The sequence below is a fragment of the Salvelinus fontinalis genome, chromosome 21 (assembly GCF_029448725.1).
Source record: "Salvelinus fontinalis isolate EN_2023a chromosome 21, ASM2944872v1, whole genome shotgun sequence".
NCBI lineage: Eukaryota > Metazoa > Chordata > Actinopteri > Salmoniformes > Salmonidae > Salvelinus > Salvelinus fontinalis.
Window position 1 is genome coordinate 51,151,595 of NC_074685.1, and position 144,179 is coordinate 51,295,773.

General features: G+C 42.6%; 3 protein-coding genes and 1 long non-coding RNA gene across 4 annotated transcripts; 1 reads left to right on the forward strand and 3 right to left on the reverse strand.

Moving 5' to 3' along the window:
• The first annotated feature begins 19,555 nt into the window (after positions 1 to 19,555).
• LOC129819090 (uncharacterized) lies at positions 19,556 to 28,193 on the forward strand. Its single transcript, XR_008754011.1, has 2 exons — positions 19,556 to 21,132; positions 22,044 to 28,193. It is a non-coding gene; the product is annotated as an uncharacterized LOC129819090 (long non-coding RNA).
• Positions 28,194 to 29,704: 1,511 nt separating this feature from the next.
• Positions 29,705 to 35,558, reverse strand: LOC129819089 (retinal homeobox protein Rx3-like). Its single transcript, XM_055875641.1, has 3 exons — positions 35,087 to 35,558; positions 34,655 to 34,884; positions 29,705 to 32,910 (listed from the first exon to the last, which is right to left on the reverse strand). Exons 1-3 carry the CDS (start codon positions 35,340 to 35,342, stop codon positions 32,443 to 32,445), a joined length of 954 nt encoding a protein of 317 aa, XP_055731616.1. The 5' UTR covers positions 35,343 to 35,558; the 3' UTR covers positions 29,705 to 32,442.
• Positions 35,559 to 47,198: 11,640 nt separating this feature from the next.
• Positions 47,199 to 73,261, reverse strand: LOC129819091 (complexin-4-like). The gene is made up of 3 exons (XM_055875642.1): positions 73,096 to 73,261; positions 63,570 to 63,657; positions 47,199 to 48,292 (listed from the first exon to the last, which is right to left on the reverse strand). The coding sequence occupies exons 1-3, from the start codon at positions 73,254 to 73,256 to the stop codon at positions 48,065 to 48,067; spliced, it is 477 nt and encodes a 158-aa protein (XP_055731617.1). The 5' UTR covers positions 73,257 to 73,261; the 3' UTR covers positions 47,199 to 48,064.
• Positions 73,262 to 82,863: 9,602 nt separating this feature from the next.
• LOC129819092 (protein ERGIC-53-like) lies at positions 82,864 to 114,088 on the reverse strand. The gene is made up of 13 exons (XM_055875643.1): positions 113,847 to 114,088; positions 111,989 to 112,143; positions 110,445 to 110,552; positions 110,094 to 110,155; positions 109,445 to 109,544; positions 109,091 to 109,217; positions 108,448 to 108,506; positions 108,090 to 108,222; positions 105,840 to 106,024; positions 101,475 to 101,545; positions 83,749 to 83,908; positions 83,505 to 83,632; positions 82,864 to 83,385 (listed from the first exon to the last, which is right to left on the reverse strand). Exons 1-13 carry the CDS (start codon positions 114,052 to 114,054, stop codon positions 83,349 to 83,351), a joined length of 1,533 nt encoding a protein of 510 aa, XP_055731618.1. The 5' UTR covers positions 114,055 to 114,088; the 3' UTR covers positions 82,864 to 83,348.
• Positions 114,089 to 144,179: the final 30,091 nt, after the last annotated feature.

Sequence of the window (144,179 nt, forward strand, 5' to 3'; positions counted from 1 at the left end):
GGGCAGGGCTACCGACGTTAAGGCTAATCTGAAGATGGTGCTGGCTAAAACTAAAACTGGCGAGTGTAGAGATATTGTTATCCACGTCGGCACCAACGATGTTAGGATGAAACAGTCAGAGGTCACCAAGCGCAACGTAGCTTCAGCCTGTAAATCAGCTAGAAAGATGTCGGCATCGAGTAAATGTCTCTGGCCCCCTCCCAGTTAGGGGGAGTGATGAGCTCTACAGCAGTCTCACAACTCAATCGCTGGTTGAAAACTGTTTTCTGCCCCTCCCAAAAGATAGAATTTGCAGATAATTGGCCCTCTTTCTGGGACTCACCCACAAACAGGACCAAGCCTGACCTGCTGAGGAGTGACGGACTCCATCCTAGCTGTAGGGGTGTTCTCATCTTATCTACCAACATAGACAGGGATCTAACTCCTCTAGTTCCACAATGAAATAGGGTGCAGGCCAGGCAGCAGGCTGTTAGCCAACCTGCCAGCTTAGTGGAGTCTGCCACTAGCATAGTCAGTGTAGTCAGCTCAGCTATCCCCATTGAGACTGTGTCTGTGCCTCGACCTAGGTTGGGCAAAACTAAACATGGCGGTGTTCGCCTTAGCAATCTCACTAGGATAAAGACCTCCTCCATTCCTGCCATTATTGAAAGAGATCGTGATACCTCACATCTCAACATAGGGCTACTTAATGTTAGATCCCTCACTTCAAAGGCAGTTATAGTCAATGAACTAATCACTGATCATAATCTTGATGTGATTGGCCTGACTGAAACATGGCTTAAGCCTGATGAATTGACTGTGTTAAATGAGGCCTCACCCCCTGGTTACACTAGTGACCATATCCCCCGTGCATCCCGCAAAGGCGGAGGTGTTGCTAACATTTACGATAACAAATTTCAATTTACAAAAAAAAATGACGTTTTCGTCTTTTGAGCTTCTAGTCATGAAATCTATGCAGCCTACTCAATCACTTTTTATAGCTACTGTTTACAGGCCTCCTGGGCCATATACAGCGTTCCTCACTGAGTTCCCTGAATTCCTATCGGACCTTGTAGTCATAGCAGATAATATTCTAATTTTTGGTGATTTTAATATTCATATGGAAAAGTCCACAGACCCACTCCAAAAGGCTTTTGGAGCCATCATCGACTCGGTGGGTTTTGTCCAACATGTCTCTGGACCTACTCACTGCCACAGTCATACTCTGGACCTAGTTTTGTCCCATGGAATAAATGTTGTAGATCTTAATGTTTTTCCTCATAATCCTGGACTATCAGACCACCATTTTATTACGTTTGCAATCGCAACAAATAATCTGCTCAGACCCCAACCAAGGAGCATCAAAAGTCGTGCTATAAATTCTCAGACAACACAAAGATTCCTTGATGCCCTTCCAGACTCCTTCTGCCTACCCAAGGACGTCAGAGGACAAAAATCAGTTAACCACCTAACTGAGGAACTCAATTTAGCCTTGCGCAATACCCTAGATGCAGTTGCACCCCTAAAAACGAAAAACATTTGTCATAAGAAACTAGCTCCCTGGTATACAGAAAATACCTGAGCTCTGAAGCAAGCTTCCAGAAAATTGGAACGGAAATGGCGCCACACCAAACTGGAAGTCTTCCGACTAGCTTGGAAAGACAGTACCGTGCAGTATCGAAGAGCCCTCACTGCTGCTCAATCATCCTATTTTTCCAAATTAATTGAGGAAAATAAGAACAATCCAAAATGTATTTTTGATACTGTTGCAAAGCTAACTAAAAAGCAGCATTCCCCAAGTGAGGATGGCTTTCACTTCAGCGGTAATAAATTCATGAACTTCTTTGAGGAAAAGATCATGATCATTAGAAAGCAAATTACGGACTCCTCTTTAAATCTGCGTATTCCTCCAAAGCTTAGCTGTCCTGAGTCTGCACAACTCTGCCAGGACCTAGGATTAAGAGAGACACTTAAGTGTTTTAGTACTATATCTCTTGACACAATGATGAAAATAATCATGGCCTCTAAACCTTCAAGCTGCATACTGGATCCTATTCCAACTAAACTACTGAAAGAGCTGCTTCATGTGCTTGGCCCTCCTATGTTGAACATAATAAACAGCTCTCTATCCACCGGATGTGTACCAAACTCACTAAAAGTGGCAGTAATAAAGCCTCTCTTGAAAAAGCCAAACCTTGACCCAGAAAATATAAAAAACTATCGGCCTATATCGAATCTTCCATTCCTCTCAAAAAATTTTGAAAAAGCTGTTGCGCAGCAACTCACTGCCTTCCTGAAGACAAACAATGTATACAAAATGCTTCAGTCTGGTTTTAGACCCCATCATAGCACTGAGACTGCACTTGTGAAGGTGGTAAATGACCTTTTAATGCCGTCAGACCGAGGCTCTGCATCTGTCCTCGTGCTACTAGACCTTAGTGCTGCCTTTGATACCATCGATCACCAGATTCTTTTGGAGAGACTGGAAACCCAAATTGGTCTACACGGACAAGTTCTGGCCTGGTTTAGATCTTATCTGTCGGAAAGATATCAGTTTGTCCCTGTGAATGATAACCCACCCTAGTCACTTAAAACCTCTACAGAGTACCTAACCCGGATCCGGGAGCACCCCCCACACCCCCCACACTGATTAGCATCGCTAGCATAGCGTCACAATTAAATAGTAGCATCTAAATATCATTAAATCACAAGTCCAAGACACCCAATGAAAGACACAGATCTTGTGAATAAAACCACCATTTCAGATTTTTTAAATGTTTTACAGGGAAGACACAATATGTAAATCTATTAGCTAAACACGTTAGCAAAAGACACCATTTTCTTACTCCAACAGTTTCTTACTCCATCAGGTGCTGTCACCAATTCGGCTAAACTAAGATATTGATAGCCACTAACCAACAAACAAATTCATAAGATGACAGTCTGATAACATATTTATGGTATAGCATAGTTTTTTTTTTTTAAATGTGCATTTTTCAGGTATAAATCACAGTTCTACATTGCAGCTGCAATCTGATATAGTGCTGATGCAGCTAGAACAATTACAGAGACCAACGTTATATAACTAATTACTTGTCTTAAAACATTTCAGAAAAAATACACAGCGTACAGATATTGAAAGCCCAACATCTGGTGAATCCAAACAATATTTCAGATTTATTAAATGTTTTATAGCGAAAACAAAATGTAGCGCTAAATTAGCATAACCACGCCAGCCAGAACCAACTGGGCGCGCCCGACCAGTTCACATGCACGACAGATATATGAAATAACATCGTAAATTGGGTCTTACTATTGCTGATCTTTCATCAGAATGTTGATCAAGGTGTCCTTAGTCCTGATGAGTCGTTCAATCCATTCACAATGGCAACTTTCCCTCTTCATTTAGCCTGGGTACTGGTCGACTGGCACGGTCCCTGTCCAAAGTTAAAAAACTCACAGAACGGAACACGGCAAAACTCCCGAAAAAATTCAAATAATCTGATTAAACTATATTGAAAAAACATACATTACGATGATATGGTCACATGTATCAAACAAACTTCGAGACGGAGATAGTTTTCATCCGTAACGTCAGCATAACAAAAGACAATTGCACCTCTAAAACGCGCGTTTCAGAAAACCGGAAGTTGTCGGTCACGCTAAAGAAATAGGTCTTATTTCACGTCAGTACAAGATAAACAAAAAATTTCTCCTCTGACGTCTTCCTGACACCCAGAGGAAGACGAATGAAGTGTGTTTCGGGTCATAGGTGGCGTGACCATATATAGGCAGAGCGTTGAAGCGAGCATACACATCTTGCAATCTTCTTCTGGCTCAGGGAAAGTGCTGTCAAATGACCTGTGTTTCACTCAGAGACAAAATTGAAACGGATTTAGAAACCATAGCTTGTTTTCTATCCAATGGTATATGGTTATATGCATATAGTAACAGCAATAATTGAATAAGAGGCAGTTTAATCTGTAGAGGCAATTATGCTAATGCGAAAACAGCACCCCCTGTATTCTCAAGAATACAAGAATAACCGCTAATCCCCACGCAAAGATATCCACACATTATGTGCTTGTAGTGGGGAACACTAAACCTATCGAGTAGAGAGCCCTGCTGAAATAGTGAAGGATTTAAAACAAGTTGCGCAAAATAAATAAATAGCAAAGCGGTGGGTGGCAATGGGTGGCTATTTGAAGAATCTCAAATATATGTTGATTTATTTAACACTTTTTTGGTTACTACATGATTCCATATCTGTTATTTCATCGTTTTGATGTCTTAACTTTTTTTACAATGTAGAAAATAGTAAAAATAAAGAAAAACCCTGCAATGAGTAGGTGTGTCCAAACTTTTGACTGGTACTGCATAACCTTGTAAATGTATGCATTGTCCCTTAAGGCTAGCCACATTTTTTATCTTCTTAACCATGGTTTGAAGCGTAGTCATGTCGTCCGAGCATGTTGACAAGGCTTGTTCCATGTCGGAGATAGTTTTCTGAACTGTATCCAGTTCAGTACGAATCATTGCTGTATGCTTCGCAAGTACATTTTTGACTGCTTGTAACTTCGACTTATTAAAATAAGAAGTCCTCATTGAGCGCCTCCTTGAGTTCCGACTTGAGTATAGATGACATGTCAACTCTGAGGGCATCAAGAATTCCGGCTTTCAAATCCCTTTTTTTTTGCCAAGCCGAGGGGAGGAGCCGCTGCGCTCACTTGTTGAAGAACTCGAGCTCCTCATCTTGGGCCTAGTGTTTTGTCAGTGACTCCGCTGTACTTAATCTTTTGCAGTTTATGCGCCGTTTACGCAGTAAAACAAAAATAATAGTTGAACAAAGTGGCACAGCGGTCTAAGGCACTGCATCTCAGTGCTAGAGGCATCACAACAGACCCTGGTTTGATTCCAGGCTGAATCACAACCGGCCGTGATTGGGAGTCCCATAGGGCGGCGCACAATTGGCCCAGCGTTGGCCGGGGTAGTCCGTCATTGTAAATAAGAATTTGTTCTTACCTGACTTGCCTAGTTAAAAAAAAATCATTAAAAAAAAGTTAAGCACGTCATTCAAAGGCTGTGTTTCCTAGATACTTTTGAGTCAAAGCACAAAGAAACTATTAAATAAATGCAATTTTAGCAGGAGCAATTTCAACGTGACCTACTCCATGGTTTGCTCACTAGCGCCCCCTATGATGAGGTACTCTAACTCAGGCGAGCAAAACCTTGAGACTTCTTTAATATTAGAGATTGCGGCCCAGCTGTTTTTGACAAAAAGACCCACACCACCACCCCTGATCTTACCGGAGGATGCTGTTCAGTCTTGCCAATGCACAAAAAAACACAGCTAACTGTATATTATCCATATCCTTGTTCAGCCACGACTCTATGAAACATAGGATATTACAGTTTTTAATGTCCCGGTGATTGGATAGTCTCGAAAGGAGTTCATCCAGTTTATTCTCCAGTGATTGCATGTTCGCCCGTAGAATGGAGGGTAATGGAAGGCACATTATCCACTCGCCAATGCAGTCTCGCCAGGCATCTGGCTCTTCGATGTCTGTAACAGCGTCTCATCTTCATACGAATGACGGGGATTTGGGTCTGGTCCGGGAGAGCAGTATATCCCTCGCGCCCGACTCATGAAGAAAACCTCGTCCAGTTACAGGTGAGTAATCACTGTTCTGATGTCCAGGAGCTCTGTTCGGTCATAAGAACGATGGCGGAAACATTATGTACAACGAAAAGATAAAAACAGTGCAAAAAAACACACAAAACAGCCCAATTGGTTCTACGTCTTGTCGAGGTTGATCTGATGGTGGTGGGCCGACATCCAAGCTGAGGTATTTGCCAGGCACGCAGAGATGAGTGTCCCGCCATCTGGGTGTCGCTCTGACTGTCCTTAAGTTCTCCCCTCTCTCCCTCCTACCTCCCTGTGGATCAGTACTCTCTGCACTATCCTCCCAGACATGATGATGAGGGTGATGAGCAAAGAGAGAGGAGGGAGGAGCAATGGGTTGTGGGTGAGAGGGCACAGTTGTCCAACAATGCCAATTATGAGACAGAGATGGGGAGTGCAGTCTGCAGGACAGGGCAGAGGGCAGGCAGTCACAGTAAGACAAGGCAGTCAAAGGGAGGCTGCGCTATACAGTAGCATTCAGCACCAACCTCTGGTAGAATCTGGCAATAAGACAGGCGTGGTAAGGCATAGCATGTAAGACGTCCCCCCACGTCATGGAGAGAACAGAGAAAAAACAGAACAGAGAGGTTACAAAAACACCACTAGCGCCAGCAATCCTCCTTTCATTTAGAAGAATACAGGGTGTAGCTACTTGTAGCTAAGTGTGTGCATCCTCCTCGAAGTGTGAGTTTGTCAAATTGTGACAATTTCTTACACCTATCCAATCCTTTCAGCTCTAAAGGAGTGCCCGGGGGCTAGGGTTCTATTTAGAATTCAATAATGCTGTACTCTCATCTCGCACTGTACCCGGGCCGGGTTGCTTCATCCCCACACTCCAAATCAAACGGTAAAAAGCTTTCCCAGGCCATGACTCAAGCAGTTATACTATAACAACCCAGGTAATATATCAGCATGTATTAATCTCAAATATAAAATATATTTTGATTTGTTTAACACTTTTTGGTTACTCCATGATTCCATATGTGTTATTTCATTGTTTTGATGTCTTCACTATTATTCTACAATGTAGAAAACAGTCAAAATGAAGAAAAACCCTTGAATGAGCAGGTGTTCTAAAACATTTAACCGGTAGTGTATATATATATACTCAAACCCCTGAGTCAATACATGTTAGAATCACATTTGGCAGTTATTACAGCTGTGAGACTTTCTGTGTAAGTCTTAAGTTATTGTCCTACTGAAAGGTAAATTCGTCTCCCAGTGTCTGTTGGAAAGCAGACTGAACCATGTTTTCCAATTTGGATTTTGCCTGTGCTTAGGTCTGTCTCATTGCCCTTTATCTTAATTTAAGGATCGGACCCTTTTTTCCCCAATTTCACCTAAAATGACATACCCAAATCTAACTGCCTGTAGCTCAGGACCTGAAGCAAGGATATGCATATTCTTGATACCATTTCAAAGAAACACTTTGAAGTTTGTGGAAAAGTGAAATTGATGTAGGATAACAACACATTTGATCTGGTAAAAGATAATCCAAAGAAAAAAACTTGCGTTTGAAATGCAAGAGAAAGGGCATAATGTATTATCCCAGCCCAGGCGCAATTTAGATGTTGGCCACTAGATGGCAACAGTGTATTTGCGAAGTTTAGACTGATTCAATTAACCATTGCATAGCTGTTCAAAATGTTGTATCAAGACTGCCCAAATGTGCCTAATTGGTTTATTAATACATTTAAGTTCATAACTGTGCACTCTCCTCAAACAATAGCATGGCATTCTTTCACTGTAATATCTACTGTAAATTGGACAATGCAGTTAGATAAAAAATTATTTAAGCTGTCTGCCCATGTAAGACACGTCTATGTCCCGGAAGTTGGTAGTTGTTTACAATGTCATTCTAGTTAAATTATCGCATATTGAGAAACAACTGTCCAGCTTTAGGGACACCAGTCCCGTAGAGGTTTTAATCCCATTGAGAACTTGTGGTCAATCCTCAAGAGGCGGGTGGACAACCAAAAACCCACAAATTCGGACAAACTCCAAGCATTGATTATGCAAGAATGGGCTGCCATCAGTCAGGATGTGGCCAAGACGTTAATTGACAGCATGCCAGTGCGGCTTGCAGAGGTCTTGAAAAAGAAGGGTCAACACTGCAAATATTGACTCTTTTCATCAACTTCATGTAATTGTGAATAAAAGGCTTTGACACTTATGAAATGCTTGTAATTATACTTCAGTATTCAATACTAACATCTGACAAAAACATCTAAAGACACTGAAGCAGCAAACTTTGTGGAAATTAATATTTGTGTCATTCTCAAAACTTTTGGCCACGACTGTATACGTTTCAATGGAAGAACATGGGCTCTCAAAAAAATTAACTTTGGTTCTCTTTGGATTTTCTCCTAACATATCTATTGTGTTATAGTCTCCTACATTATTTTAACATTTCTACAAACTTCAGAGTGTTTTCTTTCCAGTGATACCAATTATATGCATATCCTGGCTTCAGGGCCTGAGCAACAGGCAGTTTACTTTGGGCATGTTAGTCAGGCAGAAATGGAGAAAAATAGACCCTATCCTGAGGAAGTAAGGTCTGGGCAGTTTCCTGGCCTTGGACCCAAAATATCAATGTTTTGTTCCCCGAGCCACTTAGTTATCACTTTTGCCTTATGGCAAGGTGCTCCATCATGCTAGGAAAAGCATTGTTCGTCACCAAACTGTTCCTGGATGGTTAGGAGAAGTTGCTATCGGAGGATGTGTTGGTACCATTCTTTATCCATAGCTGTGTTCTTAGGCAAAATTGTGAGTGAGCCGACTCCCTTGGCTGAGAAGCAACCCCACACATGAATGGTCTCAGGATGCTTTACTGTTGGCATGACACAGGACTGATGGTAGCGCTCACCTTGTCTTCTCCGGACAAGCTTTTTTCCGGATGCCCCAAACAATCAGAAAGGGGATAGATCAGAGAAAATGACTTTACCCCAGTCCCCAGCAGTCCAATCCCTGTACCTTTTGCAGAATATCAGTCTGTCACTGATGTTTTTCCTGGAGAGAAGTGGCTTTTTTGCTGCCCTTCTTGACACCAGGCCATCCTCCAAAGTCTTCACCTCACTGTGCGTGCAGATGCACTCACACCTGCCTGCTGCCATTCCTGAGCAAGCTCTGTACTGGTGGTGCCCCGATCCCACAGCTGAATCAACTTTAGGAGACGGTCCTGGCACTTGCTGGACTTTCTTGGGCGCCCTGAAGCCTTCTTCACAACAATTGAACCGCTCTCCTTGAAGTTCTTGATGATCTGATAAATGGTTGATTTAGGTGCAATCTTACTGCAGCAGTATTAAATGTGACGCCTTATAATTTAGTTACATCCCTTGGGGTATTGTAATAATCTGGTTCAAAACTCAATATTCTAGTGTATTTGTAGTTTGTTGGTATTAAAAATACATGCTTTGGAATTCTTTGTAGTTAATGGCTATGTTATGATATGATAATACTTAATTGGTACAGTATGTCAACTATTATATAGGTTTGCACTAATTATATGTTCTGCCTCCTAACAGCCTTGTCATCCAATGGCGGTTTGTGAACCGGGTTCAGAAACAGTTGAATGCCTTCTTGGAGGTGATTGTGTAGTACCATAGAGATTGGCTCCCTAGTGACATCGCAGTGCTAGAGGCGTCACTACAGACCCTGGTTCCCGGGTTGTATCACAACCGGCCGTGATCGGAAGTCCCATAGGGCGGCACACAATTGGCCCAGCGTCGTCTGGGTTAGGAGAGGGTTTGGCCGGGGTAGGCTGTAAATGTAAATAATAATTTGATCTTAACTGACTTGCCTAGTTAAATAAAGGTTAAAAAAATTAAATAAAAAAGATATGTCGTATTTGTTTATTATTTTATGGCAGTAACAATCATGGCCACCTGGGGGCAGTAAAGCACAAGTGTTCAGCCCATCTTAGAAAGACTTTCATTTGTTTTGGGGATTTATATACCCATCTTACTGTAGATAACTTCTAGACACCCATTTTTTTGTTCAACAGAAATTTAGCAGCTGAAAAGTTTGAGAAAATCTTGCCTATAATGACTCCAATAGCTGATCAACAGTGGGTAGTATCTTTCGGATGGGACGTTAAACGGGTGTCCTGACTCTCTGAGGTCATTAAAGATCCCATGGCACTTATCGTAAGAGTAGGGGTGTTAACCCCGGTGTCCTGGCTAAATTCCCAATCTGGCCCTCAAACCATCATGGTCACCTAATAATCCCCAGTTTACAATTGGCTCATTCATCCCCCTCCTCTCCCCTGTAACTATTCCCCAGGTCGTTGCTGCAAATGAGAACGTGTTCTCAGTCAACTTACCTGGTAAAATAACGGTAAAAAAAAGAAGAAAAAAAAGAAAAAAAAAGTAGTACAGGTAACTGCCAAATAATAGAAAACTTGAGTAAATGAGGGCTACAACATATATTGAAAGCAGGTGATTTCATACAGGTGTGGTTCCTGAGATAATTAAGCAATTAACATCCCGTCATGCTTAGGGTCATGCATAAAAATGATGGCAGGCCATTATTTTGGACATTCTTTTGTCTACCATAGCTATGCCTCTATAGAATGACAATGACCCCATCCACAGGGCATGAGTGGTCACTGAATGGTTGCGCATGAAAACGATATAAACCATATGCCATGGCCAGCTCAGTCACAGGATCTCAACCCCAATTGAACGCTTATGGGAGATTCTGGAGTGATGCCTGAGACAGCTTTTTCCACCACCATTTCTTGTAGAGTTCCAGACACTTGTAGAAACAATGCCAAGGTGCATTCAAGCTGTTCTGGCTCATGGTGTTGCCCAACACCCTAGACACTTCATGTTAGTGTTTTCCTTTATTTTGGCAGTTCCCTGTATGTGATTACTGGTTTTATTTCCGCCTCTTTTGTACAACAGGGATTCACTGAACTCATTCTTATCAACCTCATCAAGATTTTGAATGAAAACAAGCTAGAGGTACAATATTGTTCCTAAAAATGTTCACTGTTAACTGGTAGATCTGAAAACACACGTTCTAATATTTTCACACCAATAAATAGATTGGGAGTGACTGTAGGAAATATAATATTACTGTAACAAAAACAAAATGTGGAATTAATGACGGTGGCAATATTACATGGTTGAGTTTAACCCACACATTGCTGCTCTAATCTGTGTCTATGGCAGATAAAGCACACACTTGTTTCAGTGTGTCTGTAGGCAAAGTTTCTGTCTGTCTGTGTCTGTAGGCTAAGGGAGCCATGGGTTTCGTTTTCTCTGTCTGTTGTCTAAGGGCATTGTTTTTGGATGATAAGGATGTTGATTATTAATACGTAACCTACACTACCGGTCAAAAGTTTTACAATACCTACTCATTCCAGGATTTTTCTTTATTTTGACTATTTTCTATATTGTGAATAAAAGTGAAGACATCAAAACTATGAAATAACACATGGAAGTAACCAAAAAATGTGTTAAACAAATCAAAATATGTTTTTTATTCGAGATTCTTCAGCCAACACTCTTTGCATTCTCTCAACCAGCTTCACCTGGAATGATTTTCCAACAGTCTTGAAGGAGTTCCAACATATGCTAAGCACTTTTTTGGCTGCTTTTCCTTCACTCTGCGGTCCAACTCATCCCAAACCACCTCAATTTGGTTGAGGTTGGGGGATTGTGGAGACCAGGTCATCTGATGCAGCACTCAATCACTATCCTTCTTAATAAAATAGCCCTTACACAGCCTGGAGGTGTGTTGGGTCATTGATCTGTTTAAAAACAAATGATAGTCCCACTAAGCCCAAACCTGATCGGTTGGCTTATTGCTGCAGAATGGTGTGGTAGCCATGCTGGTGTCAGGGCTCTCGTCGTAATGAGGATCGGACCAAAGCGCAGCGTGGTAAGTGTTCATGATCTTTTATTAACCAAAACACTTGAACAAAATAACAACGTGAAGGAACCGAAACAGTTCTGTAAGGTGCATAAACTATACAGAAAACAACTACCCACATCTAAGGTGGCAAAACAGGCTGCCTAAGTATGATTCCCAATCAGAGACAACAATCGACAGCTGCCTCTGGTTGGGAACCACACACGGCCAAACACAAAGAAATACAACACATAGAATGCCCACCCCACATCACACCCTGACCTAACCAAATAGAGAAATAAAACGTCTCTCTAAGGTCAGGGCGTGACAGTACCCCCCCACCCCCCCCACCCCTCCAAAGGTGCGGACTCCCGGCCGTAAACCTGAACCTATAGGGGAGGGTCCGGGTGGGCATCTACTTCGGCGGCGGCTCCGGTGCGGGATGCAGACCCCGCTCCACCTCTGGCTCATCCCACTTTGGTGGTGCCTCTGGTGCGGGGACCTTCGTCGCCGACCCCGGACTGGGGACCTTCTTTGCAGGCCCCGGACTAGGGACCCTCGCCGTGGGCCCCGAACTGGGGACCCTCGCTGCAGGCCCTGGACTGGGGACCCTTGTTGAAGGCCCCGGACTGGGGACCCTCGTTGTAGGCCCCGGACTGGGGAACCTCGTTGCAGGCCCCGGACGGGGGACCCTCTCTGCAGGCCCCGGATGGAGGACCCTCGCTGCAGGCCCCGGACTGGGGACCCTCGTCGCTGGAGGCTCCGAACTAAGGATCATCGCTGGAGGCTCCGGACTGGGGACCCTCGCTGCAGGCCCCGGACTGGGGACCCTCGCTGCAGGCCCTGGACTGGGAACCCTCGCTGCAGGTCCCGGACTGGGAACCCTCGCTGCAGGCCCCACACTGGGGACCCTCTCTGCAAGCCCCGGACTGGGGACCGTCGCTGGAGGTTCCGGACTGTGGCCCGGCGTTGGAGGTTCCGGACTGTGAAACGTCGCTGGAAGCTCTGGACTGGGAACTGTCGCCAGAAGCTCTGGACTGGGAATTGTCACCGGAAGCTCTGGGCTGGGAACTGTCGCCGGAAGCTCTGGAATGGGAACTGTCGCCGGAAGCTCTGGAATGGGAACTGTCGCCGGAAGCTCTGAACTGAGGAGACGCACTGGAGGCTTGATGCGTGGGACCGGTACCGGTGGCACCGGGCTGATGACACGCACCTCAGGGCGAGTGCGGAGAGGAGGCACAGGACGTACTGGACTCTGGAGGTGTACTGGAAGCCTGGTGCGATGAGCTGCCACAGGGCTCACGAGGCTGGGGAGACCTACTGGAGGCCTGGTACGTGGAATCGGAACAGGTCTCACTGGACTGGGGAGATGCACTGGAAGCCTGGTGCGTGGAGCAGGAACCAGATACAATGGGCCGTGGAGGCGCACTGGAGGTCTCAAGCGTAGAGCTGGCACAACCCGTCCTGGCTGGATGGTTACTTTCGCCCGGCAAATGCGGGGTGCTAGCACAGGATGCACTGGGCTGTGCAGGCGCACCGGAGACACAGTGCGCAGAGCCGGCGCAGGATATCCTGGGCTGTAGAGACGTCCTGGAGGTCTGGAGAGCAGGGCTGGCACACTCCGTCCTGGCTCGATGCCCACTCTAGCCCGGCCGATGCGAGGAGCTGGGATATAGGGGGCTAAGAACACGTACTGGAGACACCATGCGCTCCACCGCATAACACGGTGCCTGACCAGTACGACGCCCACCACGGTAAGCATGGGGAGTTGGCTCAGGTCTCCAACCTGGCTCAGCCAATCTCCCCGTATGCCCCCCCCCCAAAAAATTGGGGAGTGGCCTCCCGGTCTTTAGTGCTAGTCTTGTTCCCGTGTAATCCCTGGTCCTTTTCCTAGCTGCCTCCGCCTTCCTTTCTGCTTCGACCTGCTCCCATGGCAGGCAATCTTTTCCAGTCAGGATCTCCTCCCACGTGTAGGATCCTTTGCCGTCCAGGATGTCCTCCCATGTCCAGTCCTCCTTACCCCGCTGCTTGGTCCTTTGGTGGTGGGTAGTTCTGTAATGGCTGTTTGAAGAAGAGGACCAAGGTGCAGCGTGCATGTAGTTCCACATCGTTTAATGAAGTGAAACCGAAACAATCAAAAAACAAACAGGTAAACAGCAAAGAACGTGACGCAACCGAGGTGCACACAAACACACACGGAAAATAACTACCCACAAAACCCATGTGGGCAAGAGCTACCTAAGTATGGTTCTCAATCAGAGACAACGATAGACAGCTGCCTCTGATTGAGAACCACACGGCCAAACAACAAAGAAATACAAAACATAGAACACCAAACATAGAATGCCCACCCCAACTCACGCCCTGACCAAACCAAAATAGAGACATAAAAAGGATCTCTAAGGTCAGGGCGTGACATTGCGATAATGGTGCTTTCCCACTAATGGAACATTTGCGCTTATAGCCTAATGCCATGTGCACATTGCTGTGCTTATAATGTGAAGAAATAGCCTAATAGTTTATCAACATTTTAAGCTGAACGTTCTGATCTGTTCTGTCAGCCACATTCCGTCCGCCACATTTTTTTGATGCTAGTGGTTGTAATAATTTGGGATCTATTGCACCCCACAGCTGTCCCAGACAATGATTAGAATATTTATTTCTCGCTTAGAATAGAATAGAATAGGTCGGCTTTTGTACTATGGGGGATAGTAGATTGACATAAGCTAGTGCTTTTGCTGTTCTTTAGTTCTACTCATCTTGTTGGCTGACGAAAACTAAATGTGGACAGTTCTTCCAATATCTTCAATATGCACCTCGGAATTGGATGACGCGCTATCAAGTTTCAGGTTAGACCCAGATGCAGACAACGTCAAAGTAGCAATAGTTTATTAATCAAACAGGGGCAGGCAAAAAGCAGGTCAAGGGCAGGCCGAGATCGGTAATCCAGATAGGTGGGGCAAAGGTACAGGACGGCAGGCAGGCTCAGGGTCAGGGCAGGCAGAATGGTCAACACCGGGAAAACTAGGAAACAGGAACAACCAAGAGACAGGAGCAGAGGGGAAAACGCTGGTAGGCTTGACGAAACAAAACAAACTGGCAGCAGACAAACACAGAACACAAGGTTAAATACACAGGGGATAATGGGGAAAATGGGCGACAACTGGAGGGGGGTGGAGACCATCACAAAGACAGATGAAACAGATCAGGGAGTGACACACGCACTGTTGCATCTCCGGTGTGTTTGTCTTCACTTGTAGCCTGTGATGGAGAGCCATGTGAGTGAGAGGAGCTTCGGATTGAGAAGCACTCAGCGAGAAGTGCACAAGCCAGCACCCTGGGCCTCAAAATGCATCGATTTCTTTAGTGTGCATTACGGCCACAAAGGGGATGCCGCCGTTAAATTCAAGGCATTATCAACTGCTTGTCAAATTGTGAATGAGAAACTATTGGAGTGTGTACAGCCTGCGCAAAAAACTAAGCAGTGCTCATGGCTTTCAAATGCATTTTTTCAAATCATTTTTAGAGTCTCATCATGCAGCCTTACACGGAACCCAAACCGGCCGCGCGCCATCGTGCATACATTTATTTTGTCCCTCCACACCAAACGCGATCACGACACACAGGTTAAAATATCAAAACAAACTCTGAACCAATTACATAGACAATCACCGGCTGCTGAAATTTCGTGACCGCCACAACCCTAATTATACCACCCATAAAATCATTCAAAGCTGCACTGTCTGTTGTGGATCATCATTCTCCCAAGTCGGCCTATAATAACGTGGCCAAATATGCTCCCAGCAGGCCAAATCATTCAAGCCTTAGCACACAAGTGGCTCAGGTAGTGCAGTTCATCCAGGATGCGGTCCTGCTGCTGGGTTGTTGCCCTCCTACGGCCTCCTCCACGTCTCCTGATGTACTGGCCTGTCTCCTGGTAGCGCCTCCATGCTCTGGACACTACGCTGACAGACACAGCAAACCTTCTTGCCACAGCTCGCATTGATGTGCCATCCTGGATGAGCTGCACTACCTGAGCCACTTGTGTGGGTTGTAGACTCCGTCTCATGCTACCACTAGAGCGAAAGCACCGCCAGCATTCAAAAGTGACCAAAACATCAGCCAGGAAGCATAGGAACTGAGAAGTGGTCTGTGGTCACCAACTGCAGACCACTCCTTTATTGGGGGTGTCTTGCTAATTGCCTATAATTTCCACCTTTTGTCTATTCCATTTGCACAACAGCATGTGAAATTTATTGTCATCAGTGTTGCTTCCTAAGTGGACAGTTTGATTTCACAGAAGTGTGATTGACTTGGAGTTACATTGTGTTGTTTAAGTGTTCCCTTTATTTTTTTGAGCAGTGTATATAGACTGCCACCCCTTGTCTTACCAGAGGCTGCTGTTCTATCTTGCCGATACAGTGTAAAACCCTCCAGCTGTATGTTGTTTATGTCGTCGTTCAGCCACGACTCGGTGAAACATAAGAGTTTAATCTTGCTCGTAGGTCATCGATTTTGTTTCCCAATGGTTGCATGTTTGCCAGTAGAACGGATGGCCGCGGTCGTTTACTCGCTCACCTTCGAATTCTCAGGAGGCAGCCCGACCTCCGACCCCCTTTTTCTCCATCTTCTCTTCACACAAACGACGGGGATTTGAGCCCGTTCCCGGGAACGCAGTATATCCTTCACGTCGGTCTCTTTGGACTTGTTAAAGGAAAAAACTTCTACCTGTTCGTGGTGAGTAATCGCTGTTCTGATGGCCAGAAGTTATTTTCGGTCATAAAAGATGGTAGCAGCAACATTATGATCAAAATAAGTAAAAAAAATATGTCACAAACAATGCAAAAAAAATTACTAAATAACACAGTTGGTTAAGGCGCACGTAAAACTTCAGCCATCCTCCCTGGCACCATTCCACATAGGGAATAGGGTGCCAATTGGGATGCATCCTTGTTTTGTTGTAGTTTATTCATTGTTTGTTTTCTGCTCTTTCTTCTAATGCCACTGAACCAAAAGGGCGCTATATCCATCACACTAAGGCAGGATTTCTTAAACGCAGGCCTCTGGACCGCAAGGGGTGCACATTTTCTTTTGTCCCCTAGCACTACACAGCTGATTCAAATAATTAACCAATCATCAAGATTGATCATTTGAATCAGCTGTGTAGTGTTAGGGGAAAAAACAAAATGAGGATTGAGTTTGGGAAACGCTGCACTAAGGTCATGGCGCCAACCTGCCTGTCGAATGTCTTTTATCATTAACTTAAATGTGACGTATTTTTAATTGCGAATAGCACTTGTTTACCCTGTGCAATATCTAGCCTATAGGCCTTGGTCGAAATGTGTGCACCATATTCCCGATATTCCAGACCTATAGTCTGTAAATCTGCCTGCTGCTAATGTATAAAGTGACAGTTGTGAAGAGTGGATCTTCACACTCATCCTCCTCACTCTCTCGCCTCTCCTCCTTTATCTGTTCATTTCTCTATCACTCTATTCCTGCTCCACCGACCGTGGTTCAATAGATTCCTCCCTCTCTCCTTGCAGTATGCTTTTTTTTAAATAAAATGTCATTTTTGCTCAATTCCACAACTCCACAACAAGAGGTTCAGATAACTTGGGTCAAATTAAAACTGAAACATGGAAACTCATTGGACTTTGTGTCTTGTGTCGTTGTGTGAAATGGTCGAAAGTTGTGGGCTGAATAGGCAATATGGTGGCATTTGTGATGAGCTGTAGACTAAATCTGCCTGCATCTAATGTAAAAGTGACAGTCGTCAAGGATAAATCTTCACACTCCTCCTCACTCTTTCTTCTCCTTTATCTGTTCATCCCTCTATCCCTCTTTTCCTGCTCCACCAACTGTGGTTCAATAGATTCCTCCCTCTCTCCTTATATACTTGTTTTTTAGGGGGTGTTATTTTTTAAATGGGGAAAACACAATTTCACTTTTGTTAAATTCCACAACGAAATGAACTTTTAGGATATCGCCTATTTTGACTTTGCAGCTGGCCCATCTAGCGAAAATCGCTCAGTTGTACGTCCAGGGCAAAATTTATGATCATAAACTTCAACTTGCCTTCTGGTCTACTAGTTCTACCATAACTAGGGGAACTCAGGCAAGTACTCTACCAGACCTTTAGACCGTATGGCTTGTCAATAGTCAGAAATAAAGTGGCTACACACCTTTACTCACCATAGTATGCTTATATTGTTTAATAGAGAGGGGAAACAACTTATGAAACTTTACAGGAAGACCATTGAGTGAGCTGGATCTAGTAAATGAAGGGGTATTCAAATGTAGACTTTTCTATATTGCCATTTCTTTGAATATATCCATTATAATGAGCCTGATAAATGAACTTGCCTGGCTCAGAGAAGCTGTCAGTTCATCACGTTCATATGCATGGGCACAGTGGAGATTGCAAAACAGTAAGCACACAGATAGGCAGACGGCAAGTCTTATATTAACCCCGGCTGTACAAAAGCCAATGCTAGGCCAGTAGCATGGGGAAATATTGTCTTGACACTTTTCCCGAGGGCGATTAAGTTTATAAATTGACTGGGCTGTCGGACAGTGGATCCACATTGATAAATGAACAATGAAAGAGTTAACAGGCATTACATGTGGAATGCGGGGATTTAGGGTGCTATAACTCCCTGCTATCAACCAATCAGCATCCAGGATCCAAACACCCCATTTTATAATAGATTTCTATAGATGAAATGTATACGATTCTATTACTATACAATGAGGTCTGTGCTAATAGTGTTAGTGTTGCCAAACTCATTCATAGCTATATGAATATACACTGAGTGTACTAAACATTAGGAACAGTTTCCTAATATTGAGTTGCACCCCCTTTTGCCCTCAGAACATCCTCCATTAGTCGGGGCATGGACTCTACAAGGTGTCGAAAGCATTCCACCACTTTTGTTGACTCCAAAGCTTCCCACAGTTGTGTCAAGTTGGCTGGGTGTCCTTTGGGTTGGTGGACCATTCTTGATACACACAGGAAACTGTTTCAGTGTGAAAAACCCAGCAGCATTGCAGTTCTTGACACATTCAAATTGGTGCGCCTGGCACCTACTACCATACCTTATTCAAAGGCACTTCAATCTTTTGTCTTTCCCATTCACCCTCTGAATGGCACATATACACAATCCTTGTCTCAATTGTCTCAAGGCTTAAAAATCCTTATTTAACCTGTCACCTCCCCTTCCTATACACTGACTGAAGTGGATTTAACAAGTGACATCAATAAGGGATCATAGCTTTCACCTGGATTCTGTCTCATTGAAAGAGTGTTCATATTGGACACTCATATACTCAACCATGTTGTCAACCATGTTGTTTTTCTGTTCAATTAATTTAGGCAATAGTAAAGTTTCCACAACTTTCCACTGTGTAAGCAAGCAGGTTTTACATTCAACCAAACTTGCCTCGACCATAACGAAGTGGAAAGTTGTCCCGAATGACTTTTCTAAGAAGAGAGCAGCTATTGTGACATTTCTTTGAGTACTGGGTAGAAGTCTAGCTATACTGACATTTCGTTGAGTACTGGGTAGAAGTCTAGCTATACTGACATTTCGTTGAGTACTGGGTAGAAGTCTAGCTATACTGACATTTCATTGAGTCTATCGTTCTATCGTTCAGTAAAGAGGAATAAGGCCTACTTTACACAAAGCTTGTGGTGATGGTACGAGGGAGGCTCTTTGTGTGTGTGCATGTGTTTGTTCGGTGAAGGGAACCCAGTTCATTCACACAGGCAATCTAGGACTTATCTGCTCCAAGGGCGAGCAAATAAAAGCGGCCTGCTTGTCCTGGTACATTTTATCAAGCCCCCCCTCTCTCTTGCTCGCTCTCCCTCTGCTCTTGTTCTGCTCTTTCTCTCTCTGTTTCTCGCAAACAAACCAGGAGCCAAATCCTTCCTCTGGCTCCCTCAGGATCTGGGCTGTCTAATAAAACGTTACTGAGGTCATCTGGATGGTGTTCAGTATCAAGAAAACATTTTGAAACATAGAGGGACAACCTGAACACAACCCTGCTAGGAAAGGATCTAATCTGATAGGCCTACTACTTTAGTTTTCCACAAAAGACGGGTTTAGTGAAGAGAAATATATCCAAGGTGCTGTGTGTCATTTCAATCAGTGACCTGTCAATGACCGACAGAGCTCTGGATTTTCCTGGATTTCCTTGACATCAGTTGACCTCCGTTGGGACTTGACACTGTAATTCAGAGTAACAATTACATTTTGTCATATCATGTACACCAGGACGAATTTTCGATACTCCCTGACTGTCTAGCTTTAATTTAGGTGATTATTGGCAAGCTGGACACAGTCAAAAAAACACTATAAATGTAGGTCCACACAGTTTCTATTTGGTTTTAGTCATTTTGAAGTATATTGATTTTTTTTTACTCAAACCATCCGTGGGCTGGATTGGACTACCCCTGATGTACTCGATGTAGAACATCAAATGCATATCTGAATCTATCTAACCAAGAACATTTGCATTTTTTCCAAATTCCAGACTTTTCTTTGGCGGCAAGCTTGTTATTGGAGATGAGAGATTTTAAATAGTATTCTTATTGTTCATAGTAATAGTAACCACATACTGTATGTCCAGACATTTTTCTGGGAATGTGAATATTGATTATTGACAGATCTTTTATGACAGTTCGTAAACACCAGCTCAAGGTAAGCTTTAGACATTCTTATCTCATCCAGCCCCTGTCCAACTCTTCGAAGTCAAACAGTTGACAATGATGATGACAGGCAAGGGGACTTTTTGAAGACTTTAACGTGCACTCTATGACTAAGTATGTGCCCGTCTACTCCGTTACACAGAGGACATCTGTCATTTAATTTTGGGTGTCATGCTGTTGGCACGAGGAACAAGGTAGCACTTCAGGACCCCGTCACGGTCTTATTAGACCCTGGGGAAAAAAACAAAAGATGGTGGGCATAACATGCAATGAAGGGGAAGTAAAGTTGCTATCTTACTGTTCTATCTTCATGAACAACTATAGCTACTGTACGTTACGGTAGCAAACAAAGAGATTGTGTGTGTACGGCACAGCAAAGACTGAATAATAGCTGAAGAAACAAAGGTGGATGCATGCCTGTTTGCCATACCAAGGTAGTACGTTAGTGCCCCCTCCTCCTCTAAGTCAGGGTCAATCGATACTACCCTGCAGCTTATCACTGCGGGGAATTGACTGTTTGTCCAAACAACCCTCCTCTGGCTACATAAAGGGAGGGAAAGGGACAGCACCATTCCCGAAGGCTGACTGTCTCTCTGTCCACGCACCTGCGTCCCTCCACATACCCCAGACCTGCGTCAACACACCGTGGACTGCTGCAAACAGGACTGTAGGGCTACCTGGTCTTTACTGAAGAGCGTGGAGCTGTGACACGGGACAGCGGAGAAGGAGTCAGAGGATGTGTCTGAAATGGTACCCTATGTGCATGTAAGGAATGGGGTGCCAATTTGGACACAGAGAGAGAGAGAGAGAGAGAGAGAGAGAGCAGCCCGGTCCTGGGGCCTACATAGTGGGAGTAGAATGGGGAGAGAGATGCCAAGGCGGTCGACCGACCAGTAGTCTCATGGTGAGTTACAGTAGGATCTAAATGAGCACATGTAATTTAATGGTAGTAAGAAAGTCTACATAATCATAATCAAGGAGAGGGAATAGGTGTTCCCTCTCCAGAAGAAGCATAGTGAATGGACTGGTCAGAAATTTACCCATGTCCATTGTGATCAGTGTGTCTGTCTGCTCCATCTGGTTAGCAGCAGGCAGGTTTATTAATATAGCTGACGTGAGCCTTAGTGCAGTACGGTGAGTGGTCATAGCAGCTCAGTGTGAGTTGAAATAGGCCTTTATACAGCAGACCTGTAAATCCTAGGATACGTGTATTTATTACATTTGTACATATGCTCTTATCCAGAGCGACTTACAGAAGCGATTAGGGTTAAGTGCCTTGCTCAAGGTCACATCAACAGATTTATCACTTAGACGGCTCTGGGATTCAAACCAGCAACCAGCCCAATGCTCTTAACCGCTAGGCTACCTGCCGCCATACTACAGTATAAAGCAAGGGTCATACTATATCCATGTCTGGTAGCATGCTTGTATTTATTGTGTTGTTCAGATTTTCATTTGAGTCATTTTAGCAGATACTCTTATCCAGAGTGGTTTAAGAACTTAATTAGGTGTGAAAATATCACAATCATTGTAAGCAAAAGGTGTTTGTTTACATGCGGAATTATTATTGGGCCAACATTGAGACAGATCTACCAAAAGACCAAACTGCATGTTGTGTGAAATGTTATGTGGCGGTCTCATTAGTCGTCAGTCTAAGTTTTCGTAGGTGGTAATTTCTACATTGAAACTCAGCCAACGGGCTATGAAATGCACCAGGGACAAATCTATAATAGATTACTAATTATAGATTACTCTCTCTCTCTCTCTTTCTCTCTACAACTTTCTATCTGACTTCACCCTCGCTCTCTACCCCAGGTATCCTCCCACCCCCCTCTCTCTCCACATCGCAGATGTTCCCTCCCTCCCTCCATCCTTATCCTCTGAAGCTGTGGAGTGTGACAATGGTGTTTGTGTCCTCTGCAATCGAACGCCATTATCACACTAAATAGCTACGGTTAGAAGAGAACAGCGTCACCGTGACCCCATGCTCTGTGGTCACTCAAACAGAGATACGGACGGTGAAGTTCCGGCCATGGTTTTGCCTTATTCTCTCTTCACAGGCCTCACATGTTGTTATAGCTGGTTTGGACTCTACTTTGATCACATGCTGACTGAAAGGTAAGTCATTCAAATAGAAGTGTGATACCTTGACAAACCATGAAGCTTCAGATGATTGCTGACCCATTTCCCTCTCTGCCTACATGTGAGGTGATAATGTGTTACGAAGGTAAAGACGTGATCTTTTAGAAACCGAAATACATGTGAGGCTATAGTGTAAATATGGCCAATCAGAAGAGGGGAGAATAAAAGCCACAAGTTGCAGCTCACTAATTTTGTGGAAAGCTCCAGCCAGTGCATGTGCGTGCGCACGCACACACACACACACACACACACACACACACACACACACACACACACACACACACACACACACACACACACACACACACACACACACACACACACACACACACACACACACACACACACACACACACACACACACACACAGTATTTATATTTACTCCCTCTCTGCCACTTGAGCCAGGGTACACACACTCTCACCTTAGACTAGCAGGTTTATAACATAAAGGTCAATAATAGGGCCTGTATTCATTACAGAACTCACATTCACTTGAAAGAGCCGTGCCCCCAAAAATCACAAGATAATATCTATGTAATCTCAAACATCAACCACGGCTCCAAAGAAGTATTACTCTCTATTAGGAATAGGCAGTATCCGATTACATATAACCGATATCCCAAAGGTGATTTAAATAATTTTTTTGAAATTGTGTGAATGAATACCTCAGAGAGGATAACTCACACATTTTATTTGTATTTATTATGGATCCCCATTAACTGCTGCCAAGCAAAATTAAGGCAGTTTATACAATTTAAAAAACATTACAATACATTCACAGACGACTGTGTGCCCTCAGGCCCCTCCTCCACCACTACCACATATCTACTGTACAAGATCCATGTGTACGTGTGTGGATAATGCGTATATTATCGTGTGTGTGTATGCATGTGTCTGTGCCTATGTTTGTGTTCCATAAAAATTCCTTTGTCCCCGCTGTTCCATAAAATGTGTTTTTTTATATGTTTTTTGAAATCAAATTTTACTGCTTGCATGAGTTACTTGATGTGGAATAGAGTTCCATGTAGTCATGGCTCTATGTAGTACTGTACGCCTTCCATAGTATGTTCTGGACTTGGGGACTGTGAAGAGACCTGTTGTTGTGGCATGTCTTGTGGGCTATGCATGGGTGTCCGAGCTGTGCGCCAATAGTTCAAACAGACAGCTCGGTGCATTCAACATGTCAATACCTCTCATAAATATAAGCAGTGATAAAGTCAATCTCTCCTCCATTTTGAGCAGGGAGAGATGGACATGCATACTATTAATATTAGCTCTCTGTGTACATCCAAGGGCCAGCCGTACTGCCCTTGGATGTACACAGAGAACCAACTGCAATTTTCCTAAGTCCTTTTTCAAGAAGGCAGAGCAGCACCTTATAATGGACAGACTTCTCCCCATCTTAGCTACTGTTGTATCAATATGTTTTGACCTTGACAGTTTACAATCCAGGGTAACTCCAAGCAGTTTGGTCACCTCAGCTTGCTCAATTTCCACATTATGTAGTTGAGGTTCAGGGAATGATTTGTTCCAAATAAAATGCTTTTAGTTCTAGAAATATTTAGGACTAACTTATTCCTTGCCACCCACTCTGAAACTAGCGGAAACTCTTTGTTAAGTGTTGCAGTCATTTCAGTCACTGACATGTATAGTGTTGAGTCATCCATATACATAGATTTATTTTTTATTTTTTATTTAACTAGGCAAGTCAGTTAAGAACACATTCTTATTTACAATGACAGCCAAGGAACAGTGGGTTAACTGCCTTGTTCAGGGGCAGGACAACAGATGTTTACCTTGTCAGCTCAGGGACTCGATCTGGCAACCTTTCGGTTATTGGCCCAACGCTCTAACCACTAGGCTACCTGCCGCCCCAGGTAGATACTCTGGCTTTCCTCTTAGTAAAGATTGAAAAACGTAATGGGTCTAGACAGCTGCCTTGGGGAATTCCTGATTATATCTGGATTATGTTGGAGAGGCTTCCCTTAACACCCTCTGTGTTCTGTTAGACATGTAACTCTTTATCCACAATTTAGCAGGGGGTGTAAAGCCATAACACATACGTTTTCCAGCAGTAGACTATGATTGATAATGTCAACATCCGTACTGAAGTATAACAAAACAACCCCCACAATCTTTTTATTATCAATTTCTCTCAGCCAATCATCAGTCATTTGTGTAAGTGCAGTGCTTGTTGAATGTCCGTCTTTATAAGCGTTGTCCTTCTTTGTTGTCAATTTGGTTACTGTAAAATAGTATTGTATCTGGTCAAACAATTTTTTTCATAAAGTTTACTAAGGGTTGGTAACAGGCTGATTGGTCGGCTATTTGAGCCAGTAAAGGGGGCTTTACTATTCTTAGGTAGCGGGATGACTTTTGCATCCCTCCAGGCCTGGGGGCACACATATTCTAGTAGGCTTTAATTGAAAATGTGGCAATATTGTCTGCTATTTATCCTCAGTAATTTTCCATCCAAGTTGTCAGACCCCGGTGGCTTGTCATTGTTGATAGACAGCATTTTAAAAGGCATGTACAGCTCAGAGAGAGACGATTGTATGGCATGTATACTGTAGCCTAGCTCTGAGGCAGAGAACAGTGTTACCATAGCAGACATTCTGGCCAGGCCAAACTGGCAGCTGGCTTGGGACGTCAAGAGGAGGAGCTCTCAGGGGGCACAGTGGTATACTCTCACTGGTATACTCTCACTGACTGGTCTTCTGGTACTGCACTAAAAACGTGTCGTTTTTTAGAAGAAAGTAAACTAGTACCATCAAGTAACACAGCAGGTTTCAAATGGTCTCATCATCGAGCCTTGCTGAACCTCAGCAATGTTGGGAGGAGCTACAGTTGAAGATGGATGTTTACATACACTTAGGTTGGAGTCATTAAAACTCATTTTTCAAACACTCCACAAATTTCTTGTTAACATACTATAGTTTTGGCAAGTCGGTTAGGACATCTACTTTGTGCATGACATAAGTCATTTTTCCAACAATTGTTTACAGACAGATTATTTCACTTATAATTCACTGTATCACAATTCCAGTGGGTCAGAAGTTTACATACACTAAGTTGACTGTGCCTTTAAACAGCTTGGAAAATTCCAGAAAATGATGTCATGGCTTTAGAAGCTTCTGGTAGACTAATTGACATAATTTGAGTCAATTGGAGGTGTACCTGTGGATGTATTTCAAGGCCTACCTTCAAAGTCAGTGCCTCTGCTTGACATCATGGGAAAATCAAAAGAAATCAGTCAAGGCCTCAGAAAAAAATTTGCACTCCACAAGTCTGGTTCATCCTTGGGAGCAATTTCCAAACGCCTGAAGGTACCACGTTAATCTGTACAAACAATAGTACGCAAGTATAAACACAATGGGATCACGCAGCCGTTATACTGCTCAGGAAGGAGACGCGTTCTGTCTCCTAGAGATGAACGTACTTGGTGCGAAAAGTGCAAATCAATACCAGAACAACAGCAAAGGACCCTGTGAAGATGCTGGAGGAAAGAGGTACAAAGGTATCTATATCCATAGTAAAATGAGTCCTATATCGCCATAACCTGAAAGGCCGCTCAGAGAGGAAGAAGCCACTGCTCCAAAACCGCCATAAAAAAGCCAGACTACGGTTTGCAACTGCACATGGGGACAAAGATCGTACTTTTTGGAGAAATGTCCTCTGGTCTGATGAAACGGAAATAGAACTGTTTGGCCATAATGACCATTGTTATGTTTGGAGGAAAAAGGGGGATGCTTGCAAGCCGAAGAACACCATCCCAACCGTGAAGCACGGGGGTTGCAGCATCATGTTGTGGGGGTGCTTTGCTGCAGGAGGAACTGGTGCACTTCCCAAAATAGATGGTATCTTGAGGAAGGAAAATTATGTGGATATATTGAAGCAACATCTCAAGACATCAGTCAGGAAGTTAAAGCTTGGTTGCAAATGGGTCTGCCAAATGGACAATGACCCCAAGCATAATTCCAAAGTTGTGGCAAAATAGCTTAAGGACAACAAATTCAAGCTATTGGAGTGGCCATCACAAAGCCTTGACCTCACATCTCTAGAAAACTTGTGTGCTGAAAAAGTGTGTGCGAGCCAGGAGACCTACAACCCTGACCCAGCTACACCAGCTCTGTCAGGAGGAATGTGCCAAAATTCACCCAACTTATTGTGGGAAGCTTGTGGAAGGCTACCCGAAACGTTTGACCCAAGTCAAACAATTTAAAGGCAATGCTACCAAATACTAATTGAGTGTATGTAAACTTCTGACCCACTGGGAATGTGATGAAAGAAATGAAAGCTGAAATAAATCATTCTCTCTACTATTATTCTGACATTTCACATTCTTAAAACAAAGTGGTGATCCTAACTGACCTAAGACAGGGAATTTTTACTCGGATTAAATGTCAGGAATTGTGAAAAACTGAGTTTGAATGTATTTGGCTAAGATGTATGTAAACTTCCGAATTCAACCGTATTCTCCGTGTTAGAATGTATTTATTTTATGCACCAGACATGGAAAAAAAGGTAGGGTAAAAAATGCCAGTTGAGCAGAAATCAGTTGCTTTACTACAGTAGGTAAAAACATATGGTAGGTAACCGACAAACATACATCTTACTGTAAATACATTCACTTCAAAGACATCTAATGGCACCACACAAAAAAACATTAACACAAATACATATATTTATATTTTCACTAATCAGGTACAGACAACAAACATATAGTTGTAGTCCTATGACGTATATTTCATATTTTTTTGTCATCTCTATATTCTTATATTACACAATATTTCATTACTACAATTATGTTTAACACATATATTGAATCAAATGTGTCATGAAAAGTAAAAAGAACATAAAAAAGAAATATACAAAACATTTATTTTTAAAAGAAACAACGTACCCTAAAGCTATGCTACCTCATAAAGTAAGACATTACAAACTGTTACAGAGGGACTACAGTATACTACCCATTGTTAATAACCATTACAGGCTCTCGAGTGGTGCAGCGGTCTAAAGCACTGCTTCTCAGTGCTAGACACATCACTACAGACCCTGGTTCGATCCTGAATTTGTTCTTAACTGGCTTGCCTAGATAAATAAAGGTTAAATAAATAAAAACCGCTTTACTTTACCATGACCTGCTGAAACATACTTCTTGTCACCGAGATGGGAAACCTACTCAACTGAATTAGACAAGCCCTTTGACACAGCAGCAGCTCTCTAGTAAGATACAATCCGGACATCCTCTCTCCATCCATCCATCTATCCAGCCATCCATCCATCCATACTTCCATTGGCCCAACAGTGTCTGTATACACTCCTGAGAGACAACCACATATCCAGGTAGCATCTTTGTGTCTTGTATGTCAGATTTATTCTTGGGACCATCTTCCCATTATCAAACCTATTAGCTCTATTTTCAGGTGTCTCTTGCAAAACCTATTTCATATCTCAATGAGGAAACCTGTTACCAAATGTTAAATAAAAATCCATAATGCCCATAATTTAAAGGCCCCCCTAATATCAGGATTTGCTCTCCAGGATGGTTCCCGAAAGCCTTTTTCTTTGGGGCAGGTTGGGTTGGCTTGGGTTTGGGGGCGGTTTTAAAGACTTGAGTCCAAGGATCTCACAGTATTTGTTGCACAGATGCGACACTTTGAACTGACTGATGAAAGACGTGGAACAGTTCCCATTGAATCCCGTGTATCTAGAAAGACAGCGAGGTTGCATATATACGTTAGTGAGTAATATTGTACTGTGTACACTAGATAATATATTGTTTTTGTGATTTGATATGATTAAAATCATCAAATATTGTATTTTCGTTTCCCATACTCATCCTTTCTTACAGGCAGCTATTCCGACATCTGTTAACCTCATGCCAGCCCATAGAATGAAATGAGAGAAATTAGATAGCACTTTTTAGTTGCGACAAAGTTTGTGTACAGTTTGATACTATTTCTATTTCCATCTACCACATTCATTACACTGCTGTAAGTACAGTAGCTAGGCTGAACCTTGTCTATGCAGCACTACTGTACCTACCTTGCATGTCAGTGATGAGTAGGTGGCCCTCAGTCTCGTGGTAGACACAGTGCTGGAAGGCACAACACTTCTGTCCTGCCTCAGAGTCTCTCAACTTCAAGTTGAGCTCCTTCCCATCCCGGACAGAGTACTTCACAAACTCCCTCATCAGCTCCTCCTCTAGGGTGGCTTACGGGATGTTGTTAGACAGACGGTGGACCAGGTATTTGGGAATCATCCTAGAGATAAGAAGAAGAAGATTACTATACTGTATATTTCAAAAGGATTTCATTTTTTTTTTGTTTTTACATGGAGGTTGAAGCACAGGGAGAGCAGAAGTGTTGAAGTGCAGTTTAGGGGTTAGGTGGGACACAAGGACACAACAGCAAGAGATGACATCTAGGATTATAGTTCTTCTGAACCAGCTCCTCGTTGTTCTTGGTCCAGTAGCTGATAGCGTTGTGTGCCTTCAGAACGCAGGATTGGCCCTGGGTGAACATAATAGGAAAAGTGAATGGGAAAAGAAGTTAGAAGTTTCTTCGCCCGTCTGTGTCTTATTTTTTATTTTTTTACTCCAAAACTTGAAAGCTCTGTTTGTTAAGGTCATTTTACGATGTCAGGCCTGAAAATATGTTCAGCCATTTTGTCACAGTGGCTCACTACCCAAACCAGACGCAATTGGTTTCAAGTGGCCAAGAGACATCGTGATCTCCTACTACTATCTAGTGGACGAACTTGGAATCAGACAGAGGATATATGTACATCAGTGGATAGATAGCAACTTCAGCTTTCTTCTTCTCATAGTTATATCATTCCTGTAAGACAGAAAATAAAGATATGGCACGTTGCATAAGCCCTGTACTTTTAAAATGGCTGTTTCCAATGGGAATAAACACATGTTTAGAGTAAAAGATCCAAGATTTTTTTCATTATTATTACTATTATTCCTTTGAAACAGTAATTGATGACATATTTGATCTGAAACCTAGACTTTCAAATCTCTTATTCCCAATTAAATTGGGGGACCCCCCCCCCCCCCCCAAAACCACCCAGTTTTGAAAGTAGACTAAATAATACATTGATTAATAGGAAGAAAGGTGAAGTAGACAGCTTTCTTAACAAAATAAAGCTGGGACTCAAAAGGTTGATTGATACGTTTCTCCTTCTTCATAACACTAATGTCCACTAGAGGGAACCGGACACCATGTTCACTTGTTCCCCTCTGCTCTGTGACTTGAGATTTAAATTAGCAATAAGCGTGAACATAAAACCACTTGTTTTCTAAAATGTTGAAAGCATTCTGCAAAAGCAATCCTCTTCAAAAAAAATAATAGGGTTCTATTGTAAAAAAAAATATATGTCTCTCTTTTTCTCTCCAAACCAAATGTTGACTGAGTCTTCCAAATGAATAAGAAGTGCCCATTGTGCATGGTGAAGCTATGACACATGTCGTGTAAACAACAACACAATGCATGTGTATATCATAGGACGTATGACAATTAATGAAATAAGGGATAAGTGTGCAAATAAGGGATACGTGTTGATGTAACTATGCAGTTTTATTTCCATAAAATCATTCACGTATGGAGATATACAGCACCTGGACAATTGGTCATGAACATTTGTAAAGTCAGCTGCACAAACTGGAAGAACACCGAAAGAAAGTTATCTAGACAAGGGCTTGGAAACAATAATAAATACATTGATTAATCCTGGGATGTGATTGTCTTAGCAGAAGTACATATACATAACAGAAGATAATTGTTCAAATAGGGATGCAAAATGTTAACATAGAAACCAGGTCGCAGGCAATTTTACATTTGAACATTTCCACTTTCTCTTCAATGTCATCCTTCATTCAGTAAGGGGGGGGGGGGAATTCATACCCGAATCCCCCTTTTTATACACTTTTCTTTTTAAGCGTATTCTGACCTTGACCTTGCGGATGAGAATATCATGCTATTCACAACCTATTCAATGCTATTCACAGAAGTGGAGGCGAGGCAGAGGTGTGTCTGCAGATATTCAGACCTTGACTTAATTCCCTCATAATTCCACCACTTTTAAAAAAAGACGAATAAGGTCGAGCAACCTGTCAGTTCCAAGTAGAACAGGATCTACATAATTATATTCCAATAGAAGTAACACAATCTCCATGCACTGTAATTTATAAATTGATAAGAGCTATTAATAAGACCTAGGTAAATTAGTAAATAGTTAGGACAAGGGGATTGTAAATATAAATGACAGTTGTTTTAGATCTATTTTATTTTATGATCGTTGGAGACAAATGTGAAACCAGTCATATTTCAGCAAACTGAAAAGCATGTCAACATGACAGGTGTTTCGGCCTCTTTTCCACAGTGAAGTATAAATAGCTGTGTCATTATTCAGAATTGTAGGCCTATGGCTTCATCATTTGCAGGAGTGAAATTTGGAGATCCAAGCTGAGGCTGTAGCCTATGGAAACCTGTGTGCACTGATCAAGTAGAGCAGAACCTACCTAGTTGATTGGTTAAAAAAAACAGTAAAAAAAAAATATATAATTACTTTCCTAACCCTAAATAATATACAAGATCAGAGTATTTTTTTTATCTACCAATTGGTGCTGAAAAGGAAAGAAAAATGCATGTATTTACAAGGCTTTCTTTCATTGGTCCCTAAACATTCTGAAACATTCCCTCCATAGACGGGTTAGCTGAGAACTTCCCGAAAACCATGTGTTGTTATGAGGTGTTTTGACTGTCACGTCTATGCTATGCTATGCTAACATGTCAAAAAATTAATTGTGCAACTTTATTCATGTTTTCAATAAACATTGGAGACTAATATAGTTAACATGTTGTCAACAATCTAAGCCAACCCCGTTTGTTTTGCCCCATAGTTGCGCATGGGTCGGTTTTGTTGCTAAACAACCAACCCATCTATATGTTCTAGTGAGTCTGTTGAGAAAATTCGAATTAAAGGTACACCAAATTTAAAGGGATGGCTATTGAATAAACATTTCACGAGAAAATCTGTTGGCCAGCAAGTGGGAGGGTTTTCAGCGGTTGAATTACATTTATTTAACGCACGCAAGGTAACCACATCTGCAAAGCCTGTTAAGATTATTTTATGCTAACCGGTCTAAACAGTTACTGCATATATTATGACAACATTTTGTGAGGTTTTTGTTTGTTTTGGTGTTTGGCAGTGTTCGTCAGTTTTTTTCCTAGCCTGTTCGAGCACACTTTTAATTGAGGCAAGCCGAAGTATGTCTTTCGGTGGTGATTGGTCAACATTAGGGATTCTTCAATTAAGTGTTTGTTGGCATTCAACAACAGACGACTAGTCTTCATGCAAAGTTTTTCACTTGAGAAATACTGCACCAAAATCTTAGATGTAAAATTTTGCGACTAAAACCTCCTTGGCAAAAACGTCAAAACTAATTACAGATTTCTTGAGTTATCATAATCTTAATTTGGACTATTTTGAGGAAGTGTACTGGATATGGCGTTTCAAGAGGAACAAACAGTAATATTGCTAGCATGCTAGTAGATACCATAGACTACCTCTAACTTCCTTCAAACAGGGTGCAGAGACATAAAACTGGTATCCATGAGTTCATCTGATTCTGGGGAAGTAGATAAAAGGCTTCATTGCCAAAATCCCAAAGTATCCCTTTAAGGGAGTATGCAAGCACAGATGTTCACTTCACCTAGCCAACCGGACCTACGCAGCTTATTTGGATACCTTTACACACCTGCACAAGGTAAGTAGGAAAAGCGTACATTTCCTAAATCAGAACCTAAAAGTAGACCAGAGTAAACCAGATGTATCTTGGTGAATGCAAGCATTACATTGATGAGGAAAGTACATTATATAATTTGAATATACTGAAAATGCACAAAAAAACACTGACTGGGATGATAATCTAAACCACTGAAGAAAACAAAAAAACTTTGTTCATTATCTTGTGGAGAAGAGTCCTCTAGCACATTGGACTTTAATGTCTATAACGCAGCAACAGTACATTCAGTAGAAGTCTTTAGTCTTTGCATTGCCTCAGAGGGATGCAAGCCAGCATCCATCCTCACCATGTTTTCCAATAGACTGAATATGCTCCTTAGCCTTCATCCTCAGAGACACAATACTAGAATTACGAGGATCCAACTCCTCCATAGTTAACTTGTCCACGTACCCAGACGCTGAGCACTGGTACGGGGGCGGCGGAGGAGGACACAGAGAACCAATATGCCCGAAACTGGGGGAGTTGAGAAAGGGTGGAGGAGTGTAGCTGGATGTTCTTTGGAGGCCCTGCGATGGGCTGGTGATGAACCCGGAAAGGGACTGCAGGGGGGTGGCAGTGGTGGTGGGAGTGCTGAGCCATGGCTCCACCTGTAGCCCGGAGCCCAGAGACTGGGAGGAGGAGCGGCTGAAGGACAGGAAGGAGGAAGTGTCCTGGAGCTTGATGGAGCTCACCTCCAGCTTCTCCTGGCGACGCCACTTGGCCCGACGGTTCTGGAACCACACCTGGGATGGAATCATCACATTATTTTAATACATTCTGGAATTCAACATTATGACAACTGGGGCGATTATACACAGAAACGAGATTCAGGGGCACTTTGACCATATCAGTAAAATATTGAAATACCATACAGATGTAGGACCTTAATTTGAGCCAGTTTGCTACAGCAGGAAATGTATCCTGTAGCAACAGGAAGAATGAATTATTATATGGATTAGAATTAACTGTCATTTATGTAGGGTTGATACAATTTTCTTAGGGGAAAATCAAGTCTGAAATTTCAAAGTGGAAATTACAAACTTCAGAAGGCTTTTTAAACTTCAAATATACATTACAAGTTTTACATTTCCTGCAGTGCAGGAACATTCTCCTGCAACATGGTGATGAAATGAAGATCCTACATCTGCACATGATTTAACCCTAACAATGATAACACTGCTGAAAGGCAGATGACAGAAAGCTTAATCAGAAAACATCTCTACTTAGTTCGACCTCTTTGCCAAAATGTATGTCAACTTAATAAAACATTTCTGTGTCAACGAAACTCAATCTATCTCTCCAAATATTAGCACAACAACAGTCTATTGTAAAACTTTGCTTCGGTAGGCTATTTGAAAATATGTCATATCTTTAATGGGAAGATATCTACTATTTGAATATATGAATGATAACTGTCAACCTTTGTGTAATACATGATGCACTGTGATACTGTTACAAATGAAATGTCTTAAACATAATGATACATCATTGGAATAACTTTAGTTATCTAAATAATATCTATATAATGTAAGTATACAGAACAGGTCTTGAACTCAATGAGATCTTGCAGATAAAATATCATGATTATTTACTTAACATCATGAATGGCTTAGTAGACTCAATGTATAGTTTGAGTATAGAGTCTTATTGATGATCATTTCAAAGACTTGAAACGGTTTAAACGTATAGACAACAATTATTATATAAAGCCCTGCTCCACAAACTCTCGACTTAACTAACATCACTGTTAAGATTTAAAATGCCAAGTTATCAAACCCATTTACATGGTTGGTTAACTCTGTAAACTCATTCGGAGTCTAGAGAGTTAGGATAATCAGAATTCATTTTCTTGCATCTTGTGTGTGGAATGATAGACAGTACACTTCAAAATTGGAGGAATTGGTGTCTAGAGCATTTCAAAAGATTGTTAATAAGGGACCTTTTTACTGAAGAATGTATCTGTTTTACTATGATTGTGTTTTGCTTTTGGTGTATTGTTGTGTATAATACCGTGTATTTGATTGTGTGTATTGTATTTTGGCGTGTAGTGCTATACATGGCTCATCTAGAAAAGAGACTTGGTCTCAGCATTGACTTAGTGTCAACATTAATGTGAAAAAAAGGGCTATTATCATCAAATACCGTATGTGACAATTTACTTAATAGTGAAGAAGTTAGGCCTAATATACATTGCAATAACATATTTTAGTAGTCCTGACATTAGCCTAAGGTTGTAAATTAAAAAGATTAATATTCAACTAAAGAGGATGATTATTTCACGAACCACATTGTATTTCAACTTTATTGATAAGACTCAGACACACAACTTTTGTTAAATGTGTCACAAATAGGATAAGACAAGAACTTATGTTGAGCCCATGCAAGAAACATTAATCGATAGACCTCGATTTTTTTTACGTATTTTACACAGAGTCGAACTTCATACACATTTTCAACAACGGACTCAGTTGCTTGCTCATAATGTACCTGTACTCGGACCTCGGGAAGATGAACTTTCAGCGCGATCTCCTCTCTGCTGTAGACGTCAGGATAGTGCGACTTTTCGAACGCTCTCTCCAGCTCGTGCAGCTGAAAGGTGGTGAACGTGGTCCTATTGCGCCGGTGTTTCGTCTTTGGATTCTCATCAACATACAATTTATCCTCCCCTTCAGGTAAGTCAGGACTGACAGAGGCCCCCGAACTGCTGCAGCAGACACCTGAAAAATACATTATAGGCTGGATCAATTTATGAACTTCTGAGCTATATTTTCCAACCTTTTACTCTGATTCAAATGGCTACTGGCACACATATGTAGGCCTAAACATGGAATAAATAACAATAAATAGCCTACTGGTATGAAAGACAACATTTTGAATCAATTTTAAATCAATTAAAAAAATATTTTCACTGTCACTTACTGTCAAAACTTTTTGGGTTGAGTTCTTTCTTCGGGGATGACATAATTCCGTTTCCTCTCGGCTCAGCGGGTTTTCCTGATCCATTGTAGGACACAGATTGATGAAACATATTTTCGTCTTTAAATCCCAATATTGCTTCAATACTGTAAACCCTCGTTGCGGCTTGATTATGGTTATTCCAGGGGCTTCGGACAAAACGTGAAGAAGGCGACAGGCACTCTTCAATGACTTCGGGAGCTGAACCAAGAAGCCACATTTGATGTATAAAATGTTCTCAAACTAAATTGAAATGACACTGAAAAATACATGTAAACTCTCGAGAAAGTTATATTTAAGTCTTCAGAATGCATAACAAAATGTTGAAATAGAATGAAACACAGACTGTTGACGAACAAATCTGTGTAAGGCATGCATCGCAACTGAGTATAGAGGCCACCTAGCTGACACTCTACTAGAGGTCTTGTCATATAGAGGACGCTGTATCTTCTGGGGTTTATAAAGTAGTCCCCTCGGTAAGACCCCCGTGTCCCTCAGTCCATGTGACAGCTCCCACCTCTCCACTAGACACGTCAAAAGAAGAACGTCACGTTCGATTTGACCCAGCCCTGCGGTTTAGGGGTAACTACATTGTCCTCATTGAACCAATGCACCAATGCAGAGCTAGGCTACACTAACTCCTCCCCACGACAAGTCTTCTGCTGTGCTTGTCAGTCAGTCAGTGTTGTTTTATAAACCGCCTTACATAAATCTTAAATCCATCTTTCCCTCCATCTCCAGATGTCATGTGCTGCATCCCAAATGGCATACTATTCCCTATTCCCTATACAGTGCAGTACTTTTGACCATGGGGCCATAGCATTCTGGTCAAAAGTAGTGCTCCATGTTGGGGATAGGGTGTCATTTGGGATGCAAGATGCTTATGGTGGCCTGTAAAATTAGCTGGTGGGGAAGGAGAGTATGGTTTAAGGTGTCAGAACAAAATCATAATTACAAGATGTTCAGCCAGGACACAGATTGCAAGATGTCAGATTAATGTTTGACTAGTGTCTTAATCAAACGGTGAATACAGTACTTTCAAAAAGAGGTCGACCGATTATGATTTTTCACCGCCGATACCCATAACGATTATTGGAGGGCCAAAAAAAGCCGATACCGATTAACCGGCCGATTTTTACATATATATATCTGTAATAATGACAATTACAACAATACTGAATAAACACTTATTTTAACTTAATATAATACATCAATAAAATCAAGGTAGTCTCAAATAAATAATGAAACATGTTCAATTTGGTTTAAATAATGCAAAAACAAAGTGTTGGAGAAGAAAGTAAAAGTGCAATATGTGCCATGTAAAAAAAGATTAACCTTTAAGTTCCTTGCTCAGAACATGAGAACATATGAAAGCTGGTGGTTCCTTTTAACATGTGTCTTCAATATTCCCAGGTAAGAAGTTTTCGGTTGTAGTTATTATAGGATTATTTATCTCTATACCATTTGTATTTCATATACCTTTGACTATTGGATGTTCTAGGTACTTTAACTTCTTGAGAATACAGGGGGTGCTGTTTTCGCATTAGCATAATTTCCTCTACAGATTAAACTGCCTCTTATTCAATTATTGCTCTTACTATATGCATATAATTAATACCATTGGATAGAAAACAATCTATAGTTTCTAAAACCGTTTCAATTTTGTCTCTGAGTGAAACAGAAGTCATTTGACAGCACTTTCCCTGACCAAGAAGAAGAATGCAAGATGTGTATGCTCGCTTCAACGCTCTGCCTATATATGGTCACGCCACCTATGACCCGAAACACACTTCATTCGTCTTCCTCTGGGTGTCAAGAGGACATCAGAGGAGAAATTTTTTGTTTATCTTGTACTGACGTGAAATAAGACCTATTTCTTTGGCGTGACCGACAACTTCCGGTTCTCTGAATCGCGCGATTTGGAGGTGCGATTGTCTACTGTTTTGCTGCCGTTACGGATGAAAACTATCTCCGTCTCGAAGTTTGTTTGATACATGTGACCATATCATCTTAATGTATGTTTTTTCAATATAGTTTAATCAGATTATTTGAATTTTTTCGGGAGTTTTGCCGTGTTCCATTCTGTGACTTTTTTTACTTTGGCCAGTCGACCAGTACATATGCTAAATGAAGAGGGAAAGTTGCCATTATAAATGGATTGAACGACTCATCAGGACTAAGGACACCTTGATCAACATTCTGATGAAAGATCAGCAATAGTAAGACCCAATTTACGATGTTATTTCATATATCTGTCGTGCATGTGAACTGGTCGTGGGCGCCCAGCTGGTTCTGGCTGGCGTGGCTATGCTAATTTAGCGCTACATTTTGTTTTCGCTATAAAACATTTAATAAATCAGAAATATTGTTTGGATTCACCAGATGTTGGGCTTTCAATATCTGTACGCTGTGTATTTTTTCTGAAATGTTTTAAGATAAGTAATTAGTTATATGACGTTGGTCTCTGTAATTGTTCTGGCTGCGTCGGCACTATTTCAGATTGCAGCTGCAATGTAGAACTGTGATTTATACCTGAAAAATGCACATTTTTCAAAAAAAAACTATCCTATACCATAAATATGTTATCAGACTGTCATCTGATTAGGTTTTTTCTTGGTTAGTGGCTATCAATATCTTAGTTTAGCCGAATTGGTGATAGCACCTGATGGAGTAAGAAACTGATGGAGTTAGAAAAGTGATGTCTTTTGCTAACGTGGTTAGCTAATAGATTTACATATTTTGTCTTCCCTGTAAAACATTTTAAAAATCTGAAATGGTGGCTTTATTCACAGGATCTGTATCTTTCATTAGGTGTCTTGGACTTGTTATTTAATGATATTTAGATGCTACTATTTAATTGTGACACTATGCTAGCGATGCTAATCAGTGTGGGGGGGGGGGGGGGGGGGGGGGGTGCTCCCGGACCCGGGGTAGGTGCTCGTTAGAGGTTAACTAACTAGGAAGTCGGTGCACCACGGGAAAATGTTTATAGAAAGAAAGAAATGTTCCTGTCTTATCGAATACAGTCTTCTATGAATGAATTATTACCTCATCAGTTCTCATTCTAAACGTCGTAAAATTCTTGGCTATCTGCACGAACCTAGCCTTCACTATGAATCATCCATACACCAATTGCTCAATTATTTATTTGCTAACTAATTAAACAATTACAGAATATACAATATATAATAATATTATACAGTAAATACCGTCCCTAGTGGACTAAACAAAAACAGTTTGGTTTTAACACGATAGACTCAGAGAGAAGAGAAAGGGGTTTTGGAAGGAAGACTAAGGGACATGGCTTTATCGGACCTGGGAAGCTATTCTCACATAAATACATATGCCACTAACGATCGCTCATTTGGAAAAGTAATGGATTGTATTGACGTGAAGCTGGCTTCAATAGTTGAGCTGGTGATGTGAGGCTCTGGTTTGCCCAGTCGATGTCGCCCTCGTCCTTTGTGGAATCTTCCGGGTTGTCATGTGAGAGGTTCACGTGGTCTGAAAGGTTCATCTCACTCTGGAGATTCGTCCACGTCAGTCAGTGTTCTCGTACTAGATCTGCGCATTTGTTCAGCTGCAGTTTGACATATGCTCTTATAGTATGCACTTCTTCTTTAGGTGATCAATAGTTCAGAGTTAATATCATTTCACGTGTGGAGCAAGCTCTCTCATTTCCTGGCCTAAAGCCCTTTTCAACGTGGAGGACCATTCGACCCCTTTATTTGGAACTGAGGTAAATTTTCGTCATGGTGGCTTTCATAGAAATTTAGAAAAGGGTTTGGTTCATCATTTCCAACCAATGTCTATTCACTTGGGCGTGGCCGCATCAGTTTACTTATGAAAACAATTCTCTCATTTAGAAGACTAAATATCACATTACATCATTTCGCATGTAGTTTCATCTTTACTCATTCATTTTCTACAAGAATTAGATGCAAGCCTCATAACTGAGGAACCTGTATAAACAGAGAGGGTCATGTGGCTGTACTGTCTTTCATGAGGTCTGTGGTGGTTTATTTCTTATTATCAAATTAGGAGAGATAAACTTATCACACAAGTCAGAGTTATACTTAAACTACATCTTTAACTATTGTGTGTGTGTTCTACTGAGGATGGGCCTCAGATTTACGATGTCTTTGGGTGATAAACATGTCAAACGTTTTTTATAATCAATCCTCAGGTTGTTTTTAACATACATAATCGATCATATTTCAAACGGACGGAAAACTATACTACAGAGAAAGAAAATGTCGAGCTACAACTCTCCCGTGCATGAACTAATCAAAGGACACCTGATGCGTTTTGATAAATCTCGCTCATTTTTCAAAATAAAAGCCTGAAACTATGTCTAAAGCCTGGTCACAGCCTGAGGAAGTCATTGGAAAATGAATCTGGTTGATACCCCTTTAAATGGAGGAGGGGCAGGCAATGAAACAGGGATTTTTCCAAATAAAAGGCACTTCCGGGTTGGATTTCCTCAGGTTTTCGCCTGCAAAATCAGTTCTGTTATACTCACAGACAATATTTTGACAGTTTTGGAAACGTTGGAGTGTTTTCTATCATAATCTGTAAATTATATGCATATTCTACGATCTGGGCCTGAGAAATAGTCTGTTTACCTTGGGAACGTTATTTTTCCAAACATAAAAATTCTGCCCCCTAGCTGACAGAAGTTAACAGAATACTCTATTTTGTCGAATAAAACAACCATTATAATGCAATACAAGCATTATAACATAATCTTGCAATTTCCCTGTCAGGTCACAAACATGAAACAAAACGGACCGGGTCGTAGCTGTAACGGCTGATTTCCTCCTCTTCGTCTGAAGAGGAGGTGCAGGGATTGGACCAAAACGCAGCGAGGTATGAAGACATGAATGATTTATTAACCTGTTGAGGATGGGGGCGCTGTTGTGACTATTTATGCTAATCGTGTAATTTTTGAAACGGCTTCCCACAAAATCCTTGATCGTACAATATGCATATTATTATTATTATTGGATAGAAAACAGTCTATAGTTTCTATAGGAGTTGAAATTTTGTCTCTAAGTGGAACAGAGCCCATTCTACAGCAATTTCCCTGACATGGAGTCAGATTTCAGAAATTTTGGCCCCTGATCTCAAGTCAGTTAAAAGGTCACAGTTATTGCTATGAGTATACGGACACTGCTTACGTCTTCCCCTGGATGCCTTTACGTGATGACGATTTGAATGGGGTTGATTGCGCGTTCACAGGCACTACAAATTAAAAAACCCTGTAGGTAGGAGCTCCTTTGCAGCTGCGTAATGCGCGTGGAGGACATCGACCTGCTATTTTTCCAAGCGTTAGTTTAGCCTGTTATATTTCTCCGGTCATGTTTTTACTCGTTATAGGAGTTAAAAACATCATAAGGTAGTTAATTTAAAGCGTTTTATAGCAATTTATATCCGTTTAGTGCGATTTTGGGACATTTATTTCTGAAACGCTGTGAATAGCTGGGCACGCTTCCAGTTCATCCCGAACGCAGTTGGCATTTCCACATGGCAAGAGGACAGCTTTCCACCAAAAGACGATTACTCCCAAGAAAGGATCCTTTGCCCAAGATACTGATGGAAGAACAGCTCAAAGTAGGACATTTTTATTATGATAAATCGTGTTTCTGTCGAAAAATGTTAGTGGCTTAGGACGCCATGTTTTTTGACGTAGCTTCGCTTGGCGCAAACTGTATTGAAAAGTAAGGATAATTTAAAAAATGTAATTCCGCGATTGTATTAAGAATTAAATTGTCTATCAATCCCTGTCCACCCTATATTTTTTAGTCACGTTTATGAGTATTTATGTATAAGAGTAGATCACTGTCTAAGTGGCGCAAGGACATTTTCTGACCAGCTGAGCTACATTTCACATTGTCTAACCATGATTTTGGTGGCTAAATATAAACATTTTCGATCAAACTCTATATGGATTGTGTAATATGATGTTACAGGAGTGTCATCTGAAGAATTCTGAGAAGGTTAGTGAAAAAATTAATATCTTTTGGCGATGTTGACTTTTATCGCTCACTTTGGCTAGAATCAATGCTGGGCTGCTATGTGCTATGTGCTATGCTAATATAACGATTTATTGTGTTTTCGCTGTAAGACACTTAGAAAATCTGAAATATTGTCTGTATTCACAGGATCTGTGTCTTTCGATTCGTGTATGCTGTGTATTTTTACGAAATGTTTGATGATTAGTAAGTAGGTAAACACGTTGCTCTAAGTAGTTTTTCTATTCCATTTGTGACGGTGGGTGCAATTGTAACCTATGCCATCTACCTGAAATATGCACTTTTTTCTAACAAAACCTATCCCATACCATAAATATGTTATCAGACTGTCATCTGATGAGTTTTTTTCTTGGTTAGGGGCTATAAATATCTTAGTTTAGCCGAATTGGTGATAGCTACTGGTGTTGGTGGACAAATAAAAGATGGTGGATTATGCTAATGTGTTTTTAGGTAATAGATGTACATCTTTACATATTGTGTCTTCCCTGTAAAACATTTAAAAAATCGGACATGTTGGCTGGATTCACAAGATCTGTGTCTTTCATTAGCTGTATAGGACTTTAATGTGTGAAAGTTAAATATTTAAAAAAAATATTTTTTTTGAATTTCGCGGCACTGGTTTTTCAGTGGGGGTGGGGGGGGAGTGCCGCTAGCGGCACTCTCATCCTAGACAGGTTAAAGCAAGACGAATACGTAACACACTTGAGAAATTACAAAACAAAAAACGACGTAGACCGACCTGAACATAAGAACTTACATAAACACGAAGAATGCACGAACAGGTACAGACTAGAACAAACGAAACAGTCCCGTGTGGTACATACACAAACACGGAAGACAATCACCCACAAACAAACAGTGTGAACAGCCTACCTTAATTTGGTTCTCAATCAGAGGAAACGTCAAACACCTGTCCCTGATTGAGAACCATATAAGGCTAAATGAGAAGAACCCAACATAGAAACACATAACATAGAATGCCCACCCCAACTCACGCCCTGACCAAACTAAACAAAGACAAAAATAAAGGAAATAAGGTCAGGAACGTGACAGTAGCTGGCTTCTCCACCGACCGTTTCCACATTCTCCAGAATAGGAATATTGTTCAATTCTCAAATTCTGGGATGTAGTAGAATTTGACAGAATAGTTCCTTTGTTCTACTGTGACCCTCTCTCTCCCATACTGCATAGTCAGGGAGACAAGAGTCTCCGCAAGGAATTTACGACGTGGTTGTAAAGTTGTAAAACTGCCCCCCCCTAGAAGAGTTGTTCACGTCTCTTCTAGCCAATTCACTGAAAGGGCTAGCGCCATGACACCTGTGTAGACTTGCATCTTCCAAGCGTAGCTGGATTGTGCATCACAGGCCACCCATATCTTGATGCCATCCTTTGCTGGCTTGCTGGGCATATACTGCCACAAAGGACAGCAACCTTTTGACAAAAGAGATTACTATCAGTAATTGGCATTAGTGTCCCAGTAAGCTATCACATATATCAACGATATTACAGCAATACATAATAAAATGACCAGTGAAAATCACTTACATTACACATATGAAAATAAAAATGTACCTCGAATACAACCAGCTGCTCATCCACTGTTACTTAATCCACTGTTAGTTATTGATATTTTGTGCTGCCATCCTGCCCTGGTTGTCATTTGGTGACAAGGACCGTGTTATTTTGCTGTTCTTTGACAAAAATGTCTCCATTTCAGCTTGGGTGATTTCTTCTTCATCTGAAGATGATGCATCGCTCTCTGGGTTGTATTCTTCCCCATCTTCTTCTTCAGATACCTCCTCCTCCTTCTCTTGTTCTCTTGTTCCTACTGGACATTTGAAAAAAAATCAGATCTACGACCTGTTGGGCACTGAAACGTGCACTCATGGCTTCAGCAAAGAGAGAACCTGGGGGACTGTCATCTGCAGCACCTTTATAGCCTCTGACTGCATTCCACATTAGTATACAATGCTTTCAAGAAATGTTTATTTTGTCTGAAATGTTGTTTATTTTGTCTGTGAACTTGAGTCATGTGTGGGGTCGTGGAGGGGTCATATAAAACTATGATTTATACCTCAAATATGCACATTTTCGAACAAAACATACATTTATTGTATAACATGTTATAAGACTGTTATCTGATGAAGTTGTTTCTTGGTTAGTGACTAATTATATCTCTATTTGGTCGGTTTTGTGATAGCTACCTATGCGGTAGAAACATGGTGAAAATATGCGGTTGAGTCTTTGGCTATTGTGATTAGCTAATAGAAATACATATTGTATTTTCCCTGTAAAACATTTTAAAAATCGGAAATGATGGCTGGATTCACAAGATGTTTATCTCTCATTTGCTGTATTGGACTTGTGATTCCATGATATTTATATGCTATTATTTACTTGTGGCGCTATGCTAGGCTATGCTAGTCAGCTTTTACTGATGAGGATGCTCCCGGATCCGGGATGGGTGTTAAGTAAATGTTAAAAATGACCCTAAAACAATCTTTGTACCCTGCTGATGTACAGTTTTCATGGAAATATGAACAAAGGCGATGTTTCACTTTTTCTAATGTTGCGGGTCACTCTAGGAAAAATAGTATTTAGGGGGTTTTCTCTGCTGTTGTAAAGGCAGTCATTGTTGTTCTCCCCCTTAGACGAGAAGGAGCATGGATAGGACCAAGATGCGGATTGAGGGAAATAAGCCATCTTTTAATGAAAAAACAGCAAACAAGACACTACAAACTACAAAACAACAAACGTGACTAACCTTCAACTGTCCTGTGAGGACACAGGAACAAACACCCACAAAACACCAGTGAAACCCTGGCTGCCTTTGTATGACTCTCAATTAGAGACAAACAATACACACCTGTCTCTAATTGAGAATCATACCAGGCCGAACACAAAACCCCACATAGAAATACAAACATAGACAAACCCACCCAACTCACGCCCTGACCAACTAAAATGAATACAAAACAAAGGAAAACAGGTCAGGAACGTGACAGAACCCCCCCCTTAAGGTGCGAACTCCGGGCGCACCAGCACAAAGTCTAGGGGAGGGTCTGGGTGGGCGTCTGTCCACGGTGGCGGCTCTGGCGGTGGACGAGGTCCCCACCCCACCATAATCAATCCCCGCTTCTTTATCCCCCTCCCAATGACCACCCTCCCACTAACCCCACCTAAATGAAGGGGCAGCACCGGGATAAGGGGCAGCACCGGGATAAGGGGCAGCACCGGGACAAGGGGCAGCACCGGGACAAGGGGCAGCACCGGGACAAGGGGCAGCACCGGGACAAGGGGCAGCACCGGGACAAGGGGCAGCACCGGGACAAGGGGCAGCACCGGGACAAGGGGCAGCACCGGGACAAGGGGCAGCACCGGGACAAGGGGCAGCACCGGGACAAGGGGCAGCACCGGGACAAGGGGCAGCACCGGGACAAGGGGCAACACCGGGATAAGGGGCAGCACCGGGACAAGGGGCGGCAGGTCCAGGCTGAGGGACTCCGGCAGGTCCTGGCTGAGGGACTCCGGCAGGTCCGGGCTGAGTGGCAGCTCCGGACTGTAGGGCAGCTCCGGACTGTAGGGCAGCTCCGGACTGTAGGGCAGCTCCGGACTGTACGGCAGCTCCGGACTGTACGGCAGCTCCGGACTGTAGGGCAGCTCCGGACTGTCGGACGTCTCTGGCAGCTCCTGACTGGCGGGCGTCTCTGGCAGCTCCTGACTGGCGGGCGTCTCTGGCAGCTCCTGACTGGCGGGCGTCTCTGGCAGCTCCTGACTGGCGGGCGTCTCTGGCAGATCCTGACTGGCGGGCGTCTCTGGCAGATCCTGACTGGCGGGCGTCTCTGGCAGCTCCTGACTGGCGGGCGTCTCTGGCGGCTCCTGACTGACGGACGGCTCTGGCGGCTCCTGACTGACGGACGGCTCTACTGGCTCGGGACAGACGGGCGGCTCTAATGGCTCGTGGCAGACGGATGACTCAGACGGCGCTGGGCAGACGGATGGCTCAGACGGCGCTGGGCAGACAGATGGCTCAGACGGCGCTGGGCAGACAGATGGCTCAGACGGCGCTGGGCAGACAGATGGCTCAGACGGCGCTGGGCAGACAGATGGCTCAGACGGCGCTGGGCAGACAGATGGCTCAGACGGCGCTGGGCAGACAGATGGCTCAGACGGCGCTGGGCAGACAGATGGCTCAGACGGCGCTGGGCAGACAGATGGCTCAGACGGCGCTGGGCAGACAGATGGCTCTGGCCGGCTGAGACGCACTATAGGCCTGGTGCGTGGTACCGGAACTGGAGGTACCGGGCTGAGGGCACGCACCTCAGGGCGAGTGCGGGGAACAGGAACAGGGCACACTGGACTCTCGTGGCGCACTCTAGGCCTGGTGCGTGGTACCGGAACTGGAGGTACCGGGCTGAGGGCACGCACCTCAGGGCGAGTGCGGGGAGAAGGAACAGTGCGTCCAGGGCTCTGGAGACGCACAGGAGGCTTGGTGCGTGGTGCCGGAACTGGAGGCACCGGGCTGGAGACACGCACCATAGGGAGAGTACGTGGAAGAGGAACAGGGCTCTGGAGATGCACTGGAAGCCTGGTGCGTGGTGTAGGCACAGGTGGTACTGAGCTGGGGTGGGAAGGTGGCGCCGGATATACCGGACCGTGAAGGAGGACACGTGCTCTTGAGCACCGAGCCTCCCCAACCCTACCAGGTTGAATGGTCCCCGTAGCCCTGCCAGTGCGGCGAGGTGGAATAGCCCGCACTGGCCTATGCAGGCGAACCGGGGACACCACCTGTAAGGCTGGTGCCATGTACGCCGGCCCGAGGAGACGTACTGGAGACCAGATACGTTGGGCCGGCTTCATGGCACTCGGCTCGATGCCCAACCTAGCCCTCCCAGTGCGGCAAGGTGGAATAGCCCGCACTGGGCTAAGCACGCGTACTGGGGACACCGTGCGCTTTACCGCATAACACGGTGTCTGACCAGTACGACGCCCTCTTACTCCACGGCAAGCCCGGGGAGTTGGCTCAGGTATCCAACCCGGCTTCGCCACACTCCCCTTTAGCCCCCCCCCAAGAAATTTTTGGGTGAGCCTCTCGGGCTTCCGTGCTAGCCGCGTACCCTCATACCTGCGCTCCTGGGCTGTGGCTGCCTTCTTCTCCTCCCGAGAGCGGCGATTCTCTCCCACCTTAGCCCAGGGTCCTTCTCCATTGAAAATTTGCTCCCAACTCCATTCCTCTTCTCTCCATTGCTTTAGTTCTTGTTCTCTCTCCTCAATCCGCTTGGTCCTGTTGTGGTGGGTGTTTCTGTAAAGGCAGTCATTGTTGTTCTCCCCCTTAGACGAGAAGGAGCATGGATAGGACCAAGATGCGGATTGAGGGAAATAAGCCATCTTTTAATGAAAAAACAGCAAACAAGACACTACAAACTACAAAACAACAAACGTGACTAACCTTCAACTGTCCTGTGAGGACACAGGAACAAACACCCACAAAACACCAGTGAAACCCTGGCTGCCTTTGTATGACTCTCAATTAGAGACAAACAATACACACCTGTCTCTAATTGAGAATCATACCAGGCCGAACACAAAACCCCACATAGAAATACAAACATAGACAAACCCACCCAACTCACGCCCTGACCAACTAAAATGAATACAAAACAAAGGAAAACAGGTCAGGAACGTGACAGCTGTTAAACATAGTGGCGGGTCATTTTTTGACCATTAAAACAACACAAGGGTTACCATTAAAACAACACACCTAATCTGAGTTCCATAATCTGTGTGCTTGATTGACTGTGTTCCAGAAGGAGTTTTCATCCAACTGTGTCTATTATATCACGCATTTAGGAATACAATTATTTGTCGAAGGCTTTGGATCTGTAAACAAATATAAACGTTGAGCAATAATGGTAAATAGTCAGTTGGTTGTTTTTTTTACAAGTCAGTCGTTTTATTAGTCAATGGCTTCCACATGAACACGTGTAATTCTAACTGTACAACATTTAATATACTTTATATATGCTATAATAATCCAGAATTCTCAACATTAGTACTTCAGTGTTAGTGTCAGGCAAAGTTAATGTTTGAGTATGGAATGAAGACTACATATTTTATTCAACTGAGGATTTGTGCAAAACTGCAAATATGTGTCTCTTTCAGGCTTGGTTTATGCTTGTTGTTTCTGATGAACATTGATGGAGGGGATTTTGAAAGTTGCACAATCGTCTGTGTGGATGAGGATTTCCAACAGAATGCATATTGTCAGTCGCATTTGGTCTGCATAGAGTGTAAGAAAAGTGGCCAACTTCACTGTTATTTCTCCATTAATTCATGAGAAAATGTATTAGTTAATTAAGTAATTATCCCAGATTAAATAAAAAGAATAACACGAGAAGGACAGAGGGGGAGCAACAATCTAAAACAATTTATTCATACAACAAATGACCTATCCGGCAAATTAAGGGAACACATCAAAACAGACCATTCACACGAGGTTGTTCGGAAGTGAGTTTCCAACAAGACCCTCTGCCATTGGACATACATCTCCAGGGAGCTTTCACAGCTTGGGGGGTGCCGAGAATGAGAGAAGGACCTGGGACCTTCAAATTGTATTTGTTTTCTTTTAGCTGTGCTTGATTGCACAATAGTCCCAAACCAACCCGGGCCATCCATCTGGCAATCCCCAGACAGGCTCAATCAAAACACTCAAAGGAGACTTTGAAAGATCTCAGATACTAATTTGAAACCCAGGTCTGCGGCATGGTGACGACTAGAAACTCTTGGACTGTTAGGAGCGAATCCTAACTTCCACATAAGCCGAGTCTAAATGACATTTTTTTTTTACTGAAGTGGAAGTTAAGTTTCACCCCTGATCAGTGAACTGAAATATGGCATTTTATTTCATTTACATGACAGAGCATTTCTCCTCTGCCTTGGCTTTCATCTCCGTCACGGTGGCCGAGGCCTTCTCCTTGAGCTGGTCCATGTCCATGTTCTGGAGGTTCTGAATGCCACCCAAGATGGAGTCTTTGTCTTCTTCCTCCGTGGCATCCTCGTCCACCATCTTGAGCAGCTCCTCGGGTACGTCCACATCGTCTCCGGCCATTGCGAGCATGTTATCGTCCTGCTCGCTCTAGAAAGAGTACAGACCAATTCATATAGTACATTATTTTCTAACTTATAATATTATTATGAGTCAGGACATTAGCAAGTAAGACACAGAGATCATGTTCTCGTCCTGCTTGTGTAACGGACGTCACGATGCTTGCTTAGAAAGTACCACTTTCTCCTTATTTGGGTCTCACCGAGGCTTGAACCCAGGACCTCTGCCTTATTAGTCCCAAAGTGACTCGCTTGACACAAAAAGCTAGCTATTCAGTGGCACAAGTGGGGACAATTCAGGCTGAGAAGTAAGATCACAGATCCCCATGTGCTACACTCGCTCTGTAGAGGAAGAGACCAATATAAAGATTAAAATAGATGCTTGCTAAATGTTAGATTAGCTAGTGAGACATCCTACTAGCTACATTCCTCTGTATAGGTTTACCAAAAGCATCTTAAGGCTAATTTCATTGTTATAACCTTCAGAGCATCGTTACATCTCTGAGCTGTTTCCCAAAACCATCGTTATTAACGTTGCACCTGAAAATGCTCGTAATCTAACTCCTGCCTCAGATCACTCGTAGAACAGCTAAGTGCATCGTTAGATGCTTTTTTGCCCTCCCAACATCACTTTACACGCAGAAGATCTCCCCTAAGGGGCCTCCCGGGTGGCGCAGTGGTCTAGGGCACTGCATCGCAGACCAGGAGGTCCGTGGGGCAGCGCACAATTGGCCTAGCGTCGTCCGGCTTAGGGAGGGTTTGGCCGGTAGGGATATCTTTGTCTCATCGCACACCAGCGACTCCTGTGGCGGGCCGGGCACAGTGCGCGCTAACCAAGGGAGCCAGGTGCATGGTGTTTCCTCCGACACATTGGTGCGGCTGGCTTCCGGGTTGGAGGCGCGCTGTGTTAAGAAGCAGTGCGGCTTGGTTGGGTTGGGTTGTGTTTCGGAGGACGCATGGCTTTCGACCTTCGTCTCTCCCGAGCCCATACGGGAGTTGTAGCGATGAGACAAGATAGTAATTACTAGCAATTGGATACCACGAAAATTGGGGAGAAAAGGGGGTTAAAAATATTTTTTTTTAAAAGAAGATCTCCACTGAACATTAAATCATTATTTACCTGTCTCTACATGACCACCGATAACTTCACAACGAAGTTGACTATAAATACGAAGTTGCCAATGTATTTTTCTTATTTTTTTATTGAATGTTTAAAACATACAATATACTTGCAGTGAAGCCGCTAAACAACTACATCACATTAGTCATCTAACAGACTCCCATCCAGAGCGACACACAGAAGCAACCAGGGTCAATGCCCTGCTCAAGGGCACTTCGACAGATTGCCCACAAGGTCAAAAACAGGGACCCGAACCGGCGATCCATCAGCCATCGGCCCAAGCTCCCAACCGACAAGCCTCCAAGATCACCCCCACAGTTCCCCAAGAGCTGCCCCTCAACCATCCGAGACCGCCCCACAGTCATCCCCCCCCCGAGAAAACATATTTCATTCCGTCCCCCCCAACACACCAACAAACAACAAAATGAACAAAAGACAAAAAGAGAAAGACAAAAAGGAAAACAGTAAACAACAATGCAGAAAACAAACAAAGACATCAAGGACAACAAAAATCATAACAGCAAGGCCAACTGAATACGTTTGAGTGCATCTATGGCACTATTTACCTGTGTGTGTCCATGTATGTGCACATTTGTGCATTTGAATGAGAGTGTGTGTATATGCATGTGTACAAACACCTGCACGGCATCAGCCTCAGGCAAACCAGCATTAGCTGTCACTGCAAACAAACGTTTTCTGTAGCTCTCAATGAGGCTTCTGCACCTGTTAGCAGGTAGTTTGGCCCACTCTTCCTGAGCTAACTGCTTCAGCTGTCTCAGGTTTGACCTCCCGCGCTCTCAAACAGAGAATTAGTGAACATCAAAGTTCAATCAGGAGAAACGACAGGGATTATCCAGTGGCAGTACATTTCGATGACCTGAAGCATGACATTTATACCTTTAGATTTTGTGGCATAGAGAAAGTTAAGATATCAAACAGGGGAGGTGATATTAATAACACTCTGAGGAAAAGATAATCTTTTTGGATATTCACCCTCCATACATTATTTCCTAAAGGACTTAATGATGAAATGCCTATGTATGTTATGTTGTAAATTTGAACATGAATTATATGCCTATTTAAGATTAATCTGATGTTTTTTGTACGATGTACCCAATGACTAATGAAAACTTGCTATGTCCTCATTGTGGTTTTACAGACGTGTTTAATACATCTTATTTATTCAATATTTATGAAATGCATATTGCTATATTTGGTAGCACTTATTTGTTTGTCCTTTGCCTCCAACCCCCTTCGATGTGTGGAACGGATGTGGGTGGGGCGAGGTCTACATAAGGGTGCAATTTTTAAAAAATTCACAAAAGCTCTGACGATGGCCGTGAGGCCGATACGTAAGCTTATTAAATATCAGTGATACTATCAAGAGCAGTGTGCGGTTTTCTTTTTCCTTCATCTTGTTCAATTGTTGCCATGCACCTGCAAATAAGATTGCTCAGATGTGTGAGTGCCTTTTGAATTCAGGTTTGATGGGTGCCTTCTCCAGACTGCAAGTTTCCTCTCTTTCCATAGATGTTCGATAGGATTCAGTTCAGGACTCATAGAAGGCCACTTCATAATCGTCCAATGTTTTGTTCTTATCCATTCTTGGGTGCTTTTAGCTGTGTGCTTTGGGTCATTATCCTGTTATGAGGACCCATGACCTGCGACTGAGACAGTGCTTTCTGACACTGGGCAGTACGTTTCACTCCAGAACGCCTTTGTAGTCTTGGGATTTCATTGTGCCCTGCACAGATTCAAGGCACCCTGTGACAGGCGTAGAAAAGCAGCCCCAAAACATAACCCAGCCTCCTCCATGTTTCACTGTAGGTATGGTGTTCTTTTCTTTGAAGGCTTCATTTTTTCATCTGTGAACGTAGAGCTGATGTGACTTGCCCAAAAGCTCCAGTTTTGATTAATCTGTCCAAAGCGCATTCTCCCGGAAGGATTGTGGATTGTCAATATGCATTGTATAAAATTCAAAGTCTGGAGATTTTATGTTTTTCTTTCAAAAGTGGAGCCCTCCTGGGTCTTCTTCCATGGAGCCCACTTTCGCTCAAAAAGCGACGGATGGTGCGATCAGAAACTGACGTACCTTCACCTTGGACTTCAGCTTGTATCTCTTTGGCAGTTATCCCTGGTTCTTTTTCTACCATTCGCACTATCCTTCTGTTCATTCTGGGGTCGATTTTCCTCTTGAGGCCGCGCCTAGGGAGGTTGGCTACAGTTCCATGGACCTTAAACTTCTTAATAATATGTGCAACTGTTGTCACAGGAACATCAAGCTGCTTGGAGATGGTCTTGTAGCCTTTACCTTTACCATGCTTGTCTATTATTTTCTTTCTGATCTCCTCAGACAAATATCTCCTTTGCTTTCTCTGGTCCGTGTTCAGCGTAGTGCACACAATGATACCAAACAGCACAGTGACTACTTTTCTCCATTTAAATAGACTGACTGACTAGTTACAAGATTGGAGGCATGTGTGATACTAATTAAAGAAACTAAATAGTTTGATATATCACTATAATCCAATTATTTATTATATTTTCTAAGGGGTACCAACAAATGTGTCCAGGACATTTTAGAATATCTTCGTAGAATAAACAATAATTAATCTCTTTTCACAGCTTCTTTGCTTTATTCCATGACATACCAATGGCATGCAAGTATACATGATAAGATAGCTTTTAATTTCATCACTTTTCAGGAGGAATTAAGCATTATTTCATTGAGCTGTAATGGTACCAACAAATTTGAGCACGTCTGTATATCTTTCATCTATGCTGTGTTTAACATACAATTTCAATCTATCTAATCGAATAGAATTGACAGATTGTGAGTTGAAGATAAATACTTCCAAATACTACCAAGATCTCCCAACAGTACTATTTCTAGGGTCAATTTTAGATCAATGTTAAGTTGCCAATGTCTTTGCAATTATTACAAACAAGCGAAAGATAAAATGAAAACAGAGATGACTGCATTAAAAGATACAAAGCCTACCAACAGTAAAAACTATTGGCCTACAGTGCATTTGGAAAGTATTCAGACCCCTTAACTGTGTTCAGACTCTTTACTCAGTACTTTGTTGAAGAACCCTTGGCAGCAATTACAGCCTTGAGTCTTCTTTGGTATGAGGCTATAAGCTAAGCACACCTACATTTGGGGAGTTTCTCCCATCCTTCTCTGCAGATCCTCTCAAGCTCTGCCAGGTTGGATGGGGAGCTTTGCTGCACAGCTATTTTCAGACATTCAGAGATGTTCAATCGGGTTCAAGTCCGGGTTCTTGCTTGGCCACTGAAGGACATTCAGAGACTTGTCACGAAGCCACTCCTGCGTTGTCTTGGCTCTGTGCTTAGGGTCATTGTCCTGTTGGAAGGTGAACCTTAGCCCCAGTCTGTGGTCCTGAGAACTCTGGAGCAGATTTCATCAAGGATCTCTCTGTACATTGTCCGTTCATCTATTTCTCGATCCTGACTAATCTCCCAGTACCTGCCACTGAGAAACATCTCCAAAGCAAGATGCTGCCACCACCATGTTTCACCTTAGGGATCGTGCCAGGTTTCCTCCAGATGTGAAGCTTCGCATTCAGGCCAAAGAGTTCAACTTTTTTTTTATTTTTTTTATTTCACCTTTATTTAACCAGGTAGGCTAGTTGAGAACAAGTTCTCATTTGCAACTGCGACCTGGCCAAGATAAAGCATAGCAGTGTGAACAGACAACAACACAGAGTTACACATGGAGTAAACAATAAACAAGTCAATAACATGGTAGAAAAAAAGAGAATCTATATACAATGTGTGCAAAAGGCATGAGGTAGGCAATAAATCGAATAATTACAATTTAGCAGATTAACACTGGAGTGATAAATCATCAGATGATCATGTGCAAGAAGAGATACTGGTGTGCAAAAGAGCAGAAAAGTAAATAAATAAAAGCAGTATGGGGGGTGAGGTAGGTAAATTGGGTGGGTAGTTTACAGATGGACTATGTACAGCTGCAGCGATCGGTTAGCTGCTCGGATAGCAGATTTTTAAAGTTGTTGAGGGAGATAAAAGTCTCCAACTTCAGAGATTTTTGCAATTCGTTCCAGTCGCAGGCAGCAGAGAACTGGAAGGAAAGGCGTCCAAATGAGGTTTTGGCTTTAGGGATGATCAGTGAGATACACCTGCTGGAGCGCGTGCTACGGGTGGGTGTAGCCATCGTGACCAGTGAACTGAGATAAGGCGGCACTTTACCTAGCATAGCCTTGTAGATGACCTGGAGCCAGTGGGTCTGACGACGAACATGTAGCGAGGGCCAGCCGACTAGGGCATACAGGTCGCAGTGGTGGGTCGTATAAGGTGCTTTAGTAACAAAACGGATGGCACTGTGATAAACTGCATCCAGTTTGCTGAGTAGAGTATTGGAAGCTGTTTTGTAGATGACATCGCCGAAGTCGAGGATCGGTAGGATAGTCAGTTTTACTAAGGTAAGTTTGGCGGCGTGAGTGAAGGAGGCTTTGTTGCGGAATAGAAAGCCGACTCTAGATTTGATTTTGGATTGGAGATGTTTGATATGAGTCTGGAAGGAGAGTTTGCAGTCTAGCCAGACACCTAGGTACTTATAGATGTCCACATATTCTAGGTCGGAACCGTCCAGGGTGGTGATGCTAGTCGGGCGTGCGGGTGTAGGCAGCGAACGGTTGAAAAGCATCCATTTGGTTTTACTAGCGTTTAAGAGCAGTTGGAGGCCACGGAAGGAGTGTTGTATGGCATTGAAGCTCGTTTGGAGGTTAGATAGCACAGTGTCCAAGGAAGGGCCGGAAGTATACAGAATGGTGTCGTCTGCGTAGAGGTGGATCAGGGAATCGCCCGCAGCAAGAGCAACATCATTAATGTATACAGAGACAAGAGTCGGCCCGAGAATTGAACCCTGTGGTACCCCCATAGAGACTGCCAGAGGACCGGACAACATGCCCTCCGATTTGACACACTGAACTCTGTCTGCAAAGTAGTTGGTGAACAAGGTAAGGCAGTCATTAGAAAAACCGAGGCTATTGAGTCTGCCGATAAGAATATGGTGATTGACAGAGTCGAAAGCCTTGGCCAGGTCGATGAAGACGGCTGCACAGTAATGTCTTTTATCGATGGCGGTTATGATATCATTTAGTACCTTGAGCGTGGCTGAGGTGCACCCGTGACTGGCTCGGAAACCGGATTGCACAGCGGAGAAGGTACGGTGGGATTCGAGATGGTCAGTGATCTGTTTGTTGACTTGGCTTTCGAAGACCTTAGATAGGCAGGGCAGGATGGATATAGGTCTGTAACAGTTTGGGTCCAGGGTGTCTCCCCCTTTGAAGAGGGGGATGACCGCGGCAGCTTTCCAATCCTTGGGGATCTCAGATGATACGAAGGAGAGGTTGAACAGGCTGGTAATAGGGGGTGCGACAATGGCGGCGGACAGTTTCAGAAATAGGGGGTCCAGATTGTCAAGCCCAGCTGATTTGTATGGGTCCAGGTTTTCCAGCTCTTTCAGAACATCTGCTATCTGGATATGGGTAAAGGAGAAGCTGGGGAGGCTTGGGCGAGTAGCAGCGGGGGGGCGGGGCTGTTGGCCAAGGTTGGAGTCGCCAGGAGGAAGGCATGGCCAGCCAATGAGAAATGTTTGTTGAAGTTTTCGATTATCACGGACTTATCAGTGGTGACCGTGTTACCTAGCCTCAGTGCAGTGGGCAGCTGGGAGGAGGTGCTCTTGTTTTCCATGGACTTTACAGTATCCCAGAACGTTTTGGAGTTAGAGCTACAGGATGCAAATTTCTGCTTGAAAAAGCTGGCCTTTGCTTTCCTGACTGACTGCGTGTATTGGTTCCTGACTTCCCTGAACATTTGCATATCGCGGGGGCTCTTAGATGCTATTGCAGTTCGCCACAGGATGATTTTGTGCTGGTTGAGGACAGTCAGGTCTGGAGTGAACCAAGGGCTATATCTGTTCTTGGTTATGCATTTTTTGAACGGAGCATGCTTGTCTAATATGGTGAGGAAGTAACTTTTAAAGAATGACCAGGCATCCTCAACTGACGGGATGAGGTCAATATCCTTCCAGGGTACCCGGGCCAGGTCGATTAGAAAGGCCTGCTCGCAGAAGTGTTTTAGGGAGCGTTTGACAGTGATGAGGGGTGGTCGTTTGAACGCAGACCCGTGGCGGATACAGGCAATGAGGCAGTGATCGCTGAGATCTTGATTGAAGACAGCAGAGGTGTATTTGGAGGGCAAGTTGGTCAGGATAATGTCTATTAGGGTGCCCATGTTTACGGATTTAGGGTTGTACCTGGTGGGTTCCTTGATGATTTGTATGAGATTGAGGGCATCAAGCTTAGATTGTAGGACTGCCGGGGTGTTAAGCATATCCCAGTTTAGGTCACCTAACAGAACAAACTCTGAAGCTAGATGGGGAGCGATCAATTCACAGATGGTGTCCAGGGCACAGCTGGGAGCTGAGGGGGGTCGGTAGCAGGTGGCAACAGTGAGAGACTTATTTCTGGAGAGATTAATTTTTAAAATTAGAAGTTCGAACTGTTTGGGCATAGACCTGGAAAGTATGACAGAACTTTGCAGGCTATCTCTGCAGTAGATTGCAACTCCTCCCCCTTTGGCAGTTCTATCTTGACGGAAAGTGTTATAGTTGGGTATGGAAATCTCAGAATTTTTGGTGGCCTTCCTTAGCCAGGATTCGGACACGGCAAGGACATCAGGGTTGGCAGAGTGTGCTAAAGCGGTGAGAAAGGCAAACTTAGGGTGGAGGCTTCTGATGTTGACATGCATGAGGCCAAGGCTTTTTCGATCACAGAAGTCAACAAATGAGGGTGACTGGGGACATGCAGGGCCTGGGTTTACCTCCACATCACCCGAGGAACAGAGGAGTAGTAGGATGAGGGTGCGGCTAAAGGCTATCAAAACTGATCGCCTAGAGTGTTGGGGACAAGGAATAAAAGGAGCAGATTTATAGGCGTGGTAGAATAAATTCTGGGCATAATGTGCAGACCGGGGTATGGTGGGGCACGGGTACAGCGGAGGCAAGCCCAGGCACTGGGTGATGATAAGAGAGGTTGTATCTCTGGACATGCTGGTCTCAATGGGTGAGGTCACCGCATGTGTGGGGGGTGGGACAAAGGAGGTATCAGAGGTACGGAGAGTGGAACTACGGGGTCCATTGCAAACCAAAACAATGATAACTAGCCTGAACAACAGTATGCAAGGCATATTGATATTTGAGAGAGACATACAATAAGGCATAAAGTGATTGCAGGTCTTGATTGGGAGAGCTAGCTAAAACAACAGGTGAGATAACAGCAGCTAGTCAGCTAACACAGCAACAGCAGGTAAAAATGGCGACGACTAGGCAGAGTGGGTCGGATTAACTACACACAGATCCTGAGTTAAAGCACAGAGCCAACAGATAAAACACAAATAAACAGAATGGAGTACCGTGCATTAATGGACAGTCAAGCAGGCATCAGCTATGTAGCCAAGTGATCATAGTGTCCAGGGGGCAGCCGTAGATGGAGCAGGGAGGCCTCCACTAAGCTAGCATGCGGCGTTTAAAGTTAGTAGCCCGGGGGGTGGTCTGCTCAGACGGAGGGGGTCTGCTCAGACGGAGGCCGGTTGAGGGCACAGCGGATGGGGTATTCGTCTGCAGACCAGACGTGGTCGTGTCGACAGAGAATCCAAGCCGGATGGCGATGGCGAAAGAGAGGTTGTGAATTGTAGAATTGTGTTTGCTAACTGGTGCTAGCTTCGTGGCAGTGGCGCTAGCTGCGCTAGCTGCAAGCTAGCTGTGAGGATCAGAAGTAGTGGCTCAGGGATTACGGCAGGAATCCGGCGTTGTTGTCGAGAGACAGTCCGATGCTGGTAAATTGGTAAGTAATATCCAGGCTAATAACAGGGCTGGTGTCTGTGCAGAAGGTAAAAGCTGCTAGCAGCGGCAAAAAATGGCTAAATTAGCTTGTAGCTGATTAGCTGGTTAGCTACTGGGGGTTCTTGAAAATGTTCCAAAGTTAAAAAATAATAGCGATTCCGTATCACATTGGGTGAGGTAGGTTACCGGAAGGTATAATCGAATTAAGAATCGAAAAGAGATAGAAAAAAAAATGTTAAAATATATACAAGAAATACGAAAAAATACAAACGTACACGAGAGGACTAAAGAAACACGTCTACACTGCTACGCCATCTTGTATTCAACCTTGGTTTGATCAGTGCAACTCAATATGAGGAATATCTTCCTAATGTTTGGAAAATCCCAAAGTGAAACTATGAGATCAGGTTTGATATTAAAATGATATTGAAATCAATTTAATGTTCAATCAAGTGAGTTTCATGTATTTAGATATTTGGCTACTGTCAAATGTTTTTCCTCAATATATTTCATGATGTGTAGCCTAACATGTACAAATCTTGATTCAATCTTGATTATTATAGGGTAAGTATTAGAACAAGCCGCCTCAATATTTACAGCCATAGGTGATCATATCTCTCTAGCTGCTGATCCGTCATCAGTATTGTGGAATATTTATAACGATAAGGTAAGATTTGAATAGAGAAAGCTGACCCGAGAGCAGTGGTGCCTTTCTTTTGATCCTATCATTATTGACACATGCCTCAAGGACGCACTTAGGAAATGTTCTCTATGCGTGGTGTTTTAGGAAACGCATGTTACATCTTCGGCCGGTGTAGATAAGATATAGTGTTAAAACACTCATCAGCCCTAGTTCCATCGTTATCGGGAAACCGGACCCAAGGCTCTCTAAAACTGCTCCTTGAGAGTGTTGTGACGTGACTATCATTAAGGTGATGATGGTTATTTTATCAAATCAATTAACTATGTTTAATTATTACGTGATTCAATTAATCATGTAACAATTAACTCATTAGCAATCTTGGGGCACCACGGAAAAAGTTTATTTAATGAGTTACCATTTCCCTAATTAACTCTAGAATATATCGTTATCATACCAGTCATCCATTAATTATTATTAATACCTCATATCAGTCTCATTCTGAACATCGTTGACTTCAGATCTGCGCAAACCCTAGTCTCAATGATGATTCAACTATACACAAATTGGCTTAATTATTTATTTACTAACTAACTAAATAATCACACATAATTACATAAACACACACACAGGATAGATTCTCTGTTGTAACACTCAGACATTCCAGTCTCAATATTGCAAATGCAAGAGAGAGAAAGTTTACGATTGTTCGTTAAAGTCCTAGAACCGGCTCCACTGCCCCTCTTCCTCTCTGGTGGGAGAGAGGGGGGGCTCTCTTTGATCCTCACCCAGGAAGGAAAGTCATGACAAGAGCTACCCACCTTTAGGTTTTTGCTCCAATCCCATTTGTATCTAACCTGATTAATCTTATGAACCAGATAGTTATTAGAGTCATGTGAGCTAGATTAGGGTTGGAGTGAAAACATACCGGATGGTAGCTCTCCAGGAACAGGGTTGGAGAGCCCTGGTATAGACCAAATACAGATATTAAAATCATGTTCTTGTCCGACTCGCTCTGTTGGAGAAACAATAGACATGTTACATTAGCGAGTCAGACATCGTTATCTAGTGAGACTCCTGCTCCCACTAAAAGACCAATGCAGACATTAGATAAGCAAGTGAGACAGACAGACAGACATACAGACAGTCTGAACCTACTACTTTCCTGTTGGCTCTGTAAAGAGCGAGACAGAGACCAAAACATTTGTAAACTTCCAAGTACATTCCTGTCTATTTAGAGGCCAACGCAGGCATCAGATTAGCTAGTGAGTAACAGGCATCTTACTACAACTCCTGTATCAGTGCATTCAGAAAGTATTTACACCCCTTGACTTTTTCCAAATGTTGTTGCGTTACAGCCTGAATTTAAAATGAATTCAATTGAGATGTTTGTCACTGGATTACACACAATACCCCATATTGCCAAAGTTTTAAAAATTTAGAATTTTTTGTTGTGTATTAATTAAAAATGAAAAGCTGAAAAGTATTCAACCCATTTGTTATTGCAAGCCTAATTAGTTCAGGAGTAAAAATCTGCTTAACAAGTCACATAATAAGTTACATGGAATCACTTTGTGTGCAATAATAATGTTTAACATAATTTTTTTTTAGGACTACCTAATCTCTGTACCCAACACATACAAATATCTGTAAGGTACCTCAGTCGAGCAGTGACTTTTAAACACAGATTCAACCACAAAGACCAGGGAGGTTTTCCAATACCTCACAAAGAAGGGAACCTATTGGTAGAAAAAAAAGGGAAAAAAAGAAGCAGACATTGCATATCCATTTGACCATGGTGTTATTAATTACACTTTGGATGGTGTATCAATGAACAGCATTCTCACATAGGTGTTCCTATTGTCCAGGTGGGAAAGGGCAGTGTTGGGGCGGTATGCAAATTGGAGTTGGTCTAGGGTATCAGAGAGGATGCTGTTTATGAGAGCCATGACCAGCCTTTCAAAGCAATTCATGGCTATCGACGTGAGACTACCTTCACTTCCTTGGGCACAGGGACTATGGTGGTCTGCTTGAAACGTGTAGGTATTACAGACAGTCAGGGAGAGGTTGAAAATGGCAGTGAAGACACTTGCCAGTTGGTCTGCGCATGCTTTGCGTACACGTCCTGGTAATTCATCTGACCCCGCAGCTTTGTGAATGTTGACCTGTTTTAAGGTCTTGCTCACATCGGCTACTGAGAACGTGATCACACAGTCATCCAGAACAGCTGGTGCTCTCGTGCATGCTCCAATATTGCTTGCCTCGAAGCGAGCATAAAAGGCATTTAGCTCGTCTGGTAGGCTCACGTCACTGGGCAGCTCGCGTCTGGGTTTCCCTTTGTAGTACCTAATAGTTTTCAAGCCCTGCCACATCCAACGAGCATCAGAGCCGGTGTAGTAGGATTCAATCTTAATCCTGTATTGACACTTTGCTTGTTTGATGGTTCGTCTGAGGGCATAGCAGGTTTTCTTATAGGCGTCCTGATTAGTGTCCTGGTCCTTGAAAGTGGCAGCTCTACCCTTTAGCTCAGTGCGGATGTTGCCTGTAATCCATTGCTTCTGGTTGGGGTATGTACGTACAGTCACTGTGGGGACGACGTCATTGATGCACTTATTGATGAAGCCAGTGACTGATGTGGTGTTCTCCTCAATGCCATCTGAAGAATCCCGGAAAATATTCCAGTCTGTGCTAGCATAATCGTTCTGTAGCTTAGCATCTGCTTCATCTGACCACTTGTTTATTGACCGCTTTAATTTTCGCTTGTAAGCCGAAATCAGGAGGATAGAATTATGGTCAGATTTGCCAAATGGAGGGCGCTCTGGTTGCACATTTAAAAACAGATTTAAATTTCCCTGCATTAAAGTCCCCGGCCACTTGGAGCGCCACCTCTGGATGAGCGTTTTCCTATTTGCTTATGGCGGTATACAGCTCATTGAGTGCCGTCTTAGTGCCAGCATCTGTCTGTGGTGGTGTGTAGACAGCTATGAAAAATACAGATGAAAACTCTCTAGTTGGATAGTGTGGTCTACAGCTTATCTTGAGATACTCTACCTCAGGCGAGTAAAACCTTGAGACTTCCTTAGATATTGTGCACCAGCTGTTGTTTGCAAATATACATAGACCCCCACCCCTTATCTTACCAGAGGCTGCTGTTCTATCCTGCTGATACAGTGTATAACCCGCCAGCTGTATGTTATTGATGTCGTTGTTCATCCATGACTCGGGTGGAAACATAAGATTTTTTAATGTCCCATTGGGAAGATATACGTGCTTTTAGTTCGTCCAATTTATTAGCTAGCGATTGTACATTGGCCAATAGTATGGATGGCAAAGGCAGATTGGCCACTCGTTGGCGGATCCTCACAAGGCACCCCAATCTCTTTCCACGATACCTCTTCCGTCTTTTTCTTTTGCGAATGACGGGGATAAGGGCCTGTTCGGGTGTCTGGAGTAAATCCCTCTCGTCCGACTCATTAAAGAGAAATTCTTCATCCAGTTCAAGGTGAGTAATCGCTAGTCTGATTTCCAGAAACTCTTTTCGTCATAAGAGACAGCAACAGCAACATTATGTACAAAATAATGCGAGGCAAACAAAGAGCATGGTTGGTTAAGAGCCTATGAAATGGCAGCCATCCCGTCCGGTGGCATTTTATATCCAAATCAAATAGAAGAAGAAGAGATGATTTATCTTTGGAGAGTGAAACTCCGGTAACATGAAACCTTCATTCTAGAACCGATAGGAACCTACATTCTAGACTCCAGGAAGGATTATCTGAAACCTGCGATAGCCTTCCCATTGGAAACCATGATGCCTGCATGGTGTGACGATTCTAAAGATATCCGCCACAGTCTTACACAACAGACTAATTCCAATAGTTTGGCATGCCAGATTCTTATAGTCATTTGCATGTCATTAAATATACTTTTTCTCTCAAGAAAGGAAATGTACAATCACATAATTTCACCATTCATTGTGTTCATCAGATGGGCTGATTGTCTTGTACAATACCTTTAATAGAATTTAATAGGACCTTTATGTTGGGTTGTCATGGTGAAACTATACATGCTGGACCTATTCTATAGGTCATATAGCCTTTGTCATAAACATGTACTTTTACTGACATGCAAAGACAACAACTGAACCTAACCTTATTAATGATATACGTATTCATATGTTGTTTATTGTTTTGAAGTGTCGTTGCACATATAGCATTAACATAATTAACAGGAAGATTGAATGCTGCAAGCAGCAAACACAAGTCATTATATGTTTGCCTCAATCAGGATGAATGCAATTTTATACTTTAATAATGTCAATGTATTCTGCTCTTTGCTTCTGTAAGCACAACAAATGGTAGTGATAATATAGCTACCAAATCAAAATCATTATAACATAAGACAATCACCTTTTCTTTCAGTAATGACATATATAAAATCAGGAATCCAACTGTACCTTATTTCCACTCACCATAACGCCTGATTTAAAAATCACTTCCTTATCATGCAGCTTTCAATAGATCCCAATAGATCCAAACAGATCCAATAGATTCTTCTTCAGTATCTATGTGGTACAATATGGGGCACTGTGTGAAGTCTCCTGGTCATTTATGGAACATCTTGCCTACACCCTAATCTGCTGGCAGATCACCTCCTGCTGCATGGCCTAAAAAAACGGCAAGTACTAGGCCAGAGGATTAAAACAGCCTCTAGCATCAACAGCTACTGCAGGTCACGTTTAACCATTGAGGTGTTCACCATGGAATAGGGTTGGTGTCAATTCCATTTAAATTCAGTCAAAATTTCAATTTACATACAATTTAAGACAACATAATCTCAATCCCAAGATCTCTGCACCTGAGCATTTAACTGTCACTTGTTTGCTTTTTGACTTATTTCCTTATGTAAACACATAAAACAATGCGGAATTCGGGTTTACTTCCAGAACTGAATGGAAATGGAATTGACCCAAACTAATTCTGTTTAGACAGATAAATTGCCTCCCTCAATGTTCCTATGGTCTTACATGTCTGTAGAGGTTCTGGCGTCAGTTGGGACAGAGTGGACGAGTTGGAAATCGGATGTGCGTCACACATCCAACTTGTCTGTCTGAAGAGAACCCTCCCTGGATTTTTTGTTGTTGTTGTTACTTTTAATGGTGCACTGTGCAGAAATCGCTCCGCCATTTCCTGTTTACTAAAATTTGAATACTTTGGTTAATTTCAGTTTATGTGACAAAACAAGCAAGTATAGTGAGGAGAATCATTGCACCATCCAACCCCCTGTGAAATATATGACCTATAAACAAAAATATAGCATTTTCATTTGAAATTGATGTACTTCACCAAATCAAAAGTAAAAGATAAAAAAACTACACTTAAGAACGGGAAGCATAGAAATAACACACAGAGAACAGTTTTACAGCTTTCTAGACTTGTTTTCAATGAGAATGACAGATCTATAACTCCCATTTTTTTGTGAATTTGGTCAGGTTGCCCCAAAAATTACATATTGCAGCTTTATGTCCAAGAGAATCCAACATCCTCCCCAGACCTTGCCATTGCCTAGCTTACGTTGCTCCAAGGCCTTGAGACTCTACAGAGTGACCAAGGATGTAACTACATAAGGTTGTATGAAGGCCGGGAATAGGTTCTCACCTTTGGGAGCCTGTACTTGTCTCTTAGGCACACCCTCAGAGTTGCCCGCTCGGCCTTCTTGTGTAAGAAGTCTGCGTCTCTCTCCATCCTGAAAAACAGAGAAAATGAATGAATGACTGATTGATTGTTTAATTAATTGATATCTAGCATGATCAGGTCATGGATAACTGTATGTATGTACAGTATGCATGTATATACTACAGTTGTATATACTACGGTTGGACGCATTAAAACTAGTTTTTCAACAACTCCACAAAAAAGTTGTTAACAAACTATAGTTTTGGCAAGTCGGTTAGGAAAAATACTTTGCGCATGACACAAGTAATTTTTCCAACAATTGTTTACAGACTAATTACTTCACTTATAATTCACTGTATCACAATTCCAGTGGGGTCAGAAGTTTACGTTCACTAAGTTGACTGTGCCTTTAAAGAGTTTGGAAAATTCCAGAAAATTATGTCATAGCCTTAGAAGCTTCTGATAGGCTAATTGACATCGTTTGAGTCAATTGGAGGTGTACTAGTGGATGTATTTCAAGGCCTACCTTCAAACTCAGTGCCTCTTTGCTTGACATCATGGGAAAATCAAAAGAAATCAGCCAAGACTGGTTCATTCTTGGGAGCAATTTCCAAACACCTGAAGGTACCACGTTCATCTGTACAAACAATAGTACACAAGTATAAACACCATGGGACCACGCAGCAGTCATACAGCTCAGGAAGGAGACGCGTTCTGTCTCCTAAAGATGAACTTACTTCGGTGCGAAAAGTGCAAATCAATCCCAGAACAACAGCAAAGGACCTTGTGAAGACGCTGGAGGAAACGGGTACAAAAGTATATATCCACAGTAAAATGAGTCATATATCAACAACCTGAAAGGCCGCTCAGCAAGGAAGAAGCCACTGCTCCAAAACCGCCATAAAAAAGCCCGACTACGGTTTGCAACTTATGGAGAAATGTCCTCTGGCCTGATGAAACAAAAATAGAACTGTTTGGCCATAATAACCATCGTTATGTTTGGAGGAAAAAGGGGGAGGAGTGCAAGCCGAAGAATACCATCCCAACTGTGAAGCGTGGGGGTGGCAGCATCATGTTATGGGGGGCTTTGCTGCAGGAGGAACTGGTTGAAGCAACATCTCAAAACATCAGTCAGGAAGTTAAAGCTTGGTCACAAATGGGTTTTCCAAATGGACAATGACCGCAAGCATACTTCCAAAGTTGTGTAAAATGGCTTAAGGACAACAAAGTCAAGGTATTGGAGTGGCCATCACAAAGCCCTGACCTCATCCTATAGAAAATGTGTGTGCAGAACTAAAAAAGCGTTTGCGAGCAAGGAGGCCTACCAACCTAACTCAGTTACACCAGCTCTGTCAGGAGAAATGGGCCAAAATTCACCCAACTTATTGTGGGAAGCTTGTGGAAGGCTACCCAAAATGTTTGACCCAAGTTAAACAATTTAAAGGCAATGCTACCAAATACTAATTGAGTGTATGTAAACTTCTGACCCACTGGGAATGTGATGAAATAAATAAAAACTGAAATAAATCATTCTCTCTACTATTATTCTGACATTTCACATTCTTAAATGAAGTGGTGATCCTAACTGACCTGAGACATATCTATTGTAGGGTATGTAAACATATAAAAGTGGCATTGTTTAACATCTCTGGGATATGTGGGACGCTAACGTCCCACTTGGCCAAAAGCCAGTAAAAATGCAGAGCGCCAAATTAAAATAAATTACTATAAAAATCTAACTTTCATGAAATCACACATGAAAGATACCAAATTAAAGCTACACTTGTTGTGAATCCAGCCAACATGTCAGAATTCAAATCGGCTTCATGACGAAAGCACACCAAACTATTATGTTAGTTCAGAGCTAAGTCACAGAAAAACACAGCCATTTTTCCAGCCAAAGAGAGGAGTAACAAAAAGCAGAAATAGAGATAACATTAATCACTAACCTTTGTTGATCTTCATCAGATGACACTCATAGGACTTCATGTTACACATTACATGTATGTTTTGTTCGGTAAAGTTCATATTTATATCCAAAAATCTGAGTTTACATTGGCGCGTTATGTTCAGTAGTTCCAAAACATCCGGTGATCTTGCAGAGAGCCACATCAATTTACAGATATACTCATAATAAACATTGCTAAAAGATACAACTGTTATGCATGGAATTTTAGATCCACTTCTCCTTAATGCAACCGCTGTGTCAGATTTCAAAAAAACTTTACGGAAAAAGCAAACCATGCAATAATCTGAGTACGGCTTTCAGACGACAAATCAACCCAAAGAGATATCCGCCATGTTGTGCAGTTAACAGAAGTCAGAAATAACATTATAAACATTCACTTACCTTTGATGATCTTCATCAGAATGCACTCCCAGGAATCCCAGTTCCACAATAAATGTTTGTTTTGTTCGATAATGTCCATCATTTATGTCCAAATTCCTCCTTTTTGTTCGTGCCATCAGTACACAATCTAAACTCACGACGAGCATACAAGTCCAGCGGAAAGTACGGACGAAAAGTCCAAAAAGTTCCGTTACAGTCCGTAGTAACATGTCAAACGATGTATAGAATCAATCTTTAGGATGTTTTTAACCTTTTATGGCTGCAGTCCCGTTAACGGAATAGATATGACAACAGACTCAACCTCATATTTTCACCATGTTTCTACCGCATAGGTAGCTATCACAAAACCGACCAAATAGAGATATAATTAGTCACTAACCAAGAAACAACTTCATCAGATGACAGTCTTATAACATGTTATACAATACATTTATGTTTTGTTCGAAAAATGTGCATATTTGAGGTATAAATCATAGTTTTACATTGCAGCTACCATCACAAATAGCACCGAAGCAGCCAGAATAATTACAGAGAGCAACGTGAAATAGATAAATACTCATCATAAAACATTTATGAAAAATACATGGTGTACAGCAAATGAAAGATAAACATCTTGTGAATCCAGCCAATATTTCCGATTTTTTAAGTGTTTTACAGCGAAAACACAATATAGAATTTTATTAGCTTACCACAATAGCCAAACACACAAATGCATTTATTCACCGCAAAAGGTAGCTATCGCAAAAACCAGCAAAAGATATAAAATTAATCATTAACCTTGAACAACTTCATCAGATGACAGTCTTATAACATCAGGTTATACAATACACTTATGTTTTGTTCGAAAATGTGCATATTTAGAGCTGCAAACCGTGGTTATACATTGTGAATATGTAGCAACATTTCCCGAGAATGTACGGAGCTATTTTGGACACTCACCTAATCTGACCAAAGAACTCATCATAAACTTTACATAAAAATACTTGTTGTATGTGTAACGTCCTGACCCGAGTTCTTATGTGTTGTGCTTGTTTTAGTGTTGGTCAGGACGTGAGCTGGGTGGGCATTCTATGTTGTGTGCCTAGTATGTCTGTTTCTGTGTTCCGCCTAATATGGTTCTCAATCAGAGGCAGCTGTCAATCGTTGTCCCTGATTGAGAATCATATATAGGTGGCTTGTTTTGTGTTGGGATTTTGTGGGTGGTTGTCTCCTGTGTCAGTGTTTGTGCCACACGGGACTGTGACGTTTAGTACGTTTGTTGTTTTGTATTCTTGTCTAGTTTTCATGTCATTATATTATGGAAACTTACCACGCTGTACATTGGTCCTCCGATCCTTCTCGCCTCTCCTCGTCTGAGGAGGAGGAAGAGCTAGACTGCCGTTACAGAAACACCCACCACCAAAGGACCAAGCGGAGTGGAAAAGTGCAGCGACAGCAGCAGCAGAAACAGACACAGGACTCCTGGACTTGGGAGGAGATCCTGGACGGCAAGGGACCCTGGGCTCAGCCAGAGGAATATCGCCGTCCCAAAGCGGAGTTGGAGGCAGCGAAGGCAAAGAGGCGCTGGTATGAGGAGGCAGCGCGGTTGGGAGCCCGAGAGTCAGACCCAAAAATTTCTTGGGGGGGGCACACGCGGAGTGTGGCAAAGCCGGGTAGGAGACCTGAGCCAACTCCCCGTGCTTATCGTGGAGTGAGAGGACGTCGTACTGGTCAGACACCGTGTTATGCAGTGGAGCGCACGGTGTCCCCAGTACGCGTGCTTAGCCCAGTGCGGGCTATTCCACCTCGCCGCACTGGTAGGGCTAGGTTGGGCATCGAGCCAGGTGTCATGAAGCCGGCCCAACGCATCTGGTCTCCAGTGCGTCTCCTCGGGCCGGCGTACATGGCACCAGCCTTACGTAGGGTGTCCCCGGTTCGCCAGCATAGCCCACCTCGCCGCACTGGCAGAGCTACGGGGAACACTCAACCTGGTAAGGTTGGGCAGGCTCGGTGTTCACGAGCTCGTGTACTCCTTCACGGTCCGGTATATCCGGCGCCACCTTCCCGCCCCAGCCCAGTACCATCAGTGCCCACACCACGCACCAGGCTTCCAGTGCGTCTCCAGAGCCCTGTTCCTCCTCCACGCACTCTCCCTGTGGTGCGTGTCTCCAGCCCAGTACCTCCAGTTCCGGCACCACGCACTAAGCCTCCTGTGCGTCTCCAGAGCCCTGTACGCACTGTTCCTGCTCCCTGCACTAGCCTTGAGAAGCGTGTCTCCAGTCCGGTACCACCTGTTCCGGCACCACGCACCAGGCCTACTGTGTGCCTCAGCAGGTCAGAGTCGGTCGTCTGCCCAGTGCAGTCTGAGCTGCTTGCCTGCCCAGCGCCGTCTGAGCCATCCGTCTGCCCAGCGCCGTCTGAGCCATCCGTCTGCCCAGCGCCATCTGAGCCATCCGTCTGCCCAGCGCCATCTGAGCCATCCGTCTGCCCAGCGCCATCTTAGCCATCCGTCTGCCCAGCGCCATCTGAGCCGCCCGTCTGTCCCGAGCCGTCAGAGCCGCCCGTCTGTCCCGAGCCATTAGAGCCGTCCGTCAGTCAGGAGCCGCTAGAGCCGTCAGTCAGTCAGGAGCTGCCAGAGCCGCCAGCCAGTCAGGAGCTGCCAGAGCCGCCAGCCAGTCAGGAGCTGCCAGAGCCGCCAGCCAGTCAGGAGCTGCCAGAGCCGCCAGCCAGTCAGGAGCTGCCAGAGCCGCCAGCCAGTCAGGAGCTGCCAGAGCCGCCAGCCAGTCAGGAGGTGCCAGAACTGTCTTCCAGTCATGAGCTGCCTTCCAGTCATGAGCTGCCCGCCAGTCATGAGCTGCCCGCCAGTCATGAGCTGCCCGCCAGTCATGAGCTGCCCTCCAGTCATGAGCTGCCTTCCAGTCATGAGCTGCCTTCCAGTCATGAGCTGGCTTCCAGTCATGAGCTGCCCTTCAATCATGAGCTGCCATTCAGTCATGAGCTGCCCTCCAGTCATGAGCTGCCCTCCAGTCATGAGCTGCCCTCCAGTCATGAGCTGCCACTCAGTCCGGAGCTGCCACTCAGTCCGGAGCTGCCATTCAGTCCGGAGCTGCCATTAGTCCGGAGCGACCATTCAGTCCAGAGCTGCCTCTCTGTCCTGAGCTACCTCTCTGTCTTGAGCTACCTCTCTGTCTTGAGCTACCTCTCTGTCTTGAGCTAACTCTCTGTCTTGAGCTTCCTCTCTGTCCTGAGCTACCTCTCTGTCCTGAGCTATCTCCTCTATCTAGGGGGGACCTTTGTGAAGGTTCCTAGACCAGGGTCGGGGGCGAGGGTCGCCACTCAAAGGACGCTAAGGAGGGGGACAAAGACAATGGTGTCCTCGTCCTGCGCCGGAGCCGCCACCGTGGACAGATGGCCACCCAGACCCTCCTCTTGAGTTTTAGGGTGCGTTTAGAGTCCGCACCTCAGGAGGGGGGTACTGTAACGTCCTGACCAGAGTTCTTATGTGTTGTGCTTGTTTTAGTGTTGGTCAGGACGTGAGCTGGGTGGGCATTCTATGTTGTGTGTCTAATATGGTTCTCAATCAGAGGCAGCTGTCAATCATTGTCCCTGATTGAGAATCATATATAGGTGGCTTGTTTTGTGTGTGGTTGTCTCCTGTGTCAGTGTTTGTGCCACACGGGACTGTGACAGTTAGTACGTTTGTTGTTTTGTATTCTTGTCTAGTTTTCATGTCATTAAATTATGGAAACTTACCACGCTGTACATTGGTCCTCCGATACTTCTCGCCTCTCCTCGTCTGAGGATGAGGAAGAGCTAGACTGCCGTTACAGTATGGCAAATGAAAGATACACTGGTTCCTAATGCAACCGCCGTGTTAGATTTAAAAAAATAACTTTACCATAACAAACAGCTTGCGTTATTGCGAGACAGCGCTCGCCAAAACGGCGGAGAATAGGAATCAACATTTTCCACAGAAATACGAAATAACATCATAAATTGTTCTTACTTTTGCTGACCTTCCATCAGAATGTTGTACAAGGAGTCCTTGGTTCAGAATAAATTGTTGTTTGGTTTTAGAATGTCCATTTCTTCTGTCGAATTCGCACCACAATGCTAGCCAATGTTGATAACGTTCCCATCTTCTCTCGACGCAAAGAATGGAAAACTCTAAAAGTCCCAATAAACGTTGAATAATCTGATAAAACTCGGTTGAAAAAACCTACTTTACGATGTTATTATCACATGTATCAAATAAAATCAGAGCCGGAGATATTCACCATGTAAACCGAACGCTTATCAGAAGACAATATCGAGGTACTTCGTGCGCCTTGGTAGACAAAGGAAATTCTTGACCTGCCACTCCAAAAGCTCTTGTTCGACCTCAGATCAAGCTAGACATCCCATTCCACCTTCCACTGCCTGTTGACATCTAGTGGAAGGTGTATGAAGTGCATGCATATCGATAAATATAAGGCAATTGAATAGGCAGGCCCTGAAACAGAGCCACGTTTTCAGATTTTTCACTTCCTGTATGGAAGTTTGCTCCAAATGAGTTCTGTTTTACTCACAGACATAATTCAAACAGTTTTAGAAACTTCTGAGTGTTTTCTATCCAATAGTAATAATAATATGCATATTGTATGATCTAGAAAAGAGTACGAGGCCGTTTCATTTGGGCACAATTTTTTCCAAAGTGAAAACAGCGCCCCCCCCTATTGACAAGAAGTTTAACATACATCTTGAATAACGTTCCAACCGGAGAATTACATCAACTTCAATTGAGAGATGGAACGGAGCTCACTCTCACATGAACGCGCCAGTTCAATGCGTGGGCACCTCATGGCAGTGATTACTAATTTCTGTCTCCTTCGACCCCCCTTCACATTAGAGTCATCAGACTTAGTTCTGTTGACTGTTGACATCTAGTGGAAGCCGTAGGAAGTGAAAACCCATCCATATCTCTCTGTATTTTCAATGAGAGCTTGGTTGAAAATATGGCACACCCAGAAAAAATCCAAACAGGAAGTGGAACTTCTCAGGTTTTGCCTGCCATATGAGTTCTGTTAATCTCACAGACATAATTCAATCAGTTTTAGAAACTTTAGAGTGTTTTCCATCCAATACTAATAATAATATGCATATATTAGCAACTATGACATAGGAGCAGGCCGTTTACTCTGGGCACCTCTGTGCACCTTTCATCCAAGCTACTCAATACTGCCCTTTCAGCCATAAGAAGTTAACATAAATCATCAATAATGTTCCAACTGGAGAAGTCCTTTGTCTTCAGAAAAGCAAATGGAACAGAGTTCGCTCTCACGTGAACGAGCGTCACGAGCTCAAAGCATTCTGCCAGACCTCTGATTCATTCCCCTCTCATTCGGCCCCACCTCACAGTAGAAGAATCAAACATGGTTCTATAGACTGTTGACATCTAGTGGAAGCCTTAGGAAGTGCAACATGACTCCATTTCCACTGTATCTTGGATAAACAAAGAGTTGAAAACCTACAAACCTCAGATTTCCCACTTCCTGGTTGGATTTTTTCTCAGGTTTTTGCCTGCCATATGAGTTCTGTTATACTCACAGACATCATTCAAACAGTTTTAGAAACTTCATAGTGTTTTCTATCCAAATCCACTAATAATATGCATATCCTAGGATCTGTGCCTGAGTAGCAGGCAGTTTACTCTGGACACGCTTTTCTTCCGGACATGAAAATACTGACCCCTACCCCAAAGAAGTTAACTTCTCTAGGGTAGGGGGCAGCATTCGGAATTTTGGATGAAAAGCATGCCCAAATTAAACTGCCTGCTTCTCGGGCCCAGAATATATGATATGCATATAACTGGTAGATTTGGATAGAAAATACTCTACCGTTTCCAAAACTGTTAAAACAGTGTCTGTGAGTATAACAGAACTGATTTGGCAGGCAAAAACCTGAGAAAAATCCATTCGGGAAGTAGTTTTTTTTGTTGGTTTTGTAGTTTTCTATTCAATGCCATTACAGTATCCATTGACTTAGGACTCAAAAAGGACTCAAGTCACCATGCCTTCCACAAGATGTCAACAGTCTTTAGAAATTGTTTCAGGCTTGTATTCTGAAAAATGAGGAAGTAAGAGCAGTCTGAATGAGTGGACCCTAAAGTGTCACAGAGCTTTTTCATGCCCACAACTGAGAGAGTTCCTTTCTTGTTTACCTTTTATATTGACAACGTTATTGTCCTGTTGAAATATTATCGATTATTTAGGCTAAAAACAACCTGAGGTTTGAATGTAAACATCGTTTGACATGTTTCTATGAACTTTCCGGATACAAGTTACATTTTTTGTGTGCCTGTTTTGACTGCGTTTAAGGCGGAGTGGATTACTGAAGAAAACGCGTGAACAAAATGGAGGTTTTTGGATATAAAGAGACTTTATCGAACAAAAAGAACATTTATTGAGTAAATTAATGTCTGCTGAGTGCAACCATATGAAGATCATCAAAGGTAAGGGATTCATTTTATCTCTATTTCTGACTTGTGTAACTCTTCTACTTGGCTGGTTACTGTTTGCAATGATTTGTCTGCTGGGCTATGTTCTCAAATAATCATAAGGTATGCTTTCGCCGTAAAGAATTTTTAAAATCTGACACCGTGGTTGGATTCACAAGAAGTTCATCTTTAAACCTATGTAAAATATGTTTTGTTTTCTGAATTTTTATAATGAGAATTTCTGTATTTGTTTTTGGTGCCCAGCAGTTTCACTGGCTGTTGAAGAGGTGGGACGCTAACATCTCACGTACCCAAGAGAGGTTAAGCAAAGCTGTTATCAAGGCAAAGAGTGGCTACATTGAAGAATTCCAAATATATTTTGGTTTGTCACTTTGTTGGTTACTACATGATTCCATATGTGTTATTTCACAGTTTTGATGTCTTCACTATTATTCTACAATGTCTGAATCTTTTTTTTAAATAAAGTAAAAAACATGGAATGAGTAGGTGTGTCCAAACTTTTGACTGGAATGTAAAAAAATAGGAAGGTGCAGAATTCCTTCATGGTGCTAGTCAAGGTCAGATGGAATAGTGGTGGTGATGGTGTCATTATGTAGGATTAGCCAGCCATGTTCTCTGCTTTCCATGATCCAACAACAACAGCAAAACAAAATGGAGTTTCAGCGACAGGGCAGTTTACTTACTTCTCCTCTACCAACTGTTTTTGGTACTCCTCATACTCCTCGCGTGTCATCCCTGCTGCTTTGGCTGGGTCGGCAGGTGCCGACTCCACTTCCTCCTCCCCTCCACCCATAGGATTCAAACCAGCCAGTGGGTTGGGCATCATTGCCTTGATTAGGAACATCTTGCTGCCCTAGACTTGGAGATATAGATACTATATTATTGTAAATAAGACTAGTTCTTCCCTATGGTCACTACTGATGGGTTGGGATTCTTAGCGGTTGGTTAATTCCAATAGGATCCTGTATGTCTAGCTAACCTGTCCTGCTGCTTGGATTTGTAGTGAAGGACGCAATGACGGCTTGGAAACAGACACCAACATTTATTTTTTTTACGCCCGGCCGTAATCTGGATTAAACCTCACTACAGCCCCACCATACTAAGAGGCAGATGGCCTGGTTGCCCGCATTCTATTTTTATAACACACAACTTTGTGGATTCATATTGATTATGAGACATGTTCAATCAATGGCAGTATTGGTGTACAGCACCATGCAGAGGTCACGGTAACATTTCGGGATTTCAAGATCCCAAAACATTCTTGTTCTTCTGTCTGGTTGGTGCAGACGTCACATACTATGTGTTGCTTCCACCCGCCCATTGCTAGTAATCCCATTACTTAAAAAGGTTGGCCCCTCCCATGTGGCATATCTACCAGAGAGTTACATTTATACCCTGCCTGAGCTGAGGGCTGATGGCTGGAGGAGGAAGAGGAGACAGATGATCAGGTTGTTTATCTAGCAGACCTGGGACTCAAGTAGTATTTAAACAAAATGTAATACTCAGCTGTGCTTGATTGAGAAAGCCTGGCACGATGGAACCCAATTGAATAGTCCCAAAAGTGCAAACCCCGCTCATCTAGCACTACCCTCATGCTCATTCAAACACTCAAAGTATTTGAAAGGCCGATTTGAAAGGCACCCCATTCCTCAAGTCTTCTGCCCTAAGTGTGCACTTGTATACTTCCCATTCCTCAACCCTTCTGCCTTAAGTGTGCACTTGTTCACTTCCCTTTATCTATTTAAAGGAAGTGAACTGATGTCAAAACCAATGCTGGAGACTAATGCTTACACCAATCCAAGAGACACCAATCCCCCCTGCACGTTATGACTATGCAATCACCGATGACCTTTGATAGATTCAGATTAACCCCATGCTTCTTCGATTGCCATTGGAGTGGCTGGAAAGAGATGATATGCAAACAGAAAAGAAAACATCCTTTATATGCAAACATGAATACAAATTTGAATACATGAATACATGAATACAATGAATACAAAACAGAAAATACATAACTGCATACAGATCATACACATAACTGTGCACAGAACAGAACAGTGTACCAAATATACTGAAAGCGGGGCTGTATATGGTCATATTCTCATTATCAAATTATGATATTTACAATTGGTAGGTAATTATATAGGGATAAAGATAATTGTATAACATTTGCCTTTTTCTATAGCTCCGCTGTTGTGTTGGCCGTTGATTGTGCTGTGGCAGGGGAGCCAGGGGAGGCAGCTAACTTAGCTTTCCTGGGTGTGAAAGAAATTGAATTGTCTTTTTTATGACGTGACAATATGGTCTGATGAGAGATCATTAGCTGTCCCAAATGGCAGTGCACTATACATGGAATAGGGTGCCATTTGAGACACAATGGAATTCATTGTGCTTTTCACATTCCAATTCTTCTGCCATTATTGTGGGTACGCAGAGGTGGCATTAAGAACTAAAGAATGGACATGAACAAGAGTGGAAGGCCATAGCGCAGTACATTCTGTTAACAAGCGTCATGCTATTTCTTGTGTCCTCAACGGCATCCCAAATAAAACTAGTATTCAGTCGTTCATAATTAAGTTGCCTAGGAGGTTGCATGTTACAAAATTATATAGGCTCCAATATGGTCAAAATGTTCTTCTGGAAAGAAGTGATTGTATAACACAACCCTAGAGTAAAATGAATTAGATATCCTTACTGCTGTACTAAACTGACTTCTGGACTGTTTGTTTGGTTAACCTTTTTTTAAATGAAATTAAACAATGTACTTGAGTCTTTTTCAAATCAAATCAAATCAAATTGTTCACATACAGTCATGGCCAAAAGTTTTGAGAATGACACAAATATTAATTTCCACAAAGTTTGCTGCTTCAGTGTCTTTAGATATTTTTGTCAGATGTTACTATGGAATACTGAAGTATAATTACAAGTAATTCATAAGTGTGAAAGGCTTTTATTGACAATTACATGAAGTTGATGCAAAGAGTCAATATTTGCAGTGTTGACCCTTCTTTTTCAAGACCTCTGCAATCCGCCCTGGCATGCTGTCAATTAACTTCTGGGCCACTTCCTAATTGATGGCAGGCCATTCTTGCATAATCAATGCTTGGAGTTTGTCAGAATTTGTGGGGTTTTGTTTGTCCACCGCCTCTTGAGGACTGACCACAAGTTCTCAATGAGATTTAGGTCTGGGGAGTTTCCTGGACATGGACCAAAAATATTGATGTTTTGTTCCCTGAGCCACTTAGTTATCACCTTTGCCTTATGGCAAGGTGCTCCATCATGCTGGAAAAGGCATTGTTCGTCACCAAACTGTTCCTGGATGGTTGGGAGAAGTTGCTCTCAGAGGATGTGTTGGTACTATTCTTTATTCATGGCTGTGTTCTTAGGCAAAATTGTGAGTGAGCCCACTCCCTTGGCTGAGAAGCAACCCCACACATGACTGGTCTTAGGCTGTTTGACTGTTGGCATGACACAGGACTGGTGGTAGCGCTCACCTTGTCTTCTCCGGACAAGCTTTTTTCCGGATGCCCCAAACAATTGTAAAGGGGATTCATCAGAGAAAGTGACTTTACCCCAGTCCTCAGCAGTCAAATCCCTGTACCTTTTGTAGAATATCAGTCTGTCCCTGATGTTTTTCCTGGAGAGAAGTGGCTTCTTTGCTGCCCTTCTTGACACCAGACCATCCTCCAAAATTCTTCGCCTCACTGTGCGTGCAGTTGCACTCACACCTGCCTGCTGCCATTCCTGAGCAAGCTCTGTAATGGTGGTGCCCCAATCCCGCAGCTGAATCAACTTTAGGAGACGGTCCTGGCGCTTACTGGACTTTCTTGGGCGCCCTGAAGCCTTCTTCACAACAATTGAACCGCTCTCCTTGAAGTTCTTGATGATCCGATAAATGGTTGATTTAGGTGCAATCTTACTGGCAGCAATATCCTTGCCTGTGAAGCCCTTTTAGTGCAAAGCAATGATAATGGCACGTGTTTCCTTGCAGGTAACCATGGTTGACAGAGGAAGAACAATGATTCTAAGCACCACCCTCCTTTTGAAGCTTCCAGTCGATTATTCGAACTCAATTAGCATGACAGAGTGATCTCCAGCCTTGTCCTCGTCAACACTCACACCTGTGTTAATGAAAGAATCACTGACATGATGTCAGCTTGTCCTTTTGTGACAGGGCTGAAATGCAGTGGCATTTTTGGGGGGGGATTCAGTTAATTTACATGGCAAAGAGGGACTTTGCAATTAATTGCAATTCATCTGATCACTCTTCATAACATTCTGGAGTATAGGCAAATTGCCATCATACAAACTGAGGCAGCAGATTTTGAAAATTAATATTTGTGTCATTCTCACAACTTTTGGCCACGACTGTACACTTGGTTAGCAGATGTTAATGCGAGTGTAGCTAAATGCTTGTGCTTCTAGTTCCAACAGTGCAGTAATATCTAACAAGTAATCTAACAATTCCCAACAACTACCTAATACATGAATGAGAATATCTACATATAAGTATATGGATGAGCGATGGCCGAGCGGCATAGGCGAGTTGCAGTAGATGGTATAAAATACAGTATATACATGTGATATGAGTAATATGTAGACATTTTTAAAGTGGCGTTATTTAAAGTGGAATTGTTTAAAGTGATGCAGTCATGCATTTATTAAAGTGTCCAGTGATCTCAATGCAGGTAGCAGCCACTCTGAACTAGCTATTTAGTAGTCTGATTGATGGCCTTGAGATAGAAGCTGTTTCTCAATCTCTCGGTCCCAGTTTTGATGCACATGTACTGACATCGCCTTCTGGATGATAGTGGTGTGAACAGGCAGTGGCTCGGGGGGCTGTTGTCATTGATGATCTTTTTGGCCTTCCTGTGATATCGGGTGCTGTAGGTGTCATGGAGGGCAGGTAGTTTGCCCCCGGGGATGCGTTGTGCAGACCACACCACCCTCTGGAGAGCCTTGCGGTTGAGGGCGGTGCAGTTGCCGTACCAGGCAGTGATACAGCCCGACAGGATGCTCTTGTTTGTGCATCTGTAAAAGTTTATCAGGGTTTTGGGAGACAAGCCAAATTTCTTCAGCCTCCTGAGGTTGAAGAGGCGCTGTTGCGCGTTCTTCACCACACTGTCTGTGTGGGTGGACCATTTCAGTTTGTCTGTGATGTGTACACCCAGGAACTTAAAACTTTCCACCTTCTCCACTGCTGTCCCTTCAATGTGGATAGGGGGGTGCTCCCTCTGCTGTTTCCTGAAGTCCACAATCATCTCCTTTGTTATGTTGACGTTGAGTGAGAGGTTGTTTTCCTGGCACCACACTCCGAGTACCCTCACCTCCTCCCTATAGGCTGTCTTGTCGTTGTTGGTGATCAAGCCCACTACTGTTGTGTCGTCTGCAAACTTGATAATTGAGTTGGAGGCGTGCATGGCCACGCAGTCGTTGGTGAACAGGGAGTACAGGAGAGGGCTAAGCACACACCCTTGTGGGGCACCAATGTTGAGTCAATGAAGTGGAGATGGGGGCGGCCCAACAAAGTCCAGGACCCAGCTGCACAGGGAGGGGCTGAGACCCAGGGCCTCCAGCTCGATGATGAGCTTGGAGGGTACTATGGTGTTGAATGAACAGCATTCTTACATAGGTATTCCTTTTGTCCAGATGGGATAGGGCAGTGTGCACTGCGATGGCGATTGCGTCATCTGTGGACCTGTTGGGGCGGTATGCAAACTGAAGTGGGTCAAGGTGGCCGATAAGGTGGTGGTGATATGATCCTTGACTATACTCTCAAAGCGCTTCATGATAACAGAAGTGAGTGCCTCGGGGTGGTAGTCATTTAGTTCAGTTATCTTTGCCTTCTTGGGTACAGGAACAATGGTAGCCATCTTGAAGCATATGGGGACAACAGACTGGGATAGGGAGCGATTAAATATGTCTGTAAACACACCAGCCAGCTGGTCTGCGCATGCTCTGAGGATGCGGCTTGGGATGCCGTCTGGGCCAGCAGCCTTGCGAGGGTTAACATGTTTAAATGTTTTACTCACTTCAGCCACTGAGGAGAGGGGGCGCGGTCATTGTTAGCGAGCCGCGACGGTGGCACTGTATTATCCTCAAAGCGGGCAAAGAAGGTGTTTAATTTGTCTAAAAGCGTGACGTCGGTATCCATGACGTGACTGTTTTTGTTTTTGTAGTCCATGATTTCCTGTCGACCCTGCCACATACACTACCGTTCAAAAGTTTTGGGTCACTTAGAAATGTCCTCAACTGGCAGCTTCATTAAATAGTACCCGCAAAACACCAATCTCAGCATCAACAGTGAAGAGGTAACTCCGGGATGCTGGCCTTCTAGTCAGAATTGCTAAGAAAAATCTATATCTCAGACTGGTCAATAAAAAGAAAAGATTAAGATGGGCAAAAGAACACAACAATGGGCATAGGAACTCTGTCTAGAAGGCCAGCATACCTTAGTTGCCTCTTCACTGTTGACGTTGAGACTGGTGTTATGCGGGTACTATTTAATGTAGCTGCCAGTTGAGGACTTGTGAGGCATTTGCTTTTCTTTCAGAAACAAGGACATTTCTAAGTGACCCCAAACTTTTTAATGGTAGTGTATGTCTCGTGTCTGAGCCGTTGAATTGCTACTCCACCTTGTCTCTGTACCGGCATTTCACTTGTTTGATTGCCTTGCGGAGAGAATAACTACATTGTTTATATTCAGCCATATTACCAGACTTCTTTCCATGGTTAAATGAGGTGGATCGCGCTTTCAGTTTTTCGCGAACGCCGCCGTCCCTCCACGGTTTCTGGTTAGGGTAGGTTTTAATAGTCACAGTGGGTACGACATCTCCAATGCACTTATTTTTAAACACACTCACCAAGTCAGCATATAAATCAATGTCGTTCTCAGAGGCTGACCGGAACATATTCCAGTCCGCGTGATCAAAACAATCCTGGAGCGTGGCTTCTGATTGGTCAGACCAGCCTTGAATGGTTCTCGTCACTGGTACATCCTGTTTGAGTTCTGCCTATAGGCCAGGACGAGCAAGATGGCGTTGTGGTCGGATTTGCCGAAGGGAGGGAAGGGGAGGGCTTTGTATGCATTGCGGAAGTTAGAGTAGCAGTGGTCGAGAGTATTAGCCCTACGTGTCGTGCAATCAATATGCTGCAACAATTTTGGTGACATTGTTCTAAAATTTGCTTTGTTAAAATCCCGAGCTGCAATAAATGCAGCCTCCGGGTATATGGTTTCCAGTTTACATAGATTCCAGTGAAGTTTCTTGAGGGCCATCTTGGTGTTCGTTTGAGGGGGGGCGTACACAGCTGTGACTATAACTGACGAGAATTCTCTTGGTAGGAGGAATGGCCTTTATTTGACTGTAAATAATTCTAGGTCGGGTGAGCAGAAGGACTTCAGTTCCTGTGTGTTGTTATGATCCCACCATGAGTTGTTAATCATAAAGCACACACGCCCGCCCTTCCTCTTCCCAGAGAGGTGTTTATCTCTGTCGGCGTGATGCATGGAGAAGCCCGATGGCTGGACCGATTCCAACAACATATCCCGAGAGAGCCATGTTTCCGTGAAACAGAGAACGTTACAATCTCTAATGTCTCTCTGGAAGGCAAACCTTGCTCGAATTTCGTCTACCTTTCGTCTACCATTCGCGAGTAGTATACTCGGGAGCAGTAAGTGATGTGTGCCTGTTTACGAAGCCTGACCAGAAGACCGCTCCATCTGCTCCTTCTGCGTCGCCGTTGTTTTCGGTCAGCTGCTGGGATTAGATCCATTGTCCTGGGTGGTGGTCAGAAGAGAGCATCTGCTTCGGGAAAGTCATATTCCTGGTCGTAATGTTGGTAAGTTGACGTTGCTCTTACATCCAATAGTTCTTCCCGGCTGTATGTAATAAGACTTAAGATTTCCTGGGGATAACAATGTAAGAAATAATACATAAACAAAACAAAAATACGAAATAGTTTCCTAAGAACGCGAAGCGAGGCGACCATCTGTCGTCACCATCTCTTTAAACCTTTAAACTTTTGAATTTGCACCCTGTGACCTTCACATTTACTAGGTCATAATTTCCTTCTTGTTGACAACACCCTTATAAGCATAATGTTTTACACTATGTTTTATTTTAATGTAATATATACAGTGAAACAGGCACGCAGTATATGATAAATTGATCTCCTGTGTATTGTGTGATGCGTTAAAACTACATGGCAATGATGACATGATGACAATGATGACATTGTCAGAGGAATCAGGATGGCACGACAGATGTGCTGCTGGAGTGTCACAGGCATCGCTCTAATCCCCTCGTTAGAATAGAATACGGGTGATGGTATTGGCACAGAATGATAGAGGGAGAGACACAGAGAGAGCGAAAGAGAGGGGGAAAGGAGAGAGCCGGGGGGGCTCATAGAGAGAGGAAAAGAGAGAGTGAGGAGAGGGTGAGTGAGAGAGAGATGGAAGAAAAGAGGGGATGAGTGAGGAAAAGAGGGTGAGCGAGAGAGAGAGAGAGAGAGAAAGAGAGACAGGGGGTGAGGAGGGAGAGAGATGACGGAGGCTCAATGAGGTAGAGAAAGAGAAAGAGGAAAAGAGAGAGAGGGTGAGCAAGAGACAGAAGGTGAGAGAGTGAGGGTGAGCGTGAGAGAGGAAGTGGATTAATAGTTCAAAAACACAGCACGAAGTCAACCTGCCGAAATGACTACAGACCCGTAGCACACAAGTTTGTAGCCATGAAGTGCTTTGAAAGGTTGGTAATGGCTCACATCAACACCATTATCCCATTATCCCAGAAACCCTAGACCCACTCCAATTTGCATACCGCCCAAACAGATCCACAGATGATGCAATCTGTATTGTACTCCACACGGCCCTTTCCCACCTGGACAAACGAAACACCTACATGAGAATGCTATTCATTGACTACAGCTCAGCGTTCAACACCATAGTACCCTCAAAGCTCATCACTAAGCTAAGGATCCTGGGACTAATCACCTCCCTCTGCAACTGGTTCCTGGACTTCCTGACGGGCCGCCCCTAGGTGGTGATGGTAGGTAGCAACACGTCTGCCACACTGATCCTCAACACTGTTCTATCTTGCCGGTGCAGCATATATCCCACTAGCTGAATATCCATGTCGTAATTCAGCCACAATTCCGTGAAACATAGGATATTCGTTTTTGATGTCCCATTGGTAGGATATTCGTGATCATACCTCGTCCAATGATTGCGCGTTGGCGATTAGTATTGACGGTAACGGCAGCTTTCCCAGTTGCCTTCGCTGAGTCCTGACCAGGCATCCGGCTCTTTGTCCTCTGTACTTGCATCGCTTCCTCTTGCAAATAACGGAGATGTCGGTCCTGTGGGGTGTTTGGAGAATGTCTTGTGCGTCGTCTTTGTTGTAGATAAAATCTTTGTCTAATCCGAGGTGAGTGATCGCTGTCCTGATATCCAGAAGCTCTTTTTTGCCGTAAGATATGGTTGCAGAAACATTATGTACAAAATAAGTTACAAATAATGCGGAACAAATAGCACAATTGGTTGGGCGCCCTAAAACTGCTGCCATTTCTTCCGGCGTCATTTTAACCGGTAGGGTTAGGGGGTTAGTGAAGGCAGGTAATTTTTTACCCTTAGAACAAGGGGAGTATACAGAATGTTAAGACTACACAAGGGTGAATTTGTATGACTGATATGCAATAATCTGTATGCCTACCGATCAGTGTTGACTCAAATACAATTTTGGCAATTATTTACATAAAGGGACATCACTATCCAATCTATGTTGATACATTGCCAAGTGGTATCGTTACAGCTGAAGAACAACATTTGCTTTCAGGAGTGCATTACAACAGTAATTAGAGATATTGGTCGTAGAGTCAATTACACCATGTAAATTTAAAGTCAATTTTTTTTTGAATAAGTTAGCGAGTGGAATCATTGACCCTGCTTCGTGACAAACCCCTGGTCTCAGATCCAAGCGAAAATCAATGACATTTCCAAGTCTCCCTTGTATTCTGACATCAATTGGACTTCCTGGATAAATAATATGGGCCCCAATATCCAATACCTAGACGACATACAAGTGTTGTTCTCTTATAACCAAGGTCGAGCATGTGTCCAGCATGTTCTCTGTCCTGTCAGAGTATTATAGCTGGACACCAGCCTACCGTGCCTCACACTGTAGTCCCTTTCTCAGACCAATCCTTGACCAGACTAAGCACTAAGTCAAGCATTTAGCTAATGTCTGAGATCCTGATCAAAAGAGCCAGGATGATAACCTGGTCCCAGATGTGTTTGTGTTATCTTGCACCTTGTAAATGTCACATTTCACGAGTGATAAGACAGCCAAAACAGATCTCTGACCATGCTACCAAGACTAAACTTTCAGGTAAAAATGGTACTAGTCGGCTACTTTTTAATAGATGAGCACCAATATGTAAACAGGACGACAAGAAAGAGAAAAGCTGCAAAATGTCAGTTTATTTTTTGTTTATGTAAATTGCTCGAGAAGAAAGGCAAAGTCAGACTTTTGGCATGTTACAACCACTCAAGAAAACAACCACTGGGTTTAATTCAACATAGTTCAGCATTAATACAAAATTGCGCATTTATTAAATTCACAGTTTTCCAAACTATGTGAATTGGCAGATAGTGGTTTGTTTGTCTTCTGGGGGTGGGCACTTGTCAAAAAAACCTTTGAAAGATCAAATATCATCCAATGACTTGGCAAAATACTGTATAGAACATATTACATATTTGGAATCTTAACATTTCCCACACGCGCATTCATTCACATACCATGTTAAAAATATCAGATCAAATTCAAACTAAGACATTTAAAAAAAGAAACTTCTCAAACAAAATCTCATAAGTACAATAATTTACAACTTCAAAAACAGCTAAATGAACAGTCCCTCATATCATGATATCGATGATAATGTTTCCTCAAAAGAATTTCTTTGCTGCTGCTTCTTGTTGACTTCTGTAGGGGGAGAAGAAACAAGAAAATAAATTGAGGAGAGTGAATTGTGAGAAACAAAAATTCAACTACACTTTTGAATTATCAAAGCTAATAAAGTGAAAACAAGATCTCATTCTTACTTGTACATGATGTAGCTGAAGAACAGGACTGATTGGATGACCACAAAGACCAAGAAGTGAGTAGTACCCAGACAGGAAGGCATTTTAGGAGGGTCAGGGCATTTCTCGCCCTGATTTTCACTGGGGCTCTACATGCATTACAAAACAAAGAGTAAAAACACAAATCCAAAGATCTTTCGAAATTCATTTGTTGAGACTGTTGATGTGGTTTTTACAGTGGTTTACTGTAAGTTATTAAACAGACCCCATTGCGTGTGATAAGGTGTTCGATGTTCCTCTTGACCACGTGTAGATGTTCCTGGATTTCGCTGAAGTGTTGCACCGTCTCATATGTCCCCATGCTCACTGGGTTGGCTTGGTGCTGAGTGGCGCCGATCTGCTTCAGAGACTCATGGAAAGAGTTTCTGAGGAGAAAAAAAAACAGTCAGTCAGGTATATCTGTTGAACACAGCTGATGCTGCAGTAGAAGATTGCATAGAATAAAAAAAATAAAAAGATTTAGCCATTTTCTACATCTCATCTCACATCAGCACACCAGAAAGGGAAGCGAAGAAAACCATTGCCCAGGGTAAAATAACATCTGAAGTATGTGACAACATTAAACCAGAAATGGAATCGATAGAATTCCAGTTTGATACAGAATGAAGATAATTGAATATTTTTATATCTTTGTATACGTATATTATCCCAAATGAAGTATGTGTACAGTAAAAAAACAAAACAATTCTGCCATGATTAAATGAAAGCTTGGAAATGATTCAATCTTTCCTATAAGGTAAGAAATGTTTGTCTTTTCCCTAAATTATGATAGTGTGTGAAGACGTGAATGTGTGACCCAGACAGACAGACAGGTTTATCCATGATGACATGACAAAGATATTGGACCGTTGTCCGGGAACAATGCCCAGACCACTTACCCGGGTTAAAAATAGGAAGATGAGGCAGAGACGCTGGGCCAGCAGGTGACAACACACATTCCCGATTAGTGTACAGCACACACAGACCTATTTCATACATCCTTGCTCACTCACAAATGAGACATCTGTACAGATTTAACAAACTATTTTAGACAGCGAGAGGTTGACAGGAAAGTTGGTAGGAGAGATAGAAGGGCAAGAGGTCGGGATTCTAACCATCGCCAATACCGGCATATGAGCTCTGAAGGCAGTATCACACTAGGCAACCCGGAAATTATTTTAAATGATAGTGTGGGCTTCCTGCAGTTTGTTTTATTAAGACCAGCCAAAAGTCCCCTCCAGAGCTAAGAAATGACTGCAAATGTACTGTAATGAACAATTTATAATCTTAATATTACAGGGAATTGTCCAAATTCATCTTTCAGATCTTCTATTTAGCTAACAAAGGGCAATTTTATCCTTAAAGTTTTGATACAAAATCTACCATCCAATAAAAAAAGGGCATGATTGCTAAATTAATCCCATGGAGTGATTCCATACAAAACCAGGTCAAAAAAGACCGATTTAGGAGATTTTCACAAAATTGAAAGCACCAAGGTGGCTTAGCAGTTCAGACGTATTTTTCCGTGTTGTCGTGTCGTGTCCTGTATATATATATATTTACACCTTTTCTTCACATATCTTTTATTTATTTTATTATCCAAGAACTCAACTACAAAAGCTTTCCTGCAAAAGCTTTCCTGCAACCCGCTTCACCAATTACAATAAGTACTATTTACCTCAATCTGAAAATCCATCGTGGAAGATAGCCAGGGGCTAATTCAGAAGCTAGCCTGAAAGCTAATCCAGAAGCTACTCCGATAGCTAGCCAGAAGCTAATCTGTAGCTGCCCCGAAATTAGCCGGTTTGCTGGCTAGCGTTGGTGTTTCAGCTGCCCACGTTTTTGCGGTCATCAGCTATTCCTCTAGCTCGATAATCTACCGGCACTTTTGTGCAACGCGACTCGGACCGGAGCATTCCGGGACTTTTTTTCTCTCAGTTTCCCCGGATTCCAACCGCAGCCTCTGGACACGTGCACCTTGATTTCGCAGCTAGCTAGCTGCATACCGTGTGACTATTGGCTTACGTCGACCCCGGAGCTAACTCAAATCATGCTGGAGCTAGCCAGCTGAGGAGTTCCATCACCATCCGGACCCGCTTCTTTGTTGCTGCTGCAGATACGGAACCCCACCGGGCCTTCACGACTGACTGCCGACGTTATCTGCCCGAGGGATTTATCCAACCGGCACCTCCGTCCCGGCGTTACCTGAACGCTCATCTGAGGCCCGCTAATCGTTAGCTGTCTTATCGGCTGCTATCTGAACAAAACCCCACTACACGGAACCTACCGACGGAAACGCACGAGGTATCTACAAACAGACCTCCATCCTATGCTGCTACCGATAGCCATATACCCGGCCAGCTGTCTGGATCGCCACGACCCCAACCAACCTCTACTCACTGGACCCTTATTTATCACTTGATTAAGCTTGCCTCTCCTTAATGTAAATATGCATTGTCCATTGCTGTTCTGGTTAGTGTTTATTGGCTTATTTCACTGTAGAGATTCTAGCCCTGCTCTCTATACCATATCCAACCCTGCAGTTCCACCACCCACATATGCGATGACATCACCTGGTTTCAATGATGTTTCTAGAGACAAGATCTCTCTCATCATCACTCAATACCTAGGTTTACCTCCACTGTATTCACATCCTACCATACCTTTGTCTGTACATTATTCCTTTAAACTATTTTATCGCCCCCAGAAACTTCCTTTTACTCTCTGCTCTGGTAGCTCTAGGCGACCAATTCTCATAGCTTTTAGCCGTACCATTATCCTACTTCTCCTCTGTTCCTCTGGTGATGTAGAGGTGAATCCAGGCCCTGCAGTACCTGGCTCCACTCCTATTCCCCAGGCGCTCTCTTTTGATGACTTCTGTAACCGTAATAGCCTTGGCTTCATGCATGTTAACATTAGGAGCCTCCTCCCTAAGTTTGTTCTGTTCACTGCTTTAGCACACTCTACCAACCCGGATGTTTTAGCCGTGTCTGAATCCTGGCTTAGAAAGACCACCAAAAATTCAGACATTTTTATCCCCAATTACAATATTTTCAGACAAGATAGAACGGCCAAAGGGGGCGGTGTTGCAATCTACTGCAAAGACTGCCTGCAGAGTTCTGTTATACTATCCAGGTCTGTTCCCAAACAATTTGAACTTCTACTTTTAAAAATCCACCTCTCTAAAAACAAGTCTCTCACCGTTGCCGCCTGCTATAGACCACCCTCTGCCCCCAGCTGTGCTCTGGACACTATATGTGAACTGATTGCCCCCCATCTATCTTCAGAGCTCGTGCTGCTAGGTGACCTAAATTTGAACATGCTCAACACCCCAGCCACCCTACAATCTAAGCTTGATGCCCTCAATCTCACACAAATTATTAATGAACCTACCAGGTACCACCCTAATTCCGTAAACACGGGTACCCTCATAGATATCATCCTAACAAACTTGCCCTCCAAATACACCTCTGCTGTTTTTAACCAAGATCTCAGCGATCACTGCCTCATTGCCTGCATCCGTAATGGGTCAGCGGTCAAACGACCTCCACTCATCACTGTCAAACGCTCCCTGAAACACTTCAGCGAGCAGGCCTTCCTAATTGACCTGGCCGGGGTATCCTGGAAGGATATTGATCTCATCCCGTCAGTAGAGGATGCCTGGTCATTTTTTTAAAATGCCTTCCTCACCATCTTGAATAAGCATGCCCCATTCAAGAAATTTAGAACCAGGAACAGATATAGCCCTTGGTTCTCTCCTGACCTGACTGCCCTTAACCAACAGAAAAACATCCTATGGCGTTCTGCATTAGCATCGAACAGCCCCCGTGATATGCAACTTTTCAGGGAAGCCAGAAACCAATATACACAGGCAGTTAGAACAGCCAAGGCTAGCTTTTTCAAGCAGAAATTTGCTTCCTGCAACACAAATTCAAAAAAGTTCTGGGACACCGTAAAGTCCATGGAGAATAAGAACACCTCCTCCCAGCTTCCAACCGCCCTGAAGATAGGAAACACTGTCACCACCGACAAATCCACTATAATTGAGAATTTCAATAAGCATTTTTCTACGGCTGGCCATGCTTTCCACCTGGCTACCCCTACCCGGGACAACAGCACTGCCCTCCCCTCTGCTACTCGCCCAAGCCTTCCCCATTTCTCTTTCTCCCAAATACAGTCAGCTGATGTTCTTAATGAGCTGCAAAATCTGGACCCTTACAAATCAGCCGGGCTAGATAATCTGGACCCTTTCTTTCTAAAACTATCTGCTGAAATTGTTGCCACCCCTATTACTAGCCTCTTCAACCTCTCTTTCGTGTCGTCTGAGATACCCAAAGATTGGAAAGCAGCTGCGGTTATCCCCCTCTTCAAAGGGGGGGACACCCTTGACCCTAACTGCTACAGACCTATATCTATCCTACCCTGCCTTTCTAAGGTCTTCGAAAGCCAAGTCAACAAACAGATTACCGACCATTTCGAATCACACCACACCTTCTCCGCTATGCAATCTGGTTTCAGAGCTGGTCATGGGTGCACCTCAGCCACGCTCAAGGTCATAAACGATATCGTAACCGCCATCGATAGGAAACAATACTGTGCAGCCGTATTCATTGACCTGGCCAAGGCTTTTGACTCTGTCAATCACCACATCCTCATTGGCAGACTCGACAGCCTTGGTTTCTCTAATGATTGCCTCGCCTGGTTCACCAACTACTTCTCTGATAGAGTTCAGTGTGTCAAATCGGAGGGTCTGTTGTCCGGGCCTCTGGCAGTCTCTATGGGGGTGCCACAGGGTTCAATTCTTGGACCGACTCTCTTCTCTGTTTACATCAATGATGTCGCTCTTGCTGCTGGTGATTCTCTGATCCACCTCTACGCAGACGACACTATTCTGTATACTTCTGGCCCTTCTTTTGACACTGTGTTAACAACCCTCCAGGCGAGCTTCAATGCCATACAACTCTCCTTCCGTGGCCTCCAACTGCTCTTAAATACAAGTAAAACCAAATGCATGCTCTTCAACCGATCGCTGCCTGCTCCGGCCCGCCTGTCCAACATCACTACTTTGGACGGCTCTGACTTAGAATATGTGGACAACTACAAATACCTAGGTGTCTGGTTAGACTGTAAACTCTCCTTCCAGACCCACATCAAACATCTCCAATCCAAAGTCAAATCTAGAATTGGCTTCCTATTCCGCAACAAAGCATCCTTTACTCATGCTGCCAAACATACCCTTGTAAAACTGACCATCCTACCAATCCTCGACTTCGGTGATGTCATTTACAAAATAGCCTCCAAAACCCTACTCAATAAATTGGATGCAGTCTATCACAGTGCCATCCGTTTTGTCACCAAAGCCCCATATACTACCCACCACTGCGACCTGTACACTCTCGTTGGCTGGCCCTCGCTTCATACTCGTCGCCAAACCCATTGGTTCCAGGTCATCTACAAGACCCTGCTAGGTAAAGTCCCCCCTTATCTCAGCTCGCTGGTCACCATAGCAGCACCTACCCGTAGCACGCGCTCCAGCAGGTATATCTCTCTAGTCACCCCCAAAACCAATTCTTCCTTTGGACGCCTCTCCTTCCAGTTCTCTGCTGCCAATGACTGGAACGAACTACAAAAATCTCTGAAACTGGAAACACCTATCTCCCTCACTAGCTTTAAGCACCAGCTGTCAGAGCAGCTCATAGATTACTGCACCTGTACATAACCCATCTACAATTTAGCCCAAACAACTACCTCTTTACCTACTGTATTTATTTATTAATTTATTTTGCTCCTTTGCACCCCATTATTTCTGTCTCTACTTTGCACTTTCTTCCAATGCAAACCAACCATTCCAGTGTTTTTTTTAGTTTTTATTTTACTTGCTGTGTTGTACTCACTTCGCCTCCATGGCCTTTTTATATTTTTATTTATTTATACATATATCTGTTTGCCTTCACCCCCCTTATCTCACCTCACTTGCTCACATTGTATATACTGTAGACTTATTTTTTTCACTGTATTATTGACTATATGTTTGTTTTTACTCCATGTGTAACTATGTGTTGTTGTATGTGTCGAACTGCTTTGCTTTATCTTGGCCAGGTCGCAATTGTAAATGAGAACGTGTTCTCAATTTGCCTACCTGGTTAAATAAAGGTTAAATAAAAAAAATAAAAAATTTTTTTTTGAAGAATTGTAACATCTGCCAAAAAATATCTAAAGACACTGAAGCAGCAAACTGTGAAAATGAATGTGTGTCATTCAAAACTTTTGGCCACGACTGTATAAAAAAATAAAATAATTGTCAAATGTTTCCATATATTGTTGAACATAATATATTCTATGGGCACGTCACAGTTCGAGAGTGGGATATCTGCTAGTTTAAAGTTAAGGACCATTTTATACAGAGAAATTGGCATAGAAGGCAAATGTAACAAACTACAGCCCTCACTTTACTTGTATCATTGCACATCCTGCAAATCACCAGCAGATATGATCCAATTTGGATTCAAAATGGCCGATAACTCTTAAATTAACAGAGATTCCACTCAGGAACTTTTATATGCTTGTACAGTATAGTATGTTCAACAATATACAGTCGTGGCCAAAAGTTGAGAATGACACAAATATTAATTTTCAAAGTCTACTGCCACAGTGTCTTTAGATATTTGTCAGATGTAATTATACTTCAGTATTCCATCGTAGCAAGTATTTCATTGACAATTACATGAAGTTGATGCAAAGACTCAATATTTGCAGTCTTGACCATTTTTCAAGACCACTGCAATCTGCCCTGGCATGCTGTCAATTAACTTCTGGGCCACATCCTGACTGATGGCAGCCCATTTTTGCATAATCAATGCTTGGAATTTGTCAGAATTTGTGGGTTTTGTCCACCCGCCTCTTGAGGACTGACCACAAGTTCTCAATGAGATTTAGGCCTGGGGAGTTTCTTGGCCATGAACCTAAAATGTTCATGTTTTGTTCCCCGAGCCACTTAGTCACTTTTGCCTTATGGTAAGGTGCTCCATCATGCTGGAAAATACATTGTTCGTCACCAAACTGTTCCTGGATGGTTGGGAGAAGTTGCTCTCAGAGGATGTGTTGGTTCCATTCTTTATTCATGGCTGTGTTCTTAGGCAAAATTGTGAGTGAGCCCACTCCCTTGGCTGAGAAGGAACCCCACACATGAATGGTCTTATGCTGTTTGACTGTTGGCATGACACAGGACTGATGGTAGCGCTCACCTTGTCTTCTCCGGACAAGCTTTTTTCCAGATGCCCCAATCAATTGTAAAGGGGATTCACCAGAGAAAGTGACTTTACCCCAGTCCTCAGCAGTCCAATCCCTGTACCTTTTGCAGAATATCAGTCTGTCCCTGATGTTTTTCCTGGAGATAAGTGGCTTCTTTGCTTCCCTTCTTGACACCAGACCATCCTCCAAAAGTCTTCGCCTCACTGTGCGTGCATATGCACTCATACCTGCCTGCTGCCATTCCTGAACAAGCTCTGTACTGGTGGTGCCCCGATCCCGCAGCTGAATCAACTTTAGGAGACGGTCCTGGAGCTTGCTGGACTTTCTTGGGCGCCCGAAGCCTTCTTCACAACAATTGAGCCGCTCTCCTTGAAGTTCTTGATGATCCGATAAATGGTTGATTTAGGTGCAATCTTACTGGCAGCAATATCCTTGCCTGTGAAGCCCTTTTTGTGCAAAGCAATGATAATGGCATGTGTTTCCTTGCAGGTAACCATGGTTGACAGAGGAAGAACAATGATTCTAAGCACCACCCTCCTTTTGAAGCTTCCAATCTTATTTGAACTCAATCAGCATGACAGCGCGATCTCCAGCCTTGTCCTCGTCAACACTCACACCTGTGTTAACGAGAGAATCACTGACATGTCGGCTGGTCCTTTTGTGGCAGGGCTGAAATGCAGTGGAAATGTTTTTGGGGGATTCAGTTAATTTGCATGGCAAAGAGGAACTTTAGGATTAATCGCAATTCATTTGACCAATCTTCATAACATTCTGGATTATATGCAAATTGCCATCATGAGGCAGACTTTGGAAATTAATATTTGTCATTCTCAAAACTTTTGCCCACGACTGTACCGATTTTTTTTTACCAAATCCAAAATGGTGTTTTTTTAATATTCTTGTTGATTTGTCAGTATTCAAAAGTAAAAGTTTCTCTTGAAATCAAAATACTCATTTTACAGTACAAGCGGTAAAGCGTCATGACAATAATTGCTGCTTTGTAGCACCTACAGATTAAACATTATGGATTCTAAAAATTAGGCCTGAGTAAGACAAAAATGTCAAATATGCCAACTTAAAAAAACAATTCTCAATTCTGCTTTTAGATACAACTGCCAAACACACAAAAGTATGGGGACACCCCTTCAAATTAGTGGATTCGGCTATTTCAGTCACACCTGTTTCTGACAGGTGTATAAAACCGAGCACACAGCCATGCAATCTCTATGGAAAAACATTGGCAGTGTCTGACCTCACTAATGCTTGCGGCTGAATGGAAGCAAGACCCAACAGCAGTGTTCCAACATGTATTGGAAAACCTTCCCAGAAGAGTGGAGGCTGTTATAGCAGAAATAGGGGACCAACTACATATTAATGCCCATTTGGTCATGTAGTGTGTGCATGTACACAACCGGCTCAAAAGTTTGGGGTCACTTAGAAACTGTTCTGGTTTTTGAAAGAAAAGCAATTCTTTGGTCCATTTAAAATAACATCAAATTTATAAGAAATACAGCTAGAATAGTAATTTACAACATTAATGTCTACACTGTATTTCCAATCAATTTGTTATTTCAAAATGGACAGTGTCAAAAACAAGGACCACCATTTTTAACAGTAGTGTATGATGTACAGTTGAAGTCAGAAGTTAACATACACCTTAGCCAAATACATTTAAACTCAGTTTCACAATTACTGACATTTAATCCCAGTAAAAATTCCCTGTTTTAGGTCAGTTAGGATCACCACTTTATTTTAAGAATGTGAATCGTCAGAATAATAGTACAGAGAATGATATATTTCCGCTTTCATTTCTTTCATCACATTCCCAGTGGGTCAGAAGTTTACATACACTCAATTAGTATTTGGTAGCATTGCCTTTAAATTGTTTAACTTGGGTCAAACGTTTCAGGTAGCCTTCCACAAGCTTCACACAATAAGTTGAGTGAATTTTGGCCCATTCCTCCTTAGAGCTGGTGTAACTGAGTCAGGTTTGTAGGCCTCCTTGCTCGCACACGCTTTTTCAGTTCTGCCCACACATTCTATTGCATTGAGGTCAGGGCTTTGTGATGGCCACTCCAATACCTTGACTTTGTTGTCCTTAAGCCATTTTGCCACAACTTTGGAAGTATGCTTGGGGTCATTGTCCATTTGGAAGACCCATTTGCGACCAAGCTTTAACTTCCTGACTGATGTCTTGAGATGTTGCTTCAATATATCCACATCATTTTCCATCTATTTTGTGAAGTGCACCAGTCCCTCCTGCAGCAAAGTACCCCACAAAATGATGCTGCCACCCCCATGCTTCACGGTTGGGATGGTGTTCTTCGGCTTGCACTCCTCCCCCCTTTTCCTCCTAACATTATGTCATTATGGCCAAACAGTTCTATTTTTGTTTCATCAGACCAGAATGCATTTCTCCAAAAAGTACGATCTTTGTCCCCATGTGCAGTTGCAAACTGTAGTCTGGCTTTTTTTAATGGTGGTTTTAGAGCAGTGGATTCTTCCTTGCTGAGCGGCTTTTCAGGTTATGTCGATATAGGACTTGTTTTACTATGGATATAGATACTTTTGTACCCGTTTCCTCCAGAATCTTCACAAGGTCCTTTGCTGTTCTGGGATTGATTTGCACTTTTCGCACCAAAGTAGGTTCATCTCTAGGAGACAGAACACGTCTCCTTCCTGAGCGGTATGACGGCTGCGTGGTCCCATGGTGTTTGTACAGATGAACGTGGTACCTTCAGGCGTTTGGAAATTGCTCCCAAGGCTGAACCAGACTTGTGGAGGTCTACAATTTATTTTCTGAGGTCTTGGCTGATTTCCCCATGATGTCAAGCAAAGAGGCACTGGGTTTGAAGGTAGGCCTTGAAATACATCCACAGGTACACCTCCAATTGACTCAAATGATGTCAATTAGCCTATCAGAAGCTTCTAAAACCATGACATAATTAGATGGAATTTTCCAAGCTTAGTGTATGTAAACTTCTGACCCACTGGAATTGTGATACAGTGATTTACAAGTGAAATAATCTGGAAAAAATTGTTGGAAAAATTACTTGTGTCATGCACAAAGTAGATGTCCTAACTGACTTGCAAAAATTATAGTTTGTTAACAAGAAATTTGTGGAGTGGTTGAAACACTCAAGTTAGTCATTAAAACTAGTTAATGTAAACTTCCAACTTCAAATGCATGCATGGATGTATATCCTCCAAATGACAAATGGTTTAAATTTTATGGTTTAAATTGTGAAAAACCCTCCAAATCATAGTATTTATTTGTCCTGGTTTCATATGGAATCATTCCATATTTTTAACCCAGACATACAGTATCGTAATCAGAAATACTTAAGTATCCATCACATGCAACCTAGAAAGGTTAAAAACAGAAACTATTTATAAATAATACAACTATACATTTTTGCCCAGGGCAAGTTTGACTTGGAATATCTCAAGTGGGATTTGTCAGTTTGCTGGTTAGGAGTTAAGCTTGTTAAAGGTTAACACATAATTTGGCATTGTCTATTGAAACAATAATAGTTGTAATTAGTCTGTGGCATCTGTAAATGTGCAATCAAAATTTTCCATACTGAGAAAAACGATTGTTGTTACACCCTACACGCTTCAGAACTCTGCGGTCCTGTTTTATGAGCTTGTATGGCCTACCACTTTGTGGCTGAGCCGTTGTGGCTCCTAGACAGTACCACTTCACAATAATAGCCCTTAGTTGACCGGGGCAGGCCTAGCAGGGCAGAAATAGCCAAATCCACTCATTTTTAAAGGGGTGTCCAGACAGTTTTGTCTAAAATAAATATCTGATTTATAAACTATAATGCAGTAATCCATAAACGTGACAATAATTGCTTGATTGAAATCAGGGGATATAGGATTATTACTGATCAATGTATGGGCTCATCGTGATAGTCTCTGTAGCATAATTTCATTGACATAAATGTTACCAAATACAGTATAGATGCACATCTGGCCTATAACCTCTTATGTATCCTTATGTAAGCGCGAGTCCTGCTCGAATCCCGTTAACGGGATTGATTTGACAACATCCAGTGAAATTGTAGCGCGCAAAATTCAAACTACAGAAATATCAATATCCAACCTTCAAAAATATAAGTGTAATACATCAAAATAAAGCTTAACTTCTTGTTAATCCAGACGCTGTGTCAGATTTCAAAAAGGCTTTACGGCGAAAGCAAACCATGCAATTATCTGAGGACAGCGCCCCGCATACAAACACATGAAAAACATATTTCAAGCAGGCAGGTGCGACACAAAAGTAAGAAATAGCCATATAATAAATGCCTTACCTTTGAAGATCTTCTTTTTGCAATCTTAAATGTCTCAGCGACACAATGAATGGTTGTTTTGTTTGATAAATTCCTTCTTTATATCCCCAAAATGTCCATTTATTTGGCACGTTTGATTCAAAAAATACACCTATTCCAACATGACTACAAAGTATCTAATAAGTTACCTGTGAACTTGGTCCAAACATTTCAAACAATGTTCCTAATCCAACCTCAGGTATCCTAAAATGTAAATAAACAATACAATTTAAGACGGAATAAACTGTTTCTAATACCAGATAAAAACATGAAGCGCGCTCCAGTTCACACGCAACTAAAGCACTTCAGCGTGACACCTACAAAGAACAGCCCTATTTCTTAATTTCTCAAAAGAAAAACAAACAATTTCTGAAGACTTGATATCTAGTGGAAGCCATAGGAACTGCAATCTGGGCCCTAATAAAATCAGGACTCCCATAGAAAACCATTGAAAAACTGCCTGCCAAATCAGTTCTGTTATACTCACAGACATTATTCTAACAGTTTTAGAAACTTCAGAGTGTTTTCTATCCAAATCTACTATTTATATGCATATCCTAGCTTCTGGGCCTGAGTAGCAGGCATTTTACTTTGGGCACGCTTTTCATCCGGACGTGAAAATACTTGTAAGGGCTCATCGTGATAAATTATGCTACAGAAATTGATTGACATAAATGTTTACAAATTTAGTATAGATGCACATCTGGCCTATAATCTATAATGCAGTAACAGGTGATTGAGCTGTTTTAGATCATAATCTACCTGAATATAACCTCTTTAAATTTGTGACCCCTTTCTATAGACAATAATTATGATTATATGACTGTCTTACTGTAGTCTCTTAAATTATGTTCTCTGATCTGAGAAGGGCTTTTTCATAAATGGGTCACTTGGATGAGATAAAGATTACATGCATGGTTTAATAAATGTTCACTTACTTTCAAGGGAGATTTTCTTGCTTTGTAATTTTGAGAAACAAATTAGATTTTGTTTATACAAACGTCTTATACTGTATGACTGTCCCTCAGCTCTGTGCCATGTGGCCCTGGGATGGCTGCAAGAAAAGGCCACATCTTAGCACCATTTGTCCTCAGAGTATTAGACATCAGTCTTTTAAATACATCCTTCATACACAGATATAAAACACAGGCTCCTTCTGATTGCTTTTTTGATGTTGCAGTTCCCTCGAGAGCTTGATACTTATAGCCTTCCAATTGCTTTCATTTGTCAGTCTTTTTTGGCTTTATAATCATCTTAAATTGCGTAAAAAGGACGTACCCCTCCAAATAACAGAGGTAGCTAAAGAATAGGGACAGTTTCAAGTAAGCAGTAACACTCACAAATGTAGAGTATGGAGCTAAGATTACACTGATCTACAGTGAACACTTGGGGGGGGGGGGGGGGGTAATTCATTAAAAATGAAAAAATGAAATATATTGAGTCAATACAAATTCAAACGCTTTTATGGCAAGCCTAAATAAGTTCAGGAGTAGAAATTTGCTTAGCAGATCACATAAGTTGTATGGACTCAGTGTGTGCAATATTAGTGGTTAACATGATTTTTGAATGACTGCTGTATGATTGTACCAAACACATTTAGATAATTGTAAGGTCCCTCAGTCAAGTAGTGAATATCAAGCACAGATTCACCATCATTTTTTTTTTACCGTTATTTTACCAGGTAAGTTGACTGAGAACACGTTCTCATTTGCAGCAACGACCTGGGGAATAGTTACAGGGGAGAGGAGGGGGATGAATGAGCCAATTGTAAACTGGGGATTATTAGGTGACCATGATGGTTTGGGTATGCTCGTCATCAGCAAGGACTGGATAGAGTTTATTCAGGGTAAAAAAATAACAGAATGGAGCTAAGCACAGGCAAAATCCTAGAAGGAAACCTGATCGTCTGCTTTTCAACAGACAGTGGGAGATGAATTCCCACGGGGGACCAGTACAAAAAAGTATGAATGTATGTACTTGTAAGTCGCTCTGGATAAGAGCGTCTGCTAAATGACTTAAATGTAAATGTAATGTAAATGAATTCACTTTTCGGCAGGACAATAACCTAAAACACAAGTCCAAATCTACACTGGAGTTGCTTATCAAGACGACATTTAATGTTCCTAAATGGTCTAGATATAGTTAATTCAGACTTAAATCTGCTTGACAATCTATGGCAAGACTTGAAAATGGCTGTCTAGCAATGATCAACAACCAACTTGATACAGCTTGATAACATTTTTTAAAGAATAATAGGCAAATATTGCACAATCCAGGTGTTCAAAGCTCTTAGAGACTTACCCCAAAAAACTCAGATGTAAATGCTGCCAAAGGTGTTAACATGCATTTACTCAGGGGGGGTGAATAATAGGGTTAAGTGGGAACCTGATTACTGAGATTTAGAGATTGTCTGGCCAAACCAACTCCGGTTTCTCGGGATAAATAACTGAGAAACCTGTAAATTTATTTATATAAACCACATGACATGAAATGGTATTTCATTTATATGCAATGTCTAAATCTGCTTTCTCATGGCCTTCTCTACTCTACTACCTGCATGATCAATGATCCAACGCTCAGTGGGGCTGCGTGTGCGCACTGTTGTGAGAGCCCATCGTATTTACTATATTGTTTGTGCTGCAACTGTACACATGACCTTGAAATGCAATTAGTAGGTCTATGGTAATAAAATTGGCTCCAGCTTTTGAGCTACAGGTTAAGTAGGCCAACCTACTTTTATTAATTAACAAAAATGTTGACTGTGTAGTAGAGCTTCACTAAAAGTAATGCCACAAGGCAGAATGCTAAATCTGCAAGCGTAAAATAAAATTTAGCTTACAGGCAGTTTGACAAGGTGATTGATCCAACATGCAGGCTGGCCTACACTCCAAACATTTGTGAGGTAAGTACAGAGAAGGGGCTTCAACAAGAGCACGGGGGCTTTAGTAGAAAAACGTCTTAGAACTATGCAGTCTTACCTGAAGCTGACAAGAAATTCAAGTAGAAATGGCTGCAAGTGACGGATTCTCCTGCCATGCCAATGCAAACAGCATTGTGCTACACACAACATCTACCATATATGCCAGACATTCCAGTGTACTGCAGTCCAATTTCATCTGGAGTTATTTACCAAACTCTTCCTTTACGTAGCCTACCCCTGTAGCTTATCATCACGGACCCCTAACTTGCGAAAGTGACTCGCAATCTTTCTCCACTGTGCTTCGCAGCTCCCCTCAACGACTACTGGTTGTCTGTTTCTTCGCACTCCCCATCAACACCACGTTTGTGTAGCCAGATGGCTCACTTTTCATTTATTTTATGCGGTGGCTATATTTGGATACGATGTAGGCTAGCCTATGATTTTACCAACATCTTATTTTGTGAAAATACTATTTGTGACCGACCAGCTCGATTCAATTTGAAATTGTGTACTCAAAGCTAGAAAATGGTATATCATATACTATAGTTGAGGAACAACGGGAAAGTAATTTTGCTTTGAAAGTTAATAACCTTGTAACCTCACTTTTGAGAAAATGGCTCTTGAATGTTTTGGTACACCTATGGGAGATATCTTCTTTGTCAGCACCCATTCAGCATTGTTCACACCCTCCTAAGCTTTAGCCCCACCCATCTCTTTAAGGATTCACATTTGAGCCCATGTACTAAACAACCAAAGATCAAGACTAAAGGCTGGTTTATACTACGGGTGTGCTCGTAAATTAAAATGTGTGCTCTGGGCATTCGTAAACTCAGAACCTTGTCAGATTGTCCATTCGTAAATGCAGGGAGTTCAGAGCGCACACTGGACGCTCTGGCCTAGGAGTAGGGTTGATTTTTGAGTGTTCTGACCGCACAACAGCAGTCAAGCACCCAAGCTAAGGTTGACTAGCTTGCCAGCTACTTCAGACAAAAATTTGAGAAAAGCTCACTGACCATTTCACTTGGCCTAGCAGAGCTGGTTAGGCTGTTACGTAATCCTCTGAAATCAGAGTAGATAGCCAGAGGGAATTTAGCAGATACGTCTAGACAGTTGTCGCAGTGACATCATTAACATTCTATTGAAATGGTTACTTGCAAAGTGGATTATTTTGTTTAGACATGTAGATAGCTAAACAATGAGCCATAATCCCAACTCATAATGTTACTACCCTGCATGAATCTGCAGGTAGCGAACCAACCAGGTTTAATGTTAGCTAGCTAACATTAGGCTATAACTAGCAATGCAAGTGGCTGAGATTCAAATAATATTACCACACAGATCATACACGTAACGTTAACTAGCCATCCAGCTAACGTTAGGTATCTAGCTAACAGTACACTTTAACCTGAAATGAAAACGTCTGACATAATTAGAAATATGTATCTCGCTAGAATATCTTAACCGTATATATGGATGGACACTTCTCCCTCTCTGCCATGGTTGGTTTCCTTCAACACCGTAACGGTTTAGCGCAAATAGATTTTGTCCCAACACCAAGCGCGATCCCGACACGCAGGTTAAAATACCAAAACAGACTTAACTAATTGTATTAGGGACTGGTCGAAAAGCCTTAAACATTCATGGTAATTTAGCTAGCTAGCTTGCAGTTGCTAGCTAATTTGTCCTATTTAGCTAGCTTGCTGTTGCTCGCTAATTTGTCTGGGATATAAACGTTGAGTTGTTATTTTACCTGAAATGCACAAGGTCCTCTACTCCGACAATTAATCCACACATAAAACGGTCAAACGAATCGTTTCTAGTCATCTCTCCTTCCAGGCTTTTTCTTCTTTGGACTTTATATGGCGATTGGCATCTCAGTTACCACAGCGAACGACCGAACTCAGTTCATCTTTCAACCACCCACGTGGGTATAACCAATGAGGAGATGGCACTTGGGTATCTGCTTCTATAAACCAATGAGGAGATGGGAGAGGCAGGACTTGCACCGCGATCAGCGTCACAAATAGAACCGACTTCAATTTTAGTCCCTGGCAACGCAGACGCTCGCGAGCAGTGTAATAATTGAATAACATGTATGTTTACTTTTTTTTTTTTTTGCAAAGCACGCGACAGGCGGTCTGGTCAGCATGTTAGTTCGAAGATGTAATTCGGAGACAGGTGTTTTATACATCTCCCTCTGCATATTTGCAATCAACACGCCAGCATTTTCTCCATCTCCTTAGCTATCATACTCTAATTCCACTGATTTCAAAACTCGGTCCTCCAGAAAGTGGAGAGCAACACTTATGCAGTTCTACTACGTGATATCTTTAAAAAAAGCTGTGTTAGGTAATCCTTTCTACACATACTGACCAGCTCATGTTATAGACAGAAGCAGCTACTTGGCAGACCAATCCAAACTCATCTCGGCATGTCCAGCCCACTCATTATCTTAGCCAATCATGGCTAGTGGGAAGGTTGCTGACTTTTTTCGTGGCTAAACCGACTAGGCTCGAAATTTAACAATTATTTAGAATTACAGGTGACATACGACTTTGTTATTAATTGCTTTAGAATTACTATACATTTGGAGAATAATGAACAACATTTAAATTTAATGTATAATTCACCTTAGAATAGCACATGCTTCTGTCCGGTGATTTTATATGCTTCAGAACGCATTTCACGTTTTTTGGGGGCGAGAAATACCCGGTAGAAAATAGATTGTTCTTGGGATGGAGAATTTGTAAAATACCAGGGAAATATTAAACCGTAGTGAATACTTATCTAATTAAGATATATTAGTGTCTTATGTTTCATTAACACCCCCCCCCCAAAAAAAATGCTCTTCCACAGTATGTTGTGTAGATTACAATTAAATCCATTTTAAATTACACCTTTTACACAACAAAATGTGGAAAAAGTCCAGGGGTGCATTCCGAAAGTATTCAGATCCCTTGACTTTTTCCACAATTTGTTACGTTACAGCCTTACTCTAAAATGGATTACATCATTTCCCCCCCCTCAATCTACACACAATGCCCGATAATGTGAAAACAATGAAAACAGGTTCGTAGAAAATTGCTAATTTATTACAAATAAAAAAATAGAAATACCTTATTTACATAAGTATTCAGACCCATTGTTATGAGACTCGAAATCGAGCTCAGACGCATCCTGTTTCCATTGATGATCCTTGATGTTTATACAACTTGATTGGAGTCTGTGGTAAATTCACACACCAGTCTATATAAGGTCCCACATTTGACAGTGCACTACAGAGCAAAAACCAAGCAACGAGGTCAAAGGAACTGTCCTAGAGTTCCGAGACAGGATTGTGTCGAGGCACAGATCTGGGGAAAGGTACCAAAACATTTCTGCCACATTGAAGGTGATAAACAAATACAGAGAAAGAAAACAAACAATGGTTATTGCTACTGCACTTACTTCAACTCGTTCAGGTTTCTCAGTATCTCCTGTTGTGTTGCGACCACTGCACCCATTTCTTGACTAGGAGCCTAAAGATTAATTAAATTAATTAATGTTTTATACCTAAGGATAAATTACTGAAAGATGTTTGAGTAAAGGCATCTTTACTTTTTAGTAATAAAACTGGCATACATACAGTGCATTCAGAAAGTATTCATACCCCTTGACTTTTCACATTTTGTTTTAAAATGTATCAATTAATTAAATTGAGGTGTGTAAGCCAGTGACCAAACATACCCACCACCCCATGTCAAAGTAGAATTATGTTTTTACAAATGAATAAAAAAGGAAATGCTAAAATGTGGAAGCAGCATATGATTGAAAGTGAGATTATGTAGTCTGAAGCTCGTTAGCTTCTTACCTAAACTCATGGCACAAAAGGTCAGGAAACATTTTATTTTACCAGGTAGGCCAGCTAAGAACAAGTTCTCATTTACAACTGCGACCTATACAGTGTGTGCAAATGTAAGATTAGGGAGGTAAGGCAATAAATCTGCTATAGTGGCGAAATAATTACAATTTAGGAACTAAACACTGGAGTGATAGATGTGCAGAAGATGAACGTGCAAGTAGAGATACCGGGGTGCAAGGGAGCAAAAAAATAAATAACAATATGGGGATGAGGTAGTTGGATGGGCTATTTACAGATGGGTTATGTACAGGTGCAATGATCGGTAAGCTGCTCTGACAGCTGATGCTTAAATTTAGTAAGGGAGATATGAGTCTCCAGCTTCAGTGATTTTTGCAATTCGTTCTAGTCATTGGCAGCAGAGAACTGGAAGGCAGCTAAAAAGGGGTGTTGACTTTGGGGATGACAAGGGAAATATACCTGCTGGAGAGCGTTCTACGGGTGGGTGCTGCTATGGTGACCAGTGAGCTGAGATAAGGCGGGGCTTAAACCTAGCAGAGACTTATAGATGACCTGGAGTGAATTCTGGGCTGGGACCGACAGGTAAACAAAATGAGGTACCGTGTTATTGAAACAGTCCAGGGGGCATCAGCTGTGTAGCCGAGTGCACATAGGGTCAAAAGAGCAGCAATAGGCGAGTCAGGGTGCTGTTCGGTAGTCACTACTACGCTAGTTGAGCAGGGGACACAGCGTTCAGAAAAGCTAGCGGGCCAGGGCTAGTAAAAGGGTCTTCGGCAACATCGTAACAGAATAGCCGGTTGAGACCACATCGGGCGATCACGTCGGCAGTCCATTCATGATGGATCGGCGGGGCTCTGTGTCGACAATAAAGGGTCCAGGCCATTTGGCAAAGAAGGTATAGTAGCCCTAGAATTAGCTGGTATATGGGCCTAGCTCGAGGCTAGCTCAAGACCAGCTGGTGCATGCTTTGGGACAGAGGTGTTAGCTAACAGTAGCCACTCGTTTGCAGCTAGCTAACTGCGATGATCCGGAGTAATGATCCAGAGCGGCAGGAATCCGGTGATGTGGTAGAGAGAAGCAGTCCAATATGCTCTGGGTTGATACCGCGCTGTGCAGATTGGCAGCTGTTGTCCGAGCTAAGGCTAGCTGATGACGGGGAAAAAAGGCGAGGACCGCTAGCCGTAGCTAACAAAGACTAGTAGCTAGTTAGCTGGCTAGCTCCTGATGGAAGTTCCATTTATAAGCAAGAAAAATCCAAAATCCGTACCACATTGGGTGAGGCGGGTTGCAGGAAAGTATATTTAGTTTGTAGATAGAAAGTGAGATTAAGATGTGTACGAAAAAGACTGGCTATTTACACAGGAAAAGACCAAAGACAAAGACCGATACACACGTTCTACTGCAGCGCCATCTTGGAAAACAACCAATGTGCTTAACCTCTTGGGTAGGGGGCAGTATTTTCACGTCCGGATGAAAAGCGTGCCCAAAGTAAACTGCCTGTTACTCAGGCCCAGAAGCTAGGATATGCATATAATTGGTAGATTTGGATAGAAAACACTAAAGTTTCTAAAACTGTTAAAAGTATGTCTGTGAGTATAACAGAACTGATATGGCAGGCAAAACCCAGAGGACAAACCATACAGCGGTTTAACTGGACAGGTTCCACTCAGAACAGGCCTCGCCATGGTCGACCAAAGAAGTTGAGTGCACGTGCTCAGCGTCATATCCAGAGGTTGGCTTTGGGAAATAGACGTATGAGTGCTGCCAGCAGTGCTGCAGAGGTTGAAGGGGTGGGGGGAGGGGGTGGGGGGGGGTCAGCCTGTCAGTGCTCAGACCATACGCCGTACACTGCATCAAATTGGTCTGCATGTCTGTCATCCCAGGAGGAAGCCTCTTCTAAAGATGATGCACAAGAAAGCCCGCAAACAGTTTGCTGAAGACAAGCAGACTAAGGACATGGAACCATGTCCTGTGGTCTGATGAGACCAAGATAAAGTTATTTGGTTCAGATGGTGTCAAGCGTGTGTGGCGGCAACCAGGTGAGGAGTACAAAGACAAGTGTGTCTTGCCTACAGTCAGGTGGTGGGAGTGTCATGGTCTGGGGCTGCATGAGTGCTGCCGGCACTGGAGAGCTACAGTTCATTGAGGGAACCATGAATGCCAACATGTACTGTGACATACTGAAGCAGAGCATGATCCCCTTCCTTCGGAGACTGGGCCGCAGGGTAGTATTCCAACATGATAACGACCCCAAACACACCTCCAAGACGACCACTGCCTTGCTAAAGAAGCGGAGGGTAAAGGTGATGGACTGGCCAAGCATGTCTCCAGACCTAAACCCTATTGAGCATCTGTGGGGCATCCTCAAACGGAAGGTGGAGGAGTGCAAGGTCTCTAACATCCACCAACTCCGTGATGTCATCATGGAGGAGTGGAAGAGGACTCCAGTGGCAACCTGTGAAGCTCTGGTGAACTCCATGCCCAAGAGGGTTAAGGCAGTGCTGGAAAATGATGGTGGCCACACAAAATATTGACACACTGGTCCCAATTTGGACATTTTCACTTAGGGGTGTACTCACTTTTGTTGCCAGCGGTTTAGACATTAATGGCTGTGTGTTGAGTTATTTTGAGGGCACAGCAAATTTACACTATTATACAAGCTGTACACTCACTACTTTACATTGTAGCAAAGTGTCATTTTTTCAGTGTTGTCACATGAAAAGATATACTCAAATAATTACAAAAATGTGAGGGGTGTACTCACTTTTGTGATATACTGTGTGGATATATATATATATATATATATATATATATATATATATATATATATATATATTTCCCTTTGGGCATGGTGAAGAAGTTAATTACACTTTGGATGGCGTATCAATACACCAAGTCACTACAAAGTCTAGGTCCAAGAGGCTTCTAAACAGCTTCTACCCCCAAGCCATAAGACACCTCTTCAACTGGCTACCCAGACTATTTGCACAAGGCACTAAAGTAATACTGCAAAAAATGCAGAAAATGAGTAGCACTTTTTCCTGAATACAAAGTGCTTTCTTTGGGGCACATCCAATACATTACCGAGTATCACTCTCCATATTTTCAAGCTTAGTGGTGGCTGCATCATGATCTAAGAACAGGTAAAATCCTAGAGGAAAACCTTGTACAGGAGTTGCTTACCAACAAGACAGTGCATGTTCCTGAATTAGATTTTCAAGCAGAAATAAGGCAAAACTAAGACCTGAAAATGGTTCCGATGATCAACAACTAAATGTTGTACAATCCAGGTGTGTAAAGCGCTTAGATAGTTACCCAAAGAGAGTCACATGTAATCACTGCCAAAAGTGATTCTAACATGTATTGACTCAGGGGTTCAATACTTAAATAATCAAAAAACACATGTGTTTTATTTTTCATGAACATTATTTGAAATGCTAGAATTTTCCCTCCACTTTTATATTGGAGTATTTTGTGTAGATCGTTAACAGAAAATAATTTTTCATCCCACTTTGTAACACAATTTGGAAGAAGTCGAGGGTTATGAATAGTTTCTGAAGGCACTATATGTCCATGGCCCGTGCTTGACTTGGGCAGGAGCTAACTGGAGCGGACTACCAGCACCTCAAGAATTTTACTGCTCGAGTTCCTGCACCTTTTATAGAAAATTAGCACAATAGTATTTCCTGCAGAGTACCTGCACCTAAATAAACAGGACCGGCACACAACATTATTACCAGCACCTATTTCAGTTCATGTCTAGCAAAGTTAATGACTATATTGAGGTCAACAAAACAGAGTAAACGTCTGAGGTTAGTGGCATAGTCTGCAGTGGTATTAATGAATGAAACCTACTCTCCTTGATGCAAGGCCTCAATCAGAGCAGTAGGTAGTTGTAATTGTGTGCGTAAAGTAAATGTTTGTGCGCGCGAATGTACACTTAAACTTCCTACCTGTCCCACCAACTCCCCTTGGCGTTTGGATATCTCGTCTGTAACCACAGAAACATAGCGGTTCTGTTCGTCGAGGATCATGGCCATCTGACGGTGAAGCTGTTTGATCTCCAGGTGGATCTGGCTCTGACCCTCAAACACCTGGCGGATATCCCTTTCGTTGACACTCTCGTACATGTCCTCGACTTAACACAGAACAGGACACACCTGTTGCATCAAGTTCTAGCATCTAGACAGCATAGCATCCATTGGTAGCATCTAGTATATATAAAGTAGCCAATAACCTGCATTAGACTTAATTTGTTTTCTGTTATTGATATTTAAATTGTGCTGACCAACTGCGTAAACTATAGGCCATAGAGTCACACACACGCAGTTGAAGTCGGAAGTTTACATACACCTAGGTCGGAGTCATTAACTCGTTTTCAACCACTCCACACATTTCTTGTTAACAAACTAAAGTTTTAGCAAGTCGGTTAAGACATCTACTTTGTGCATGACACAAGTAATTTTTCCAACAATTGTTTACAGGCAGATTATTTCACTTATAATTCATGGTATCACAAATCCAGTGGGTCAGAAGCTTACATACACTAAATTGACCGTGCCTTTAAACAGGTCGGAAAATTCCAGAAAATGATGTCATGGCTTTAGAAGCTTCTGATAGGCTAATTGACAACATTTGAGTCAATTGGAGGTGTACCTGTGGATGTATTTCAAGGCCTACTTTCAGTGCCTCTTTCCTTGGCATAATTGGAAAATCAAAAGAAATCAGCCAAGACCTCAGAAAAATAATTGTAGACCTCCACAAGTCTGGTTCATCCTTGGGAGCAATTTCAAAGCGCCTGAAGGTACCACGTTCAACTGTACAAACACCATGGGACCACGCAGCCGTCATACCGCTCAGGAAGGAGACACGTTCTGTCTCCTAGAGATGAACGTACTTTAGTGCGAAAAGTGCAAAGCAATCCCAAAACAACTATAAAGGACCTTGTGAAGATGCTGGAGGAAACCGGTACAAACGTATCTATATCCACAGTAAAATGAGTCCTATAATCGAAATAACCTGAAAGGCTGTTCAGCAAGGAAGAAACCACTGCTCCAAAACCGCCATAAAAAAAGCCAGACTACGGTTTGCAACTGCACATGGGGACAAAGATAGTCTGGTCTGATGAAACAAAAATAGAACTGTTTGTCCATAATGACAAACAGAGGAAGGGGGAGATGCTTGCAAGCCGAAGACACCATCCCAACCGTGAAGTACGGGTTGGCAGCATCATGTTGTGGGGGTGCTTTGCTGCAGGAGGGACTGGTGCACTTCACAAAATAGATGGCATCATGAGGGAGGAAAATTGTTGAAGCAACATCTCAAGAAATCAGTCAAGAAGTTAAAGCTTGGTCGCAAATGGGTCTTCCAAATGGACAATGTTCCCAAGCAAACTTCCAAAGTTGTGGCAAAATGGCTCAAGGACAACAAAGACAAGGTATTGGATTGGCCATCACAAAGCCCTGACCTCAATCCTATAGAACATTTGTGGGCAGAACTGAAAAAGCGTGTGCGAGCAAGGAGGCCTACAAACCTGAATCAGTTAAACGAGCTTTGTCAGGAGGAATGGGCCAAAATTCACCCAACTTATTGTGGGAAGCTTGTGGAAGGCTACCCGAAACGTTTGACCCAAATTAAACAATTTAAAGGCAATGCTACCAAATATTAATTGAGTACGTAAACTTCTGACCCACTGGGAATGTGACGAAAAAAACTAAAGCTGAAATAAATCACTCTGTACTATTATTGACATTTCACATTCTTAAAATAAAGTGGTGATCCTAACTGACACAAGACAAGGAATTTTTACTAGGATTAAATGTCAGGAATTGTGAAACTGAGTTTAAATGCATTTAGCTAAGGTGCATGTAAACTTCCGACTTCAACTGTGTGTGTGTGTGTGTATCTCATATATATATATATATATATATATATATATGCTCCCAGTAATTTATTGGGTAAACCACATTTCGGCATCAGTGTGTTCTTCACCCTGAAGGAGGCACTGATGCCGAAAATGTGGTGTTTTAACCAATAAATTACGGGGAGCTTATATAGTGTGTGTCTCTCTTTAGTTACATTTAATTGACTAAACTATTGAATAATAACATCAATATTAAATAATAAAGTATATTCAGTCTAAATATAAAAAGTATAGCAAAAAAAAAAAAAAAGCATAACACATTTTATTGAGTGGAACTAACTGGGTTCTCTCTGGACTTCCGGATGCTCCTTCTGATAGTCCTCTTTCTTTTTGTCCAGCTCCTGCTGAAAGTTCTCAAATTCCTCCTGGTACTTGTCCTGCTCCTCCTTGGGGATCTCTGCTTCAGGTGCAGGCTTCAATGGGACAGAAAACAACCACTCTGAACCCGCACCGTAAGAGACTGAGGCCCCTTATTTACATCACGCTTGATCATACCCCTATTGAAATACCCACACAATTTCACTCAGATCTTCTTCCAATTAAATATTAATGGAGATTGGTATAACTAAGGACTGGGAGTGGTAGAAAATAAAACGAGTTACCAGCTCTGAGAGGTATAACTAAGAAAATCTAGTTACCAGTTCTTGGCCAGGTTCTGTTAGTCTGAACGTCAAGAAGGACAGGACATCATGGTCATCTGGAAGACGGGGGGGAAAAATGCATTAAACATGAAGTATCATGATGTAACGTCAAGCAAGGGCGTCAATTGGGTATGGCAGTCGCCATATCCAAGTTCAACACCAAACCCCTGAACAGGGAGGAAGGATGTTTTCCCAGCTGGGTGGCTTGAGGACTATGAAAAGGACATCGACACAGCTCTGCAGCGAACAGCAGAACTTCTCTCAAAAGATGGCTGTAGATGCCATTTGACTTGACATGAAACTATACAAACCAAGGTGATAAAGGCTGGAGTCAATTTATGCTTTTGTTTGGCTGTTCTTTAAATTGCATGACTTTTTTTTTTTTTATTGTGAAAAATGCAATAAATTAACTTTATAAAAATTCCTTGTCACTTTTCCATAACCTAGGTTTAGCTGACATTTAGCCTGACAATAATAATCCTAACGTGACATTAAGCTGTTAAATCAATGTTCACAGAAGAGTCAAATCTAATTAGACAGGAACGACAGACAAACTTGCTTTTGGCAAGTTTAATAATGCATTACAACCACATAATGCATTACACCTGCAGGCCTTAATAAGTAAATTGTTACCAAGTACCACCTGCTAGACCACCCGTGGCAGCTGAGATGCCAAAGTAGCCCTCCTGAGGAATGATCATGTTGTCCACCTTGGTACAGAACTCATAGTCATCCTTATCTGGCGTGAAACCATTGTTGATCAGCACCTGAGGGGGACACACGACAGCACGTCAATTAAGGCAATCAATTGAAATAAATGCCCAATATAAAAAGATTAGGCCATTTTTTTGGTGCATAATACAAAACTGTTCAGCATCCATGTCTGTTGATGTGGAGAAAAACAGTAAAAGGCAGAGATCAGAGTATAGACAGTGGTATCGATGAGTACAAGGGAGAGAGATTATTTGAGAGCGTTGATTGAATATTGGCCTACCGTTAGTGTCTTCTTGTAGTATGTTATTTTGGCTCTGACAGGATAGGGTTTGTTACGAAAGTCTCTTAAGCATGTTCCCAGGGCTTGAGTCGAGCCATCACTGCAAAAAAAACACATCCTGTTTAGACACTAAAACTGAACACTATATTATTATAGTAGTAGTACTTCATACAGTATATTTCAAGATAAATTAATTGATCCTCACAAGCATCGACAATAAGACAAAAGAACAAAGGCCAACGTCGACCCATATAAAGTATGAAATACACCTGCATGACAGCAGCACGAAAAGCAAGTGCAGAGGAAAAAATGCTCCATATACAGTGTGGTCAAGCAAATAACATTTCCAAAAGTAAATGGTTTGGAGATTTGAGAAACGAAGGAAAACATTTCAAATGTAATTTACGCCTATTATTGTGAACTCCATTTTCAGCAGTGACAAAACAGAAGACAGTGTGAACTCTAAGACATGGGCCTAGATCAACCGTCACAGAGAAGTGATTTAAAGCTTTCACTGTCAAGGGAGATTAGGAAGAGACAGGACTATAATCTCCAACCACAAATATACTGTCAAATATTTTCAAATCTTCTTCAAATTGTTTACGTTTTCCTTTTGTACTGTCAGTGAGGCAAGGAAATGTTGACTTACTTTGGGTGATCATAAACAAGTTTGCCATTGTTTCCCACCACCAGCACAGCAGGGTTATTTTTCTAAAACAAACAGTTAAACATTAATATACCTAATTTATGTTTTGAAGGTCATTTGGGTTTATTTTATCCAATCCCAGCATACGTCCTCAGACATAAGCATACCACTTGAAAGTATGAAAACAGTTTTGTTTCTAAGTGTGTATAGTATCAATCTATTATTCCTATCATATGCATTGTAGTAATTGAATATTAAAAGGTATATTATATACACTTGACTTTACCTATGACTAAGTCAATGAATGCAGTATATTTTGTATTTTATGAATATATAATTAATATGACCACCAACCTTCCCATCGTTGTCAAAGGAATCAAAGAAGACGGCGATGCCGTTCCAGTTGTCAGCGGCTCCATAGACAGGACCATCTAGGCCTTGTGCGGTGGTGAACCATATCGCCTATTAGAGGGACAGACAGAAATTCAGACACGGAGAGACTGGAAGGTACAAAAATACTTGTTTAACTGTCTAAATAACTATATGGAACAGTAGAGCAGCAAAGTGTCAGACGGATAAACATACGGACAATAGATACAGTACGATGTAAAGTACAGTCAAAGCATAATGTAGGAATCGAACCCACGAACTTGGAGTTACTAGCGCCACACTCTCACCGGCTGAGCCACACAGGGACAGGACCGACAGAGATAAACACGGTTATTAACCTGAAGTCTGAGCCAGTAGGTCAGTACAACTCCACATCCTCTACTAGCACAACAGCCACCATAATATAGGCCTATGTCTCAACGGACAGAAATAACCTTTTCACACCATCCTTTAGCCGTCTAGAAATAAATAATTTACTGTGGCAGAGGGTAGAAACCATACCACTATATTTGAAACAAGACCACGCAACTGCAAGTCTCGTATTTTTGAATACCTGGCTGTCCCGTCTTCAGTCAGCTGTTTGTCCCACAAAACATAATTCTAAATCTGGCTAGTTGTCTCCTCTTTCCTAATAGAGGCTGTTTTATTAACCAGGCTTACGTTTACTTTACTGCTTTTGGGTAAAGTTTGTCGACTTAAATGAAGTTGATATATTTATTATTAAAACGTTTAGAACAGTTATTTAATTTTCATGATGGTCTACATCCATAAATGTCATTTACACAATTACTGTCCAGCCCTAGTGCTGGCCCTGATATTTAACTGGCTCTTTTCACATTGTCCCTTCTAGCATTGTTCCAGCAACTAAGGTGGATGCGTAACCAGGCCTGTAAAGTACAGCTTGATCAGCTCCAGCATGTAGTGTGAAAACGTCTAAAGCAGAGATGGGCACTGACTCTCAATTTACTGTTGAGCGTTAGAATCATTGAATACACAAGGTGCATTTCATTGTGCATCAGCAGTCACTTAATTAGCCCATGTCAGCAAAAAACATTTAGATTGGTAAGTTGGTCTAGTGGCCAGCTATGTAAACTCGTAGTAAGCATGATCGAACTACCGACCGGCGAGGGGCCCATTGATCATCAGTTACCATATTAAAAACTGCAAACATGTGCCTCCACCCTATGGAAAAATGTGTAGAATTGCAGGAAACGATCTGTAAAACTGCTAAATCTTCTCTCCGCCCCATGGCAAAGTGTAGATTTGCAGGAAATAAAAATAAAAATAATCCAAAAACTTTCTCAAGTGTTTTTCTCTCTTGCTGTCACGAGGGAGGCCGCTAAATGTTTTGCTCGCAAGGTGGGGTATGGATGTGGGTACGCAGACCCACGAGCCACTGTGGCCTCATGAGTTTTGTTTTTTTGTGGTCCCCGACCCCCATCAGTTGCCCATCCCTGGTCTAGAGTCAAAGTGAATAGAAGCCATAGGAGGTGTTATTCAGTTCTTACCAGACCGTCGGCTCCCATCCTCCCCCGTCCAGATACACGAAAGGTCACCTCAGCCTCCCAGTGGTCAAAGTTGACCGTGTTTTTGGTCCAGACTGAGCCCTTCTGACTCCTGAGAGAGGGGGTGATACGGACCTGGTCGGCACTGGGGATAGCATCTGGAATACAAGGTTGATAGTTTAAAGGGTTGGGAGGGGTACATTCTAGTTAATGTTCAATTAATTTATACTGGCAAATCCTAACTGACAAAATTGTTTAGCTTCTCATGCATTCAAAAAGTTCCTGAATTTAAACTGTACAGAAACTGTGAAAACTCACTCTGTGAAGATCCAGAAATACTTGTTTAACTGTATAGTGTAACTACATATGGAGAAACAGTAGCTTATTGGCCCAGGGCAAACAATTGACCAGGAGGTTAATTTTCTTACAAAGCTTGAGGTTAGGAACATAAATTGTGTTCAGCCCATGTACACCTTAATACGTGTGCTCCTGGGATTATGTCCAAGGCCCTCTGTCAGTAACATTAATATATCTGAAAGCTTCCTATGTAAAAGGACAGAGAGACATTATAATAGGCCTAGTATTGTTAACAGTGCAATGTTAAGCCATGCTCGTCAGGCTTATGGCTAGAAACAAGATCATGCTATATCCAAATTACCTAGCTTATGTTAGGCTTTATTGTCTAGCCAAGACAGATATGGCCTTGGAAAGGAGAAATATGGGTAATAGCAAGTAGCCTAGTGCAACCAGGCTTTGGCGTATGGACCTTTGCCTACACTTATTTTGGTGTGACCAAATTCTAAATGACAATTGTACATGTGTAGAGCCACATGCCATCTCACTACAGCCTATACTGATAAGAAAAGTGCACCATCGTAAAATGGACTCAAATCTGGGTGCGTCATCAGCTGGACCTTTGCGCAGTTTTTAGAGACACTGATTTGTTAAGCCTTTACGCTACACAAAACCACGCCAGACTAGGGGACAAGCAGGCCACTTCAATAGGTCAACGCTCGTCAACTTCAAAAAGCGTTCTCAAATATTAGGTATTGTGAAACCTGCCTGCTGTAGCATGTGGGTGGTTGTGTGTTGCGAGGAGAAATCCAAAACTAACAAGAGGAATGTTAACATTCCAGATTGATCTCTGTGTGCAAGTCATCCATGTTTCTTTGTGTGTAAGACTCGGTATCGCTGAAAGGAACCAACTGAACTATTAAGTGTCAGCTACAAAAAAATGTAGGCGGGCAGGTATACAGATTGTATACTTTGGGGTCGGGTGATTTAGCCTGCTGGCAGGCAAGCGCCTGAAACCCTACCTCTTCAAAGAGTATTTTAAAATACCCCTCCCCCCCTTTCTAGCTCTGACTTTACTGAGAACTAGAAACGTGTAGTTACTAAGCATGTGGTGTGGTTGTCCCACCTAGCTATCTATCTTAAGATGAATTCACTAAACTGTAAGTCACTGAATAAGAGTCGCATATTGCCTGAAGGTGCATGTACCTTTTGCTTCTCCTATTTCTCCACAGTATTCTAAAGCGGCTGGCTATTTAAACGGCCATGACATGTTGAAACGAGTTTGATATCAGGCCACTGTTTAGAAACTGTAGCAAGCCAAGTCTGCACAGTCGAGAACTTCTCTACACAACAATGAACGGATCCCCCTGCAGAAGTTCTCTACAGCAGGCAGTAGCCGGATCGCTACAACGAACGTGTCAAATGTATCCCCTACATGCAAAATAGCTACAATCGATGGCTAGAGTGGCAGAACAGCTATCGCAGCTGATTTTCCACTATACCTATTTATAGGTTATGATAATTGATAACGGTAAGCAACTGCCTAGCCAGTCAAACTGAAACTTACTTCCACTGTGCACCCAAAAAGGAATAATCCCGTCGGTTTGAGACAGGTGCGGTCCCTTGAAACTGTACTTGTATTCAAATCGACGGTGTGGAGCTTCTTCAGTCGATGCACCGGCAACGATATTATCGGCATTACTGTGGTGAAATGTTAAAGTTAATATTAATAAACAAGCATCAGCAGCCAGACACCTTCCGATGGACACCGCCATCTTTTGGTATCACTGCTTACGTAGCATTGAAACAGAGAGGATGACGGGAATGCCTGTTGAGCCAACAGGGCGCTTTCTTATTGGTTGAATCCTAGATATGGTTGAATCCTAGATATGAACGGTTGCAGCTTGCTTGTACTTCACAGAAAGCAACTGAATTACATTGTATCCTTCGATAAATTATACATTGTAGCCTGGTATGTGTCTGCATTTATTTCACAATGTAAACAACGATTCTGTTTCGCGATGTTTTTACAATGTAACCAGTCCTTTTAAAAAAAAAATATTTAAAAGAAATGTTGCCTTATTTAGACGATCAGGTTTCATCCAGTGTGATGTCTATTTTGTATTTATTTAATTTATTTACATTTTATTTTATTAGTGAATCATAAATTACAGAAAATACACACATCAAAATATAAATACAAAATTCAAGCAGAAAGAAAAACAAGGTCATAAAAAACAAACACATTCATCAGTAATAAGGTCCTCAATCAGCTTTCTGAATTGCCCTAGAGCAGTGGTTCCAAAACTTTTTATAGTCCGCACCCCTTCAAACATTCAACCTCCCGCTGCGTACCCCCTGTGGGCAGCAGGGGCAGCGCACTCTCAAATGTTGTTTTTTGCCATCATTGTAAACCTGCGATAGATTTATTAACAACCCGGCTCGTGGGACGTGACAAAGAGCTCTTATAGGACCAGGGTACAAATAATAATATAATAATAATCAATAATTTTGCTCTTTATTTAGCCATCTTACATATAAAACCTTATTTGTTCATCAAAAATTGTGAATAACTCACCACAGGTTAATGAGAATGGTGTGCTTGAAGGGATGCACATAACTCTGCAATGTTGGGTTGTATTGGAGAGAGTCTCAGTCTTAAATCAATTTCCAAATGTAACGGATTTGAAATGGCTAGCTAGTTAGCGGGTACGCGCTAATAGCATTTCAATCAGTTACGTCACTTGCTCTGAAACCTAGAAGTAGTGTTTCCCCTTGCTCTGCAAGGGCCGCGGCCTCGGCCACAGTCTGTGCCTGTATTTAGTTTTCATGCTAGTGAGGGCCGAGAATCCACTCTCACATAGGTACGTAGTTGCAAAGGGCATTAGTGTCTCAACAGCGCTATTTGCCAAGGCAAGAAACTCAGAGCACAGCCCTATCCACATTTTTCTATACAGAAATCTGGAAGTGGCTTCTGATTGAATTACACAGTGGCTTCTGATTAAATTACATAAAATTAAGTTTTCCCAGAACTTCTTGTTTCAATTTCGATGAGGCTCTCTTGTTCAGATATCGGTAAGTGGACTGGAGGCAGGGCAAGAAAGGGATAACGAATCCAGTTGTTTGTGTCGTCCATTTCGAGACAGTACCTGCGTAGATGCGCACCCAGCTCACTCAGGCGCGTCGCTATTTCAGATTTGACATTGTCTGTAAGCTTGACTTCATTTGCACACAAAAAAAATCATACAATGATGGAAAGACCTGTGTGTTGTCCTTTCTAATACAGACAGAAAAGAGATCCAACTTCTTAATCAAAGCCTCAATTTTGTCCCGCACATTGAATATAGTTGCGGAGAGTCCCTGTAATCCTACATTCAGGAGAGAAAAAACATCACCCAGACAGGCCAGCCGTGTGAGAAACTCGTCATCATGCAAGTGGACAAACAAGTGAAAAATATGGTCAGTAAAGAAAACTTTAAGCTCGTCTCTCAATTAAAAGAAACGTGTCAATACTTTGCCCCTTGATAACCAGCGCACTTATGTATGTTGTAAAAGTGTTACATGGTTGCTGCCCATATCATTGCATAATGCAGAAAATACACGAGAGTTCAGGGGCCTTGCTTTAACAAAGTTAACCATTTTCACTGTAGTGGCCACAACGTCTTTCAAGCTGTCAGGCATTCCCTTGGCAGCAAGAGCCTCTCGGTGGATGTTGCAGTTTACCCAAGTGGTGTCGGGAGCAACTGCTTGCACATGCGTTGCCACTCCACTATGTCTCCCTGTCATGGCTTTTGCGCCATCAGTACAGATACCAACACATCTTGACCACCAAAGTCCATTTGATGTCACAAAGCTATCCAGTACTTTAAAAATATCCTCTCATGTTGTCCTGGTTTCCAATGGTTTGCAGAAGAGGATGTCTTCCTTAATTGAACCCCATAAACATACGGACATATACCAGGAGTTGTGCCAGGCCAGCCACATCTGCTGACTCATTAATAACTTCTTGAGAATACAGGGGGTGCTGTTTCGCATTAGCATAATTGCCTCTACAGACTAAACTGCCTCTTATTCAATTATTGCTGTTACTATATGCATATAACCATATAGCATTGGATAGAAAACAAGCTATGGTTTCTAAAACCGTTCCAATTGAGTCTCTGAGTCAAACACAGGTCATTTCACAGCACTTTCCCTGAGCCAGAAAAAGATTGCAAGATGTGTATGCTCGCTTCAAAGCTCTGCCTATATATGGTCACGCGACCTATGACCCGAATGACACTTCCTTCTTCTTCCTCTGGGTGTCTGGAAGACGTCAGAGGAGAAATTTTTTGTTTATCTTGTACTGACGTGAAATAAGACCTATTTCTTTAGCGTGACCGACAACTTCCGGTTTCTGAAATGCGCGTTTTCAGAGGTGGCATTGTCTTTTGTTATGCTGACGTTACGGATGAAAACTATCTCCGTGTCGAAGTTTGTTTGATACATGTGACCATATCACCGTAATGTATGTTTTTTCAATATAGTTTAATCAGATTATTAGAATTTTTTCGGGAGTTTTGCCGTGTTCCGTTCTTTGAGTTTTTTAACTTTGGACATGGACCGTGCCAGTCGACCAGTACCCAGGCTAAATGAAGAGGGGAAGTTGCCATTGTGAATGGATTGAACGACTCATCAGGACTAAGGACACCTTGATCAACATTCTGATGAAAGACCAGCAATAGTAAGACCCAATTTACGATGTTATTTCATATATCTGTCGTGCATGTGAACTGGTCGGGCGCGTCCAGCTGGTTTTGGCTGGCCTGGTTATGCTAATTAGCTAGTTATGCTAATTTCGCTATAAAACATTTAAAAAATCTGAAATATTGTTTGGATTCACCAGATGTTGGGCTTTCAATGTCTGTACGCTGTGTATTTTTTCTGAAATGTTTTAAGACAAGTAATTAGTTATATAACGTTGGTCTCTGTAATTGTTCTAGCTGCATCAGCACTATATCAGATTGCAGCTGCAATGTAGAACTGTGATTTATACCTGAAAAATGCACATTTAAAAAAAAAAAACTATGCTATACCATAAATATGTTATCAGACTGTCATCTTAAGAATTTTTTTGTTGGTTAGTGGCTATCAATATCTTAGTTTAGCCGAATTGGTGATAGCACCTGATGGAGTAAGAAACTGTTGGAGTAAGAAAATGGTGTCATTTTGCTAACGTGTTTAGCTAATAGATTTACATATTGTGTCTTCCCTGTAAAACATTTAAAAAATCTGAAATGGTGGTTTTATTCACAAGATCTGTGTCTTTCATTGGGTGTCTTGGACTTGTGATTTAATGATATTTAGATGCTACTATTTAATTGTGACGCTATGCTAGCGATGCTAATCAGTGTGGGGGGTGTGGGGGGTGCTCCCGGATCCGGGTTAGGTACTCTGTAGAGGTTTTAAGCTGTAACACATTTAATTCACTGGCTTGTATGCGAAGCAGTAATTGTTTCAAAACATCTCCTGCCATGTCACTGATGCGTCGTGAAACAGTGCTGTTTGATGAAGATGTCTGCATTGTTTTTTTGGCCTTTTCCCCCAGAATTGTCCCAGCCATATGGTAGCTCACTCTATAACATGCTTCTAGCCCCTTCTTATTAATGGTATCTGTTGCTTTTATACGTCTTACTACTCGAAAGTTGTCTTTATTCTCGCTCAAAAACTCCCGTGGCTTATTTTTCAAATTGTCATGTTTCGTTTCTAAATATCTGCACAAGAGTGAAGGTTTATCCCGTGAGAGAGTAACGGTTATTGTGATTGGATGTTAATTATTCGACTAGACTACCTGTATTTGACATTGTGTTGGTCAAATTTTTTTTTGGGCAGTTAAACGAAGCTACTCAGATGAGGAAAAAAAACTCACCCAAATGTATAGCCACATTGGAAAACATAAATGTACTGTTTCAAAATGTGAATCACATTTTATGCCAGCTAAGTTAGATAATGCTTTGATATCCAGGAGACAAATGTTGTTATAAACATGTCTAGACATAGCTAACATTACAGTACCTATATGTGACCCGATTCAGGAAACTAGGCGTATGTCGCAAATCCCGACTTCACAGGAGAGCTGTTTGAACGTAAAAAAGTGTTTTATCAAAACGTGTTTTTTGGCAGAAATTCCTTCTCAAACACGTGAACGTTCATGTGCCTTCATATCAAACTTGTATGCCATCTGTAAATACGAATAAAATTGTTAAATTACGAGCCTAGTTGGTTTAGCCACAGAAAAAGTGAGCAACCTTCCTGCTAGCCATGATTGGCTGAGATAATGAGTGGGCTGGACATGCCGAGAGATAAGTTTGGATTGGTCTACCATATAGCATGTGTCTGTCTATTGGAGCTGGTCAGTATGTTTAGGTAATCGTGTCGAACGTGGCTTAGATTTTTTTTGCGCGTAGTAAAACTGCATAAACCTAATGTCAAGTTTTAAAGTGTACTGTTAGCTAGCTAACGTTAGCTGGCTGGCTCGCTAGCTAACGTTATGTGTATGCTCTCCACTTTCTGGAGGACCGAGTTTTGAAATCTAGTTTGATAGCTAAGGAGATGGAGAAAACACCAGTCTGGATTACATCGTCAAACTAAGGTAACCATGCATGGCATCAGACAGGAGACGCGTTCAACCATGGTGTATACTGGTAAGATTTTCAGATATTACACGTTTCTAATTTTGATAGTGGTTTCATTTCAAGTGTACTGTTTGCTGGCTATCGTTAGCTGGCTGGGTCGCTAGCTAATGTTGTGTATGATCTTATTCTTCGTATCTCAGACACATTTGCTTGACTAGTTATAGCCATATAACCTGGTTGGTTAGCTACCTGCAGATTCATGCAGGGTAGTAACGTCATGAGTTGTGATTATGGTCCATAGTTTAGCTAGATAGCTACATGTCTTAACAAAAGACTCCAATCTAATTTTGACAAAGTATTTTCATTTCAAGTTAAAGTGTACTGTTAGCTAGCTAACTGATGTTATGTAATGCGTTGGACTTCATTGTTTACCTAGTTAGCGATCTAGCAAAAAATTTTAACAAAAGACTCTCGTCTTAGTGTGCCAGAGTGCCAATTAACTGATGCATTTTTGAAAGCTCAACACGAGTTGAATATGTCTGGTGTCAGTAAACGTCGGCAATAAAGCGTAATTCAGTTGTTGCCAGCAGCACAGTTACAGTCACCAACGCTCTGGATAACATGAAAAAAGCCGATCCAGCTCTGCTAGGGCGAGTAAAATGGTCAGAGTGGGGTGTTCTCTCATTATGTGTCTGGAAGTATCTAGCCAATGTTAGCCAGTTAGCTTGGGTGCTTGACTGTAGATGTGAGGTCAGAGCTTTCAAATCAACCCTACTTATTGGGCAGAGCATCCAGTGTGTGCTCTGAACGCGAAACCACAGATTGACCATTACTTGCTCGATGTGCTGTTCTCTCTCTCTCTTAGATGTCTGGAAGTAGCTGGCAAGTTAGAACAGAACGGTTGGATTAACCATTAAATAGATGGGTGGGGCTAAGGCTTAAGAGGGCTTGAACAATGTTGAATGGGTGTAGACAAAGAGGGACTCTCCAATAGTTGTACCAAAACATTGAAAGACGGTTTCTCAAAAGCGAGTTTACAAGTTGATCAACTTTCAAAGCAGAATTACTTTCCCATTGTTTCCTCAAATGCAGTGTATGATATACCATTTTGTAGCTCTGAGTCTCTGCTTTTATCCAATGTAAAAAACTGAACTTCAAATGTTGCTACAGAAGACCGAATCCAGGTGGTGAGTCACATATACATACAGTTCGTTCAGAAAGTATTCTGACCACTTGACTTTTTCCACATTTGTTACTTTACAGCCTTATTCTAAAATGGATTAAATACACATTTTTCCTTACCAATCTGCACACAATACCCCATAATGAAAAAGTGAAAACAGGTATGGAGATTTTTGCAAATGTATTAAAAATATAAAACAAATACCTTATTTACATAAATATTCAGACCCTTTGCTGTGAGGCTCAAAATTGAGCTCACGTGCATCCTGTTTCCTTTGATCATCCTTGATGTTTCTACAACTTGATTGGAGTCCACCTGTAGTAAATGCAATTGATTGGACATGATTTGGAAAGGCACACACCTGTCTTATTAAGGTACCACAGTTGACAGTGCATGTCAGAGCAAAAACCATGCCATGAGGTCGAAGGAATTGTCTATAGAGCTCCGAGAAAGGACTGTGTCGAGGCACAGATCTGGAGAAGTGTACCAAAACATTTCTGCAGTATTGAAGGTCCCGAAGAGCACAGTGGCCTCCATCATTCTTAATCTCTACGGGATCGGTGTCCCGACAAACATCTCTCTGGTAAGAAGGGTGGGGGTGTATGCTTCAAGATTAACAACTCATGGTGTAATCATAACAAATTACAGGAACTCAAGTCCTTCTTTCACCTGATCCAGAATTCCACATTATCTCCCAAGAGAATTCTCTTCGATTATAGCCACAGCCATGTATACACCCCCCAAGCAAATACCTCAACCGCCCTCAAGGAACTTCACTGAACTCTATGTAAACTGGAAACCATACATGCTGAGGTTGCATTTATTGTATCTGGGGATTTTAACTTTTTATGGCTGCAGGGGCAATATTGAGTAGCTTGGATGAAAGGTGCCCATTTCAAACGGCCTCGTACTCAATTCTTGCTCGTACAATATGCATATTATTATTACTATTGGATAGAAATCACTCTCAAGTTTCTAAAACCGTTTGAATTATATCTGTGAGTAAAACAGAACTAATTTTGCAGCAAACTTCCTGTCAGAAAGGGAAAAATCTGAAATCGAGGCTCTGTTCCAGGGCCTCCCTAATAATTTGCTTGAAATCCATGCACTTCATACGCCTTCCACTAGATGTCAATAGGCTGTGAGGTGAAATGGAGTGTATAGCTATTACTATGGTCAAAAGAGAGAGCTTGGAATGACATGACCCCAAATTCCTTTGTTCAGGAATGCGCAGGAAGTACATCAGCATTGGCTTCTGAAAAGCTTTTGTTATAGGCGGCTAATATCTCCAGCTTTGATTTTATTTGATAAATGTGACAATATTTTTATAATTCTAACACGGCGATTGCATTAAGAACTAGTGTACCTATCATTTGCGGTACAACAAGTATTTTTTAGTAACGTTTATGATTAGTTATTTGGTCAGAATAGGTGAGTGTCAGAAATATATCCGGAGATTCTGGAAAATATTTGCTACGTTTTCACAATGTATAACCACGGATTTCAGCTCTAAATATGCACATTTTCGAACAAACCATATATGTATTGTGTAATATGATGTTATAGGACTGTCATCTGATGAAGTTTATGAAGGTTAGTGAAATAATTAATATATTTTGCTGGTTTTGTCGCTATCGCTACTGTTGCCTTGAATCAATGTAGTTGTGTGGTTGGCTATTGTAGTAAGCTAATATAATGCTATATTGTGTTTGCTGTAAAACACTTAAAGAATCTGATATATTGGCTGGATTTGCTGTACACAATGTATTTTTCATAAATGTTTTATGATGAGTATTTAGGTATTTCAATTTGGTCTCTGTAATTGTTCTAGCTGCTTCGGTGCTATTTCCGATTCTAGCTGCAATGTAAAATTATGATTTATACCTCAAATATGCACATTTTTAGAACAAAACATAGATTTATTGTATAACATGTTATAAGACTGTCATCTGATGAAGTTGTTTCTTGGTTAGTTTGGTTGGTTCTTGGTTAGTTTGGTTGGTTTTGTGCAAGCTACCTGTGCTGTGAAAAATGTCTGTGCTTTTTTGTATTTGGTGGTGAGCTAACATAAATATACGTGGTGTTTTCGCTGTAAAACATTTAAAAAATCGGACATGTTGGCTGGATTCACAAGATGTTTATCTTTCATTTGCTGTATTGGACTTGTTAATGTGTGAAAGTTAAATATTTCTAAAAAATATCTTTTGAATTTCGCGCCCTGCGCTTGGACTGGCTGTTGTCATATGTGTACCGACACCGGGCTTGCAGCCATAAGAAGTTTAACCTGTTTGGGCTGCAGGGGGCGTATTGAGTAGCCAGATAAAATGTGCCCATATCAAACGGCCTCGTACTCAATTCTTGCTCGTACAATATGCATATTATTATTACTATTGGATAGAAAACACTCTCTAGTTTCTAAAACCGTTGGATTTATTTCTCTGAGTGAAACAGAAGTCATTCTGCAGCACACTTCCTGACCAGGAAGTGGAATGTCTGAAATCGAGGCTCTCTTCTACTCCCTGCCTATACATGGGCATGATACGTAAGAGTCTACATGCACTTCATACACCTTCCCCTGGGTGTCAAGAGGCGGTGAGAGAAGAAATTTCGTGTTTATCTTGGTCTGAGGTGGAATAACAGCTCTTTGTATGACGTGACCGTCCATTTTCGGTTTTCTGGAGCGTGCGAAAGGGACATGGATTTGCCTTCTGTTTAGCTGTCGTTATGGACAACTAATATCTCCGGCTATGATTTTATTTGATACATGTGACCATATCATCGTAAAGTATGTTTTTTCAATATAGTTTCATCAGATTATTGAACATTTTTCGGGAGTTTTGCCGTGTTCCGTTCTCTTCCGTTTGTTGACTTGGAGAGCTTTGTGCCACTTGGCAAGTGTGCGTGCTAAATCGAGAGGGAAAATGAACGTTCTGAATCCCCGCCCCCCCCCCCCCCCCCCCCCCCAAGTTGACAAGCTTAGATGAAGAGAAGTGCAAAAAGTTGGCAGGAATATTTCTAACAAATCCCATCTGGAAGTAATAAATCGAAGCACGTACGAGGGCCAGCCTTAAATTATTTCACAAATTTGCTGAAGTGCCCCTTGTTCCTAATTATAACTCTCCTCCAGTCTCTATCATTGTTTAAAACTGCCCACTGACAAAAATGTGAAAGTGAACCAGTGCCTCCCTTCCTCATACCCTGCTCCTCTCCCCCATTATCCTACATAATTAAATGAATGCCTAATTTATTTATTTCATTTAACCTTCATTTAACTCGGCAAGTCAGTTAAATACACAGTCTCATTTACAACGACGGCCAACCCAGGCCAAACCCGGACGACGCTGGGCCAATTGTGCACCGCCCGATGGGACTCCCAATCACGACCGGATGTGATACAGCCTGGATTCAAACTAGGGATTGTAGTGACAACGTCTCTTGCACTGCGACGCAGTGCCTTAGACTGCTCCATCACTCGGCAGCTAATGGCAGAGAATGAATAAGTTACTGTGCTGGAATAAATACATTATTGATGTAATTGTATTAGCACTGCAGTCTGTCCAACCTTGTTCCAAACAGTGGGAGCAAAGAGAGAGAGGCGAAGCCATGGAGGAAAAGGGGTTACTCTGCTTAGCCACTAATTAATGCATTTAAGATAGTGTGGCCAGCAGTGAGCTCTAAATGAAATGCCCCAAAAAACCTGCTGCATTGATGGACGATCAAAAAAAGACATCATTGCCGCCGCCACATAATTACAGGACAGTGCAAATTTTGTTTCTAATGAGGCGAAAACCACCCCCTTTAAACGTAAAATGAGTCTACCAGAAACATGTGTAAGCTAGCTCTTGGGGCTCGTTGGTGCCTAAGTTTAAGGAAGCATTGAGTGAGGGGACAATAAGGGATTGTCTGGGTCCTCCTGAGTGTTTTTATGTGCTGTAAACAAGTAAGTGGTGAATAGCTCCCCTTCTGAGACTCCTGGTGGTCCCATCTTCCCAGCACAACAAAACCTGGCCCTGAGATCGAGGTCCAAAGGGGTCCAGTAAGGAGTAGGAGGGTTAGTGAATGGACCCGCAGCAGCGAGCTGCTCTGAATATGCCTTATGGTTTTTAAGTGATTACACTGGGTTGTGCCTCCCCTCTCCTCGAGTTATCTTTACACAGGCTTTGTCTCCTCTGATTGGACCTGATGAGAGACTAATTGGTAACTTTTTTACACAACTGCGCACTTAAGCCAATGGCAAGCTGTGGAACGTGGTACTTAAACCAATGGCAAGCTGGGGAAGACAGCATGAGCAGAGTTAATGAGAGGCTTTGCACAAATAAAGGCTTCAAAATGGGCCTGTTTTCACACAAGGGAGAAAAGGGAAAGTTGAGGATATTCTTTGTTTTCTCTCCACATATTTCATTACTTTATGTGTAGGCATCTGAAAAGAAGAGGGGGGACGGAGGGACACACGGTGGTCATAGAAGTTTGAGGTACTTGTCTGCATAAAGGAATCTATTCTATATTGTTTGGGGGCCCTTGGTTTAGTGTGTCTATAAATAATGAGAGAGGACTGCTCCTCATAATGAATGTGCTTTAGTCTACACAGACAATGACAGGCAGCTCTTCACTGAGGCACACTGGACTGTGTTGAACCACTTTGTGGTAAATGTTTTAGTCCCCCTGGCCTAGAGAATAATAACATAAATCATGTCGGCCTTATGGGCCCACACACTACCTGGTTAAGTGGAAGGGCATACAGTATGTGCAGGCTAACAGACCTTGTCCAACTAATGTATTACACTGCGGATAGCATGGGACAAGTGGAGCCAAAGGTTGACTAATTTAAAACTTTTTGATACATACATATATAGTCATTATACACTATCTGTTATTGTCACGATCGTCTATGGGTGAGAGAGAGGACCAAGGCGCAGCGTGTGCAAAATACATTATTTTATTTAGAGAAAGGAAAAACACGAAACGAACACTAAATACAAACTAAACAAAACAACAAACGACCGTGAAGCTAAATGACGTAAGTGCAATGACAAGCAACAATCGTTCAACATAGACAATTACCCACAAAACCCAAATGCCTATGGCTGCCTTAAATATGGCTCTCAATCAGAGACAATAAACCACAGCTGCCTCTAATTGAGAACCAATCTAGGCAGCCATAGACATACAAACACCTAGACAAGACACTGACCCATATACCCTACAAAAACCCCTAGACAATACAAAAACACATACATTCCCCATGTCACACCCTGACCTAACTAAAATAATAAAGAAAACAAAGAATACTAAGGCCAGGGCGTGACAGTACCCCCCCCCCCCCCCCCCCCCAAAGGTGCGGACTCCGGCCGCACACCCTGACATTGAAGGGGAGGGTCCGGGGTGGGCCTTATTATGGCGGCGGCTCGGGTGCGGAACGTGGCCCCCACTCCACCATTGTCAATACCCGCTTTGGTGGCGCCTCTGGAGTGGCGACCCTTGTAGCAAGTCCCGGACTGAAGACCATCCCAGAGGGCGCCACCGGACTGAGGGGTAGCTCCGGACTGAGGGACGGCAGCTCCGGACTGAGGGACGGCAGCTCCGGACTGAGGGACGGCAGCTCCGGACTGAGGGACGGCAGCTCCGGACTGAGGGACGGCAGCTCCGGACTGAGGGACGGCAGCTCCGGACTGAGGGACGGCAGCTCCGGACTGAGGGACGGCAGCTCCGGACTGAGGGACGGCAGCTCCGGACTGAGGGACGGCAGCTCCGGACTGAGGGACGGCAGCTCCGGACTGAGGGACGGCAGCTCCGGACTGAGGGACGGATCTGGCTGCTCATGGCTGGCTGACGGATCTGGCTGCTCATGGCTGGCTGACGGATCTGGCTGCTCATGGCTGGCTGACGGATCTGGCTGCTCATGGCTTGCGGACGGATCTGGCTGCTCATGGCTGGCGGACGGATCTGGCTGCTCATGGCTGGCGGACGGATCTGGCTGCTCATGGCTGGCGGACGGATCTGGCTGCTCATGGCTGGCGGACGGATCTGGCTGCTCATGGCTGGCGGACGGATCTGGCTGCTCATGGCTGGCGGACGGATCTGGCTGCTCATGGCAGGCGGACGGATCTGGCTGCTCATGGCTGGCGGAGGGATCTGGCTGATCCTGTCTGGCGGACGGCTCGGGCTGATCCTGTCTGGCGGACGGCTCGGGCTGATCCTGTCTGGCGGACGGCTCGGGCTGATCCTGTCTGGCGGACGGCTCGGGCTGATCCTGTCTGGCGGACGGCTCTGGCTGATCCAGTCTGGCGGACGGGCAGCTCAGACGGTGCTTGGCAGACGGGCAGCTCAGACGGTGCTTGGCCGACGGGCAGCTCAGACGGTGCTTGGCAGACGGGCAGCTCCGACGGTGCTTGGCAGACGGGCAGCTCCGACGGTGCTTGGCAGACGGGCAGCTCCGACGGTGCTTGGCAGAGGGGCAGCTCCGACGGTGCTTGGCAGACGGGCAGCTCCGACGGTGCTTGGCAGACGGGCAGCTCTGGCAGGCTGAGGCACACTGTATGCCTGGTGCGTGGTGCCGGAACTGGAGGTACCGGGCTAAGGACACGCACCTTCAGGCTAGTGCGGGGAGAAGGAACAGGGCATACTGGACCCTGGAGACGCACATTAGGCCTAGTGCGTGGTGCCGGCACTGGTGGTACCGGGCTGGGGACACGCATCTCAGGGCTAGTGCGGGGAGCAGCAACAGGACGCACAGGACTCTGGGGACACACAGGAGGCTTGGTGCGTGGTGTAGGCACTGGTGGTAATGGGCTGGAGACACGCACCACAGGGCTAGTGCGTGGAGGAGGAACAGGGCTCTGGAGACGCACAGGAAGCCTGGTGCGTGGTGTAGGCACTGGTGGTACTGGGCTGGGGCGGGGAGGTGGCGCCGGAAATACCGGACCGTGCAGGCGTACTGGCTCCCTTGAGCACTGAGCCTGCCCAACCTTACCTGGTTGTATGCTCCCCGTCGCCCGACCAGTGCGGGGAGGTGGAATAACCCGCACCGGGCTATGTAGGCGAACCGGGGACACCATGCGTAAGGCTGGTGCCATGTACGCCGGCCCGAGGAGACGCACTGGTGACCAGATGCGTTGGGCCGGCTTCATGACATCCGGCTCAATACTCAATCTAGCCCGGCTGATACGAGGAGCTGGTATGTACCGCACCGGGCTATGCACACGTACAGGAGACACCATGCGCTCTACTGCGTAACACGGTGTCTGCCCGTACTCTCGCTCTCCACGGTAAGTACAGGGAGTAGGCGCAGGTCTCCTACCTGACTTCGCCACACTCCCTTTTACCCCCCCCCAATACATGTTTGGGGCTGACTCACAGGCTTCCTACCGCGTCTTCGTGCTGCCTCCATTCGCCGGTATCCCTCCTCGCACTGTGCCAGAGAATCCCAGGCGGGCTCCGGCACTCGCCCTGGGTCGATCGCCCACCTGTCGATCTCCTCTCACGCAGTGTAGCCCATATCCTGCTCCCTTTGCCATAAATCCTTTGTGTATTGCTCCTGTTGCCGCTTAACACGCCGCTTGGTCCGATTCAGGTGGGTAACTCTGTCACGATCATCTATGGGTGAGAGAGAGGACCAAGGCGCAGCGTGTGCAAATACATTCTCTTTTATTTAGAGAAAGGAAAAACACGAAACGAACACTGAATACAAACTAAACAAAACAACCGTGAAGCTAAATGACGTAAGTGCAATGACAAGCAACAAACGTTCAACATAGACAATTACCCACAAAACCCAAATGCCTATGGCTGCCTTAAATATGGCTCTCAATCAGAGACAATAAACCACAGCTGCCTCTAATTGAGAACCAATCTAGGCAGCCATAGATATACAAACACCTAGACAAGACACTGACCCATATACCCTACAAAAACCCCTAGACAATACAAAAACACATACATTCCCCATGTCACACCCTGACCTAACTAAAATAATAAAGAAAACAAAGAATACTAAGGCCAGGGCGTGACAGTTATATACTTACTTGCTAAACATTAAGCACATAATTAAATAACCATGAGCTAAAACAAATTGTTATTTCAGATATTATTCATAGGGATTTGCTGCAATCATGTCAAGACCATTGGAGTTGTTTTTGTGACTGAATCTTCTTTGCAGGTCCTGGGACTTGACATTTTGGGGATATGAGGCAATTTGCAGCAAAAAGAAGACAGTTTGAGTTGATATAGCCAGTTGTTCTAACCAGTAAGTTGTTCTAGCTGCTGTTGAGTTGGTAAATAATTTGTCAGCCTCATTGAGCAAAGCCTTGGACTCACTAAGACGTTAAAGCCACTCTCTCTCTTTTTGTCTCTCTCTATATCCCCATGTGGTTTAGGTATCTGCTCCACAACACGCCGACAAAACTCGGAGACCTAAAACTCTGACTCTATACAGACCCAATCGCTATCGAACTTATTAGTATAGGTACTACTTATGCACTAATGATCAATCTAGCTTTCTCTGATATACTGAGAATACTGATAAACTGAGAGTATACGGTTTTTTAAGATCTACTTATATCCAGCAATGAGTTATGCTCAAAGTACCTTTTTCCAATTCCTGATCCCTTGGTGTAAGCCGTGGCGTAATTGGCAGACCAAATATTTGTGCGGACTAATTAGTAATGGTATTCAGAGTCTAAATGATCCATTAGCTTCATACAGGTCTCTATTGTCTAACATCTAAAGGAGCTATTTGCATCCTGCATTTCCTCCATAGAGAGAAAATGTACCTTCTAATGAAATGAACCCCGCACAAAGGACGGACCTCAATTACGAACTCCATTTTCACCCCCCATTGAGGGTCCAGCCAATGACATCGATAAACTAAGACCCGTGGGTCATTCAGGAAAATATAATCATGAAGAGACACAAGAAGAGTCCTAGTTAATTACAGGTTAGGTTGAATTAGGCAGCAGTGTGTTCATGTGTTAAGGTACTAAAGCTCTGTAGATATCTTATGTGATTATTTCAACAGTACGGTCATAATATTGTTGTATATGACAGTCTCAGAGAAAAAGAACACGGAGGGTGTTGTGTCAAGAAACCCAATGACGAAGCAAATTATTGTGTGCAATAGTAGAAAAGGAGCTAGAATCATTTTGAGAGAGAATGTGTTCATAGAAATGTACTGTTTAGCAGCAAGTCATTTGTAAATAGAGTCAATTGTTCCCAAAGTCCTAATAGCTTATAGCTAGAACACACCGCCCACTGGGAGGATTCTCAAAATGTTGCTCATAACCTATTGCTAGAGCACACAGCATTCCCTAAAATTCCTAATGAGCTATTGCTAGAATACAGAGCATTCCCAAAAATGTTCTATTAGCCAGCCTACAGACTTAAGACTTAGGAACACACAGCATTCCCAGATTAATGACACATTGACCTGCTCTCGCTAGAGGGGGCCGTGCAGCAGAGCATCCCTCATTATCCGGACCTCCAAGAGCATGGACAGTGAATGGCAGGGGGATTGTGTCACCCACTTACCTCCCTAGCCTAATTTATAGTGGGGCATTGGCCTTTCCCCTGACAGACTTTTGCTTCAGGAATCATTTCATCTACACCCCTCATTTTAATGGAGGACTCAAATCTACGTGTCTTTTTTATCTCTACCACCTCCACAGCAGTCCACCAAGTTAGTTAACCCCAATGGTTCTGAAACATCAAGCTTTTAATAGTTAAATAAAATATGTTTCAAATGGTGAGCGAGCGCTGCACCTTTTCAAATGGAGAATGCATGCACGCATGACTAAGTCGCTTTGGATAAAAGCATCTGCTTAATGGTATATATTATATATATACAGTATTTACTTGGTGCAGCGGTGTAAGGCACTGCATCTCAGTGCAAGAGGCGTCACTACAGTCCCTGGTTTGAATCCAGGCTGTATCACATCCGGCCGTGGTTGAGAGTTCTATAGGGCGGCGCACAACTGGCCCAGCGTCTTCCAGATTTGGCCAGGGTAGGCCGTCATTGTAAATAAGAATTTGTTCTTATTAACTGACTTGCCTAGTTAAATAAAGGATAAATAAATTAACGTAAAAAATTGAAATACTGTATATTGTGTCATGTAGATAATAATTATCAGATCACAAGCAGCTAATCAGACAGGGATGCCTGAAGATAATCACCTGTAAATGTAGATATTCACTTTGTTTGTGAATATGATTATATTGAGCCTTCTGGAACTTACCTGTAACTTTTTGAATCGCTTTACAGAAGAAACAGCATCAGCAGGAGCCCGAGTATGGATCATCACTTCCATCTAGTGGATTTAATCAGAAACACTCTCCAGCCAAGACTGGGATCAAGCATGACATCAAGTGGTCTTTAAGTGATACGACAGCAGAAAGATGCGGTATCTGGCTTATTCTATACATTAGTAGCATCATATGAGGAGTCGATGCTGTGCCTAGAAGTCTGTGGTCTGGTCTGTGCATATAACATACATCAGACACACAATAATCTCCATCTCCACAAATTAAGTATACTTGGGTAAATAGGTGAAGACAGGGAACTTCTTATGTGCAGCATTACCAAATATGTTGTATTTGGTATTTTGGTATTTCATTAGGATCCCCATTAGCTGTTGCAAAAGCAGCAGCTACTCTTCCTGGGGTCCACACAAAACATGAAACATGACATAATACAGAACATTAATAGACAAGAACAGAACTACATACATTTTTGGGGGGTGACGGCAATGCTCTCAAAACAAAGAGTATTCTATTTTAAAGCTGTCAAACTAACCAAATGTTAATTACATTCAAAAGGAACAACATAGGCTACATAATATGGTGTCTTGACAAAAATGGTGTAGAATTACCATCTTGACATAGCCCATGAAAATAGAGCACATATCTCTTACCACAGCGGAATTTATGAAATAACATACATTTACACCCAATTTTGTCAGAACACGATATTCTTTTTGAGATAATATTTATGTAGAGTTTTTTTCAGAGTGTTTAGGGTTAACAGCTAGTTATTGTTGGCAGCTCTAGAGGGGTTCTCTCTCTGAACGCATCATTAATGTTTAATCCCTCAGGACTAACTATAATCTCAGCGTAAAATATAAAAATGCTGAAACATGCGAAAAAATAATAAAAGCTAGTTTGTGTAAGATTATAGCTACAATTTAGGATTTCATATCCCTCAAGTGGCAGGGCTTCTGTTTTGTTATATTTCGAATCCCAGAATGTAGCTTTAACCCTTGTCCTAGCTAACCCATATGTTAGAAGAATTCTGCTTATTTTTTAACCTCTGTCTACTCAGGCTGAAGAATTGTGAGTGGGGTTACGGTAGTTAGAGTTGATTTATGATGATCTTCAGATCATTAAACGGCCTTCTTCTACTAATGGACACACACTGTCCTCTTCCTTCCTGCATGGTTTGTAGTCCTCTCTAGAGTTGCCCTTGACAACATTCCATGGTTTGTAGTCCTTTAGTTTGTAGACCTCTCTAGAGCCCATGTCCACCAGTATGTCCTGGTTATCCCTCCAGCTCTCAGGTGATTGGTTCTCTCCAGCTCTCTAGCCCAACCATGGGGACCTCCCTCCCAGGCGACTGGTTGTCCCTCCACATATCTTGGACCCCCACAGGAGGCTGCTCTTCCCCAGGAGATGTGTCTCCCAAACACCTTGCTTTGTAGCTCAGCAATGTTGTTACGTAAGAAGAAGATGGCGCCGACGGAGATGGCAGCATCGCAACTAGCTCTTAGAAACCTTTGCAGTATAGTTTTTTTATGTACTATTTTTTTACATTATTAGCTCAGGCAATGTTTTGTGTCCTTACATACTGCCGGGAATAACTATTGGATATTAGAGCGGCGGTAACTCACCAAAACTACCAGCATTACGACCAGGAATACGACTTCCCTGGAGCATATCCTTTGTTCACTCTCCCCAGAGCAATTGAACTTATTCCAGAGGTTGACAAAAAACATTGTCGGCGGAGGAGAGGCACTCGAGGTAGCTTGCTTGTTCGACTTAGGAGGCACCCACACCACCCACCGCTTCTGAGTATATTACTCGCTAATGTTCAGTCTTTGGATAACAATGTTGATGAGCTTAGAGTAAGGATTTTTTTCCAGAGAAACATCGGGCCGTAACATTCTTTGTTTCACGGAAACATGGCTCTGTCGGGATACTCTGTTGGAGTCGGTAAAGCCAGCAGGATCCTCAGTACATCGCGCAGACAGGAATAAATATCTCTCCGGGAAGCAGAAGGGCGGAGGGGTGTGTTTCGCGCCAAATTCAAATATATTACTATAAAAATCAATCTTTCATGAAATCACAGAGACACCACATTAAAGCTACCCATGTTGTGAATCCAGCCAACATGTTTGATTTCATAAAGGATCACAAAAAAAGTGCAAACAGATCCATATATTACAGGGAATTGAATAGGCGATGACTTTAACAACAACCACTCTCAGAATTTTAACTTCCTGTTTGGATTTTTTCTCAGGTTTTTGCCTCCCATATGAGTTATGTTATACTCACAGACATCATTCAAACAGTTTTAGAAACGTCAGAGTGTTTTCTATCAAATAGTAATAATAATATGCATATATTAGCGTGTGGGACAGAGTAGGAGGCAGTTCACTATGGGCACGAAATTCATCCAAAAGTGAAAATGCTGCCCCCTATCCTAGAGAAGTTAACACTGATGAACGTATCCTCTGCTGCAGAGGTAACTCTGTGTCTTCCTTTCCTGTGGTGGTCCTTATGAGAGACAGTTCCAGCATAGCTCAATGGTTTTTGCGACTACACTTGAAACAACTTTCAAAGTTCTTAACATGTTCAGATTGACTGACCTTCATGTCTTAAAGTCATGATGGACTGTCGTTTCTCTTTGCTTATTTGAGCTGTTCTTGCCATAATATGGACTTGGTCATTTACCAAATAGGGCTATGTTCTGTATACCAACACAAGTTAATTCTGACTAAAACCGAGAGATTCCTGAACAACCTTGTGCACTGCAAAACAGCACGAGGGACCCCTTCATCCCAGTCTCTCATCCCATGGTACTTTTCTGATAACCCATCAGGTTCCTCTATCTCGGCTCCTTTACAAACGACAGGATTTGGCAAGACCTTCTGTCCAGCCAAATCAATTCCGAAAATGAATGAGACCCCCTTCACCGGTAGGCTAGGCTACACTCCAACGACAACGGATCCAGAAATAAGATCAGACTTGAGTTCCACGTTACACAAAGGAACTTCCATGCAACTCATCTCCACACCTTGTACTAACACACTAACCAGTTTCAGACAAAGGTATCTTCACCAGCGGCTTTAAAGCTTTACCACTCTGCAAAGACACAAACCTGTTTGAAACAAAAAAAACATGCACATGTGACCCAAAATCTTGTTTAGGAGATACACCAGTCCCAACCAGAGTTAATGGGCTGGAGTGCTCCCACAAGAAGAAACAGCTTTTTCCCTCTCTCATTTTTCTGTTTCAATTTAAGACAGAGACAATGTGTCCTTTCTCACTGTAGTAATGACAAACTGGCACATACTGAAAACCAGTTGTTTTCTGACAATCTTTATCTTTGGGCACTGTATGAGTGTCTTTAATTCCTCAAGGTCCTTGAACTCTTGAGAAACACACCACTGATCAGAAATACATGTTTGTTGCCTTGCGAACTCAACATGGCTTTGTGATTCTGTCTTTCATAATTTACGGAACTTTTGTCTGTATGCCAACTCATAAGCCCGAAGGATAGTAGCTTTAAAAGTGTCATAATCTGAAAGCTGAAGCTAAAGGCTATGTGCCCTAAACAAAGTCAATTTCCCACAAAGACAGGTGGAAAAAAGGGACACCTAAGTATGGTTCTCAATCAGAGACAACGATAGACAGCTGCCTCTGATTGAGAACCACACCCGGGCAAACACAAAGAAATAGAAAACATAGAAATAAATAAACTAGAATTCCCACCCTAGTCACAGTGACAGCATATTATGCATATTATGCATAAAACAGACAAAACATAATCATAATTTGCATTGGGTATGGTAGCCATTGGCTCCACTTTAGTGCTTAATTTGTAAATCGGGAGATGCCCAAACAAAAAGTGAAAGCAAGAGGGTGGTGACCTGGGGAGCTCTGAGGTAAAGGAACACATAAAAAATAAACACCGTTATAATAAAGCATTGCATGCATACAATTGAATTTGCGTAGTGATATAGAACAGTAGAGCAGAGGCACTTACAGAAGTTGCGCACATGGGGGAACAATAGTAGGCCAGAGTCCGGACATTTTTTGGTCTTTTATAAATGCATTTCATGCAATTCTACATCATTTTACATGACTGGAGACTTTGGCAGAATTTTTTTAAATAATGCACAAATGATGAAAATGACAGGCTACTTTGACGCTGAAAAACGGAGAATCTGAGATTAACAAAAATTACCCTAAATCCATCAATAGCATAGGCCTAGGTGTGTGGAGAGACATATTGTAGGCTACAATATGAGGAGGAAATTATAGTCCTAAAAATGCTTTCCAGTTTCACAGACTCACACAATGATGCGTAGCTCACTGACGGTGATGGCCAATACGTTTGTGCCAAAAGCCTATATCTCATTCTTGTTGTACTTTGTAAAACAATATTTGGAAGTTGATCAAATATTTTGTTAGCCTACAGCAGACAGACTAGAGTCTTCTCTTTTCAGCAGGAGACATTTTGTTTCCAACCTGTGTTTTCCTGCAATATTTAACAAAGGCCTGTTTTGTCTGCATGCTGTTCACTGGCAGATTTGCAGCATGTTCCGAACTGAAGGCTATGTCTTGTTATTGGGCTACACACAACCCACAGCTAGGCAATTTTTTTAACAGAAGCTGTTGACCTCTGGGCATTGTCATGGTGTAGTAGGACAAATAACGAAGAGGCAACTCAAATGAACTTTGATCGCTTTTATTCGAATTTTTGAATTGCTAAAAGTGACACTTATTTTTCATGCCACAAGAGGTACCGGATCCGGCCAAATATGTTTCTGAACAAAACAGTATAAAACGGAGAGGTGCCGGATCCTGATCAAATTAAGCATGGCTCAACTTACACCATGGCAAACATTTTGGCTATATTAGCCCACACAGGATACAAGGATACACTTTCATGTTAGGTTTAGGACCTCATCTTGTAGCTCATAGATACCCCAATTGATTAATCAAACAATCTTAAAATGATCTACTTTGGGTTAGATACAAGCATCAGGACAGCTACAGTATAACACATTCATTTGACTTTGTGAGAATATGTTTTTGGGGCCTAACTTGCTTACTACTTTTTCCATGTGGTTTCTTCCTTCATGACACCTCTTCCTAAATATTTGGTCACGTGATTCATTTTGTGTATGGTTTCCTAGAAACAAGCTGGGGCTCAACTTACCCCACTCTCCACTAAGTGGCATGCATAGCATTTAAGGCAATAAGATAATTACTGACTCAGTAAAGAGTGAATAGCTTCACTGTAAGCCTCTTGAGGTTTTAGAAGCTTTTCACCTTTTAGGCCTTCGGTCTGTTGAAACTGGAAATTAATAGCCAATTGGTGTGTCAATCATGAGTGTCCGCTTCCAAACATGTCTCTGGTGAAATCTTAGAAAATTATGTAATTTAAAGTAAGTACGTTTTTATTTTAGATTTCAACAAATCTACCAGAGTACTGAAATAAAGTGGCTTTTTCCCTAATTTGTCAATTTTTTATCACAGAAAGTAGCAGTGTATTCTCTGCATACATCTGTGAATCACATTTCTGCAATTTCTGTGATGTTTTGTACTTTTACTATCTACTGACATTTAGTTTGTAATTGAACTTTTCAGAAATGTATTTAGGTCAGTAGAGCAAATGGCCCCTTTGAGTCAGACTTGCTGTTAGGTTTCTCTCTGTCTCCCACTCCCACTCCCTCTCTCATTCTGTCTCCCTCTCTCTGACCCCTTCCTTTCTATTTTTCTCTCGCTCTCTCTCTCTCACCTTTCACTTGCCTTGTATTGTCACTTAACTAAGTATGATTTACAGTTTTTCTCAATTGCTAAAACCCACAATTGGTTTGCCTGGAATAATCGGAAATTTGAATTTCTGACTATGCTCTTCAAGAGATGATGATATTACGACCAAATAGTTAACCTTAATTTAACAGTACGTATTTAACAAAACGGTACAGTTGTTGTCAATGGTTTTGGTGGAGTTGAGGGTCTCCTTGCCACACTGCAGGCAAATCGAACGATCTGCTCCGTATTGTGATGTTTTATATATATATTTTTAATGTTGCTATGGGCACATCCAAACAGAAGTGATAAATTTGACTTCCACTTAACTTCCCTATTGTAGCACGCCAGTAGCAAATGGTCATGGCTAGAAGGGATCCAGATTTTGTCAAATTAAGGGAAAAATTTGATTGTTTTGCATTTTAGCTTACCCTAAATCTTTTCCTAACCTTATCCTCCTAATCTGCTGTTATATATTATAACCTACTGTTCTCCTGACCTGCTACGAAACGTCAGATCTGTCGTTAATTTGACAGAAGCTGGATTCGTGCTAGCCATGACCTTGGCAAACTTGCCAGAGTTAATTATTTTAAGGAGTAAATTTATAGACTATAAAAAGTAAACGAGAGCGGACTCAGATGCGGAAGCAGGGACGAATTAACCAAAATGTTTATTGTGCACAGAGAGATATGGAGTGCAGAACCGGGGTAGCTCAGGTGAGTTGCAGAAAAAAAAACAAGTGTAGAGTGAAGTTGGAGTTGACTGAGTTGAACAGGGTGAACAGGACCTGAGGGGAATCCAAGGTGTTGGTGGTGAGTGAAGTCAGAGCAAGGTGGTTGGGTGAGACAGGAGCCAGAGCGGTAACTGCAACGAGAGGGCAAAACAGTGTAAGGCAGGGAAACAGGCACAGCAGAGCAATAGGATCTTGAGAACTAACAAAAGGCTAGGATAACAACTGACTGAGCAGAGATTACGATCTGGCAGAGTGGAAATGGCAGGAATATGTAGAGGTCTTGATTTATGGAACAATTTGCAGCTGGTAGGGATCTGCTCTGACTCAAGCACACCTGTCTCCAACCACACAATCACAGAGAGGGGGAGAGAGAGAGAGTACAGGGGAAGAACTGCAGGTCAAGAAGACATCGGATGGACACCAGAGGGCGTAGTAGGTGCAGATGTGACACTGCTATTTTTGCAAAACTCTAAATCACTAAACCTTACACCAAACCAGAGAAACATTATACATCTCTTGCAAAGCAAACAATTCTTGCAAAACTCTTCAAACTCTTTAAAAAAAGGGTCTTTGTGCATCAAAACAGTACACACAAACCATAATTTGAATAAGCACACAAAGCACCAAACACGCACGTATAGTATAAATTAAAAACACTTGTGGCTTTTTCTTTTTCTGTGTGCAGGGCATAGCAGTTTGAAATAAAGTTTTGTCATAGATGCAGAAAACACATATACACACAGGTATCCCAATGTGTAAATTAGGGATGAGTATTCCAAACATAACACACTATCAATACAAATAAGGGGGAAAGTTGTTTTTTTTCTCACAAAGTGTTCTAACACTCCTCAAACAACAGAAGCGCAGTAGAAGAAAACAAAAAAATTTGGGATAGAGAAAAAAGAACAGAAAAAAATGTGGCTACTTTGTTGGTCAGACCGTAAGAATTCATCCACATCACATGCGATGTTGTCTTGAGCTAAGCAGCGTGGAAAGTATCGCCTGGAGTGCCGTATCCGAGCCTGGCCCCTGATCCATGTCTCCACAAGCCTCCACCATTGCCTGTAGAAGGTCTACGCGTTGGTGGAGCTGGCGATCATACACCTTCCAACGGCATGCAGAGAAGAATTCTTCAACAGGATTCAAGAACGGAGAGTATGGGGGGAGATTGCGTGCGATGAAAAGTGGGTGACCTGTGAACCAATTGCGGACCACAGCAGCCTGGTGGAAACTAACATCGTCCCAGATGATAACGTACCTGCGCTGCTCTGGCCCCTGGTCATTAGGGATTAGTCTGTTGTGGAGGTGTCCAGAAATGTGATCATGTGTGCAGTGTTATATGGGCCTAGGATTGCATGATGGTGAAGGACACCGTTTTGACTAACAGACGCACACATTGCTATGTTGCCACCACCACAACCAGATACGTTTTTTTTTGCAGTTCTGTAAAAACATTTGAATGGTTTTAGTGAGAGATCCTTCTCATTATGAAAGTACAGTACATAGTAATGTATCAGTAAGACTACAGCACTCACAGTTACTTACCGGTTCTCATTTCGAAATATCTGGATGATACCTGCAACAGTATAGCGGCTCAGATTTGGTTGAACCCATTGCCCAGCCTCCCTCATGTTCATCCCATGGTTGACAACATGGTCAACCACATCAGTGATTGTGTTCCTGACTCCCCTTACTCTTCCTCTTCCCCGTCCTCTCCTTCTCCCCATCCTACTTCACCTCTTCCTTCTCCTCCTCCCCTTCCTACACCCACCATTACTTCTTTACCTCTTCGTCCTCCTCTAGTTCTCACTCCTCTTACTCTTCGACCAATATTGGCCTCCATTATTGTCCAAACCAAATGTTTACCAATGGCCAAAGCTCTGCTCAAGCTCTGATTTGTAAGTGAACTCATTATCTAAACGTGTTTTCACGTGTCAATGTGGAAAGGCAATTGTCAAAATAGTGTAGCAATGTAGATACCAATGTTTGCAGTTTTGCTAGAAGTGTGTTACTAAATTGCAAACTGAGTGTAAAGCAGTGAGTTGTGTTTACAGTTTTGCAAAAAGTGTGTTGTAAAATTACTAACTGAGTGTAAAGCAGAGAACATGCACTCAGATTGGCACACTTGGTAAATGCATTGGCTACAAGTGTTAATGGTTTCAGAGATAGCACTTCAAGAATCACTGTTAGTGTTTAAGCATTCAGAAAAAACTGTAATAAGGTGTTAGCACAAGACCATTCATGAGGTCTCTAATGCATGGACAGGCCTACTGGTTCAGACCATTCAGTGCTTTTAGGGTGCGTCATTGACATAGCGACAACTGCAAATAATACTTCAATGTAGGCTTAATGAAACATAATATAGTAACTCGTAGCCAAGTTAAATGTAGCAATTCAACAACAAACGCCGTTTAGCCTGGACATCTATTAGCCTACAGCATGTCATTCCCTCGTTGCTCAAGTGGTTTGCAAGTGATTTTCGTTTTTTGATGGTTGAAAATTCCTTTTGGTCTTCTTTTTCACTGTGCTCATCTCTCTGTCTGTCCTGCAACTATTTGCAATGCATCAGTGCAACAATGTTACTATAACATGTCACACCAATGCACTTTATCTCCTCAACATTCCCCGACATGCATTTTCTATGCTGTAAGCCTGTTTTATATTCAGCAATTTATCAGACATGCCCCCTGAGCTCACTCAGACACTCATTCCAAATCTAAACTGCAAATGTGGCTCATGCGCACAGTGCAATAGCAATATATCATATATCATCTTTCTTCAGACACCCACATAGAGGTCGAAAAATCCCTGTTAGGGGTATCATCTCATGCAAGACCAATGGAGTAATCTATCTCATCATCTGTTCATGTGGGAAAGCCTACGTAGGATAAACAGAAAAACAATTAAAACAAAGCATAGCTGAGCACCGCAGCTCAATCAGGTGTAAGAACATTGACTATCCAGTAGCAGCTCACTTTGTTGAAGCTAACCATCCAATCTCCTCCCTCAAATACACAGGCATTGAGATCCTACTACTACAAAGGGAGGCTTACTGGATATCCTATCTAAAAACATTGACCCCTAGTGTTCTGAATATTTAATTTGATCTCAGGGCCTTCTTATGAACAATTCTCTCTTTTATGAACACTTATGACTTGATATATTCTATCTACAGCTTATCAGCATACACCCAATATGTTCCCCCTGTTGATGATGCATATTATGGTTGAACCAATAGATTACAAGTAACAAAATGTAATGAAATAGGAAATATGTGAAATTGAACTAAATAATAATATATGTTGATGCTAATATTATGTACACTATTCAATTATGTCTCCATATGATAACAATAGCCAAATATATTCAATATGCTATAAACTATTGTTTTTTTAACAGTTTCACTAAATTCGTTCTAATTAACTTAATCATTACGACACACCTCTCACTATTGTCATTGGTTGCACTAATTGTCTACATAACCTGGTTCAAGCATTCATGATATTACCCTGAAGAAGGCCCAGTGATGCCGCAACGTTGGTGATTTACCCAATAAATTACTGAGAGTTTATATATGGAATGTATAAATATTAGACTTTCTTTATTTTTGTTTTATAGTTTATTCTCCATTAGTCAGCATCTCCACATATAATAATTTTTTCTGGGTGTGCGCCAGCTCATGTTTTTTACATTCAGCAATTAAGAAGACCAAACTTGCTTCTTTCCCCGAATAGGCTATTAGGCCTAGTATAAAAATATGTCCTATAGCATCTACTGGGATTTCACAAAAAGAGGAATGGCCTATTGCGGAAAGGCTTGCGTAGCCTATAGCCCAGAGATAGGCAACCGTGTTCCAGGAGTGCCCCAGGTACTGCAGGATTTTGTTCCAATGATTGCCTAAATTCAACACACCTGGTCTTCCAGGTTGGTTAATTAAAAAAACATGAAGTGTCTGCGGCATTCCATGTCCAGGTTTGCCTACCCCTTCTATAGACTGTTGCACACAGGAATAGCTGGAAGAGAGAGGCTAGTTATGTGTAGCTGAAGTAAGAGGCTAAATATTAGCTAGATCAGGGCTCTCCAACCCGGCTCCTGGCGGTCTACAATCCTGTAGGTTCTATCTAGTGCACCTGATTCTAATATGTCGCTGGTTGATCAGCTGAATCAGGTTAGTTACAACTGGGGTTGGATTGAAAACCTGCGGGAGAGGCCAGAGCTAGATATTAGGCCATTCATTAGTAACATATTAGGGCTATAGGCTAAATATTTACTAGTCAAAAGATTATGAAATGGCAGATCTGTAGTGCTTTCCTCCAGTCTGTGGCCCCCAGGCACGCAAAGCTCTACAAATGATTAGGCTTACGTTTTTAGACAAGAAAAGTATATCTGGCCCACAACACAGTGCAATGAGGATTTTTGTTACTGTTAACAAGTGAGTACACAATTATTGTCCATAGGCTGTAAACCGCAGTGAAGTAGGCTAATTTGAATTACCATTCAAACTCTTTTTTTTTCATGCTGAAATAACTGCATAGGGCAGTTATTTCAGTTTGGGTTTATTCTCGACGGTTTAGAATGTCCAGAAAAGTACATTAGCATGCCACTGTTGTATTTTGTCAGGATGTATATAGCTCAGTGTTAAGATTGGCCAACAGTAGGAAGATAGTGGCTTCTCCTTTCCAACTCCACGCCCGTTCCGAATGCGGCAGTCTATTTTACATTCAGCAAGCAAGAGCAAGTGTGTTTCTCTCGTCCAGTAGGCTATTAGTAGGCTAAAGAAAATAGGTGAAAGTAAGTGTACAACAAGCTTTTGTAGTCTGGGCTTTCGTTGAGAAATAACTGCATCTAGTCTGCCTGATTGGGCAAACAATTTTTTGTATCAGTTATGGGGTTTCTCTTGCCAGTTTTGTCTAAAAGGTTCAGACATATTAGAAGGCCATTAAAATTGTATATTTTTTCCGATGTATCGGCTAACAGAAACGTACTAATGCATGGATTTCTCGTGGCGAGTATATGAATTATGATAATGCCCGAGCTAGAGGAAGTTGCGTCCATAGTTTTCGAGCGTTCAAAAATGAGGTGGATAAGTAACACACAATGGACCTTAGAATGCCAAACAACGCAGTGTGTAAGTAGAACACAAACTAACCATTCTAGTTCCACAGCAGATCCACAGCAGATCTTATGGAGAGTTGCTGTGGGTGAGTTGAAAATGGAATGGACTCGGGATAGAAGTGTATAAAGTTGACGTTACATCATGAAGTCCACCTTTTACATTGTACATTAGCATTTTATGTTATTAGTATTTAATGTTGTTGGTTTGGCGTCAAATAAGCCACTCTTTATTAAGGTGACCAGATTTCTGAAATTTAAACCCGGGAACATTTCCAGTTCGGCGGTCAATATATGGTAGGGGAGGTTGAAGTTTGTCTTCACAATAAGCATGGCCTTGATGGCAGGAACAGTGAACCTATTTCTTGCTGCTGTCCATATATCATTCATTTGGGAGAACACTCAATCGACTGGTGTATTACTTCCAGGTAAGCACATGACAACAGACGCTAATCTAGCAAGGTTAGTGTGTGGGATGTCGTTCTCTTTGAAGTGGGTAACCACCGTGCTCCGATGTTTTCCATTATTCAAGCGATCCCGCCCTTTAGGAACTCTTGCAGGCCAGTAACCTCGTCAAACAATGCATGCTCATTGATGGTCACATGGGGGCATTTTTCCTGCAGTGTGGCTGCTACCTTCTGGATCTCTTCACGCTGAGGTTGCCTTTATTAAAGGTGACCATGTAAATCTTTTAGATTATCAGCTTTCCCAATGCCTGCAAGTAGTTCGCAGCCATAGTGAAGAATGATTGGGATGTTTTGAGAAAGCTTTCTTTAGACATTGCACCATTTCCCTCTAGCTCTCTCAGAAGTCCACCGACCAAAACTGGAATGAAGTTGTCATCACGTCTTGCAGTCAATTTTGCCTCAATGTTTCTCAGAATAGCAGCTAACTCCACAGCACAGCGGTCCTGGCCTTCAAGCATCTTGATCGTGTCACTGAATACGGTCAGGTTTCCATGGGCAAAGGCCAGGCAAAGTTCAGTCAGTGGATCTTCGAACATTGTTCGTAGGACAACAGGGCATTTGTCTTCAGAAAGGGAAAAGGATTTCAATGGCACATACCTTTTCAGCACTCGTTCTAGAGCTGGGAGCATGGACAGCCAGCGAACATTACTGTGTCCTAAAATGTTATGGTACTCCTGGCCAACAAACTCACAAAAGCTCTTCAGTCTTTCTACTCTGATGGTGAAAAAATGAAAATATCTTTGTGAGCAGGTACTCAACATCAAGGGGAATCATATCCAAAGCTGGTCTGGCCGTGTTATGAATGATGTGGGCAGGACAACCTAAGCCAATCACCTCCCGCTGCAGACATTTTTAACTTTGGTATGGACATTGACCCTCCCCAGCTTATTCAGTCCTCCAAAGTTGGTATTTGTGTTGTCGGCAGAGAATGCCACGACTTTGTTTTGAAGGTTACATTTTTGGATGACCACCAGGACCTCAGCTGCAATCTCCTCTGCTGTTTCTCCTTTCAATTCAACTAAATCAAAGCAGTTTTGTTTCCACAGATGTGTTGCCACCATATATCTGACTACTATTGGCAGCAGCTTTACATGTCCATGATTGGACGCATCAATGGCCAGGGACACAAATTCAACCTGGTCTAGGTCCTGTGTTACCAAAGTAGTTGCCCATGGTGCTAACACGTTACTCACTATGACGTCACAATTTGTCCTAGCATATGTAAACTTCGGCTCATAAAGCTTTCGTGTCAGTTGTGCTGTGCAGTCCATAGATCTGTAACTATGATTGTGTCGCATAGTGTGGTATGCAAAGACACCCTCCTGCACAGCTAAACCATATTCTTCTTGGGAAGGCTCTACCTTCTTGAAGAATGTGGTGACAGAGGGCATATCAACACGGGCAATCAGAGAGGCTTTATGCTTTTTTGTCTGTTGATGTTCTACCACTGCCGTTCTTCCCCCGCTGCAATTTGAAAAAGCGGAATTACAAAGGGTGCAGTTAACCATTCTATCGTCTTGACCTGAGCGTATAAATGGAAATTCTCTCATGTTGTCATTAAAAGGGCATTTCTGTTTCTTGGAAAGGGCCATTGTACCTCCTCTGTCTGCTCTTCTTCACTCTCCTTGTGTCACTCTTCTTACTCAACTTTTTCTTCTCCTCCAATCGTCTTCCTAATCTTTCCACCTCACTCTTCCACACTCCTCGCTTCACTCTTTTTACTCCCTTAATTTTTCCTTCTTCTCCAATCTTGAATAATAAATAG

Bases quoted from the DNA above. Each gene is read 5' to 3' on its own strand.
- LOC129819092 (XM_055875643.1), bottom strand. From the start codon at position 114,054: ATGGCGGTGTCCATCGGAAGGTGTCTGGCTGCTGATGCTTGTTTATTA. The intron at 108,507-109,090 runs GTACTTGGTAAC...CCCGTCTTCCAG, and splicing joins CACGGGTGGTCTAGCAGGTG to ATGACCATGATGTCCTGTCC. The intron at 83,633-83,748 runs GTCTGTTTAATA...TAATGCATGTAG, and splicing joins ACCTTATCACACGCAATGGG to AGCCCCAGTGAAAATCAGGG.
- LOC129819091 (XM_055875642.1), bottom strand. From the start codon at position 73,256: ATGTTCCTAATCAAGGCAATGATGCCCAACCCACTGGCTGGTTTGAAT. The intron at 63,658-73,095 runs GTAAGTAAACTG...TCTGTTTTTCAG, and splicing joins AAACAGTTGGTAGAGGAGAA to GATGGAGAGAGACGCAGACT. The intron at 48,293-63,569 runs GTGAGAACCTAT...TACTCTTTCTAG, and splicing joins ACAAGTACAGGCTCCCAAAG to AGCGAGCAGGACGATAACAT.
- LOC129819089 (XM_055875641.1), bottom strand. From the start codon at position 35,342: ATGTGGCTTCTTGGTTCAGCTCCCGAAGTCATTGAAGAGTGCCTGTCG. The intron at 34,885-35,086 runs GTAAGTGACAGT...TGTATTTTTCAG, and splicing joins CAACCCAAAAAGTTTTGACA to GTGTCTGCTGCAGCAGTTCG. The intron at 32,911-34,654 runs GTACATTATGAG...ATTCCATCCCAG, and splicing joins TTCCCGAGGTCCGAGTACAG to GTGTGGTTCCAGAACCGTCG.